General features: G+C 40.0%; 10 protein-coding genes across 11 annotated transcripts; 6 read left to right on the top strand and 4 right to left on the bottom strand.

Moving 5' to 3' along the window:
* Positions 1-5,593: 5,593 nt before the first annotated feature.
* On the bottom strand, positions 5,594-14,755 carry safb (scaffold attachment factor B). 2 transcript variants are annotated; one of them, XM_053322657.1, is made up of 21 exons: positions 14,499-14,755; positions 14,108-14,198; positions 12,922-12,986; positions 12,576-12,782; positions 12,412-12,471; positions 12,263-12,302; positions 11,031-11,457; positions 10,621-10,664; positions 10,424-10,533; positions 9,982-10,131; positions 9,249-9,337; positions 8,968-9,017; positions 8,780-8,859; positions 8,494-8,636; positions 8,188-8,293; positions 7,802-8,010; positions 7,501-7,678; positions 7,310-7,392; positions 7,005-7,063; positions 6,750-6,804; positions 5,594-6,620 (listed from the first exon to the last, which is right to left on the bottom strand). In XM_053322657.1, the coding sequence occupies exons 1-21, from the start codon at positions 14,649-14,651 to the stop codon at positions 6,503-6,505; spliced, it is 2,517 nt and encodes an 838-aa protein (XP_053178632.1). In that variant the 5' UTR covers positions 14,652-14,755; the 3' UTR covers positions 5,594-6,502. The 2 variants fall into 2 exon arrangements, with proteins under 2 accessions (XP_053178632.1, XP_053178633.1); XM_053322658.1 differs by having other exon boundaries at positions 7,802-7,998.
* A 124-nt stretch (positions 14,756-14,879) lies between these two features.
* On the bottom strand, positions 14,880-22,071 carry malt2 (MALT paracaspase 2). The gene is made up of 15 exons (XM_053322659.1): positions 21,907-22,071; positions 21,520-21,686; positions 20,506-20,636; positions 20,139-20,295; positions 19,835-20,019; positions 19,177-19,273; positions 18,923-18,973; positions 18,246-18,449; positions 17,721-17,898; positions 17,534-17,608; positions 17,241-17,368; positions 16,470-16,619; positions 16,139-16,296; positions 15,814-15,951; positions 14,880-15,551 (listed from the first exon to the last, which is right to left on the bottom strand). The coding sequence occupies exons 1-15, from the start codon at positions 22,041-22,043 to the stop codon at positions 15,330-15,332; spliced, it is 2,178 nt and encodes a 725-aa protein (XP_053178634.1). The 5' UTR covers positions 22,044-22,071; the 3' UTR covers positions 14,880-15,329.
* Positions 22,072-25,882: 3,811 nt separating this feature from the next.
* Positions 25,883-28,376, bottom strand: mrpl54 (mitochondrial ribosomal protein L54). The gene is made up of 3 exons (XM_053321824.1): positions 28,142-28,376; positions 27,075-27,231; positions 25,883-26,255 (listed from the first exon to the last, which is right to left on the bottom strand). Exons 1-3 carry the CDS (start codon positions 28,257-28,259, stop codon positions 26,123-26,125), a joined length of 408 nt encoding a protein of 135 aa, XP_053177799.1. The 5' UTR covers positions 28,260-28,376; the 3' UTR covers positions 25,883-26,122.
* Positions 28,377-28,406: 30 nt separating this feature from the next.
* fam32a (family with sequence similarity 32 member A) lies at positions 28,407-33,446 on the top strand. Its single transcript, XM_053321823.1, has 4 exons — positions 28,407-28,573; positions 30,535-30,679; positions 31,516-31,569; positions 33,205-33,446. Exons 1-4 carry the CDS (start codon positions 28,407-28,409, stop codon positions 33,271-33,273), a joined length of 435 nt encoding a protein of 144 aa, XP_053177798.1. The 3' UTR covers positions 33,274-33,446.
* Positions 33,447-33,588: 142 nt separating this feature from the next.
* fh (fumarate hydratase) lies at positions 33,589-35,842 on the bottom strand. Its single transcript, XM_053321822.1, has one exon. It carries the CDS (start codon positions 35,799-35,801, stop codon positions 34,293-34,295), a length of 1,509 nt encoding a protein of 502 aa, XP_053177797.1. The 5' UTR covers positions 35,802-35,842; the 3' UTR covers positions 33,589-34,292.
* Positions 35,843-37,292: 1,450 nt separating this feature from the next.
* hdgfl2 (HDGF like 2) lies at positions 37,293-44,853 on the top strand. Its single transcript, XM_053321985.1, has 16 exons — positions 37,293-37,499; positions 38,025-38,101; positions 38,866-39,007; positions 39,441-39,620; positions 40,222-40,341; positions 40,671-40,739; positions 40,834-41,014; positions 41,150-41,234; positions 41,374-41,665; positions 41,820-41,953; positions 42,057-42,124; positions 42,226-42,296; positions 42,414-42,515; positions 43,107-43,263; positions 43,417-43,537; positions 43,670-44,853. The coding sequence occupies exons 1-16, from the start codon at positions 37,428-37,430 to the stop codon at positions 43,767-43,769; spliced, it is 1,971 nt and encodes a 656-aa protein (XP_053177960.1). The 5' UTR covers positions 37,293-37,427; the 3' UTR covers positions 43,770-44,853.
* Positions 44,854-45,893: 1,040 nt separating this feature from the next.
* ap3d1 (adaptor related protein complex 3 subunit delta 1) lies at positions 45,894-71,669 on the top strand. Its single transcript, XM_053321684.1, has 33 exons — positions 45,894-46,183; positions 49,830-49,925; positions 51,210-51,290; positions 51,671-51,751; positions 51,886-51,993; positions 52,131-52,260; positions 52,903-53,042; positions 53,680-53,753; positions 53,873-53,922; positions 54,197-54,246; positions 54,652-54,700; positions 56,005-56,150; positions 56,559-56,707; positions 56,819-57,049; positions 57,269-57,500; positions 57,647-57,792; positions 58,079-58,220; positions 58,521-58,592; positions 58,819-58,894; positions 59,082-59,281; positions 59,594-59,667; positions 61,819-61,987; positions 62,231-62,374; positions 62,805-62,858; positions 64,768-64,872; positions 65,159-65,311; positions 65,678-65,725; positions 66,729-66,918; positions 67,069-67,157; positions 67,665-67,750; positions 68,240-68,361; positions 68,640-68,719; positions 68,883-71,669. The coding sequence occupies exons 1-33, from the start codon at positions 46,088-46,090 to the stop codon at positions 68,976-68,978; spliced, it is 3,759 nt and encodes a 1,252-aa protein (XP_053177659.1). The 5' UTR covers positions 45,894-46,087; the 3' UTR covers positions 68,979-71,669.
* A 1,120-nt stretch (positions 71,670-72,789) lies between these two features.
* cdc34a (cell division cycle 34 homolog (S. cerevisiae) a) lies at positions 72,790-87,630 on the top strand. The gene is made up of 5 exons (XM_053321685.1): positions 72,790-73,202; positions 82,532-82,618; positions 82,835-82,932; positions 84,307-84,441; positions 84,559-87,630. Exons 1-5 carry the CDS (start codon positions 73,020-73,022, stop codon positions 84,779-84,781), a joined length of 726 nt encoding a protein of 241 aa, XP_053177660.1. The 5' UTR covers positions 72,790-73,019; the 3' UTR covers positions 84,782-87,630.
* Positions 87,631-90,936: 3,306 nt separating this feature from the next.
* Positions 90,937-93,516, top strand: LOC128361791 (estradiol 17-beta-dehydrogenase 1-like). Its single transcript, XM_053322347.1, has 6 exons — positions 90,937-91,033; positions 91,538-91,699; positions 91,784-91,963; positions 92,123-92,216; positions 92,342-92,525; positions 93,361-93,516. Exons 1-6 carry the CDS (start codon positions 90,937-90,939, stop codon positions 93,514-93,516), a joined length of 873 nt encoding a protein of 290 aa, XP_053178322.1.
* A 10,506-nt stretch (positions 93,517-104,022) lies between these two features.
* LOC128361948 (C2 calcium-dependent domain-containing protein 4C) lies at positions 104,023-105,282 on the top strand. The gene has a single exon (XM_053322541.1). It carries the CDS (start codon positions 104,023-104,025, stop codon positions 105,280-105,282), a length of 1,260 nt encoding a protein of 419 aa, XP_053178516.1.
* The last annotated feature ends 17,228 nt before the right edge of the window (positions 105,283-122,510 follow it).

Below are 122,510 nucleotides of genomic sequence, written 5' to 3'. Positions count from 1 at the left end.
TTTGTTTAATATATAGTTTCTTTTGACTTTTAGTTGTAATGTGATCTTGATCTTGATCTGCGGTTGAACCTATATCTTCTCCTTTCTTCCTTTAACTGTTTTATTCTCTCTTCTTCTGCTTCTTTCCATTGCTACCTCTCATTAATGTTTACAGTGTGGCAGTATGTATGTGTGTACAGTACATACAGTATATGTCTAACTTATTCACTCCATGCAGGACACAGCACTAACCTTGCAAGTCCATGCTCTCATTGCTTTTTCATTTCACTGTGTTCTCCATTATCTGACTATTTCCACTCTGTTTCATTGCCATCACCCTCCAGACACAACAGGAGATGAAAAAGACCTTCAGGAGATTCTGCTAAGACCTTGGAGCCAGCTGGAGAGAGTAAATAAAAACTGACGGATTACCATCAATAAGGTTTGTTTCACATTTCACTCGTGGCATGAAAGCTAAACAGAGAGCTCTAATTAGCCATCACCACAGTGGATTGTGGACGCCAGTGCCCATTCAAAAGACCTTCTGGGCAGAACAAAGTGAAAGAAAGGCTCCGCAGTGGGAGTTCAGTCTTTTTATGAGTCTCTTACTAAAGACACACAAGGTCATAAAAGAGCAAAGACTTGAAGAGGAGACGTGTGTGTGTAGAGGGCGATATTTTATTCCTCTATTCAAAGGTGACATGAAGAGGTTGTGTTGTACACTTGTGCTGGCAGTTTTACGACGAAATTGATTGATGCATGAGGCATGTGTGTAAAGACGTGTTGCACGGCGCATTAAAGAGTTTGTCTCTAAAATACACTAAGTGCAGGTCTTATTTGTATCCACACTGCCTGTGTCCTTCTGATGAACTCTTCAGGCCTCACTTTCCTGTAAGTCCACAACTACAAACAGATCTTTGCATGACGAAAACAAAGTTAGTCTGAGGCATTCTGAAATTGGATATTATGAGCTGACAGGAAAGTCTTGTGTTATTGTCTAATTATAATAATGATAATAACTAAATACATAGTGCAATATGAAAAGAAATGTCCAAACTAACAACCATTGTTTCCATTTAGTCAGACATACAGTATCAGTCAAAAGTTTGGAAACACTTTTCTTATTCAAGTGAATGGGAAGGTGTGTCCAAACTTTTGACTGGTACTGTACATACATTCTTGAAAGTTTTCTCCAGTGAGATGAAATAACATCTGTGAGCTGTTTTTATTTTGGAGAGGCCTTTTTTCCCTCTATCAACCCCAGTGAAGTGATCTCAAAGTATTTTACTCTGCCAACACTACATGCGTGCCGGGTGTTTGCTGGGGTGACCTCATGCATATATATATACAGTATATATAAATATATACATATATGTAAATGCCAGGTACATAATTGTGTATTCCTTTACATGTATGTATTGTACATACAGTATGGAAACTACATTTCTCCCTCATAATGCAAACAACTGATTCTGCCTTCACACTAACATTATATACAGGCGCTGTGCAAAAACACTTATAGGGGAACTTATGGGCACATCTGTTGCTGGGTTTCCTCTGTAAATCAGGTCAGGGACACATTGTACAGAACTTCCATAGAGCACTGTGTCCATTACATAAATGCTAAACTTATTCACACATTTGCTATGGATGCATGCAAGCGCACATAAAGAGTCTTGAAAAACGATATGCACACATATAGTGAGCATGTATATTATTCCATCTATATGTTTACAGGCTTAAATGCACACATGCTCCAGTAACTCTGTCTTGTCAGTAGAGTTTCCCGCTAGTTTTACGTGCTCCCACTGAAAACCCCATTTTCACGCATGTACATTACATAAGCAGTTGTGCACATATGTGTCGGTAGTTGATCTGAGTGGAATGTAGCACACCAGTAGCCTGAATGGGTCCTATGTTTCATCTATGTAGGCAGCTGGTCATGCCGGTGATCAGTCAGCTCAGGGAGACTTGGGGCACTTTGCATGCAGCAGTCATGCAGCCGTCTGGTCTGACTGGACTGTCCCAACTCATTAATGTCCCAACTGAGGAGAAATAAGAAAAGATTTCATAACTGCTTTATTTCAGCTGCTCTAGAGGATACCAGCAACGTACAACTGGGAATATATTTCAGTTCATGTTGATTTTCAACTTCATTTTATCTGAGCATAAACTGCAAAATAATGTTTCTCTCTTGCATCAGACATGTACATTCCTCCTCCATCCCTGCTAACAGAAGCCTAGTCTGAGGAATAAGCTACAGGTTTGATCCTTTTCACTTGTTTTTCTCCACGGCAAGGTCTCAGATTTTGATGACCCAGCTTGGCTCAGGTTTGGCCTTTGCTCTCGTTTCATCAGTCAGGCTGCTGCCTGAGATTGATGTCTTTGGCATGCAGGAAACATGGTTTGCATCATTCATTCAGCCTGGCATGGAGTCTGGGCATTTTGCTTAGACGATTGTGAGAGGCCTGTTGTTTCAACACTGCAATTTGGACAACTGCATTTTCCCAGTTGTCCATGTTGTCCAGTGTTTATAATATCAAACTAGAAATGGACTGTGTTTTTCTATTTACACATTGCAATCATATTGGGACTACATGATAGTGTGGCCATTTGATAAAGACACACAGAAAGGATGCATAGAACAGATGAAAAAAAGATCACACATGTATCTAGATTTATGTTTCCATCAATCTGCTTTTGTAAACATTGAAGAGCTGTTGCTTTGAGCTTCAATTCTGTTGAAACACACTAAGCATGTTGTCTCAGCTTTGTTTTCTCTCAGTTGTCTAAGGAAGGTCATGGTGGATGCGTCTGCGGTGGTCTCAGGTCTGATGCCTTGCAGACTAACATATAGAAAAGCTTGTGTACATGAGCGTATCATCAAACAATATGCAACACAAACATTCGGCCTCAGCTTCTCCCCTGCAGGCACTTCACATTCATAAAAGTTGCTGCCGCTAAAGAGGGTGGACCACACTGACAACCTGCTGTGTGATGTGATGTGAATTCCACCATATTTGTCTGTTTCTCACGTGCAGGAAAAAGGTGAAGATCTGGCTACTGTTGCTTTTCATATGGTCATGAACAGAGAGGGAAACCTACAAAATAATAAACTGATAAACGTTATGTTACACTTCTCACATATTTGCAGCTACATGCAATGAGCTTGTGTTTCTGTGTAACAGATATAGATACTGGTATAGAGAGGAAGAAAGAAAAAAAAAGAGACACAGTTCGGTTAGACAGATATCAGAGAAAACAAACACAGTCATTATAGCTGAGGCCAAGAATCTGGGTAACTGATGTTGCACAGCATGGGGTGACACCGAGGATCAGTGGTATGTGTGTATCTGTCTGTGTGTGTGTGTGTGTGTGTGTGCATTCTTTGAACACTGACCTCGGTGTGAGTGTGTGATCGAGTGCTTGTGTGCACATTTTTCTGCCTTTAAATATGAGTGTGTCCAGGTGATGTGTCTGTGACCCTCTCTAGGTCAGACTCTCTAGGTCAGACTCCGTCTTTTCGTTTCTCCAGTGGTCATGGTCATGTTGACCTAAGCTGTTCATTTTACATCTGGTGGACTATTTGCAGTTGTCAAGCAGTCATTTGGGGAAAGAGGAGAGAGAAAAAGGGCAAAACCACTGGAGGGACAGGCTGGTAGATGAAGGCTGGATAGTTTTCCTCTCAACATCCTCTCATCCACAAGTAGTGTCTTCTATGCCCCTGTATTCTGTCTCTATTTCTTTTCTACTTTGGTTACATATCACTGCTCTGTCATTCATGTCCTCAGGGATGCAAAAAATGTTCACATCTAATGTATGGATTCAGCTGAATCTACATTCTCCATCCAGCCAGTTAATAACCACAACAACATCAACCTCATGTCTAAAAATAAACAGAAATGGCCAGTTTACGCTTCTATTTGTGAGTTTAGGATACACCCTAGTGGACCAAAGGAAAATGACATGGAGGATTTAAGGATTTGTGGCACTGTGATTGAAATTTCCTTTCTCTGTTTTGAGGTCTCTTCCTGAAACCGCATCTTGGGGTGGATGAATGTTAGGGTAAAGTTGGCATTGTTGCAAACTGACAAATACACATATCTGTCTCAGATAGACAGTAGACTTATATGGATGAGGTGCTATTCTGTTATGACAATGTTACATGAGATGGCATCATTTTACTGAGGTGACCAATGAGGAGACATACAGTAGTAGGAGTACAACTCGTCCTCTTAAGCCTCCCGCGAGGTTTGCAATTGCAGACATTAGCTTCTCACCTCATTTCTTCAGTCTAGTCTGCAGGTCAAACCAAGTGCTATATATCCCTCCTCACGGGACTTCAAATTGAGTAACAAGTCCCTCTTGAAAAGTTTCAAGGCACCAGAACAGCAGTCCCAGTGCAAATAACCACTGTGTGCAGAAAACATGACAGGATTATAGGAGTTTTGGTATTTAGTTATTAAAGGACAGCTTCATGTAAGTCTGTCTTAAAACAAAATTGACATATTGTGCAGTATATACATTTTTATTAGCCGCTGTAATTTTTCCTTCATTTTACAAAATTTTAATGCACAAAACAAACCACAAAATCCATAATCATGGTTGCTAGATGGTACCAGGTTTAAAACAAACTTTATGCAGTAACTCAACCGATGCCATGGCTACTCTTTGCACTACAGGTACATATTATTATAAGGCAGGTGAGAGCATGGTGTGGTGTGTCCACTTGCTCTGAATGGCTGGTAGTTTATGAAAGGGTTAATCCTGTGATACATTTTTTCAATAAGTTATTTAGGGTATAATGAGGTAATATTTAAGGATCAACAAGGGTCTTTTCTTAGGATGCAGGATCATTTGAAAGTGCCGCCTCCACTCAAAAATATGATTTTCTTCTTGTATGTGCAGTTTGACACGTGAAGGCCATTTTCACATTCATTTGTTGAAAGTAGAAAGCTTCTGATTTGAAGGGGTGGGCCTACAAGCATGATTTGTGACATTGCAACTAGTTTTGGAAGCCAGTAGTGGCTTATACAAATGTGATGTGTGTGGAAACCCGAAGTATCTAGTGCACACAGAGAACAGACTTTACAGTGAAGCAGGAAGCACCTTGTATCAAGGATTGAAACCTTTTGTTGAAAAACCATATTTGAAACAAATTGTTATTCCAAGTATTTTATATTCATGTTAAGATATGACTGGAGGGGATTTCAACCATTTCACATTTGCAGGGTACAAAACAATGTTAATCACTACTAAATCTGGACTCCATTGTGCTGAAATAAGGATGAACAGTATGACAGTTTGAATTGATATGCCAAACTGGTGATGCAAAATTAGATAATCAACACTGAGACAAAGAGCATGGCCTTGTGCATGATCCAAGAATATTTATGAACTATATGCTTTTTTTTCTCCAACAAATTGTGGTACAATAAACAGGGGGAAAAAATAGGGTTAAGGTTAGTTAGTGTCATGCCACCTCATCTACTGTGCTTTAATTTTGTTGTGTTAATTCTAATAACTACACAATGTTACACTCAGAAAACTGACTGAGAACATGTTTTAAAAATAGGCAGAGGGAAATTTTGATTCAGTTGCACCACTGCAAAAAGATGAAAAACGTTTTATTTTTTGTGCATTTTACAAATTAAGCCCCAAGAGATACCAGCAGCTGGTTTTCTCGGCCACTGAACTGGCATTCAAAATAAACCAAACAGTGTCAACATGAGGACAACATAACAAAACAATTTTATGAACAAACCTAAAAACATGTTTGAGTTACACGATCTTACTCGATAGATTCCTGGTGTATTTACCACCATCATCTAACATTTACACAAATCAAAACCTACTATGTACAAAAAAGAGTTTGGTTTGAAATATTTAAAAAAAAAAAAGTCTTACAAGCATGGATTATTAGAATGTAACATTTAATTTAAAAACCTTTTCTTCGGCCTGGAAATTTCACCAACCATCCTAAAATAAGAGAATGACATCCAAAAGGTAGCTTGAAGCTCAGAACATATTAATTACAAGAAGCAGATGAAGATCTCTGCTTTACTGAACATCTGGCTGGCCAACCAGGGGCTTAAATACATTACAGAGTGGAGAAATTCCAAAATGTTCAGACAGACTGGGATACAGCAAGGAGACTGTGAGGTTAGGTCCATCCAGGTGTCTATAAAACATCTGAAATTACAGCACAAAGCTCTGATATGACTCCACCACAGGTCAGCCCGCTTATACAACACACTTTTGTAAGCAGACGGTTGTGTTATACAGGCAAGGTAGGTAGGACTGCATGAGAAACACAAGACAGGTGATCACTGTATCACAAAAAAAGGAGAAGTGACCAGGGAAAATAAGGGTCTCCATCGCAATTGGAAAAATGGAAAGGAATTGTGCGAAAAAGAATTCCTCATAAGATTTTTTTCTTTTTTTTTGTACAAAAACAAGATGGTCACACCCTCCCTGATGTGACTTCCTCAAACAGTCCAGGTGTTGTCTAGAGACAGAGGCATCAGTAGCGCCGACCGAAGGCTCCACCCTGCAGCCCACTGCCCTGCATTAGCTGGTTTTGTCTGTTTAGAGCTCCAGAGAGAGACTGAGATGTTCCTGTGTTCATGTAACCTCCACGCCTGCTGACCGAAAACACAAAAACACACAATGACTCACATTGTTACAACAAATACAGTGGCATGCTTTCATGAACTGAAGTATTTCTTTGAGATGGATTATGTCAAAAATGAAACTTAAATCCAGCTCACCCTGCCATTCCTCCACGTGCCATGTGGCTCTGGCCTGGAATAGCACCGTCTCTACCTGGAACAGGAGGGCAAAACATCAGACACGCCTACAAACGACAGTATTCATAGCTATACCAATCACCATTAAGCAGGATACATACTATAAGCAGCTTCAGAACACATTACATCATTTTCTTTCAGGCTGTTGCTATATGTGTGCAACTTGAAGCTACCAGTACAGTCATTTAACACAATATAAAGCACAAATATTCATACTTTGCCATGCTCTGTCTCCATCAATCTTCCGTCCCGAGTCCCAGTCTCGACCTCCTTCCCTAAAAGTAAAAAGAAAGAAAATACGTATTATTCACAGTTTTACCCCTTAGGGAACTCTGGGCTTCCCATACAGAAATGTATCTGTGGTGGCCTGCCCAAATAAAACTTTGCCTGCTACTAATTAATTTTCAATTTTTGGAGCTGCACGCCCTGTTCTGCATACAAACAGCGTTCTCTGAGCTTTTATCCTGTAGTCATATCATGCCATCTGACATGTGCATTGATTGTGTGTGAGTGATGGTCACCTGGGGTTGATGCGCTTGTCGTAGCCTCCAGTCCACGATTCTCGGCCATCTCTGCCATGTCTGTCTGACCTGTCTGAGAAATGCTGCAAGAAAAGACACCACAGACAATTAAACCTCTCACACACACTGTTCCTGTGCAGTAGCATCAAATTTAAGCTGCTACCATTCATATGTTTCACCATGCCTCTTACCTGGCCATCTCTGTCTGCACCAATGCCACGAGTGTTGTCCCGCCTGTCCATCAACATGTCGTCTTGGTAACGTCCTCGGTCTCTGTGGTCAAAGTCCTGATAACGTTCCTGTCGACTGAAGTCTGAACGACCATATCGGTCATCCATGGCCATGCGCTTATCAGGCCAGTCATCCTTCCTAAAAAATACAGCAAGCAACAACATCCAGAATGAAACTCATCCACTGAGCTGCATCTAGTTGAACCTCTACTATAAAATAAATCCATTATGTTTCATTATGTTAAGTTTTGTTATCATTTACCTGCTGTCTATGTCATAAGGCCTCTTAACGGGGCGCCGCTCCTGTTCATAGCGCAGCTGTTCTTGCTGTCGTCGCAGTTCTTCACGCTCTCTGAGGATCCTTTCCTGCTCACGCCGCCTCTCATACTCTATACGCATCCTTTCCCGCTCCAGGAACTGACGCTCCATGCGGTCCGCATCAAGGCGCTGCTTCTCAGCCTGTGAATGAAACTATTCATGGGTTAATTAGGGTCAACATGTAATTCATAAGAAAGTAGGGCTGACAATGAGGAATTACATAAAACATAACTGGATATGTATTCAGCAGGCTACAAATTGCTGCAGAGTGTAAGTTGCATCAGGAAGGGGGCAGAAATACTGATGGAAGGAGTGATAATTTTACTGTACCTCTAGCCAGTCTCTCTTCCTGAGCAAGTGCTTCCGCTCCTCTCTCTCCCTGAACAGACGGATTCTCTCACGCTCACGGTCTGGACGGTTGTCACGATCACGGTCACTAGAAGAAAATAAATAAATGAATTTATAAGACAGATAAGGCAGTAGGTTGATAGTGTCCATTTCCTATGAACCTCCACATGGTAATAATACAAAACTAAGTAAAAGACCAACATTCATATTAATAAGGTTGCCCTAAACCTTATTATGGTGGGTTTAGATGAGATTGTAGTTTCTAGCTAATTCTTGCATGATCCTTACGTGTATCTGCGTCTCTCCACCTCTCTGATCTCCCTCTCTCGTTGTCTCTGCCTCTCCCTCTCCCTCTGCTCCTTGATCTGGTCAAATGACAAGATGTCTTTCTTCTCTTTACTGAGTGACTTGCGGTCCCGACTCTTTGAGCTCTGGAGAAAGGAAAGAAGGGAAGAAATTAAATTACCAACAAACCTAGATTGGCAGATACATTTTGTGTATCTAGAAATGAGTAAAACACAAAATTATATTCAGTTGTTACATGTTTTTGTTATTGGGAAACCTGTTGACTTACTCGTTCCTTGCTTTTGGTTTTGACGCTGATGACGGGCTCTCCCTTGGACTTATCCATGACTACAGTCCTCTCATTACGCCCTATTAAAAACACATACATTATTATTGTCAAGAATATAAGTAGATATTTTATATAGTTGAAGTGTTCACTTGATACATACAAGCTATAAATAATCCCACTTCTCTCACCTTTGCCATCTTTTCCCTCTCCCTCAGACTTTTCATCCTTTCCATCAGACCTGCAAAAAACATGAATGTGACTTCAGAGTTCTGTGCATTAACAGTTTCATGACTGTTTTTTTCTCTCATGTAAAAAAGGGCTTTGAGTGTTAAATCTGCAATGGCTGTAGGCTACCACTTGGGCAGGCCATGCTGAAAATACATGAACACTTGATACTCAAAGGCCCACTTGACTGAAAACACTCTGGTGGGTCATTTTTCAACATGTGGCAGCTTGTAGGCAGTCTTACTTTGAGTCAGTTGAGTGTCTCCTGTCACTGCCAGACTTCTTGGTGTCGTTCTTGTCTGCTGGCTTCTTACCGGCTGGCTCGTTTTTAGCCTACGACATTCAAATGGGTTGAAATGATTTATTCAGAAGAGATCCAGTTTCACACTGATCATGTCATACTATACAAGTGACCATCACCACCTTTTCTGAAGGTGTTATATTTGTGTTTTCAAAGAAAATTACTTATGCGTCATTCAAGAGTAGTTTTTTTTTTAAACAAGAAGAAAAACACCCTCCTTGTTGTCAGCATTCATTGTTCTGGACAGTATTTTGCCTAAAACAATAGCAGATGGTTCATACTAGACAATACATTCCTCTGTCTGTTACATATTAAATAACTCACAGGTAGGCTGCATTACAGCCTGAATAAAATGCATGAAGCCAACACTTTTAATGAGCATGTGCCATATGGTGTGCCTAATTACTTTTTTATTTGTTATATAGGTTTCTAAAAAGGGCTGCATGCCAGTGTAATTAGGACTGTATCCATCAGGTAATGGATTTTATTTAATTAAAAAAATCCATTACACTCTCCAGAACTCAAATTGCACACAGGGGTGATTAAATTAAATAACAGGAAATAAGTTTCACACACAAATGATGAAATGAAGATATTACAGAGATCCGTAAGGCGTTTATCTGGGTGAGACTAATTATTGGAGGACTGTGTGCACAAGCGTTCCCTTAACACTTACCCGCTCCACAGAGATCATCCTGCCATGCAGTTCAGTCCTGTGAAGGTGGCTGATACACTTGGTGGCCTCCTCTGTGGAGGACATGGTGACGAAGCCATAGCAGCGAGCCCCGGGGCTCTTAGCATTGGTCACCACTTTAGCTCCAACAACCTGCAGGAAAAGGTCAAAGAGGAGAACAAAACCTGAAAACAACTCCAGTTATTAGTACTTTTTGGATTAAATGGCCTGTAAATTCTTTTTTCTTTTTTATTAAAGATTTTGTTGGCATAGACGGCTTTATTAAGAAGTAGACAGACAGGAAACATGGGAGAGAGAGGGGGTGTGACATGCAGCAAAGGACCTCCGATCGGGATTCGAACCGGGGTCAGCTGCGTATATGCCATGCACGACCACCTGCGCGCCTCAAATGGCCTCTAAGTTCTAACCTGTTTAAGATACCAACCTTGCCATATTTGCTGAAGAGGGTCTTCAGATCAGTCGCTCTGGTAGTGGAAGAGAGACCACTGACCCACAGATTCCTGCTACTGCTTGCTGCAGCACCACTTCCAGCGGCTATGCACATAAAAAGTAAGTTAATGACCATTTATCCATGGCATTTCAAGCATTGCAGCAGGAAAAGACCTCCCTCAATAAACTCACCCTTTTCATCTTTTGACTCGGCCTTGCCATCCTTTTCCTCAGAACTAGAGACAAAGAAAGAAAGCCATAAACATACAACAGTGAGGACACCTGCGATCTCTCCTCATACAGATCTATATATGCATGTGTTGTATGACATAATACAATATCGACAATGATCCACCCATTGTGTACCATAGTGCAGTGATTTAACAGTGAATAAATGGAGCTATACCCTATGACAGTTCCAATACATTACTTGTCAATGGGTAACTAAGTGCGATACGTGAGTGTAAGTGATGAGAAATGAAAACAGACAAATGCGAACAACATTTTTTACCTCCAAAAGAGCATCCAAATTTTGCTAGCACAAAGGAGCCAATGCAACAGAGATAGCCATTTTGGTTTCTAGTAGACAGAAAGCAACAAACCTCTTTTTCTGATCATCGCCCTCTACAGAAGAGGACTCTTTCACTGTGGAGGCTGAATCCGCAGCAGCTTTCTCTTCTGTCTTCTCATCCTCCTCACCCTTCATAGACCCCATTTCTGAATCAACAGTTTCACCCCCGGTGCCCTGTTCGCTTACACTAACAGCCTGCGAGCTTTTCTTTTCACTGTCAAATGTCTCTTCTGGGACGTTATGCGTGTCCCCAACCTCCTTGGTGTCAGTCTCTGAGACATCCCTGTCGCTCTCCGCATCTCCAGAGGCGGCCTTGTCGGTTTTGGCACCAGTGTCGGACACATTGTCTTCCCCTCCGGCGGTGACAGCTTGCTCTTCTTCAGGGCTCGTCTCGTGGCTCTGGGGTTGATCTTCGTTAAGCGGCTCAGATAAACAAGACCCGGCTACTTTGTCATTTTCTACGGATTTAACAGGAATAGAATGGCACAGAGTTTAATCACTTCTGAAACACAGCAATGGTTAACGAGGAACTGGCAAGGCCTGGATTAGGAACGTCATGACCACTGGTCTGTGCTCTTAGAACTAGGTATTAAAACGATGAAGTAGACCCTAATGAGAGACTGGAAGAGAACCCAAAAGCTGGAGGACAACCAAGCAACTAGAGGGACACACTTTTGCTCATTTCTCAAGTTGAACCACTTCACTCTGTTCACCTGATCCAAAGCGGACAAAGCGTTCAGTGCTGAAGAGAGCCACAAGATCAGCAGTGCGGCAGTAGAGGCTCGCTGCAGTCTGTCTTCTTTCAGCCTTTAACTTTTCCAGTGTCCATTTGCATTGACCAGAACTTCAGCTCAAGTCCAGCAGTTTCACATACAGCTCATTTCTGAGTCAGTGTCTTTAAAAAGTTGTAATCGCTGATGATGTCTTGATGCATCTTCGTTGTCTTGCTCTTCAAGTGGCGACCTAGAAACACTGCAATCATCTGCAACAGCTCACACCTCCCTGACCATGATATTCAATTGCTGTCAATGTGCATCAAATTGTTAACCACTGCTTCAGTACTGCGACAAAATCATTGATAACTTGACCAATCTTAAACACTGAAATTATGAATTATGGTTAACCAAATTTCAACACAAAGCCAGCAATTTCCTTTGGGCTTCCAGTCTCTCTTCCTGGTTGAAACTAAACAAAGTGTTTGCATTCCAAGCTCAACACTATAAAAGATACCTACACCTTCTTCTAACCCTTTCTCTACAGTACCTGTTTCTTCTTTCACGTCATCTGCCTCTGGATCCTGAGCCTAAAACAAAAAAGGATGATGTCTTTATGAATAGAGCAGTTTGAAACATTTACTTTTATGATTGTTTGTCAAGATTTACATTCGAGAAGTATTTGTAAGGGAGCCTTACCATATTGATTGAGGGGGCCGTCATATATTCATCTTTATCAGCCATCTCGGACTCCTCCATCTGACAAAAATACATACAAGTAACATTAAAACTTGCTAGTTGGAAAGTTTGTAGTTGTACAAACTAGTTGTAGTTGTAGAAAGGTTTCTGGTCTAGTTCCTCACCTCTGGACCTCCTGCTTCATCTTCCGACTCTGAAGCTCGGTTGTCATGTTCTTCATTCATCGCTGCGTCTTCCTCGCCATGAAAATTCTCAACTTCATCATCATCATCATCGTCGTCGTCCTCAGCTGGTATTCCATTGTCATTCTCCGTCTCATCCAGGATGTTCATGTCGAGGATGTCCATTTCCTGCATGTTCTCATGTTCATCCTGAAGTTCGTGCAGATAAAGAAAAGGAGAAAATTGTTTTAAAAAACAAAACAAAAAAGAAAACCCAACAGTAGCATCCAGAGAAAAAGCATGTTAGTAATTAGATATAATAATATATAATCATTTTCAATAATCTTACGTGGCCATCGTGGGAATCGTCCTCAATAGTACTGTCCTCTGGTTCATCATTTTCTTGCCTTGAATCTAGAGAATAGAGAATATGCTTTAGACCAAGTCATTGGGTGTCTCGCAGGTTATGAACAAAACTTTGCTGTGTCAGGTTCTACATGAGTCAGGCCATCAACTTTCACCCAACAACACAACCCTGCAACAGGTCCTACATGAATGCAAATCAAAATCTTATGTGATTATGTCAGTTTGTTTATGCCCATTTTTCTATACATTTACTAATTTACAGCAAAAAAAATTAAGTGGAAAAGTCAGATTTGAGGGGAAAAAGTTTTTGGAAGCAAAAGAAAAAATAAATTGCAACAAAGTGCACAGAAACCATAATTGGGGAATAAATCGTGACACAAATTTAGCATGTGACTGAAATGTCAGTGAAGCTTCCACTCCATCTAAGAGGCGAAAAATGGCGTCAGACGACAACATCAGATCAGATTTCATAAATTAATACATGAGACAAACATGAATGCCATATTTCCATTACATTCTAGGCTTGACTCGCACTTTTTTCAATACCTCTGCTGGAGGGTATTACTACCATCACACAGGTATGACTCTGTTCTGTTATACTGCTTCACCTTTAACAAGGTGCTTCTAGTGAAGTGGCAACGGTGTGCACATCCATGTACTGTAGAATTGCAGCAACTCAACATTACATAGTAATTTAAAGTGAAACCAAAACCAAAAAATTGAGGCAATGTTATGCGGGAGATCACTTTCCCATATTGCACTGTGGTTTATTTACGCTGGCGTCATTATTGGCCTTGTTGGCAGTTGAAGGTGTACTGTCAATAGTTTTACAGACATCTCGTTTATAATGGTGGTCAATTGGTAAATTTGACTTTGGGCCACAAAGTGATTTTTCGCTGCAATACCGCGAGTGACCACTGGGCAAATCTGGAGGCTAGGCTGAGTGACGGCACGGTATCCAGATCATATTATATCCACAGTAGTGTTCATGTGACCGCGTACCAGCATTAGCTACCACGAGATGAAAGGATCATATGTCAACTAGCAGAGGACTCTTCAGCATAGTTTCGATTAAGCAGGAATGAAAGGGGCATGTGCACACATAGACACAACAGACTGTACAGACAGTGACAGTAACGCTACAACACACATCTCCTGTTAAAATATACCTTTGGTGGCCCGTTTAGGTGTAGGTTTCTTCCCGGCTGACTCCGGAGCAACAACAATCTCATCAGGATTTCCACCATCTTCTTCAATTGCCTGTTTACGGAGGGTGGAGCAAAAACAAACTTTCATTGACTGTAATGTTACAATACAGGACAATTGAAAAGCAGCACCACAACATGTAAAAAAAGAAAAAAGACATGGAAACATTTAGCTGTTTGGCGCAAATGTTAGCAACAGTTCGTGTCAACGGGCCTGGCATACTAACATTAGCGTTAATTAAACATTGGCCTGACATGGTTCATTCGCAAAGACAAAATATGCATTTCGCATACTTCCGCATAATTAGGTAAACTTTACATTCATCAAATTCATTTCCTGACTGTTTCACAAGACCTTTTTCAGGCGCTCCGACAGCACGCTCTTGACGCCAGTGGTGTCCAGGTTTCGTCTCTTCAGCTCGGCCTTCAGATCGATAACTCTCAGCTCCGACAGTTTGCGAACCTCTCCGCTTTCCGGAACCTCCACCTCTGTTGATGGATCAGCCATTGTTTTGTCCGTGAAAATATATCTTCAGTTTGAAATAATCCCTCTATGCACTTTATTAACTAATGCTGCACCGCCAACGGGAGCAGCTAGCTTGCAAAACTACTGCAAAATGGAGGCCGTAGCTAGTTGACGTCAGTGCGCAGGCGCAGTTCAATTATAGTGCAGAGACGAACAGGAGAGCTGCTTTCATTTATAAAAGTCTTTATATTGCAATCACACATTCTCTGTTTAAATGGGGACACAAGAAATGCACATACATGTATTAAACGTTACACAAGGCTGAGGACATACACGGTTTATTACAATTAATCTTCAAAGATTGCTTTATTTCTTCCCTTGCAAACAAAACACTTGATAGGCATTGTGTTATATTTTGCATTGCATTATAGTGCATTACATTATTGTAAAAATGTTTATAAAATATTACAAAAACTTAATGCATGGATACCTGTAAGACAAGAACAGTTAAACTGACCACAAACTTGAGTCATGTGTCAAATGTACTAAAATGGCAAACTCACAAGCTTTATTTCCCATCTTTTGACATTTGTACTGTTTTATTACCAAGGTGTTGTCGAATGATAGGTGTAATCATACTTAGTGGGAATGAAAATTGTATTTCTCATCACCATGTGTCAGCAGTAGCAGATTCCTGCATGTTTGTGTATAACATGACCATTAGGCTGACCCAACAGAGGTAAAGGCCTCAGCAAAGGAGGAGCACTCAGCAACGCTGAGGCTGAGGGATGAAGAGGTGGAGGAGATGTGAGGCAGTCGTGGTTCATGGAGGTTGAGTTTGGAGACTAGAGGTTTTCCAACTCTGTATGATTGTCTCTCCTCTACTTCCTCATCCATGTTGCAATAAGTGTAGTGAAGACAGACGGTGAATGTGAGGTCCTTCTATGAACACAGTGAAAAGCAGAATGTGTTTTTAGCTTAAGAGGATATTTTAAGAGTTAATTATTCTCTAAATTGCAGGTTTAATAAGATATTTTTTTAACAAATTTTGACCAAATAGTTAAATTGGAGGTTATGCCTCATCCCCAGCTACAGTACGACTACATTGTCCATATGGTACTATGTATGGTATTTGACATTTATCAAGTTTCTCCTAGGACAGAAATAAGAGAAGCAATTCTGAAAACAATGACAACTGTCTGACCTTGAGTCTCTGCAGGCATCGAATCCGCGTGTAGAGACTGGGGACCTCCGGAGAAGGAAGATTTTCTTTGATCAATAATAAACTGCCTGCCTCAAGCAGAGTTTCCTGATTACTCTTCTTCAGGTCAATGTCCACATCCTGCCACAGTCACATAAAGTAACAAAAAATATTAAAATATAGCATATTGAGAAACACTGACAGATGGATACAAGTGGAAATATTTATACATTTGTTTTTGCTTTACATCCAGGATCACAAGCTTGATGAGTCATTATGCACCATGTCTGTGTCTTTAAACTCTCTAATCTAGTCATAATATACCTACCTCAGGGAAATCAGTAAACTCAGCAGAGCAGGAAACAATGTCTTTGGGCTTGTCAAGTATGCGAGTGTAGATAACCATGATGTTGGAGAACTCTGCAGCAAACCCGAGCTGAACCGTCACCCCACAATCAAACTTCAGGCAAGTTCTTTCAGGCAGGACTATGAATAAATACATTTGATTACAGTTCATTAATTGTTCCCTCATACTGAAGGAATATCATTACTCTAAAACAAAGCTTAATCTGTGTCTGTAAAATAATCTCAAATCCCATAATTACATCAATGTTATATATATTTAATTGTTGAAGTTCATAGTTCTAAAAAAAGAGTACCATGAGCAACGGCCCACTGCAGGTTTCGAGCTGAATTGGCTGCAGAACAGTCAGAGGTCTGAATCTGGTCAGTGAGGGAACGTCGTTCAGATAGATTACTGCGTAGCTCCAAAGCCTGCCGCCCTTGAGTGATCCGACATCGTCCCATGTCTGGTAAGAGTAAAAAACTTTTAGCGCCGTTTAACATTTGCACAGAGTTGTCAAAGCAGGTGTGCTCAATCAGCTGTCTATGGTGTACTGTTACTGAGTGGTATGTGTCCAGAACTGCAACACAAAGAGAGCAGTGCAGTAGCATTTTGGTTTGCCCTCTGTGAATCAGCATTAAAACTGAAAAAAATGTTAATGGTTTTGAAGCCTTTATCTGGTCGGAACATGTTATCACTGTATTAATGCCCAGAGGGCATTTATTTGATGCTACCATCACTAATAACATTAATCATGGCTCTGTTCTATCTAGGTGTGCCAATAAAAAATGACAGTGAGTCAATGTGCAAAACAATCAAGAAACTTGGAACTCTAAGACTAAAATATTTCAAAATACAAAAGTAAGGGTTATTACAAATGTCATTTCTTAGTTTGATTTGCTTTCAGGCCACAGGTGAATGCAGAGTAATCTGACCTCATGACTTCTACATTTAAAGAATCATTTTAAGCATGTCATTGACACATCAAGCATAATCGCACCCTAAATACAAAACAGCTTCATACAGTCAATGCAAATCTATAAGACTTAAATGAAAAATTCATACTTAACATGTGCACTTTACATACCTTCAGCCACCCTGTCTAGCATGACTGTGACCTTCTCATCTTCACAAACCCGCCGTTTGAGGAAGCTTATGAAGATGCCATTGGACACGTCCTCCTTCTTCACTTCATATGCTTCTGCGTCAGCGCATCTAAACACAAACAGCCACACATGAGCAACAAGCCAAAAGCAGGAACATCCATATGTACAGTAATTCTTGTCTCAAACACAACTCATTCAAAGAAAAAAGCGCAATACGTGAATAAACAGGGTGATATAGTTTGAAAAGTAAAGTGTCAAAGGGTCAGCAACTTACGTGGCATATCCAAACACTATGTTTGCCGTCACCTTCAGCAGTGCAGGTTGGACAATGATATCATCATTTACGTTTCTAAAACAGAAAACATTTCAAGCACAAATATGCACAACATGTGATCTTATCTCAAAAGTAGGTCAAATTCATTCATTCATTCATTAAAAAAAAACCCCAACAACCTTCATACCTTTTGCGGCACATGTCAAGCAAAAACACGTTGAGTCCAGTCTCTTTCTCCTGCATCCTGGTGAGTATATTCTGTACACACAAACAATGCTCTGATGTGTAGGAGGCTGGCGCATCGATGGGAACCATAAAACTGTTGCCGTAGTTCTCATAACCATGACCAGCGAAGTATAGCAAGCCTGTGGAGGGAGGACTGCATGAATGCTTGGTCAGATTTTTTTATGTTGTTAATAAATGGTCTGCTTTCAAAAAGTGTGTTGACTTTCATACTTTGTAATGATTCTGCAAAGTAAGTAATTATTTTTAATTTAATGGTGCATTTGCAGCTATATCAAAAAGTGTTAAACAATCTCCAAACCTATCCTGAATATAAATAAAGTAGAAAGCATGAACATGAATATTATATCTGTTTTAATATAGTGTTATGTAGGGTTACAGCAGTTTATAACTTTAGTAGTCTTTAAAAGTACAGTCACAAACAAAACACATTTGTTGAACATATTGTCCATATGGTAAAGAGACGAACCATAGACTCCCTTGTCAAGCAGCAGTAGGAACTCCGTAACAGCACTATGCATCTCCTGCCAGTTTAGGTCAAGCAGGGAAACCACCTTGAAGTCCAATTGTCTGAGGAGGTTGGTCAATTCATGCACATCAGCCATGGGAGCGCACAGCTGAGTGTGGTAGAGGTAGTTCATGTTACCAATCAGGAGAGCAACTTTGTCTGTTGCTGTGGAGGTGAAGACAACAACAAATATATATATTTTAAATCATGTAATGTCTCTTATTGCAGTGTATGTTATCTACAGATATTGTGACTATTTGTTTGCACAAAAGTCACCATAGAAATGCTTGGCTAATGGTGGTGGATTGTCCATCTCTCGTAGTGGATGTATTCCTGGTCCGGTGGTTGACCTACGGACTTCCTGTGAGTCTAAACAACACCAATATAATAAAAACTCCAAAAAACATCTGCATGCTGTTTCTTCTTACATCAGACCAATTCAACATTTCATTTTAATTTCTACAGTGCTTGCTAACCACATACACATTACTTTCCACTTTCAGTTGAACTACATGAAAAACAAGAACTAAGGTGTGATTCAATGATGAAGAACAGAGGAGGAACTAAAAGGATCTAAATACTGTAGTTCCTCTACCCACTCCTGCATATTCTATCAGATTTTTTTTTTTTTTAAATACCTCGACCGCGATGAATTTCTACCCAGGACGCATCATCATCGGAACTGGGGCCTGCAAAACAGGAAGTCATTCATTGCACTATACTGCAGTTTTGCTCATGTGTGATTTTATTAATGTGTCACATTTAATGTTAGTCTACAAGTTCCTTCTAGATTAAATAGTCTTTGCTTGATATTAATAAAATTATTGCATTTTAAGACCTCTTTGCATTTGAATTCTAAATATGGAAAATAGAAAAAATATCTGGGTCTCACCAATGGTGATTGTTGCTGGGTTACTCCACACCTCATGATACAGATTGTATATCTTACATTCGTACTGTCCTCTGTGTGCCGTGGTCACACACGGGATCTGAAAAGAAAACAAGGACATACAACATCAGCAACACACAGCATAGTGTACTCCAAATAGGAGGATTCTTTATCAGCTCGTTTGGTTTAAAAGTCTAGACATAGCTGCATATAATATATTTCATATAATGATATAAGAGAAACTTAACTTAACTGTAATGTTTGGAACATTTTAATCAGTGTCATTGCTGGTGGGTGACTCAGCTGGAGACCCAGTGACCAAACGAGTTTAGGAGTATGATATCTGGAAATTTACTTTTCCTTGATCTTGTACAAGACAAAGTTACATCACCTTGATATGATCGTCTTAACACTGTTCTCAAAACACATACACAATAATAACATTGAACTCAAGCTGACAAAGTTCCTGCCTTTTATGTAATGATCTTATTTTTGGTATTTATATCACGTTTATGACAATACTGCTGTCGAGTCATATTTCTTGCCTTGATTGTAATGTTTTTCCTCCTCTTATGAGTTATAATTAAAAGAAGATTTCATAAAATCATTGTGATACACACATATGTAAGAAGTTCACAGCCAACTCTGTGAATACACTTACTTTGAGTGAATGTGTCTGGTGTTGTGGCATGGGAACCATGTTGTGGTACCACTGGTACTGGGCAGGAGGGTTGGCCTTAGCATCACACTCCAGGGACAGTGTGTTGCCCTCAGACACCAACTGGGACTGGGGGTGACAGATGATATGCAGCCCACTCACTGAACCTGGAAACAGGCTGCTGCAGCCTGAGATTACATAATTTACCAACACATCACAAGTGGAGTGAAGTGGCGTGGCATGGAGTGGAGAGGAGAGAAGAGGAGAGGAGAGGAGAGGAAAGGAGAGAGGTGGTAGAGTGTTGTACCTGGACTAGAGCCTGCAGAGCTGACCAAGCGAACATGAGCCCACTGGGAGAAGATGAAGTTTTCTCCATGGTGGACCCTACAAATATAGTGACCCTGGTGCACCATCGCCAAAGGACACAGAACCAGCTCTGATGTTTTTCCAGTTTCATCTAGAACCTAAAACAGACAAATAATCATGGACTATTGTTATTAACTGATACTTGATAACACTCTTCAAGCAGAATTTACAAAAGAAAAAAAAAAGATTATCCTCTCTGGCTTTGCCTTTGTGTCTTACAAATAGCTTACAGTGCAATCCTCATAACACAACTAAGTTTGACCTGAAATCTCAAGACACTTTCTGTAATCTTCAGATGTTGGACTGACCTCTTTATTGCCTTTGAACCACTGGTAGGTGAGTCCAGGGGCACCAGAGGCCCTGCAGGTCAATACCACCCTGCCCCCGACTATGGACTGCTGAGACTGAGGCTGTACTGTGATCTGGATCAGCTCTGCCACTACGACACACATGCATACAATGTAAAATTTCATAAAAATATACACTCAAATAGAGCACAGGTATTTGAGGCATTTGGCATCAGAGGATAGTGAGATGTATCTCTAACAGGCACTAACTTGTCAAAGGAATCACTTCTACAGACAAAAATGATCAGAAAAATAAATCAGTGCCAAATTACCTTTCCTCTGCTTTCAAAGTTATATTTGACACAGCCTTCAACTATGTTCATGTTGTTTATTAGAACTAATGTCATTTCTAGGATGGTGCAAAAACTATTTTCATATTGATGCAATATTTTCAGTTCAGGATGTAACAACTTTTCCTGTTCTTGTGCATGCTGCTTATCTTACTATGACACCTAAATGTAACAGAGGCATACAGTAATGTTACTAATCAATGTTACTAATCACAGCTGTTTTACAAAGGGGGACATGTCTATTCACAATACTTACCCCCACCACACACACACACACACACACACACACACACACATACACGCCCTTGCACCCTTGGATTTATTATCTAATAGATTTGAAACCCCGTTCCAACCAAATATCTAATGACAACTGCACATCTTGTCTAGTTTGATTGTGTGCCGCATGTCTTTGTCCACTTTGATTCTGTGTTGAAATGTTATTGTGTGTTTGTACAATTAAAGGCTGTGAATTAATGGATGCACTCCAGTCCCTTTTGTTCTCTGGAACAATGTTTCAACTCAATTAATACATATTTGTGGCTTAAATCAAGGGTTCAAAGTCTTCAACTTTTACCAACATTACAATAATCTCAGCATTATTACAGAAGTGTGTCAACCATTTCAAAGCTGATTAAAGTATAGGTTTTGTTTGTGTGTTTGTTTGTTTGTTTTTAAGGGTTTTTACCAGATGTGGTGAGGAGTTGCATGGCCTCCTGGTGGTCCATCTTCCTCAGGCAGTAAAGCAGGAAGTCCAGGGAGCAGGAACGATCAGCCAGCCGAGCCAGTAGTGTCCGTCCAGGGCTGCCTGTAGCAGTCAGCACCTGAAGTGAGCAGCTGGTCAGCTCACTTTCACTGTAGGGAGTTCAATGGTGTCAGATCAAGGGGCTCAAAATTGGGGAGGGCCAACAACACTTATATAGAGATGTTAATGAGGCGTTAGAAAGGGGGCTTAGTTGATCATTTCATACATAAAAGAAAATCAATGTAATAGGCCTACAGGATAGAGTGTAAAAGCTCAAACTATGAAAAAGGTTTGTACATGGTGCCTACATTGATGCCTTCAGTGTCTCACCTGCAGCGGAATTTGGGTTGCTCAGACACCGCATTGGCCAGCTGTCTCCATCCGCAGGTGGAGTTGTCCAACATTTTGGCCAGCCTGTTGAGGACTTGGTCGCTCAGAATACCAATGCTCATTTTCCACTCTTCCATCTTCGCATATGCCACCACTTAAAACTCCTGAGATGTTAACTGCACAAACAAATAAGAGAAACTGAAACTTTGTGCGCTTTAAATTTGTACCACCACCATAACTATCAAACTCAGCAGCACGTCGTGAGTCCAGTGATTTCCTCGGGATGTGATGTGATGACTGACAATAATGACTTACTACAGCGGTTTCATGACAGAATTAAATCGCCCACACAAAACTAACAAGTTGTAATCGCCCCCTCGGGTTTTCCCGTGGTCAGGTATGTGAAAATGCGTGGCGCGGAATAAAATCTAACTGCAACAGTATCACCAAATCCTATTGAGGAAATTAAGTGAAGTCTATAGGAGGCAGTCAGCGAGGTTAGAAAATGAAACGATGAGGTGTATTCTGTGGAAGATCAAACCACGACGCGTATTAATAAACTGCGCTGCTGTGACCTCCTGCTTCCGCCATCAACGCATTGCATTTATCTATCTAAAGATTACGTCTTTTAGAAAACTCACCAAAACTCGGAGCTCAAGTTAGACAGATCTTAGCCGCAGAAAGAGAGGAGTGAGTGCCTCATCTAAAAAGAGATGTTTGACGCATTTTATAGCTACCCCACCGGTCTTCCAGTCTTACATGATTTTGTTCCTCTCATGATTTGCTTCTCATTTCGGTTCCTCATTTCTGCCATCCCCGGTAGGTTCCGTCATTTGCATGAAGCGTTGTCATAGTTACCAGGCTGAAGCCATCACTACAACTATTCAGTTTTACAACCTGGACAACCTAAAGTTTTTCCTTTATGGCATATTTGCGTAGCACGTTTTATTACAACAATAGGCTACATCAATTTCACCTATTTATAGCTTAGAAAGAAAAAATAGGATTGGGACCAACAGAACTACAAATAATGCTGTTTTAACTCTCCTATTACTTTTATTATTGTTATTCCACTTCTATTTCCGTATCTGTCATCATGCTAAGTAACTGTAATATGTAACAGAAATAATTGCGGTAAGTGTTTCCATAGCATTAGCCTATACAAATAACAAAATGAAGGTGTATCGTGATAGTGATCATCACTTCAAAAATGGCTGTTCAAACAGAATAAATGGTGGTAAACAACCTGGAAAGCCAGGGTTACGGTAAAAGCATTAAGAAGTAGATGTGTAATAAATAATAATACCCTATAACTGAAATAGTTTAAATAATGTGTTGATAAACTGACAACTTACTGATCTGCTGCTACTTTTTTTTTACTGTACTTATTTTTCTGTCTAGTGACAAGGATCTTCTCAACTTATAGGCTATACAGTGAAATGTGACCACATTTGAATCTGTGATAGAGTAAGACATCAGGAGGAATATGCAAACACAATGGTGAACTAACCTATGAAGGAATTGATTTGACGTAAGGTCAAAGGTCAGAATACTGTAATTAGAGTTCATTCATATTGGAGGTGATCTTGAGGTGAGATTTCTCCACATTGCTGCAGTGAAATGTAACCAAATGTGTACCTGTGATAGATTAATACATCAGGAAGAAGAAGCACAGACAATGATGAACTAACCTATGAAGGAATTGATTTGATGTAAGGTCAAAGGTCAGGATACTGTAAAAAGAGTTTATTGATTTTTGAGGTGAGATTTCTCTACTTTGCTGCAGTGAAATGTAACAAATGTGTATCTGTGATAGAGTAAAACATCTTAGTATGGTGAAAGGTCATTCAGAATAATAATAGATCTTTTGACTTGGTTTCACCATAAAGTCAAAATTCAAGAAATTGAAGTATAATATTTCCGGATTTCATGCATAATAGGAGATGATATTTGGAGTTACAGACCACAAAAACTATTAACAACCAACAAAAAAATAAGATAAAATAAAATAAAATAAAAACCTACCCCTATACAGCCCCCTAAAAACCATGAGAAACAAACACAGCAGACTCCCTACAGACAAACGATGTCTCGCTGTAAGTTTTGTTGTGACCGTGGGAACAGCTAACAGGCTCCTGAGAGAGGACCTAAGGAGGCATACTGCTTCATACACCGTCAGCAGTTGTGCTATATATGCTGGTAGCTGATTTATGAGGGTTTTTGTAGACCAGAAAGGAGAGAATTAAAGTAGTCCAGCATGCATGAGTCTCTCTGTGTCACTCAGAGAGAAATGGTCACAGTATTTTTAAGGTGATAAAATCTGCCTATTTGAACTTCCAAAACTCACTAATTAAACTGTTATATCTCATTTGTTTAATCCATATATAAACCAAAGTGTAAAAAGAAGCTGTGGTTTTAGGGGTGGGTGTATTGTGCCTTCTTCTTGCTTTAAGTCTTTATGCTGAGCTAAGCTGAGAGTAGTATATTAGTCTTCTTATCTAACTCTTGGCAAAAAAAAAAAAAGGAAGCAAGTTATATTCCTTTAAGGGGTTGGTATTAACTAGCATACAATTCAACATCTTGGACGAATAACCATTTCTTTTAATGAATTAATAATTCATAAATATTTTGTTTGGTTTAAATGGAGCAGTTCTTTCAAGGAAATTCATCTGAGCATCAACAGCTACTTTAAACTCACCACAACTAACTAAACTAACAGTAGTCTATATTTTACACAATTCATAATTGGACCTTCACTTTGCTCTAGGACAGCCATCTTCAACTCATTCCACAAAGGGCCATGTGGCTGCAGGTTTTCATTCCAACCAAGCAGGAGCACACCTGGCTCAATTCATTTAATCAGCTGAACTCACTCTTCAGTCAGCTGATTGGTGTGCATGTGTGCTCCTGCTTGGTTGGAATGAAAACCTGCAGCCACATGGCCCTTTGTGGAATGAGTTGAAGATGGCTGCTCTAGGACCATGCTTACCGTATTTACTCTAGTGCAGACGCAACAAAAATCAGACAGCGGCTCATTTTACCACACTCTCGCAAACAGCGGCTCACTTTACTGCAGTTATAGTACTTGGATCCATTTCGACCCAGCAGGACAAGTGTTAACTCAAAAATGAGGCATAGTTTTATTTAACTGAGGCTGGCCTATTGACCATCATTTCCATAAATATGTGTAAAACCTGTGGTAATAAGTTGGAATGAAGTTGGGTAAAAAAGTCTAACACAGAATTTGGGTGATATGTATACCTCAATGTTGACCCGGGAAGACAACATTTGCCCTGTTGATGGGAACAGGTTAATTAGTCATATTTCTGTTATTATTATTATTATTACTATTGTTATTGCTGTCCTTCTCTGTGTCTCTTTCCTTCTCTCAAACTGGTCAAGGTATATGGCCACCAACCTATAGCCTGGTTCTGCTCCAAGGGGAGTTTTTCCTACCTGCTGTCCATATGTAAAAGTTTGACTTTGACTTGAGTTAAAAGTTATGGACCAATCTGCAAGAATAAAAGGCAACATTTGAAGGATATCTACTCATATTTATTCATAATAAGTCTGCAAAAACAAAACAAAATAAAAATTGTGAAGGTGATTTGTGGAAATATCAATGGCAAGTAATTTGTCTCCAGATATGGACACATACACACAAAACATAAATGCATGTACAATTGAATTTGATCCAATGCAAAAGTTTTGCAACATATTCAGTATAACTACCTGCCTGAAGTTGGCAAAGCAATCTCTCTACATGGTGCATTTAGTTGCTGTTCTTGTGTTTTTCAACTGATTCACATGATCTTTAAAATCTGAAGATATCATATTCCATGACGAGTAGGAAAAGTCCATCTCCTGAGGAAGATCATGTGATACAACAGCTGTCAAACAGACAATGACGAGAGACTGTTTTCTCAACTACTGTTTCCAAGCTCAAGAATGACATTATCAGCCTTTCTAGTGGTCTTAATCTAATCGGGAAACAAGCTTTATTTCAGCTTTTATCACCAGAGGGCCAATGCATGGATACCACTGAATATGCAGCATAATCACAAATAACCCACTGGATAGGTGGCAAGTGGGAAAGAGGTGATCGAACTGTGTTTCATTCAGGAAGTTGACACAGGCTCTGGACATACGCCAATGTCAGGTTATTCAGTCCACAAGAGTATGAAGCACGCTACTATACAGGAAGTCCAATGAAGGCCTAAAACTTCTTCCCTTTGTGTAGTCTGTTGTAACGCCACATGTTTCCCTTCCTCAGACGCTTCCAGTACTCCCAGGTGTCTGTCTCCAAGTCGTGCACGTCTTTGGGCTTTCCCAGATTTACCTGGTACAACCTAAGTGAATGATAAAAGAGAGAGGATCAGTGAACACACATGAAATGCCCTTTCTCTTCCAGAGACAGTCTCAAGTGAAATCAAAGTGTGTCTGCTATTTTAGACTGTAATATATCAATCAATCAATCAATCAATCAATCAATCAATCAGTTAATCAATCTGTTTCTGTTTGTAATGTCTTGCATGTAGCGCTGGGCGATATGGGCAGATTCAAATGTCACAATATTTTTGACCAAATACCTTGATATCGATATTTTGACAATATTGTAGGGATGACTATCGGTGCTCTCACAAAATATTTATGCAATGAGATTTTTGATAATCATTAGTGATGTGGATATAATGACTAAATGGATAACAGCAGATAATAGTACAACTTATTAAGCTCAGAAAATTACATTTTTACTGTGATGCAGCCTTTAAAAGCAGTAAAGACAACACTTATTCCATATCACGATATAATAATATTCAAAATCTAAGATGATATCTATAAAATATCATGATACAATAACGATTTATTGCCCAGCCCTACTTGCCCGCATGATTTCCAGGAATGCCTATTAACTAAGGAAACTTTATACTTGAACTGCATTCACTATGCCTATGTGGAGAGCAACCGTAATAGTGAGAGGCTTCATATGATGACTGAAAAAGTATGGTTTTAATTAAATTGATGTTGATGTAAAGTGCGCAATCTTTATATGGGTAAATTATGTGCACAGATTTCTGCCACAGAAGAGCACATTTACAACACATACATTTCTAAGATCAGAGGCAATGGTAAATAGAGGAAGGAAAGAAAGAAATATGTGTCCTCACCACTCTGGATACTCCTGAGGGGGCTTTAGTTTGGGGTCTTCTCCTTGCTTGAAGATGTTGACCCCTACTGCATAAGATGTAAGTCTGACAGGGTCTTTACACACCTCTGGACCTTTTGGTGCCTCCTTCGCCATACCTTTAGCTTTGCTTTTGGCCGCTAAACAACAGGAGAAAGACATTAGTGTTATGATGTTAGGTATATGATGTGTTAATTGAGACTGGTTTATTAACTTACTGAGAAAAAAAAGAGCATGCATCTAACATTTTGTTGATTATAACACAGGCTTTCATTTCATATTCATATAGAGGTGATTAAGAAGGGTGGATGAACTGTGAAGGGATGTCCACTCACAAGTATGAGCACTTTATTAAGAACATCTGTTAAGTCTAATGCAATCCAATACAACAGCTCTGCCATAAATTCTACTTTTATTAAGCTTATGCATTTTCAGTTTGTCAGAAAGGTGATAATGACTATGTTATTGGGGTCAACATAATGCACTCCAGTACACTACTGCCACCCACTACGACCTTAACAATAACCATAAAGTAGAAATATCAACTTTCTGACGTAAGTGTATAAATGTTAAAAGCAGAATCTTTAATACACAGGTGCTCCTAAGAACACTGTGAGTGTATAAATAGTTAATTAGCTAAACTGTAGGGCTGAGTAAAAATTGATATTCTATCTATATTGTGATATAAGACTTACATATCATCTTTGATTTGGGATATCATTTGGTTTTTGATTCTAGAGGTTGCATGACAGTAAAGTGATGCATTATTCTAAACTTATCAGACGATTATAGCTATTATATAATTTATCTTTACCCACCTAATCATACTTAATCATCATTTAATGTTCATCTCAGCACTCTTCAGTTCTTTACACTATTAGTATCCCGTTTACAGTTCACAGAAACGATTTCATCTGTATAATTATTCCTTATGTATATTTCTGAAGATTGTGATGTTATTTTGTCCAAGTACCCTGATATCCACTAAACCGGAGTCAAATTCATTCAAGATGATCCTGATTCTGAATAGAGAAAATAATCTTTACTCACCAACTTTTTTCGCATATCCGCACGTCTGCAGTCTGTTCAACATGTTCGTCCTGCAGAGCAATGTCGCAGCGTTGCATTGTGTTGACAATGCTATCCTAAACAAACTATACCCAGACATTTTTACTGTAGGTTACCCAAAAGCACTGTTCACCATGCTACTGTTTGACATTCAGTTTCCTCCACTTCCGTTTTGTGCCTTGGTGTTTAAGCTCTGAAAAATAATCTGTACCGCCTCTCTCTGGCCTGGAAGACACACATCACACATATGTCACTCCCTCTCAGTCCGACGGGTGGCAGCACTGATCCAAAGGTGCCTGCTGATTTAAAAACAAAGGAGAAGAAGACGTCCTTCTCGAAGATGTCGGAGTACGCCACCGTTCAGAAGGGTACCCTGAAATTAAAAGGTGCAGGAGTCTCTTCAGCTGGGAAAAAGTAAGTCATATTGTCTGGTTTTAGTAAGATACAGTTCTTTACGTGTTAAAATGACTTCAGTAGACAGCTGCAGCTTACAGAACAGTCAGGGTGCGAGGCTAATGTTAGCCTGTTCGCTAACAGAAAACAAAACGTTATGCTAATGTTATCTGAAACAAACTGAAGGAATATTTAGGTAAATCCATTACAAAAAACAATATATAGCGAAAAAAACACTTGGCCCGTCTGAGACCAAAATAACACACATAGGAGTGGCTTGGAAGTATTAGCTAATCCACGTTAGCCAGTTTAGTTAGATCAAAACAATTACAGCACACAAACACGCGTTTCAACGACACTGAAGTTAGCTAACTATTCTAGGTTAAGGGAAACATACATAATGATACTGAGCGGCTGAATCTCCGTTTTTTTTTTTTTTACACCGTTTACACTTCGGGAGGGGAGTGCTAGATATAGTAGCAAAAGCCGTAACCTGTTAAGCTCACTGTCAGATGTTTTTAAAGCATTCATTTTGCCTATGAAAACTGAAAAAGAGAGGATTTCCGACAATTCTCCATCCAGACCACATTAGACCAGGGGCCTGTTTCAGGAAGCAGGTTTAACAAACTCTGAGTTAAAACTTTAACCTGTTTCAGAACAGGTGATAACAGTTAGTTCAATCAACTCTGAGTCAAGGTACCAGATACCAAGCCTTCATCAGTGGAACGCAGATATGGTGAAACAAAGGGCTCAGTCCTCCTACTTCTCCCCAGTGGAGTTAGAAATATTAATAAATGCATGCAGATAGTGAGTATATATTTAAGAAAAAAAGCAATACAGTAGCAGCAGCAAAAGAACATGAGCTGATGTGGCAGAAAATTATTGACAGTCAATGTGTGAGTATTAATGAAAAAAAGAAACGTTTTGTCTCCAGCGCTTTCACACCACTCGTTCGATTATTTGGTCTGCACCAGGTGGTATAGAGGCAGACAGGAAACAGGGAGAGAGAGAGAGGTCAATGACCTACAACAAAAGTCCCTAGCTGGAATTGAACCGGGGACTCTGTCATTATGAGGTATGCGCAGTAATCACTTAGCTACCAAGACCCTTAAAGTGTTGCGTTTCTGATGTTTCTGACAGCATGACAGATGGTTGCCTGGGAAACATGCTCAGCATAACCAATGTTACAAAACTGCTATTGGCAAAAAAACCAAAGTACAACACAAAGAACTTGTTCTGAACTGAGAGTATGTCCATGATGTGTCATACGAACCATACGAGGGCTGAGAATATTGTTCAGATAAATTATTGATTGTACAGAAAAACGGAAACACTCAAACAGAGGGTCTCTTCACCCTCCGACGGAGATTATTTGTGCTTCAGTATCAACTGACTCTTTAAGAAAATGACACACCATGTCATGCCTTCAGTCTGCAGGCTTCACCTAAAAAGGAAGGAAAACTCCGGGTTAGTTGAAGAAAACCTGCCAGCGAGCAGGTTATGTTCAAAGTAACCATGGTGACTGTTTCACTTACCTCTCTTTCTGGAACGGATAACCTAGTGTTTCCCTCATGTCAGGGTTAAGTTACTCAGTTTTCACATAACCCACTTTCTGAAACAGGCCCCTGGTTTAGATTTTAAAAAATTAAAACAATCCCCCAAACAAACAAACAAAAAAAACACTATTGTAGACTTTTCAAATCTGGACTAGATTTACCATCGAGAATCCAGAGACTCATTAAAACACAGTTTCAGATTGGTGAAATCTGAAATGAAAGATAAGAGGAGTGAGATGAGGTATTTACTCTACAAATATATTGTGTAATTGTATTACAAAAGGTAAATAACTTTTCTACCTTTTGTTTAAATGTCTGAATGTTTATTCATACCACCCTTGCTTCATCTCTGTTTCTTTACTTGTTTGTGAATGGCTGTGCAAGCTGTTGATGTACTAACTGTCTGTTGCGTATCCATTTTTTCAGGAAGAAGAAGAAGGATAAGGAGAGTAAGCATCGTTTGGAGCAGGTGGAGACCAATCAAAACGATGAGGAGGGGAAAGCCAAGAAAGCATATATTGACAAAAGGACACCTGCACAAATTGCTTTTGACAAGATGCAAGAGAAGAGGGTGAGTTGATGTTCTCCAGCATTTCAGAGCTGCAGGTTTAGAATTTGAGGGAGAGGCATGGTTAATAAAAATAGTAATAGTAGCTTAATAATAACTAAGCACCTACTTTTTTTGTCAACTACATTATCAACAGAAGGCAAGAGAAAACACAAAATCCACAAAAGCAAGTGATATAAACATATAAATAAAAGCAGGGGTTATTGTTGGTAACTTGCATGTTTTTTTGGTTTTTTTTACCGTATCAGCCACAATTCTTTATTAGTGTAAGGATTAATACTTACACACAATGTAGCAAAGAACGAACCATTTTGCAGCTATAGTCAAAGGTCATAGAGGAGTTGTCCTAAGGATAAACATTAGCCTGACGTATTATTTACACCACAACATGAATGAAAATCCAAAAGGGCAGTGAACTTTTGGAAAGAGAACTTTACAGGCATATGATGAATTCAATGTTTTTCTTTTGGGTTCACAAACAGCAATTCCTTAGTAATGAGATCAGAAACATCAGAATTAGTAGATCATTAACTTTTGTGCTACTCTGGACTTTCCTCTTTGCCGAAGTACTAACATACCATAACATGAACATATAGTAGATTTTAATGGGAATGTTGATCAGCATGCCAATTACCCAAAAACATGGTAAGCTGTTAAAAAAGCATACACAGTATATTTTACTTTACTTTTAACATATTTTTTCAGTATTTTTGGGGTTTTGGTGAGTTTGAATATACCTTTTAGTTGTAGTATAGTGGTGTAGATTGACAGTAATAATGTACTTAAAAATGTTCTAATGTACGTTTTTAACATTTCTTTTCTTTTTTATTTCCTTACAGCAAATGGAGAGGATTTTGAACAAAGCATCAAAGACACACAAACACAGAGTTGAGGCAAGTCCTATCAGACTTTGCACATTGCCATTCAGTCCAAACTTATGTAACAGTTGAGAAAAAGCTCACCCAGTGCAAACCTCCAATATCCAGATTTGATTTATTGCACCAGTTTATATATTGCAATACATTCAGATTGGACATTGGAGCTGTGCTGTGAGCCAGCTGTTTTTCAGGGTTTTTTTCTACATTTACTCAGTTTCAGCCCAGCACCTCTTTTAGTTTGCATGTACTTGTATACTCCTGAATTGTGTAACAGCACATTTATTTTTGTTTTAGTTGATCCATGTATAATCTATATTGAAACTAGAAAATTTAGCAATTTCATAAGAAATTGCGTGTGGGAGCTGCAAACTGGCAGACGCATCCCTCGCAAACTGCCAGATGCAGCCGCTGCCACCATTCCTGTTATTGCTACCTTCACTGCAGATTTCTGTTAGAGCAGCAATTATTCAACATTTTGTGGCGCCACCTACAGGTGAAGTTTCATTAAATACCACAGAGGTGTTCAATATCCCCATCTGTACAATTCTGCTGTCATCATAGAAGGTTGACATTAAAAGATATGGAACTTAATAAGTCATATGTTGGTGTTTCACTAATGGCCACAAGGCGTGGCTATTGGCTCCATGTTTCACTATATCGTACACATTGACATGGAGAACTAATGTACCAAGTTTCATTTCATTGAAGACAACAGAACTGTAGGAATATTGCGTTATAATATTACAGTAGCGACCCCATTTGGTAAAATTGTATCAAATTTTACATAATGGTACAGTGCCACCATGTGTACAAGATTATCAAATTTTGTGGCGATCCGAATCGGCATTGAAGAGTTATTGATCGTTAAATGCATCAGGCCACGCCCCCAAAAGTTTGCTAACCAATTACGGACAAACGGTAAGGGTTACCAAACAATGAAGATAATAGCTGTGTTCGGGGTCCTCTAAACATGTTGTGTACCAAGTTTGATGAAGATTGGATGAAAAATGTGCCAAAAGTAGTAAAAAATGTATTTTTCAAAAAAATCAAAATGGCGGAAAAATTTTCTAGACGCAAATGGGCGTGGCCTATATCAGTCTACTTGGTACCATCCAAGGAACACACTGTGCAAAGATTGTTTGAATACGCCTTACGGTTCATGAGTTATAAGCCAAAATGTAAAACATGTAATAACTGACCACATGGTGGCGTTACAGATCATTCTTTACAATATGTGAAGCATTTGCTCATGGGCCACCTGTAGTTGAAGTTTGAACACTTTAGCACTTTTACTTCTTGAGATATGAGCTTTCAAACATCGCTCCCATTGACTTTCCATTATAAATTTTAATGTTTTAAAAAATTATATAAAATCAATGGAATATGTTAGAGATATGAAAAGTAATAGCACACATCTCCTTATGGATATGTACAATTTGACATTGAAACGAAGTTGATACGACAAATCGTGTAGGACTAGTTACGCTACGAAAAACGGCGAAATAATAATAATAAATAAATAAAGAGCGAAGATAACATAGTGTGGGAGCTTTGCAGCTCCCACACAACTACAGCTCAAGTATTTTCATATGAATTAACAGACATGCTACCAAATAATAACAAACCTTATCCATATCCTTTTACCTGCAGGACTTCAATCGCCATCTGGACACCCTGACAGAGCATTATGATATTCCCAAAGTCAGTTGGACCAAATGAGGGAGGAGAAAATGTTCACTCTGTTGTTTTGTTTCCCAATTATACAAAAAGCTGCCAGGTCACATTTTTGAAGTGTATAATGTTATTACTTGTTTTATATATTTGCCATTAAAATTCATTTTCATTGGCAGCCATTTGTTGTTTTGCTATATACAATAAAGAATTTTAGTGAACACATTTGCTTTTTCTTGTTTCTTTTTTAGTCTTGCAGAATACATTATTGTGGTTATTTGAGCATACATCACAAACTAATATTTCTTAAATTTAAAAATGTATGTAAATGTGAACTACAAAGAAAAAAGTCTGAAACCAGTGTATAGTTGCACTTAATGAACACATTTATTTTAACAGGAAAGCTGCACAAATGGCACACATACTGTAAACCTGAACATGTTACAGTAATCTATCATGACACCTTCTTGGATGGCACAATGTTTGAATCTGAATTGCTTTGAAGGTACAAAATAACAATGAGAGTCAAATGCATTTTAAAATATGAAACCAAGTAGCTGATGTGCAAATAAACAAATGCTGCTTCTACACTACATGGAATTGATGGTGGAACGCAATTTTTTGACATTAACACAACTGGTGTAACTTATTGTATCAATGAATAAATAAACCTGACAGAACCATTCAATGCAAGAATTACAGAGACGTGTGACTAGCCCATTTAATACAGTCCGTTGAATTAGCTCTGTGTGTGATCGGAAAACCTTCTCCAAGTATGAGTGACTTACTGTATTAACAAGACTAACAAGTGTAAGACATTAAATCAAACTATTAAATCTAAATGTAACCCAGATATAACATACCAGTATAAGTAAAACACAGACAGTAAGAGGTCTGCATCAAACAACTGCAAAAGCATTCTCAAAATATTTATTTAAGAGATGAATTCATTTAAGAAGGATTCAGAGCATGTTTTGTTCATACAGTTCAAAATCTATCTTTAAATTGGGGAAAACTCAGTTTCCCCCACTTTCTTTGTTTGGTAGTGTTTCTTGTGCTGTCAGAGTTCACTTTGGGCCCAGCATTTCACTTGGTTTCACCCACTGGTCAAACTGCTCCTCGGTCAGGTAGCCCAGCTCCACAGCCATAGCCTTCAGGGTCGAGCCTTTCTTATGTGCTGTCTTGGCGATGGCGGCTGCTTTGTCGTAGCCGATGTGTGGGTTGAGTGCGGTGACCAACATCAGAGATTCATTCATAAGCTTGTTGATCCTCTCGGTGTTGGCCTCGATGCCCACCACACAGTTGTTGGTGAAGGAGACGGATGCGTCGCCGATTAGCCGAGCAGAGTTGAGCACATTCTTGATCATCATAGGCTTGAAGACGTTAAGTTCAAAGTGTCCGTTGCTTCCTCCGATGGTGACCGCCACATGGTTTCCCATTACCTGGGCTGCCACCATGGTCATGGCCTCACACTGGGTAGGGTTCACCTTACCCGGCATGATACTGCTTCCTGGTTCATTCTCTGGTAAGATGAGTTCTCCCAGGCCAGAGCGGGGTCCTGACCCCAAGAAGCGAATATCGTTGGCAATCTTCATCATGCTGACAGCCACTGTGTTCAGTGCCCCGCTCAGCTCTACTAAGGCATCATGGGCTGCCAGAGCCTCAAACTTGTTGGGAGCTGTCACAAAAGGCAGGCCTGTCAGAGAGGAAACAGTAGAGGCTACCTTCTCAGCAAAGCCGATGCGGGTGTTGAGTCCTGTTCCTACTGCTGTGCCTCCTGCTGCCAGCTCATACACCCGGGGCATGGCTGCCTTCACTCTCTCTATGCTGTACTTCACCTGCTGAACATAACCACTGAATTCCTGTCCGAGTGACAGTGGTACAGCATCCTGAGTATGTGTGCGCCCAATCTTGATGATGTCTTTAAACTCTTCAGCCTTAGCAGCCAGGGCATCGTGCAGAGTCTGCAGACCAGGCAACAGGACCTGGTGGACCTCTGTAGCTGCAGCAATGTGCATGGCAGTGGGGAAGGTGTCATTGGAGCTCTGACTCTTGTTGACGTGGTCATTAGGGTGGACTGGATCTTTGGAGCCTAGTTTTCCTCCAAGGATCTCAATAGCTCTGTTGCTGATCACCTCATTGACGTTCATGTTGGTCTGAGTTCCAGATCCAGTCTGCCACACCACCAGAGGGAAATGATCATCCAGTTTGCCAGCTGAAACCTCATCTGCAGCCTGACAGATTGCATCTGCTATCTTTGGCTCGAGGCCGTAGTCCGTGTTAACCTGAGCGGCTGCTTTCTTCAGGATACCGAAGGCCTTGATCACTGGGAGCGGCATTCTCTCGGATGGTCCCCCAATTTTGAAGTTCATGGTAGATCTGACTGTCTGAGCACCGTAGTACTTGTCAGCTGGGACCTTGAGCTCACCAAAGGTGTCCCTTTCGAGCCTGAACTCAGAGCTGGCCATTCTGGACGTGGAGATCAGGAGTTTAGAGTTAACGCTGACTCTTTGTAAAGTCAGGAGGTTGCAGTTAAACTGCTGGACGCGTTTCAGAGACCGAAACATGGCTCGCATTAGAGGTGAATCCGGGGGGAGGTCAACGCAGTCCTTCACTTGTAATCTGTTATTGGGTGGTTGTAAAAGTGATCGTACAACAGCCAATAGGGGCGTAGCAGGGGCGGGATTTCCGCTCTGATTGGCGAATCGCGTGGAAATGATCAGGCTGCTTCATCCGGATGAGTGAAGTTTGTCACAACGTTGTACGATTACATTTCCGGTTTGACACTGAAGCGTAATAAAATTCAGTAACTTTACATAATTTAGTCATTTTAAAGAAAACCACTTTAAAATAAGTGTATAAATGACATTTGTGAATACTGTTTAGTTTGTGATTTTGGAGCAGAAGCAGGCATTAATTTAATTAATATTTATGTGGAAACTTTTTATGACTGATGTTGAACATATTGTATAGGACTGAGATTCTTATGTAGATTTTATTTTCTCCTTTTCTTTTTAGATCTGATTTTGAATGCCATATTCTATATCCATAAATATATGTGGTCACAAGGAAAACACAGAATATACAAGACTGAGTTCAGGAGACAATGACACATCAACATAAATAATTATTAAGTATTAAGACTACGGTCATGTATAATGCCTTGCAAATGATGCCTAGTAATTTCTATATTTTAACTTATCACTGCTCATTCTGTTATTCTTTATGTTATACAGTACTGTTCAAATGTATGACCATTTACCCATTAACTTGAATGGTAATGGTATATGCTCATATATTTGAATGTATATAATCCTGTCCTCTAACCTGTAACAATTTCTGTAATAACATTTTTATTTGATTAACAAATTGATAATTACCCAGGTCTCTTTTGAAGATTAAGTTGATTTGTCAATGGGGTGTACCTGTCCCATAGGATATAAAGATCAAAGGACAATTAACTGGTCTTTTATGGTCACCTAATGTATGATCTGTTTAAATTTAGTGATCATATTTTAGAGCTTTCGTATCCCTGTGGTATCAATTGTTATCGGTAGTTGTATCTTTGTTCAGATATTTGTAATTCTAAAGAATAATAACTGGATTTTTAAACCTTTTCCCCTGATTTTAGAATTAACTTTGTTGAAAGTTTTTGTGAAAATGAATATACTTCATGTAAAAAATCAAGCAACATTTTTATTTGACTGCCAAAATTCACGTTTTTTGTCGCTACTGTCTGTTTTCCAGTAAGTCTTGTATGTTGAAGGGTGACAACGACATTGGACCGGACGTGGTTTGTGCTGTTGTGGTTACTTCCACGCTACCGTCCGCCAATTTTTTTTTTCTAGGACAGCCAAGTCATGACCTGCCCTACTCAACCTTTGATTGGCTAGTAGTCGCCGCCTTCGTTGGTTAGGTTGGCTAGGTTTAAGCTCGAGAAATGCAGTTGGTTAAGAAAAGGATAAGAATATCGGGTACAGCCAATCAGAGACCGAGTAGGGCGGGTTTAACTTCGCCATCCTAGGAAAAAAAATATCGCCCACAGTCTCTTCTCGCGGTAACGGCAGTGCACTGTTAGCTTGCAGGCTAACCCCATCGTTTCCAGGTTTCGTGTCGACCTGAAAACAGCAAACGCAGAGAGACACAAAAAGGCTACGCGACCGAATACGCTTTAGACCCCGGCTGCTAAAAGGAGCAGGACAATGCCGCACAACTTTCAGCCCGGAGACTTGGTCTTCGCTAAAATGAAGGGGTACCCCCACTGGCCAGCCAGGGTAAGCAAGGGACGTTAACAGCAGCCGAAGAGGCGGAGGAGGGGGTGGGCTGCTCTGCATGGGACGCTGGAGAAGGTCTTATGTGTATCCTCGGCACTGTCTAACATGGATAAATACTAAACCGATATATAAGTTAATGTTTGCGGGGTTGACAGACTGCCTTACAGGCCCACAGTCAGTGTACGAGCAGCATAATTGGCATTAGATTCTGTTGGCCTAATGTGCATGTAGACCTTACAGCAGTGAAGCTAGCGTTATTTTGGAAATGACGTTTGAGATATTTGTACTATTTATTAAAAAATAAATAAATCAGACTTCACGTTAAACTAACTCATTCTGCGCCATATTTTCATTCAAATTAAATAATCTAAATTAAACCTACAAAGCTGTATTTCCCCCCCAGAAATGACCAAAATAACTATACAGTAGTTGATGTAAACATATGAAATCTCAGGCCCACAGGAAACTTACGATATCTTCCATTTACCACTTGAGGTTTTATTTAAAAGTCTTGTTTGTTTACAGATTGAAGATGTGGCTGATGGGGCAGTAAAGCCACCTCCTAATAAAATCCCAATTTTCTTCTTTGGGACACATGAAACGTAAGTACAGAACTTTATTATTAGTAACTATTTTCACCTATATAACATATACATGTTAACAATGTGAACAGATTGATTCCCATTTACTTTTTATTTTGTTGTGCTTATTACTCTAAGTTCTTATCTGTTACCTTGTTTTCTGCTCTGCTGTAGCATGCAAATTTCCCCTCTGGGAATCAATCCCATCTTGTCTTATTTAATCATATATTATCTTTATATTATTTCATTTTTGTGCGCAGACTTGTTCAAGCTTAACTGACTGCAATTGCACCATGGAATCATTATAACTAAGGGGTGAAATACATCACTATTGGCTTACATCTATTGACTGTTGCACAGGTGCTCCTTAGTCATGCATTATTGAATCGGTTTGACCACTTTTAAATTTAGTCGTTGACTCATCTGTTTGTTGTATTCCTCTTTGTGAGTGGTGTGAGAAAAAAACAAAACACAAATAATTTTGTCTCACACCACTGCTTTTCAGTCTCCTTTTCTGGAGTTTTACTGTAAACTACCTACAGTTTGAGTGCACAGTATGTTTTTGAGAGATGTGTTGCTATGTCTGATCTGGCATCAGGCACCATCTGTTTGACAAGATGGCACATGCGTTATATCAATCCATCACAAGGTGGCACAGTCAGCTGCTATCAAATCACAAGTGTGTGTGTAGAATATCCTAAATATGACAACATTTGTCACTGGTTTGGTTTTAGTAAGTATATCAGTTAAATTGTGCAAATTTCTTTTCTTTCTCACTTTCACAGTGCATTCCTAGCAGCAAAGGACCTTTTTGCCTATGAGAAGTACAGAGAACGCTATGGAAAGCCCAACAAAAGAAAGGGATTCAATGAAGGCTTATGGGAAATCCAGAACAATCCACATGCCTCCTACAGTGCCCCGCCTGTGGTAAGTTACCCTAAAATCAGAAATCTTAAGTCCTGAAGCATCCATAATTCATTATATTAGCTTGCATTGTAAAATAACTGTTGATGTATATTCAGAAGTTACTTTAACTTAAATTGCCAAACTGCATTTATTTTGGTATTTTCTTGTCGTTCAAGCTTTTTCATTGTTCATAGACCTTATATCTGTAGTAGACTAGTAAACTATATAAGTTAACTTGCCTTTTGTTCAAAATGTTGTTGTTCAGACCAGACTGTCTTTACACCGGGGATGTTGCTGCATCTCTCCCTCTGTTCCCCAGTTGTATTTCAAGTGAAATGCCAAGGAGCATAATATGCTGCAAATTGTGCTTGAAAGTTTCATGACAGGCTTCCTAGACTGCTGTGCATTGCAATGAGAAATTCATCTTAATCTTCTTATCACGGTTTGTCTGCAGCCAGCAAGCTCATCTGACAGCGAGGGCAACAATGCTGGAGGAGGAAGCGATGAAGAAGATGAAGATGAAGAAGCCCCAGTGCCTCAGAAAGCAGATTCTGGAAGTGAGGTTGACTCAGATTCTGGAAGTGAAGACAGAGGAAGGGGAGGAGGGGTGAAGCGAAAGCCACCGGCTGTCAAGGTAATGCTGCAGACATCTGAACAGCCTGTTTGTTCAGTGAATTTGTTAATAAATGACATACTCCTGTGAGCATCATAATGTAACTATTATTGTACTGAATAGAAAAGCGCATTCTTGGTCACAATGAATGGTACAAAAGGGATGCAGCAGTCACTGCAACCACAACCAGCTACAAAACTACAACCAGCAGCACTAAAGTTACCAAATCAGTAACAATGCATGGATAATATGTCTGTATATGTAAGAAAGGAAACAGGAAGTAGCAAAAAAGACTATTAACTACTGTTAGCTTCCTTGTTTATATTAGTTGTCATAGCAATGACAAAAGCATAATGACCATGCTTGATGGAACCCATCATCATGGCAACAGAGCCCCTTTGCATCGTCAGATTTTTGCCCATAAAAAAAACTATATATATATATGTGTGTGTGTGTGTATATATATGTGTGTGTGTGTGTGTGTATATATATGATAATAATAATAATAATTATTATTTTTATTATTATCATTAATATTATTATTATACAATATTAAATTTAATTAAAATGTAATTAAATTTAATTAAATTTAATCTTTCTGTGGCTTTCATTTCCATTTTAGCGGCCCCCTCCTCCAAAAAAGGTTCGGCGCTCGTCCAGTGACAGAGATGAAGAGAGTGGATCCCCTTCAGAATCAGAGCCCACCCCTTCAGAGTCTGACTCTGGCAAGAACAGTGATCAGGTTATTACACACATACACATACATTAACACAAGCACGAATAAACACAATATGCTATCAGTGTTGTTTTTTCTGACACTTTACAGCAGAGGTGTCCAAACTATTCCACAAAGGGCCATGTGGCTGCAGGTTTTCAATCCAACCAAGCAGGAGCACACAAGATTTGACTCATTTAAATCAGCTGATCTCAGTCTTCAGACAGTTGAGTGGTTGAATCATGTGCTCTTGAATGGTTGGAACAAAAACCTGCAGCCACATGGCACTTTGTGGATTAGTTTGGACATGCCTGCTTTACAGTGTTTAAATGTTACACATTTGTTTTCTCCAATAGGATTTTACTCCAGAGAAGAAATCTGCTGGACGAGGTGGAAAGAAAGTAGGAAGCAGAGGGAAGAAAAAGGTGAACCATTTGTGTTTTTGAACCATCAAAATAATTTTGAATAGTTTTCTCATGGCAGTTTACGATTTATTCCTCTTTCTCTGTAATGTTGCAGAAAGCGTCATCTGGCTCGGATTCAGAGTCAGGATCCGGCTCCGAGAAGAAAGTGGTGGATAGCGAGTCAGAGGACGAGAAGCCTCGACCAGCTCTGTCTGGCTCAGAATCCCAGTCTGGCTCAAAGTCTGAATCAGACTCAGATCCACCTCCCCGGAAGGGTCCACAGGCACGCAAGAAAGGTTTGGATCGTTCTGTCCTCTATTCAAATTTTTAAAGATGATATAGTTGGATGTGATAGGAATGATTTTATTTAATATCTGAAGTAGCAGTGTCCAGTTGTTGATGCTCTTTGCTTGTTTTTTTCCAATCCACAGAGAAGCCGGCTCCAAAACCTCGTGCACGGAAACCTAAACCTGCCCCAGCCAAAAGAGCACCTTCGTCATCCTCTGACAGTGACAGGTGAGGCTGCTTTATGGGATTTTACTTGTAATGCACCACCGATTAAAGGTGTTATAAATGGGGATGTACATATAAGCTTGTCATAAAATGCAACATGACGCTGTTCTAAATTTGTTAAAATGTGTTATTGTTTTGACAGTGACAGTGAACCAGACCGCATCAGTGAATGGAAGAAACGTGACGAGGAACGGAGAAGAGAGCTAGAGGAGCGCCGGAAAAAGGAGGAGGCAGAGGAGCTCCGCCGGCTACGTGAGAGAGAGAAAGAGGAAGAGGAGAAAAAGAAAAAAGACAAAGAGGCTAAAAAAGGGAGTGACAGTGACAGCAGCAGCTCAGATGAAGGTGTAGATGAACACCCATTGAAGAAGTCCAAAAAACCCCCTCCACCCCCGATCCCTGCACCCTCTGACTCTGATTCTCCACCACCATCTGAGGTACACAAGGACAGAACTGCAACCTCTTGTTTAGACAGTATTACATTTACCAGAGGTAGAAAATTGTTTAATGTGTGTGCATGTGTGTGTGTGTGAAGATTATGTATTGACAAAAAGCAGTGGTTTAACTTGTACTGTTTTTCTCCTTCAAAAGATGAAGAAACCATCCAAGAAACCAGACAACCAGAATAAGGCAAGAGTAAAGAAAGAGAAGGAGAGAAAGGAAAGAAAGGAGAAAGAGCTAAAAGAGAAGAAGGCCCGGCGGTCAGAAGAGAAGTCTAGAGCAAGGTGAGTGCACAATGGGCAACAGAAGACTACACAGTATGCAAACCTCATTAGAAAAACATTAAATATTTAAAATACACAGATCACAGAGTTTCCTCTCCCTCAGGTCTAAGCCTGAAAAACCCAAACGCAAACCAGAGAGACCTCCAGAGAAGAAAGTGGAAAAGAAAAAGGGTCAGTGTTTCATACCATCACTTTGTTTTACAATTACTGTACATTGACATTTTTTCAACAAGAGGAAAAGTAATTATTGTGGATTGTGTGTCCATATGCAGAACCTTCACCTGAAGAAAAGCTGCAAAAACTCCACACAGATATTAAGTTTGCACTCAAAGTGGACAACCCAGTAAGTGACATCTTTCAGTTATATCTGGCAATAAGGTAGTGAAAGTAGTAAAGTTTCCCACTTTTCTGTTTTATAGAAGCATGAAGACTGCATTTTTATATGTTGTGTGTTCTCTAGGACATTGAGCGGTGTCTACAAGCCCTGGCAGAGCTTGAGGCTGTGCCTGTCACCAGCCAGATCCTCCATAAGAATGCTGAAGTTATTGCCACACTAAAAAAGGTGCATTTTCTTCTGGCTGTGTGTCTCTTGATTATTTTGTATGTATGCTTTGCATTAGGACCAGATAAGCCATATCACAATATTCACTGACGTTGCCCTAGTTGTAGTAGTTGCATGCTTTGTCTTATAACATATACTGTATAACTTGTGGGGGTTTTTTACATTTGTGAACAGGACATAGATATCATTAAACAGAGTCTAACTGTCTGAATATTCCACTGGTTTAAGCTGATTTTTCATTGAGAAAGTGAAGTAGAACCAGTAGTCTCCAGTTAGCTATGTCTATTTGGATTTAATTAAATGAATCGGTATAAAACTATGATAACATTTCTAGGTCTATTTTTATTGTTTACAGTAGTTTTTATTCAACTGCGACGGTACACTTATACAATCTTAAATACAAGTACATCTGCCTACATTTTTTAAGTGCTTCTTATCCTTAGACAGTCTTTGTCTGGTGTTGCAGAATTCGTAGTGGTGTAACCCTAACCCTAACCCTCTACTGTCCTCTACTGCATTATTTAATTGGTACATTTCTCAATTAAATGTCAATTCTCAACTTCATGTATTTTTATGTCATGAACAATACAGATTCGGCGGTATAAAGCCAGCGCCGCAGTCATGGAAAAAGCTGGTGAAGTCTACAACAAGTTAAAACTTCGCTTTGTGGGCAAGGGAGAAGTGGCAGCTAAACCTAAAACTGATGACAAGGAACCTGAAGACGATGTGAAGGAGACACAAAACACAGGTAGAAACCACACTGTGGATCTCTCTGCTATTTAGGTCTTACATTACGTCGTTCTCTTCTTCAGGTCAAGCTCATGTTCATCCATGTCCTTAGTCAACATAAATTAATACATTTGATCAACGTGATTTAAAAATTCTTTACATTTCTATCTAGATTCAACTCCTGTGAATGGGGAGTCAGAACGGAAAAAAGATGATGATGTGGAAGAAGAGGAAAAGCCTAAATCACCTGCCCAAGAAGAGAATAATGACCATCCTGCTTCAAGCCCAATCAGGTGAACATCCCACTTGAGGCAATGTGTTTTTCTTAGTGCTCATTGGTTATCAGATTTATCAGACAATGCTTATGTGAGTAGCTCTCATGTTCAATATACAGGTAATCATGATTTAATGTACTTCCTCTGTAGACGGAGCCCAGACAGCCCTGCTGAAGAACAGACAAACACATATGAAGAAGCAGACAACTCCATTTCTGCAGAGATGGAGCCATCTCCTGTAGAAAGCTGAAAGACCCTTAACAACCACTGGAATGGACCAAGTACTAATGATGATGGCCTCTTTGTTTGACATCATACAGTGCCCAAGGCCCAACACCCTCACACACACACACACACGCAGCATTTCCTACACTATCTGTTACGCCAATGTTGATGTTTTGGACATTTTGTACTATACTGATTTCAAACCGGAAGGCCCTGTTGCTCAAACCGTTTGGTCCATTATTTATCACAGCAAAAAGGAAAGCTTATTAGTGTGATAGTTTGTGGCGCTGTGCGAATCCCTTCTGTTTCTGAAATGTACTTTTCCTTTTATACGACACTCAGCCCGTCCTGGATCTTCACTCCGTACACGTACTCCTGGCTACTTCGTTCTTTCTACCACGTGAACTCTTGACTTTTGGTCTTTCATACCATATTGAATGATTACATTTTTAGCACTTCTTACCAGAATTTAGGCTGCAGTAGTATCAGATGGAACTTTAATGATTCCTGTGGGGAAGTTTGGTGGAAATGGAGCCATGCCATTAATTTTTCACTTTTTCAGATTTTGTGCAGCCCTTACATCTGTTGATTTTTTTTTCTTCTTTTTTTTTTTTTTTATAAAGCCTACAACACATCACAAAGGCCTCCTGTCTGTGTGTATGACATTGTGAGAGTGGTGAAGTACTATTTGTGAGTCTTTTATGTTAAGTTTTTTTTTTTTAATTATCTGGTGATCCAGTTAATCCAGTCTGAAATGTAAAGCCATGAAATAAGTCACTTACAGCTGTTTTCCAACTGAGGTCCACATACTTTTTATAGCCTTGTTTGCAGGTATTTGCATCTACAGTTTTGTCTAAGAAAATAATTGCTGTGGAGTTTCACACCTTGCAATCTCGTCTCCCCCGTAGTGTCTGCTTTCAGTAACTTGCATAATAAATGGAATAACTGTACAGATCAAAAACTGCCCTTAAAAGCTATTGAGATCTCATGTAGCTGCAGCCTATTTTGACATTTTCCTGTCATATGCATACAACAGGTGTTTTTAGTGCTATGTAAATTGGTAAAGCATTTCTATCACTTAGTTGAGACTTGAATAAAAATCTCAGCATGGTTTTGTTCCTATCTTGTTTCTTGGTGTGTAAAACTTGCTTTTAATTCATTTGCTTTGGTTGTGTAATGGAGGGAGGGTTCACATTAAATCCAATTCTAGGTTTGTGGTACACAATTGATAGACAACCGTATCTGCAATATAGCCTGCTGCTCTTACACACTCCACTTACTGTGACCCTATGAATAACTTGTTGAACATTGGCAATGAAACAAAAGAAGTTTCATGCCAATTTTATGATTAATTAAAGGATAACTTCACAATTTTCAAGTCTGTCTTAAAACATTAGTCAGGTGCCCATATGAACATGAAACATGTCTTCCTTTCTGTAATCATTCTTCCTGTTAACACTGGCCATTAAAAGTTTCTCTTCAAATGTGCTTTCAATGTAAAGTGACAGTCACAAATATGTATTTAAAAATGTATCTGAAGCCTATATGATGATTCAGCAGCCTGGGTTAGTCTTATCAACTGGATTTCTGCCACATTTACATTCAGTTTTTGCATCAACTTCCCTCTTTGTGTTACCTCAGACAGTGTTTCTCTGTTGAACTTCGGTGGAAGTACCAAAAAGAGGGACTTTGACACTAAAAAGATTGACTCATTTGGACAGCTTAATCTTCATATAAGCTTCAAATAAACTTTCAGATACATTTTTGAATAGAAGGAGGCTTGTGGAATATGGCCCCCATCATTTACAATGTACATGCATTAATCTTCTAATGGCCAGTATGAACTGGGGGAATGATTAAAGTAAGAAAAATGTGTATCAGTATTTATTTGGACACCTGACTGTTGTCTTGAGACATTACTTCGAAAAACAAAACGTGAACCCGTAATTTAAAACACATAATTAAGGTCAGAAATGTCTATCTACTTTCAAATGGGCAGTGTCATATAAAAGTGAACTGCTGAGTTCGGGGGACTAGACCTTTAATTCATTCTGCTCCCCACATGAGAATCTCGCATAATACCCAAGTAGTCAGCTGACTTTAGACGCCATTTTGTCAGCCATTTCCTCCACTGATCCATTGCCAGCGTCTCTGCACAGCACAGGACGCCCCAGTCTGGCCCTCAGCTTCAGCTGCCCGGGCTCGGTAAACAGCTGCAGACCTTGCACACACGGTACCCGGGTGGATGAGAGACAGTCTAGCGGGTCGCTCGGCACCCACTAGACCTCCGCACGGCGCTTGGCCCCGCAGGAAGAGAAGAAGCGGTACAAGTCACATACAGTCATGGCTTTGAAGATTGTCAAAGGGAGCATCGATCGGATGTTCGATAAAAACCTCCAGGATTTAGTACGTGGCATTAGGAATCACAAGGAAGATGAGGTAAAACGACCACCAAGCGACCCACATTTTGAAATTCACATTCATTGATGTTTTTTAAGTCATATCGCCGTCTCCGTTATCGGTGACTAGCTAGCTATCGTTAGGTAAATTATAGAGAGGTAGGCTGACCAGCTAACGTATAATTAAGCTAAACAGTATTTTTTTTTTCTTTCATGAGCTACAACAGCCGCTTTAATGTTTATATTACATGTGTTAAGTAAATAGTGAGTGTGTGTGAGTATGTGGTAACGTTAGCTGGCTGTCAAATGTTGAAACAAGGAGCTTTAATGTTGTGTTAATGGAAGCTAACGTGGCTAACTTGACAGCCAGTATAGAGGAAGCAGCTCGCCAGATAATCACAATTCAGCAGGCGATTAGTCCCGCTGCAAAACGGTGATCATAACAGATTGTACCGCTAATGTGAACACCTTTTTACCATCAGGCAACTACTGCTAACTTTATCTAATATTGGCTGTTAGAGCGTGTGTTAGCTTATATGAAGGTTTTGCCACCGTGGTGGCTACTTAGGTTAATAGCCAGAGGTCTTTTAATCCGCCAGTGATTTTTTTTCCTCTTCTCCATTTGAGTTGAGGACATCAGACATAGGCACTTGCATTGAATGGACAATGTGGTCATCTGATGATATAACGTTAGATAAGAACAAAGTGTATAAGAGGCCTTTTTAAAGCTAAATCTGCTTCACATTGGACTTGCATAAGCAGAGATGACCACCCAAAATGGCATATTTTACAAACATGTTAATTTATTAAACATTTTCTGGTACAGGATATAAATCCCCTACACCAGACTCTCAAACTCAAAACAAACCATACAACAAAACAATTGCAACTAACAATTATTTTCATTATTGATTCATTGGGCAATTATTTTCTTGATTAATCAATTAGTTGTTTGGCCCACTAAATGTAAGAAAATGGTGAAACATTCTTCCTCAAATGTCTTGTTTTGTCCACAATGATTTTCAGTCGACTGTCATAGAGGACTAAAGAAACTAGGAAATATTCACATTTAAGAGCCTGAAATCTTCTTTTTTTTTTGTTGGATTTTGTCTTTGAAAATGACTCAAAATGAATAATTGATCATCATTGATTGGCAATACTACAATACATTTGTTTGAAATAACAATAATTTCACAGATGAACACAAATCAGCTTTAAAATTGTATAAAATATTCTGTTTTGACCAGAGTTCTTCCAATCTGTTTTTAAAAGAGTAAATTGAAGGAGCACAACATCATCTAGATAGAAGATCATGCTTTATTAGCATAAAGTGTGAAAAAGATTCTCAGATACACACTGTAGTGGGAATCATTTTGAGGAATTCCTTCTTAATTTCCCCTCTTAATTAATACCTTTTTATTCCAAAAGTGGACGTTAAAGTTTGGAAATGAGCACACAGGCCAGCAGCTCCATTTGATCATCCCATTGGTGATTGAAAGTGATGTCATCATTGTCACAGATCAACTCAGCTTCAGACCTGAGTGGGAGCAGGGTGGGACGGGCCATTAGAGGGCACTGTTCGGGACAGCCCTGTTTCCATCTCTCATATTAACCTGCCGTTGCTATGCGCTATGAGTTGGCTGTGTCTAACCTTGTTCTTACTGTGAAACTGGCATGTCGGGTAGTAGATAGACGGGCTGGGACCATACTCAGCCTATTTACAGGATGTCTGGATAGTTGTTGCACAGAGCAGTCATGCTGTGCACACCTCTCTGTGCACCTGTGCGCACATCTCGAGCTGTAGGTCAAGTGTGAAATTCAGAGGTGGTGTGTCTAACCTGTGAGCTGCTTTTGGATGTGATTTCTCTGTCAATGTGGCAACATTAGGAAATCAGTTTAAAAGCAGGAGCTAAACCAGCAAGCCTAATCGGCTGTATACACAATTAGTTTGGATGTTATGTCTGTATGTGTGCTTATTCTTTTTTGGATATGAAACATGCACATGTAGCGTGGTTAGGATTTTTCTAGGCCATCAATGAGTGATCTCTTGATTCAGCCTATGTATGGCCTAAGCTTTTCGCTGGTGGTAACCCAACCTGGCCAGCCTAGATAAGGTGGTGGTTACCCAGCCAACAGTGGACAGTTTGCTGAAATATTAATACACTGTGTGAATGTGTGTGTCTGTGTGTGTGTGTGTGTGTGTGTGTGTGTTGACTTTTTCCTGGCCAGCCCATAGTTTCTCATACACTCTATTTGTTTTTCATGTGTGTGCTGAGTCTTTGCACGGTTCATTCAGTCTCTCTCTCTCTCTCTCCCACGCCTTTAGAACAGCAGACATATTGAGAAAAAAAGGTGTGAGGATGTCCTAAGTGTTATTCAAGGAGATTGCTAGTAAGAATAAAAGAAGCCTGTTTAAAATATGAATGTATAAAAGATAAAAGTTTAGCTTCTCTTTTGCTCAGAAGGCTACAGGCCTTTCACTATACCTTCATTTCAATCTGAGTTGGTGGCTTAAAGATATTTGCTATTTGGCCCTGTGACAACTATTTCAGTCATTTCAATTGGTTCTGAATTGGTCGTTTAAGAAGAGTGTGATGGGAAGCACAATGTGTGTCTGGTGATAGTGTGTTGAATCCCGGCCCTGCTAGCCACAGTTTCTCCAGGAGCAACAGCAGAGCTCAGTCGTCCGCCCCCTCTACCTCCTCCTGTCACTGTGCTGTCTCATGACCGCACACACATGACCAGCACACTCTCACTCTACAGAGCTATATGTGTATGTGTTTTTTTGTGCAAGGTTGCTCCTCCCAACAATGCTTGAATGATTGCTCTATCTAGCGGTCTAGCTGAGCTCTGTTTATTAAATGAAATATACTTTTTGTTGTCACTATTTCTGGAAATCTTGTGTTTTACAACAGGCATCATGAGAGCAGCTTTCTTTTCACTTATTCATTCAGGCCTCTTTGTGAAGCTCCTTTAGTGGATGGGAGAGTTGTTAAGTCACTCATTACCTTTAGGCCTACATGAAACAACCTGTGGCTTGTAACTGTAATTAGAGTGACACAGTTTAATGTGTGGCTCATGAGCTCGTTTATTTGTGTATTTTTTTTGCTCTGGAAGCAGTGTGCAGTTTGTTCCTGGGCCTGAGCTGTTTGAACTACTGTGCTGTGTTTAAGCCTGATCCAGCCATTGCACTGCACATGGTGAAAATCCCATAGGCAATGTGTGTCAGTAATGTCTTATTTTCTGGTCCACAGGCCAAAGCTATGCCATTATTCATCTGCCATTGGGAGTAGAGCTTCAAAAATGGATGTTTCTATAGTAGCCAAACCGGCACAACTGCAGAGTAGACTGTGAAGCAAGTCATGATTCGATGTCTTCAAGGCTCCACATAATTCTGGACTTCAATACCAATATTGTCACCTGTTCTTAAAAGCCTCAATGCCCTCCCTGAGCTCATTTGGCTGATACCATAGGCAATAATAGAATAAGATGGTGTGATGACCGAATGTTTAAGACTTGCACTAAGGACTTCCAAACCATCACAGGTGTTGTTAGATAGCAACCACAGACAGACCAGGATTTTCCAGCTTGTTTCCACTGCTTGGTAGCAGCCTCCCATTCTGGGTATCACTCCACCTAATCTGATCTTGTGTCTGTTGTTTGTCCTCTCCTTTGTCTGCCCTCAGGCCAAGTACATCTCCACATGCATCGATGAGATCAAACAGGAGCTCAAACAGGATAACATCGCTGTCAAAGCCAACGCTGTGTGCAAGCTCACCTACGTAAGAAACCTCAGCATCCTCCACCCATCCACTGACTCCCTCTGTCCATCACATCTTCTCAGTACATAGGAACTGATATATGAAAGAAAGAAAAGGTTTAGCCAGCAAGCAACAGGCATTCAATTTAGTGATTTCTAATACACTTAAACAGCTCTGTTACCTGTAAGTGTGACATATTGTGTTTACATTCATACACTGGAAAATTATGGCCGACTGTGATAAATGTAGAAGGGGGAAAAACACACAGACCTCAGACTTTGTACATTATGTTTCTATTTACTCAGCATAATATTCAATCAAAGCACATTTTTTCAGCTCAAGCCTTCATCACGAGCAAATAAAACAAACCATTCAGTAGGGCCCGACAATTCCTGTGAGGTGGAAGCACGGGCAGAATCGCAGAATTTGATCATAAAAAATGTAATCAAATGTAAAATGTAGAATATGCCAAAATGTGTTTTACTCAGCACCTAGACCCAATGAACAGAAGAAAACTAAGCTCAGAGACCTCATTTTGGTGTCATTTATGGGCATAATGCTGCAGCTTCTGTCCTGTGTCTGTGTGTCACTGAGCCACACAGACACACACACAGTCGTGTCGAAGAGACCCTCTAAGATGGCGAAGCCATCCAAGAAGTTGAGGAATTCGGCACTAACAGCTAAATTTAGGGCAGAGTAATATCCAAATAACTACTGTGAGTCAGGAGAACAACTATTCTGTAAGTTTTGCCAACATATGAATATGAAGCTCAGATGTGAAGCATTTAAAAAAAAAAAAAAGTATGGACTGTTTTCTTTTATAACTGTGTTGAAGCACCTTCTTTAAATTAAAAAAATGTGCAATGTTATGTTAAATCAAATTCATTGATATTCATGTAATTTTGAATAGTTTTCTTATTATTGAACATTTTTAAAAAATCACAATGGATTTTTCATATGGCCATTTAGAAGCCACTTTGTACATTTTTTACTAAACATGTACAAGGTGCCTGTAGATATTTTAGTTTAATAGCTAAAGATTAGTCATTACTCAGCCAAAAAGGCAGCAGCCAGATGCTATTAAGAAGACTATAATTTCTGTTCAAATGAAAGCACTCTTTCTATTTATAATCAGGGTCTACATTTAGGTTTAGATGGCCTTTTGCGATTGGTGTCTGTGCTCGATTCGAAAGCTTTCAGCTCAAATAATTTAGCCTCTCTGCACACCACAGGGACAGCTTAGAGCCCCCCTCCCTTCTCCTTTTATTCACCCTCTTCTCTTTTTCTGTCTCTTTTATGTTACAGCTTCAGATGCTGGGCTATGATGTCAGCTGGGCCGCTTTCAACATCGTTGAAGTCATGAGCTCCTCCAAGTTCACATACAAGGTATAATGATGCATCTTGGAAATACAGAGCTCAAAACACTGCATGAGTTATATAAAACTTGATCATATTCTGGATCACTGGGTGTGGTGTTAAGATTGTGGTGTATGCCAAAGTGAAGGTAGTTACAGTTGAGATGCCTGGAGTCCCTAATAGAGGCATCAAATCTCAATAACAGCCACAGTCTCATAAACTGTCCTTTTCCTCTAGCATTTAACTTAATTTCTCCACATACATACTCAACCAAAAACAGTCCATTGAAGAGTCACACTTGTATGATAATATGATAATAACAGCATTGTACTGAAATATATAGTATACGGTTACACAAATAAAATGCAGCACCATATTGTAATTCTCTCTTGTTGCTGTTCTTTTTACAGAGGATTGGTTACCTGGCTGCCTCGCAGTGCTTTCATGAGAGCACTGATGTCATCATGCTGACAACTAATCAGATCCGAAAGGTCAGTGATTCTCTTCTGTGATCTCTGTGTCTGAATATCTCTGACTTGCCCCCTTTATCTCTGCCCCCCCCCTGCCCCCTGACTCATGGACTGTTGTTGTTTTTTTGTTTTTTTTTCTAAATCTCTTCTCTCAGGATCTCAGCAGTCCCAACCAGTATGACACAGGTGTTGCCCTCACTGGACTCTCTTGTTTTGTGACCCCCGACTTGGCTCGGGACCTGGCTAATGACATCATGACGCTGGTGAGTCATGGAGAATATGTCAACAGGGATTCATCTTCTTTGGTTTTTACTACAGCACCACGCTGTCGCATGCGTTGTTTTTTCAACAGTTTGAACACAAGTCTCTCTCTACTATCTTTGCTGTTTTCCCACTCTAGATGTCCCACACTAAACCATACATCAGAAAAAAAGCTGTGTTGATCATGTACAAGGTGTTTCTGAAGTACCCAGAGTCCCTGCGCCCTGCTTTCCCCAGGCTCAAGGAGAAACTGGAGGACCCAGACCCAGGTATCAGGAAAGACACTACATTCATTTCAGTCTTTGCTGTGGCTCTTGATTTGGGTCGGATGCGCCTTTTCTCCTCAGAGGGTAGCTAAATCGTAGACTATGCTGGCACTCCTGGGGATAGGCATCATCTGTCACCTGAACCTCGTGAATTATTCAGCGACTAAGAATATGAGATTAGGGAAACTCATTTGTAAGCCTTGACTGTCTGGGAATGTTCAGTAGCTCACACAACTATTTCTGCTATACAGATAAAAAAGAAATTAAAAAAAACATCTCACAGGACATTTGTCTGGCTTAATGGTATGTAACAAGGACCATGCCTGTGGTGTTACACTTATTGACTGTATGTCAGGGAGCCAATATTCACTGGTCTGACATTGTATGGGCGGTGTCAAAAATAATATTTCAGCTGTGATATTAGGTGAAAACAAATGTACTCTTTAGTAAAAAAAAAAAGTATTGTGTGTGTTCACCAGTTGTGATACCATACTGAAGTAAACAAGTAAGAGCTGCACATCATTGAGGAAATACTTTTTATATTTGTTAAGAAAAAATGGCATCTAATGAAATGACTGTGATATTTGTTATACTGTTGTTTTATCATGATGTTTGTTCCTGTCTAATGTGTTTTCTCCTCGTCAGGCGTCCAGTCAGCTGCAGTAAATGTTATCTGTGAGCTGGCCCGGAGGAATCCCAAGAACTACCTGTCTCTGGCTCCGCTCTTCTTCAAACTCATGACATCCTCTACTAATAATTGGGTTCTCATTAAGATCATCAAGCTGGTAGGTCCACAGGTCACAGTCAGCTGCTGTTTGAGGCAGTATTGAGCCTGACTCCCCCCCCAGTATGAAAAAATATAGCTGTCTCATTTATTTGAATGAGATGAGTTCGGTCGACGCAGAATTGGAAACATCAGTGCAGTATTTTTGGCATCTGACAAGCCTTCAAACTCTCTCTCTGTTCTGTTGCTCAAGCCAGCCTTCCTGGATCATTTTTCATGTCTCACCGGTACCTGAGACAGAACAGAGCCCTCAGTACTAAGCTCTGCACTGTGTGGGGGATTTTCTTTATGCTATATGTTACATGTTTTTCATTATTATCATTGTGAGCAACTCAGCCCCATGCGTTGGTGAGTGCTTGTTAAGAGTTGCTGAATGGACATATAAATATCACAACCCTTGGCTTTGTTTGACACTCCTGCAGTATTGCACCAATCATACAATGAATCCTCATGAAAGAGGAATTGATACTAGCACAGTTGACTAAAATGCAATGAAGTCAGGTTGGATTGCATAGTAGACTCTTTCTAAGTCACTTCTCTTAGACTAGACTATTGCCCACAGTTACATCTTTTTAGAAAAGGGCAGCATTGCAGAGTTCATACTGCCTGTTTCATGGTACTCTCTTTGTATTTTACAGTTTGGGGCTCTCACACCTCTGGAGCCACGGTTGGGGAAGAAGTTGATTGAACCTCTGACAAACCTGATTCACAGGTTAGATGAAATCTTTTACTTTTTCACAGATGGTAAAAGCAGTCTGATCTGATGAATATATCAATAATAATCATTCTCTCTCTGTTTCTTACCTTCCTTACCTTCCTTTTCTCTCACAGTACCTCTGCCATGTCTTTGCTGTATGAATGTGTCAACACTGTAATTGCAGGTCAGTACTGGCGGTATATTAGTGTCATTCAGTTCTAGTATAATTTATCTCTTGGTATAGTATCACTTAATAAAAAGCTTTTCATCTGTTATTAATATTATTATTATTATTATTAGTATTATTCAGTAATATTAATGAACAGCATTTTGCATATACAACGTGCTCAATTAACTTGCAAATTGTCTTGAAGTTTTACTTTTTAGGAATTCTAGTGATATTTTTCCTAAATATTAGGTCACATTCAGATCTAATTGCTTCTTTGTCTGGTTTGCAGTGTTGATTTCCTTGTCTTCTGGGATGCCGAACCACAGTGCTAGTATCCAGGTAAGCCTCTGAGGTCCAACTCCTCTCATCAGCACCTTCATGTGTGTGTGTGTGTGTTAGATGTTGATTATAACCCTTTCCACTTCAGTTGTACCACAATGCATGCTTTTTCACCAATTTCTTTCTGTTCACAAGTCTGCCTGTCTGTCTTTAACATATAGGCTAGAAAAACCCATATAGCTATTCTCTGTCCTTGAGTCTTTGTCATTTTCAGTTAATTCATGAAAAAGACGTTTTTCTCCATTTCTCATTTTTGTTTGTCACTCTTATGTTCTTTGAAGTGTGCCCATATGATGAGCCTGAAACTGGTGTGGAAAGGTTTACAGCGATGATAACGGCTCTTCCCCCCTCTCTTTCTTTCTTTCTTTCTCTCTCTCTCTCTCTTTCTCTCTTTCTTTCCCTCAGCTCTGTGTGCAGAAACTGCGAATCCTGATAGAAGACTCGGACCAGAACTGTGAGCCCTCTGTCAATGCCTGCAGTGTGTCATTTTCTCATTGTCTGCGTGTTTCTGACTATGGAACAGTCCACCCTTTTAGACGACAATTACGTAGATCCCCTTACTCTGGATAACTCGAACTTACTTTCCCACAGAGAAACCTAAACTACTGGATTGACACAAGCTGCCAGTTTGCTACCATCAAGCACAGGACTTGTGTGCTCCCTGGCATATTGGCAGGTTTTTTTTAAGCAGTGCCAGTTGGAGCTGAGATCACTTAATTCAGCCATTCGAGTTATCTGGACGCCCCCATATATAGATAGTTGTGTGTGTTTGTGTGTGTAGAGTAGGGTAGAGTAGACTGTGAACCTGTGGTTTAAGGTTTTATTTATCCTTTCACATCTTTTCTTGTTGGCTGTACACTTTCTAATAGGATGAGTAAAGTAGGTGAAAGTGAACACCTTCCCTGAATTAAACAAATTATGTCATAAGCATTTTCAATCAGGAATCACCCCAGAAAAGCATCGATTGAAGACAGTCATGTTGTAAACTATCTTTTAAATGTTTTCTTAGTTCTTCTCACAACATTGTGGTGGCTGTCACTGTCTCCTGCAGCAGCCCTTCAGATCGCTGGTCATTTCTGCAGTGTATTCACTGCAGCTTGAACTTCACCCCAAGGTCACTACCACATACATACACACACTTTTATTGATCCAGGAACCTGAGAGGCATTTGTCTCTGCCAGGTCAGATGATCGACAGAAGACTGTGATTCAGCAGATATCTGAATTTTGGTGAGCGTGTAGGAAAGCTGCTAGCGAAACGAGGGAGGATAACGCAAAACAAAAACTACTATGTCCTGTGTGTGTGTGTTGTCCCGTGTGTATGTGTTTGTCTGTCCTCACCATTATCCTGTTTTGTTTTGTGTTCCTTTCCTTTGTAACATTTAGTTTGTCATTTATATATAATGTTTTATATTATTACATGGATAATCATAGAAGTAATTTGTTCCTTATGTATTTATACATATTTTTTATGTTATGTATACCAGCTAAAGTGACTAAATAATCATCAGTTTTATATATAAAATTAATATTATTGATGTCTTAAAAAAGTACTCTATAATTTAGATGTTGTACTGCAATCACAATCAAGTAAGTAGATTCTTCACTAGGACTTTGATACCATTTGATGTTAATGCAGACAGTGACGTCAGGAGGTAGAAGTAAATATAACTTATTTTGATAGGGTACGGAGGGATACCAGGTCATGTATTTCAATTAAGTACACTGAGGACATGTGTGTGCGTTTCTATTGATGTAGTGAAATACCTGGGCCTGCTGGCCATGTCAAAGATCCTGAAGACCCACCCCAAGTCAGTGCAGAGTCATAAGGACCTCATCCTCCAGTGTCTGGATGACAAGGATGAGTCCATCCGCCTGAGAGCTTTGGACCTACTCTATGGCATGGTATGGAGAAAAGTTTTCAATCAATCAATTAGTTTTGTTACATTAGTAATTTTAATTTGTATCTTAAGCTTACTCACATTTTTAATGCGGAGGTTTCAGAAAACATGGATGATTACTGATAAATGCCAGAGTTCACCTGCTGCTTTGGGCAGTAGTTTACATCTGGTGTGTCAGGCAATATCACAGTTTCTGACCAAAATGGCTTGTAAAATAGGCAAAGTAAGCAGATTGTTTTGCCACCATACCAGTGTATAATTTTTAATAATGCTAAATTATATGATATAAATTAAATTGTGCTGTAAGATATAACATAGTCAACCGGGCTCTCTGAATTTTAATGCTATAGTGAGGCAATCTGACTTTGCCCCAGAGAAAAAAGATGATTGTTGCTGTGTGTTTTCTCCTCAGGTATCCAAGAAGAACTTGATGGAGATTGTTAAGAAGCTGATGCTGCATGTAGACAAAGCAGAAGGAACCACCTACAGAGATGAGCTGCTCACCAAGATCATTGACATCTGCAGCCAAAGCAACTACCAGTACATCACCAATTTTGAATGGTCAGTTTTACAGGCAGTAGTATCTGTAGTATCACTCCAAGTTTTGTTGACTTTGTTTTCCACTCTTGTGACATACCATTCAATGGCATCTTTCCCACGTGTGCTTGACAGGTACATTAGTATCCTGGTGGAGCTGACCCGATTGGAGGGCACAAGGCACGGCCACCTCATTGCTTCTCAGATGCTGGATGTTGCTATCCGGGTCAAAGCCATACGGGTCTTTGCAGTTGCCCAAATGGCCACTCTGCTGGACAACGCCCACCTGTTGACTGGCAACATGCAGCGAAACGGCATCTGTGAGGTGTTATACGCTGCAGCCTGGATCTGTGGAGAATTCTCAGAGTATGTACATATCTCTTGGGTTGGTTCTCATACAGATGTGAGCAAAAGGGGGCAGTTAAACCACTTTTCAATACATTTGTAATTATATGTACAATAGGGGAGAAACAGGGGTAAACTCGCAGTGAACTAAATGCAATCCTAAATACTGTTTGTATTTGGTACCTTTTTAAAAGTTGAGGATAATAAACCAGGAATAATGAAAATTTCTTCTCCTCTTAGACACTTGGAGAATCCACTGCAGACGCTGGAAGCTATGCTGCGGCCAAAAGTGGCCACCCTACCAGGTCACATCCAGGCAGTGTACGTGCAGAATGCAGCCAAGCTGTTTGCCACTGTACTGAAAAGCCAAGAGGGGAACACAGACAGCACAACTGCACAGGAAACCAGCCAGCTGATGATAGACAGGCTGCCACTGTTTGTCCAGAGTGCAAACCTGGAGGTGCAGGAGAGGGTAAGATAGAGGAGGAACCATGTGTTAAATTAGTTTTCTTTAATAAAGATGTTGAGCTTTGGTGCTGCACACCTCACAGAGTTACGCACTGAATACAACTCTGACAAATCAACATATGTCGTCTTCATCTTCTGTCATGTCTTCAGGCGTCTTGCATCCTGCAGTTGGTCAAATACATCCAGAAACTGCAGCAGAAGGACATAGAAGTAGCAGAGGAAGTCAGTGCACTGTTTGCTGGAGAACTTAACCCTGTAGCCCCCAAGGCACAGAAGAAAGTGCCTGTTCCTGAAGGGTGAGTTAGAAACTGAGAACTTGGATTCAACCTAATGGTCAATTTGCAGGCAGCTGTTTGCAGTGCTGTAGAATAGAGCTTACTAGAATTACAATTATATATGTTGAATTTCTTTTATATTTCATATATTTTTAATATTTGTAAAATATGTTTGTAATATTAAGTCTATCATAATTTATATAAATTGGATAGACAAAAGTTTAGAAACCTCTCTCTGTATACCACAGTACTATTCATGTGTTTCTGAGGCTTGATCACTGATGTGTAACTGAGTTTGTTTGTGTAGTCTGGACTTGGATGCATGGATCAACGAGCCTCCATCTGAGAGCGAATCTGAGGATGAGCAGCCCAAGGCTATTTTTACCAAGGAGGAGCCCAAACACTCCCGCCCCCGTCACACAGAGGTGGATGAGAAGGAGCTGGCGAGGGTATGCTGGTTGATGATCGTAGTATTGCTGAATTGAATCAATAAAGTTCTTTTTAGTTGTTTTTTAGTCTGCTAATAATTTACGTTTAATTGTATCTTCCAGTGTATTCATACAGAAAAACATTCAATCACCCAAATGCCACTTACAACTGGAAGACATTCATATTAAATACAAAAATGAGACCTAGATGTGATAAAGCATTGCTATTGAACCATGTTGCTGCTGTGATGTTGCTTATGCTGTAACTGAGGTAGGCTGTGCCCTCATTGATTAAATGATGCAGTTTTTTCCTTCTCCCAGAGGAGAGAAGCCAGAAAGCAAGAGCAAGCAAACAACCCATTCTACATCAAGGCCTCCCCATCCTCTCAGAAGGTGAGCTTAATTACCACTAATCATTAGGCTGTTTTTTCACAGTACAGAGTACATCTCCCTGTTTCATTCAGTCTGTTTTAAAACCTGACTTGTTTAAAAAATATTAGCCTATAAATAAAACATAATCTCTGATGAATGTAGTTATGCTCTTGTATGAGGTGCATATATCACTGTTGTGTGTTCAGTGTGAGTTTGTGTTTTAAATGAGTGTGTGTGCTCTGTGTAGGTGTACCAGGAAGCCCCTGGAGTGGAGCACATCCCAGTTGTGCAGATTGACCTCAGTGTGCCTCTCAAAGTCCCAGGTGGGACACACTGTTCTAACACAACCACAAAACACTCATGACTCTTAAAATGACACAAAATAGAAATGGCTTACTTTTACTCCTGTCTCACCAGAAGCTATGGTGATTATATGAATATACTGTCATGATTCAGAGCCAGTTTCCTTATTAATGCTATTTTTGTTCTTTCTCTTTATCGGTTCTTCAGGTCTGCCTATGTCTGACCAGTATGTGAAACTGGAAGAGGAGCGTCGTCAGAAAGAGAGAGCAGAGAAGAAGAAGAAGGAGAAGAAGAAGAGGAAAGAAAAGCGTAGTGGACGAGGGAAGAAACATGATTCGGGCCCGGAGAGTGAGGAGGACATCACTCCTGCGCACATGGTTGATATTGTTACAGAGGAGATGCCAGAGGTATTCTCACAATAACAACACTTGATTGAATATGTTTTGAACATGAAAAAACAAGAACATGACAGATTTGAATGTATTGACATCATGACTCATTGTAATAACTAACACATAACTGATTTGAGTATTATTCAGTTCATTACACCGTCTCAGAATTAAATGCCACAGTTGATAGTTTGTTGATTGGTTTCTCATCTCTGTCTGGAAGTCAATATCTCAACAGATCTCAGAAGTTTTGTTTCGTGTCAAGATTATAGATCTATTTATAAAGTTTCTGAATTCTCTCTTATTGATTCCACCTTCTTGTTGATGCAGAATGCCTTACCCAGTGATGATGATGACAAAGACCCCAATGACCCTCACAAAGCACTGGACATCGATCTGGACAAGTGAGTCCACACTATCTAGATTAATTCTACACATGCCCACACCTTCATGTGAAATTCAAACGCAATTGTAGCACATAATATAAAATGTAGAAATCATTTAGATGACTGAGCTAATCAACCCGTTGTTGAACCTTTTGATTTATTAGCCCAAAGAGTTGTAGCTGAGAAGCCTTGATGTTTAAGCTTGTATCATTTATTTTAATCTGGATCTTTTCTCAGCCTGAATAATCAAGCATTTATTCCTGTTTGGCGTATCTTGAGCTTCCCGTCCACAGCATCACAGGCTGATGTGATTTGGTCCTTTCCTTCCTCTCACCCTCTCTCATGGCGTTCTGCTTTCTGCTTCCTCTTTTCTATGCATACACACACCCATTACTGCCTCTTTGTGTGGGCAGCTTGCTGGAAGCAGCCGGACGCAGGTGAGTAGCACCACAGCCACAGGACCTGGGTTCCGACTGTACATGGATTGGCTTCTTGTTTCTCTCTTTCTCTCCAGTTAGCTGTCTTGCTCCTCCTACTAACATAGCTGTTCATTCTTTCCTCATTTGAAGTTTTCAGTAGCTGCATTCTCTCTTTGCTCTTCTATCCTTCTAGTTTTATATATTTATTCAATTGCAGCCTTAACTTAATATATCCAGTATACCCTTTTTCATACTCTGCTTCTTTTTTTAACTTAAGCTTGACAATATCAGCAACATACTGCGATCACTGTTGTATGACTTCTCTGACCTTCCAGTAACGAAGGCTAAACAGAAAAGTCATCTAAAGTGTCGCTTTGATAAAAAAAACATGGTTTTATAAAGATGATTTGAACTGGTTGCTGCTGATGTTCTCAGGACTTAATCTTTCACCACCTGTCCTCCTGGAATAGGCTTCTAAAGCAATTTTGGCACTTGTTCTTTTTTTATTTTTTATTTTCCTTTTGGCATCAGCTTCAAAGTGCTTTTAAGAAAGCTATCCCAGGGGTTAGGTCCTGTAATCATTTTTTGCTCCCAGTTCCCAGATCCTCTTCAGTAGAGCTCGGTAGATTTGCCATGCCTCCAGATTCTCACTCGCTGTTTTTAAAATGGCCCTTAACAGAAACAACAAGTGCATGTGCCCTTAGACACTTCTGTAAATCAACAAATAAAAATAAGAATTAGACCTAATTCATAATCAAAAAAGGAATCTCCCTTTCTACACCCCCCTGCCCCCCCCCCCCTCAAACAAACAAATAAAAAAATCATCCATCTATGGTCAGTTTTAGGAACTGTTAAAATCCTTAACTAAAGCCTCTCACTTAAGACCTAACACAGATGTCTGCACTTGAAGTGGTAATTAATCCAGCGCAGCATTTATGGCAAAAGTCTGGAGTGAATAAGACTGTCTGCACCAGACAATACAATACATATGCTATGGCTTTCTTTCAATTAAAACTTCCCTCAGTAGTAATGACTCACGTTTTTAATACTGTTCAGTATGTTCAACAGTGTTCAGGTTCAAACAGAGACCGCTGCAGGTATGCATTTACTTTTGTTCTGAAAGATTCATGAAGTGAATAATTAATACGTCAAAAGTATTTCTATCAAGGCACGTTTTGAACTTAAGTCCTACTTCAGAAAGATGAATGCATAATTAAATAAACTACAACTAGACAAAATAACAAGTGAGACTAGTTATATCTTTAAAGTTAAAAGTAAAACAAAGAATCCATCTAGAAAACAAACTAATATTATGATGGTATACAGCTGGGTTATTACATAGAATAGCCAGCAGGGGGCTGCAGTGCATGGGGTTATTACTTAAAAGGGCCATGCTTTGGGAATATAAACTTCACAGCTCTTATCAGTTCAATATGGAGGAATTTATTACTGTAGTTTCTAGCTGTCTGGGAATGTTGAATGCTCCAAGCTCTGCCAGAGGAACGGCTTAACTAAACGCTTTGAATGAGACATGGCTTCCGCCCAGTGCAGAATATGTGCTTGGATATGGTGGATTGCTGCACCTCACAGCCCTTGTTCGCCTTTTCTAACAGATTGTTGCTGACTAAAAACATTAAAAGAAGCTGGAAAATATTTTCCAAATGACGGCACTTACTGCTGATGGACCATAATCACCTCATCTCATAGATCGTCATCTAAAATGTTCATTTGTGTATTTTTGTTTGTCCAGGCCCCTCGCAGACAGCGAGAAGCTACCCGTCAGGTCACACCGTGCAGCTGAGGCTGCGAAAAGCCCAGCAGAAGATGGAGATGCAGAGAGTGGTACTTCTCAGGAGCCCAAGAAGAAGAGCAGCAAAGAAAAGAGGGAGAAGAAGAAGGATAAAGACAGGGATAGGAAGGTGAGGTTAAATGCCTTTTTTATACCACAAGGATTCATCCTTTTACTTCTCAGAAACCAAATTCACCTCATTCTGTCTAGCTGATATGACTGCCTCTTCAAACCAGTAAATCAGATTTGTGTAGCTGCTTGAGCAGGGAGAGAACAACAAGGAGCTGTCAATTACTACGATGACTCAGCAGTTTCTCAACCTTAACTGACGCAGAGCTGAATTGATTCTCCTGTTTTTTTTTTTTTCCCACAGAAAAGCAAAGAGGAGAAGAAGAAGAAAAAACACAAACATGATGAAAAGGGGGAGGATCTTCTCGGGGGTCCAGCAGATGAGCCTGTAGTCCAATCAGAAGAAACCAGTGAGGTGGCAGCACCACCCACTTCCACCAGTGCTGAGGTATGCCCTCACAAAAGGGTGGAGCAAGGCTGTTTCCTACCTAGCAACAGAGATTGTAGCCTAGATTTAGTTTGACCCTGAGATTTGATAAAACTAGAGTAAATCTGAAATTCACGATTAAAAAAAAATAGGTTAAGAATATCATTTTGTCTACTAAAAAGGTCTCATGTCAACAGATATCTTTGATCATTTTCATTGACTCAGCACTTCCATTGCTTCTTCCCAGCCAATCTTTCAGTCAGCTTTAGTGATCAAGTATCAGTTTCCTCGGAGCTGACTGCGTAGTCTCTTGCCAAATACTTGATTTATTCATGAAATAGAGCAGCGTATTCTCTGTATCCATTTTCATGAATAGTAGTAAGATACAGAACCTGTTTGGCCCTCACCCTCTCACCTCCTCGCAATCCTCTCCCTCCCTTCCTTTTTCTAGGTTTCGGATCTGGATTTCTGGCTCTCAAATGCTCCAGTGCCCTCTAACACCCAGGTTGAGTCGCACCCCTCTCTCTCTCTCTCTCCCTCTTCCCCTCATCTCTTCATTCTTCTTTATTAACTTCATGTTTTATTGATTTACTCACACATTCTCCCTCTGCTGCCTCTCACTATGGATCTTTTTTTTTGCTCTCCTTTTCTACACCTCACCTATTTTTTTGCTCTCCTTTTCCACACCTCACCTTTTTTGACACAGCTTCCTCTCTTTCACAGGTCACACAGCACTTTCCTCTCATTCTCCAGCCTTCCTCTGTTTTCTAGCATGTGTGTGTGTATTGTGTGTACACACTATGTGTTTATCTGTCTCACAATGCCAGTGGTTCTCTACCTCAGCTTTTGTTGTGCTCTCTGGGTGTCATGTCTTGAAGTGACAGTGACAGTGGATGTTGTTGTACTTGTTATGTTGGAGGTGTTGACAAGTGAGTGGAGGTCACCTGAACTTTCACTGGAATCTGGCCTGGAGTCAATTCCTTTTGTTCCTGTCGCCACCGCCTCACCACATGTTCTCCGACTGCTTCCTTCACAGTCACATGTTGGTTTATTCTTGTCTTTGTTTCAGTTTGATCTTTGTAGTATCACAACAGTACACTAAGAAACAAAAAGCACCTTTTTATAAAAATGATAAGAAGTAGGGTTGAGTTAAAGGTACCCTGTGGACTTTCTGCTAACTAGATGTGCTAGTTTTTTTTTTAAGTGTGTACACATGGGTGTTGAAATACCTAGTCCTGCCACAGATTTAATGCCGTGTAGCTGATTTGACAGTTGCTAACAGTAACACACAAAGTTTTAGTGCACCAACAGGACTGCTAGTAAACATAAGAGGTGGTGAGAAATACTAAATGTAAGCATACCTTTTAGGTTGCCTTCACCTTATGATTCACAGAATTACCTTAATACGATCATTTAAATTCTATTCACTGTTTTATTAATAACAGAAAAAGAAAAAAAAAATATGAAAAAAAAGCTATTTTGAATAAAACCCACTTCTCTGATTGTTTGAGATAGTGTGATACATTAACCACCATTAACATATAAGTGGTGTGGTGAGATTTAGAGGTGCTGGTAGGCAAGCTGATTCCCATTGTATCCAGTGATTTATGCTAAACTAACTGGATGCCTCACCTTCAGATACAACAGATAGACATATGAAAGTGATAATAATCATCTCATCTAGTCAGTGCAAGACAGTGAATAAGCACATTTTCTAACATGTCAACCTGTTCCTTTTAACCATGCATCATATCTAAAAATCAAAAGCTGTTAGCACGGACATTGTTTTACATCCTTCATACCTCACCATGTGTAGATACTGGGTGTGTTTATTGAAACCAGGTCTGTCTGGGTATCTTAACTTTGGTTTTGAAGAACCCTGTTTTTAATCATAAGAGCTCTCCTGACCCAGAAACATGTCTCAACATGTCTTTGTTGAAGAGTTTTTATATTGCCTCAACATGTCTTTGTGGAAGAGTTGTTGTCACACGATCATAACGATCAAAATTGATTTATAGACAGTTTACTATAGCATATAGGTAGGCTGTCACTAAGATCCTGTAAATCAAGCTTTTCTGTTTGTGAGCAGCATGTCAAGTGTGGTTGGTCGGTTCAGTCAATTCAGCACAAAGACCAAAACGAAGCACAGAAACGTACAGACAAAATAATTTGTGGATTTGCCCATTTGGCTGGCTGGTTGTCTCACATGTTACACAAATTAGATTTTTGTATTTGGTGTCACAGAGCTCAGTAGTTTGCAGTTGATCAATTCCTTCTTTTTTTTTATGAATGACTGAATGAACTCACTAACTCCACTTACCTCTATTGACACAGAAGTGACAAACAATACTATGTGTGTTGCATGATGTGGTAGCTCTCTGTTAATGCCTTTATGTGTTTGTGTGTGTGAACAGGAAGTAGCAGCAGAAGCAGAAGCACCCCCTGTGCCCGAGGCCGCTTCTGGCACGGCGCCAGACTCTGAGCCTGACGAACCCAAAGACACTGAGATGGAGGAGATTGTGAGTCATCGCTGATGATGTGATAATTGCGTAGAAATTTTGTCTGTGGTGCGAGAGATTCTGTGTCACAGTGATCTGGGAGGATGTGGTAACTCTTAATCTCACAAGTTTGTGGAAATGACGTACCAGCGACCTGTCAGTGCTGATGTGGTCTCTGGAGGATTCATGATTCATGAATTTGCATTAATGCCAGCCTCCCTGTGATGATCTAATATCCAACTGATTTCAGATTTAATTACGTTACAATTTCTAATTAATTATTTCTTGTTGATTTTTCAATGATAAGAAGTCCTCCAAACACAAGAAGAAGAAGCAGAAAAAGGAGAAGGAAGAGAAGGAGAAGAAAAAGAAGAAAAAGCATCATCATCATCATCACCACAGCGATGGTGGAGAAGGGTCGGTGCAGAATGGCACCGTGGAGGAGGAAGAACCTCTGCCGGTAAGTGTTTGACGTCAGCCTTTGAACAGGGACTGTCTTAGCTGCATCGAACATCTTCATAACAGGGCCAATTTTGTTTTGGTTTCTAAAGTAGAAAGTCATACCGTTCTGTACCTTCTTGATTTAATGATACTGTTGTCACTGACCTCAAAGCCACATATAAACTTGATGCTACACTTATGCAGTTTAATTTATCATCATTTTGATCTGGGCCTTGGTGACTCCTCTGTTTAAACCCGCTGACTGCTGCAGACACACTGCATTGCTTGTTATGCATCAGATAGGTAGAACCAGCTCTAGTTGCCCTTTTAGCATACTGAGTGACAGAGTATGCCTGATCTGACCTGAGCTCCTCTCTCCTTTCAGCCCATGTCCAATTACTGCCTGCTGGCTGAGAACTCCTACATCAAGATGGTGAGTTATGGCAGTCGACATGCTGCTGAAGGAGGGACACTTATCCAGGGCTGCTTTTTTGGGCTTGTTGGCCTCTAATAAAATTGAATTCACAAATTAAATTTCTGATCTTAACATTTGTACTTCTCTATGAAGGTTTTCCCACAGTAGATAACATGGCACGGTTGCTCAACTACATGAATGTATTGAGCAGTATCATACGTTCTTTGTCTAGCTGTAGGGTAGATATGTAGATACTTATCTGCTTACTTAGATCACAATATGCACATTTGTCTCTTATATCTGATCATCTGGTTGACCACGTGTGATTTTTGGCCTTCAGCCATCTTGTTGTGGTGTTGTGTTGCTCTTTCACTACATACTCATATCTCAGCTATACAATTGGTGAGTAAAATGATCTAACCAATAAAATCAAGGTTGTAATAAACTGTAACACATGGCAAACTCTCCGGGGTTTCTCTAGGATGGAGAATATGAAAATCATCATGCTAATTTTAATGTTTAGTCTGCTTAGATTTATCTGCAAGTCATCTATGAGACTTCTTAAAATTAAAATTAAACATAGTATGCAGATTTTTATTTTTCTCTTTCTCTTTAAAGATGATGGAAGATGCTGATGAGGTACTGGTTAAAGTTCTGTCACAGAACATATTTTAAGCTTTCTCCTAGATGTGTTTCTCTGTGTTCTTGTGGCTCTCCACTGAAATGCCTTGGAGGCCAACTGTTAAAGGAAATGTTATTTTTCTGTAGCACCACAGTGCTACATCATTTTCTAAGAATTCTGTCCTTGTGATATTCTCCTTGTGCTCAGACTGGTTTCTTAAACAGTCTTGTGTGCTTTGGTGTTGGGAAGATAAGTTGGATTTGCTGTGTTTATGCAATAATTATAGCTATGTTTTTAAATGCATGAAGAGAGGTTGAGACAGCTTGAGCAGTTATTCTATGTATAAATAAACTGCCTTTTAAAAATTACAATAATTATTTCCCCCCCCCCTGCTCTTAGGTTTATGACATCCAGGGAAATCTGCAAGATGGCAGTCAGGTTGTGGTGTCTGTTATATTTGAAAACAAGTGTGACAGCTTCCTTAAATCCATGGAGTTCAACGTCCTGGACTCTCTCAACTCCAAGTTGCAGAGGCCAGAGGGGGCAGGTCCACATGATGGCCTTGCTGTTCCCTTCCAACTTCCACCTGGTCAGTCATTATCCAGCATGCTGCGGTTTCATTTAGGATTTCATTTCCAATGCAATGCAATACTTGAATTTATATTGACTAACATCAGGTTATTGCTATTGTTTTGTTGAGCCTAACTTCATCATCATCATCATCTCGCTTGTGTTGCAGGGGTGTCCAATGAAGCACGTTTTGTGTTCACCGTGCAGAGCATTGTAATGCCACAGAAACTGAAGGGAACCCTCACCTTCATTGTCAAGGTTGGTATGAAAACACAGTCAGACACCAGTTAAGGCAACAGCATACAACTAATAAAACAAAAGTGAATGTGTCTTTGCTAGAATAATGCCAAAAATAGCAGGAAAGCAAAAGGAATTGGTTTCTTTTGGGTTACTGATTATTATATTGAAAACCAAATATAACTGCCATAATGTTTTGCTCAACTTTGTACAGTTGTTGGCTTAGTTGTGTAAATGTGTAACTGTTCCCATGATCAGCCATGGCTAAAGTCATATAATGGTATTAAGCGTGTTGGACAAAGTCAGAATCAAGTTCATTGATAAACTTTTTTTTGTTGATTCCTCATCCTGCCTACACTACAGCCAGTTTTTGGGATAGCAGAGTGGCATAGTGGAGATACATTATGTACATAAACAAAACAAACCCACATCTCTCTATAGGTCTGCAGGCCTAGAGAGAATATACTCAGGTCACCCACGTTATGGTTATTGGTTATATTCATATATTTTTGTGTCGTGTTCCCACAGAATGACGACTCCTCAACTCATGAGAAACTGGACTTCAAACTGCACTTTACCTGCACCTCCTACCTAATCACTACCCCGTGCTACAGGTGGGTGTATTAGGTCTCCATCTGAATCACCTCGTGCAGCACATTAATCATTACACCCCACAATTCTTAACAGTTGTGGGATCAGAACATGAAAGTCATTAAAATCAATAGTTACCATTAATGTGCTCAGCAAATTTCACAGCAGTCTGTTTTTGTAGGTAAAGCAGATGACAGTTTTGCCTAAGCATGATTATAGAGAAAAGATTGTAGTTCTCAGAACAGTAATGGATCATCAGCCTGCTCCCCAGAGGATGATCGATTTCTGTAATTTTCCATTTAGTGATTTTCAGGACTATCGTCCCATTAGATTTTTATATTTCCTTTGTAAATTCTGGTTTGATGTTGGTAGTGTATGAAAAGTGAGTGGGACCATGAATATCCTGCAGTAAATTTAATAAAATTCCAACTATTTGTTATTCTTGTATTATGATTAAAATTACGATTTAATTATGTTATTTTAAAAAAACGTTTCTTGTGGGTTTTGGACAGTGACGCATTTGCTAAGCTGCTGGAGTCTGGAGACCTGAAGGGCAGCTCTGTTAGACTGGAGGGTGTCAACATGCCCTTTCACCACCTACTGGCCAGGATCTGCTTCCATCACCACTTTTCTGGTATACAAACACATGGCTGTACACTATATGTCTCAAATGCCGTCACATACGCAGGCTGTTCCACACATAGAACAATACACTACATTAATGACCAGTCATTTATACATTTTCTGTGACAGTGAGTTTAACTGGCAGGGTGTGATTGCACTGATCTAGTAAGCACCACCCATTTGGTAAACCATGTGGTTTACAAGAAGAGCTAAGAATAATCAGAATAATAATCTGTTGTCTGTTCTGCATTCATCACACTGGGGTTTTTTTTGGTCTTTTTGTATCAGTTGTGGAGAGGATCGACTCCTGTGCCTCCATGTACAGCCGGTCTATCCAGGGTCACCACGTCTGTCTGCTGGTCAAAACAGTGAGTGTACCAATGACATTCCTCACTTATCCTCTGTTCACCAGTGGATTGAGACATTCATAACCAAATATCTAATGATGCACCAGTTGTTGTTCCTTTGAATTAAAATGAACTTTCAGGTTGTAAATTTGACGTTCTCTTTCTCCTCCCCTCTTCCTCTCAGTCTGCTCAGACAGTGACAATTGACGCTAAATGTGACGAGCCGACGCTGCTTGGGAATGTGCTGGACGAGATCAAGCAGACCTTCTCTCAGTGTTGATTATGTCCGGCAGCCCCAGGGTGCCCCCGACCCCTCCACGCCACCCCCCCTCCCTTGCTGAAACACAACATAATCATGTTATGAAACACTGCGGCTGGCACTTCCAGTATCGCCCTATTTATTAGTCCTGAAATTCGCAAGATTTCTTTTCCCTTACCTTCTATTTCAATGTCCTCTGTTGTTCCTCTGCACTCTGAGCTCTGTGGTCACTCCCTGACAGTATATGTTGTTTTACAGACTCACTTTGTATTTGCTACGTCTTCTCTGCAATGCACTTTCATTTTTACTCCGTGGTTTTCCAAAAACCCCAACAGCCACCCCACTCTTCTGACTCTGTACTGAGCTCCTGTTTCTGGATGCTCGGTATCTCCTCTGCTCTTTCCTGTGTATCTTTCTGCCCTCCACTTGTCGCCAATTCAGTCTGTGACAGTCATGTAATGTAATGTTGACAACTGGACTTTTGCTGTTGATGGTTGAATTGTGTTTTTAATATTTTGAAGGGGTTTTTTGTCCTTGGTTTGTTTTTGTTTGTTGTTTTTTTGTCTAATTTCTTTCTTTTTTCTTTTTTTTGTCTGAAGCCTCTCTGCGCCTTTTTCTTCCCCTCTTTTTTTCCACTCACTAAACATCGGTGTGCGTGCTGCTCTTCTGTGTAGAAATGGAAACCATGTGACTGGCTCATTTTAAGACTGGTCCTAGCTGGAAAGATGGGGACTCAGCCCTGCTCACCCTCCACTGACCTGGTGCCTGGAGAAGACCAGACACTGGGGGACTGCTATAAGAATAGTGCAGAGATGAAACCAAAGCTACATATAAGGCATGGGTCTTTAACTAGTATGAGAGCTGGTGCCCTACTTGCCTTTTGGCAAGGCTCAGAGTAAATCTGTTAGTGTTAGTCGAAGAGAATCCTTGTGTGGCACCAGGGGTGATTTGTGCAGTAGGTCAGTGGTTTTGCTCTGTGCCTTGCAGTCTGATCTATTACAGCTCTTCACGATTCTCACAGAGCCCCAACCCCCCTCCCCAATATATCTGCTCCTAAACTCAACTGTGCTAAACTGCAGTTTGACAGCTATTTGCTACGATCACTCCCTCCCAGAATAAAACAAGAAATGGAAGATGGGTGAGTGTAAAAATAATTGAAAGATACTCTGGCACCGTGTAATGTGAGATTTCTATTTCACCCTTCTGTCAGGACATTGACACCTTTCTCAGCCTCCTGAAACTGTCAGATGGGGAAGATAGTTGTATAGAAGATATTATATTGTAAGTACACAGAAGGATGCTGTTATTCATGTGAAGTCGCTATGGTGCTGATGGCCCACATTTTTTTGACTGTGATAAAATAATCTGGTATGAAGAGAGCTGCCCATGTTACATCATTGTCCTGCCTCTATTCTTTAAAAAAAGGTCTAACTATGATTGGCTAAAGGACGATAGTTACACCTTCAACCTGCCTCCATTTTTTTTTAAACCCAGCTGGTTTGCATATCAGATTGCTCTCCCTGTAAAGAGAGACTGTTTAATGGTCAGTGGTTTTAGGTTCTCTTTCAATCAGTATTAGGCGATGTGGCTTTCACTGTAAGGAAGCTTCTACTTTGTCAACAGCAAAATGCAGCTTTGTCTGTCTTCATGTGAAACCTTTTTTGCGCCTGTGCCACTTGGACGTTTGCACCACAGTAGCCACACCTGGCTGACAGCCAGCGTGCACCCAGATAAACCCCCAGTGTTTCTTCTCCCCTCAGAAACTGCCTTGCCACTTTTTTTGTGCGTTGACATACTACAATGAACATGACTGGTCATTTTAACAGAAATGACCTCCTCTTTAGAAGTTTCTCAGAGGTATTTGATGTTTTGGTTTGTCATTCATGTCTCATGTCACTATCCGGTCCAGCACGACTTAACCTTGTAGTAGCAAGCTAAAAACTGACTCGGTAGCGTCTCTGTTCATATATACTGTAAGGCCCCCTTCACATCTGTCTGCTATTGTAGATAACAACTATGATAATGATGTCTGTGGCCTGAAGGTCAGGTCAGCCATTCCTTGAGCTCATCTCTCCAGTAGTAGAGTCTGAATACAGAGGTGATCAGCTGTATTTCTGGAATGTCAATAGAAAATAAGTATGTATGTATTCCCTATTCATGAAAATGACTGATATCAGTGAAACTGCAAAACAACTCCCCTAATCATACATTGTCCTAGTTCTGATCATTTTTCTTGTGCATAATATTTGATTAAAATTTGTATATTGCATGATTAGGAATGTACACTTTTTTATTTACCTTTTTTTCTGTTCCATGGACATGCTCACAAACAAAAACTTGTCATTCCAATTTGTCCTTTTTCTTTCTAGTTTTTGTTTGTTTGTTTGTTTTGTTTTTTTAAATGAAGTTTACTTGACCATTCTCTGTTTCTGATGATATTGTGTTTTTATCTAGTCTTAAGTTTGGACAATTTAAAAAAGGTGATATCGTTGAATGTTTTTAAATTATTAAACACAGGGGAAGGAAGGGGGTTCTGTTTGGTGTCATGACACTTGAGGGCCGGGGGTTCAAACAATAAGTTTGAGTAGAACAGGTCACGTGAAGCAGTGTACTGAGAGGCAACCCACTCTGTCTTAATTCTCTATTGGTTCAGTTGTAGTGAATTATTTTACTGAGTTTGGCTTGTGACATTGAAATATACTCTCATATGGCTCTGATTTTTTTTTTTTTTTTTTTGAAAGTCCTGTCTTTATTTCTCAATACTCAATTCTCCAGCTGTAAAATGTAATATGTTCTTAAGGGGACAACATAAATTATCTTCATTCCCTTTAAAGAAACTCCACCCAAATTAAAAATAAAGGCTGTAAGAAGCTGTTGTAGTCTTTTTGTGTGTGTTACAGTGAACCAATAAACACCCACATAAAACTAAATGTTGAATATATTTTCAGAGGTGTGTTCAAGAAGTACTGGGACATTTGATAAAAATAGCATGAGATTGCTTTAAACTTCAATTCCCAGAAAGCCTTGCGTGACAGCAGAAGTAATCGAGACATTTTTTTACTGATTGACAGTGAGCAGCTGAGTTGAGTAAAGTTTAACTGATAAAGCTACAGGTTTTGGTTTTATTATTTTATTTACACGTAGTTTGGGACGCAAATGTCACACAGCCGATCTCATTTTATACATGATACTAACATACCCGGAAAAAATGGAAAGAGAGGCTAGCCATCGTTAGCAACACTGTCAAGCTAACTGGGATAAAAACCTAGCGTCCTTTGTAAGACTTACAAAATAAACCCCCACTAACTAGCGCTTATTATTCAGAGTTTATACGTTCCGACAATTTAGATAAAATACACAGCACATATTTAACATTATAATATATCAGAAAGGTTACGTTTTGGTGTAATTTTGATATCATTCCACATAAAATGGACTATAAAAAAATAACAATATTTAGTGTTAGCCTAGTTTAGCCTCGTTAACTATATATATAACAACAAAATAAATGGTAATTTTGTTCAATATAAAATTAATACATCTTCTAGTATACCGGTTAAATAAAAGGAGTTCTTGTCGCCTACCCGCATTCTGAGAGGACCCGCCCTGCTCTGCCTCTGATTGGCTGTGACTCTGATTTTCTTATCTAACCCAACCGTCTCACCCAATCCAATAAACGAAGGCGACGGGTGCTAGCCAATCAGAGGCAGAGTAGGGCGGTTCTCTACGGAATGCCGGTGGGGGAGGAGAGACTATTTCGACAGTCGTAACCGGAAACTGATTAGCTAATATGTTTGAGTTGACAGCAGTAGATTCAGATGATCGGTAATAACTGGGGCTCCCCGGGATTGTTCACAACAACAGAGGAAGGCGCACCAGCTCTGACCAAATACAGCCGAGTCGCGTTTGTCAGGTCCCGTTTAGGAAGCATACAAACGGAAAGTAACGTTAACGCGTCCCCGCTGCTTCTCCTGCCCCTTTCTTCTCTGTGAGCTGTTGTTTGTACCGAGCTAGCTTTGTCCTTGGGTCGCTGATATATATTTATACAAATCGTTGTGGAATATGGCTCAGCATGGACATCATGTAGCCAGTTCCCAAAAAGCACTAATGCTGGAGATGAAAAGTCTCCAAGACGAGCCGGTCGAAGGGTTCAAGATAACTTTGGTGGACGAGTCGGACATGTACAACTGGGAAGTAGCGATATTCGGACCCCCAAACACACACTACGAGGGTGGTTATTTTAAGGTGAGTAGCTAATGTTAGCTAGCAGTCGATCTATTGTTCTTTAGCCAGTAAAGAAAGGTTGATTCATACTCCTAAAGAAACAACTTCATGTAACATTATCCGTCTTCATGAGCACCGGCTGATATCGTTAACTTAGCTGACTGTCAGTTTCCTGTTTTATTGTGATTAAAAAAACAGCTTTTTCTCGTCTTTGTCCAACTTTAAATGTACTCAGTTGAGTCAGAAAGATCACATTTTAGTGCTCCCACAAAGCAGACATTGTTACTTTTCTTTGTCTTTAGCTTATTTTTCTTTTGAAATAGAGATCAAGTGAAGGTGTCTCTTTTTTATAGTGGCGGTCGACACATTTGACTGACTAAACTTTGTGTTAACAGGAAACAAAGGTTGTTAGCAGAACTGCCTTGAGCTTAAATGTTAGTATGATTAGGCCAGTTCATCATCTTAACTGATTCAATAATTTCCTTTGTGTTAGTCACTACTAAGTTCATCAATAGCCCCCAGGTTGGAGAGGCTTCTTTTGTTTGTGTATGCAAATCACCATAAAGCACATAAACCTTGCTTTTGAAATGCAGACAGCCCCAGTCATCATTGCTTGTCTGATTTATGTCAGCTCATAATCTATTCAGTTTGTTTTCAAGCACTCTTCCTCCCCTGAGAGTGAAGATATGTTGGTTTCACAGATCTGTTATTCCCATTTTGTGATGTCTTTGTGATACTGATAAAGAGTTATCAGCTTCTGAAAGGTCTCAGTTGAATAAAATCTAGGTTAAAACTTTTTTTCTCTGGCTCTTAGGTTAATGCTGAATGATATAAGATGTTTTTTTTAAGTGACCGCAACATCAGCTGTACAGACACTGGCATGGCTCTGATCCTTGACATGTGAACTACTGGTTGTTTGTAGTTTTTGTTCAGTTAAAAGTTGGCATTACGTGCAGATGGACTCATATTTGCTACTGTGGGCTACACACCCTGCAATGTAAATATAGACTGGCCTTGCATGTGTTGCCATAGCAGAGACTGTTCATTTGAGTCAAACGTAAACAAGTGTGTAAAAATCAACTTCAGATGTTACAAAATGCTGAGGGTGTTGTTTTTTGTTTGTTTTTTAATACGTGTCATATGTATGGTCAGATATGCTATATGTTTTTAACTTCAATCATATGTTTTCAGCTTTCCCAACTAGCTGAAAAAAAAAATGTGGATGCAGGCAGCAGGTCTGTGCACCTACTACATGGTATCAGAAATGGCTATCCAAAACAACAGTAAATAATTCATCATTTCATTTGACATAGCAGAGGCCTCCCTGCTTTCCTGCATACAGTCTGAATTTAATATGTTGAAACCCTAGAAACCATTTTTACAGAATAATTTATAAAACAACAAATACTTCATACTCTAGAATCTCTCAATTGAAGATATTTTATGAAATGACTGCTATCAGAAATCAACTTAACATGTGTAGCATTGAACAATCATTATGTAGATTCTGTAATGAGGAGGAGGAAGTTGTTGTTTATGTTGCAAGCATGTGGGCCAATATCCTAAATTGGTTAAGGCCACACATTTATTTTAAACATACACCTTTAAACATTAGGTTGGGTCTGCTGGATGTAAACTGTCCCCAAATAAGAAATACAGTGACTCTGTTAGGTAAAATATTTCTATTAAAAGCTCAATCAAGAACTAATCTGAATTTAAATGTCTTTAAAAATGTATCCTGAAGCAGATTTCATTGGGAAAAACACAATATTAGATGGAAATAGATTACCTTAGTGAAGAGAAGAACTATACACATTTAAACACACTACCTGTCATATGTATGTTTTACAGTAGTTTCTAAATTTACTTTGTCATCACATTATGATAGCATGGTGTGTGTTATGTGTATTATTTGCCTGTATGAAATACTGAGGGGGTTTTTTGCTCACTGTTTCAAGTCTAACATGGGTATTTGTCCCATGAAGCACTTTGATTCATTACCTCAACTAGCAACGTCAAATAAAGCGCTGGTTGGTCTGCTTCAAACGTGCCCTAGATTATTTTCTTGTATATTAAACAAAAGATAATGAGTTTCTATTAAAGTGGTACAATAGTGCCATAATACTGAGGGGGGAAAACAGGAATAATATAGGTCAGGGCCTTAAAACAAGATTTAAATTTGTCTTTAAAGAAGGCAAAAATAATAACAATAATAATAATGATAATAATAAAGAAACACATACATACATACATGGTGTCTTTACAAAGGCTTTTTGTTTTGGGCTCATGATGCTAAGTCTCGCATTAGCCATAGTTGTTTTCATATAATAGCACAATTGTAATGTATAAGTGATGGCTCCCACTGTGTCCCAGCATATTGTAACTGCTCTCTGATTGTAAACCATCACTTGAGCTGCACAGTGCTCGTTGCTCTGTGAATCCAGTACTTTAGAAGCTTGTTCATTTCGCCCCTGGTCTTTTTCAAGCCTGTAAACAGAAGCAGAGGGCCACAGCCAGGCTACCATAGACGGTGCAGTGTGTCTGTGTGGGGTGCTGTGTACAGGATTCCTTTGTCGGGCCAGGAATGCACAGCCTGGCTGTGAAATCCACCGCATGGCTGTGACTCATTGTTCTGTGCTAGGTTTCCATCCAACCAGTTCGCCATATTCCTTAAAAAAAAAAAACAAAGCAAACAGCCTGTCTTGACCAGGTTAGCCGCACAAACACGTACTTATGACACACTGTATGTGCGTGTTCGTCAGAAACAAGGCAGGTAGTGACATCACATGAAACCTGGCTGAGTTAGGCCTTTTATTTTGGGTGTAGCTCACACAGAGTCGAGCTGACAAATGTATAATGACTGCAGGCACAAAGTGGACTGTGACATATCAAAATGTCACTTAGATAACGAAGATCCACCATAAACAAGTAAACACTACATAAACTGAGCGTTGATCAGCACTTCAAGTCCTTTGTGTGCACGTCTTCAGCTTTGTCAAGTGAACTATCACTGCAGGCTCTGAGGGTCTGGTGGTTTCTGGCAGGGGGCCAGTCAGGGTCCTGGGACATGTATGAAGCAGAGCAGCCAGGTCGTCTGTGCTCAGAGTGGACAGTGTTTAACAGTGACTTACTTTACATGTTGTTATTCATTCAGTTTACATGTCCAGTAGGTTCAGTGATTTATGATGTGTAAACTGCCTGATTTATGTAGTCAAACTCAGTGTTAACCTGAGCTTTAAATATGGACACTTTGTTTTCAAATGTTAATCACATGGATGATCTTACATGCTGTCAGGTTTATCATTTCTACTCCTGACCAAGACATAAAACATGTCCTGATGTCAAAGTTGTGTTCTAGCTGAGAGTAATTAGTGGTGGATCACTGGTCTTAACTAATACCATTTATGTATTTAATGTCTCTTTGTTTAGAGACATGTTGACCTGCTGCCATTAGTTGATTCATCAACAGAAAGTTAACCTGCAACTCTTTTGATAGTCAAATAATTGTTATTTTTCAAGCAAACATCCCAAATATTCCCTGGTTTCAGCTTTCCAGATTTGAAGATTGTCTGCTTTTCTTCATCATTTCTGACAGTAAATTGAATGTCTTCAGGTTTTGAACTGTTGTTTGGACAAAACAAGCAAACTGAACACATCACAGGGGGCTTAGCATACACTGTGAATTAAATTTTTTTCCACAATTTATAGAAACATATTTACAGACTGAACGATGAATTGAGAAAATAAACAATAGATCAGAAAATGAAAATGATCAGTAGTTGCAGCTAGCACGTAGCATGAGCTAATGCTTCATGTTGCTTGCAGCATTTCTAGCCTTGTAGTCACTGTCCCTTTATGGGCCTCTAAAATATGTGAACCTCAACGATAAATACATACTGAACTGCATAAAATACACAGAGCACAAGACACAAATAATTTAGTTGTGACTACATGTTTCAGTTTGAGATTAAAATGTTCCCAATCATGACCCAGTTTTGATTTTATAAAACATTAAACATACAACACAACCCAAAAAACCCTAACCCTAACCCACAAATCCTCCCCGGTACCACCAGCCTAGTATAATCAATGATCAAAAGTCAACATATTGAATTAATAACATGGCAGTGATGTGATCTTATCGGCTTCCTGTCCAAAATTTTAATTGCTCAGTGCTCATAAATCATCATAAGAGGCTTGAATGTTGCACAGTAAGTTAAATGTTGGACACATTAAACTATGAAGTGATAACAGTCTCTGAGTCTAAATGTATGGAAGTTTGACATTTAAACTTGCCTCTCAGATTTCAGGTGTGAGTCTCACATGTAAGGCCGATACATTTTACTTCCAAAACCTGTTTAATATATTGTCCGTTAATCTAAATTTAACTTGTCATGAGGACCTTTGAGCCCCGAGGGAAAAGCAAACTGACACACGGTCGGGCTCTTTTATTCTGTAAGCTCTTCTTTCTCTTCCGTCTCCGTCTGTTCTCTCCTCACCATTTTTTTGACAGTTTTGTAAAATCAGGAAGTGACACTTTTTACTTTTATGAAACGCCTTTTTAAGATCAACCAACATCATACTTGCCTGTATTTAACATTTCAATCTGGGAACATTCAACAAAGCGTAGCCCCTTTGCTTCACTGGTTGTTTATTTGTTTGAGATGGTTGCATTTCCTCAAAAAAAGTACCCAACAAGCTACTTGCTGCTGATTTGAATCCCAGTTCTGCCTCTCTGAGATGTGTTCTGATACCTCCAATATAATCACTTTAAATGATGAAAATGAATATCTGAAGAGTTAATAAGTCACAGAACATAATTGATATGGTCCTACTGACTTCACAGCGAGCCATTACTAATTACAGCACTTTTTTGTATCTGCTTCTTGGGTTTATAAAAACAACAGCAGCCCTTAAAGGCTCCAGAAACTCCGCTCGAGAGCTATGACTTTGCTTTTTCTGCGACCCCAGAGACTGTCGATTCAGATTTGACCTCTTTGAGCTCCGTTTTGTGTCAGAACAGCAGAAAAAGATAGTGTGTCCTATATCTACAAATATGAGGTCATCTGGGTGTGTTTCACATAGAGGTTTCTCATAGTGATGTACAGCACAAACTATAGTGTGTGTATATGTGTGTGTGTGTGTGTGTGTGTGTGAGAGAGAGAAAAAGAGAGAGAGGGGCGACACAGGACTTCATATTTGTATTTGGATGTAATTACGATGTAAATGGGGTCTCTGCAAACTCTCAATGAATTATTTTCTCTATTAAATGTCCAAAAATGGTGAAAAATGTTGACCACTATTTCCTAAAGCCCAAGGTGACGTCCTTAAATGTTTTTGTTTTGTCCCGACCAATAGTCCACAACCCAAAAATATTCAGTTTACTGTCATAGAAGAGCTATAGCACCAGCCAGGTTTTTAGGACTTAACTTTTTTCCCCTTTAAAATACGACTCATACTGAATAACCGTTTATCAAAATAGTTGCTGGTGAATTTTTTGTCTATAGATGAATCGGCTAATCGTTGCAGCTGTGGACGCCTTCATGTGTGCTAGCTTAAAGTCACTAAATGGAGACAGACCAGTTATTCCCAGAAAACATGAGTAAAGGTATGTTTTTCCCTCCGGTTGCGGCCCAGGCCTGCCTGTCGCTACATCTGTCAGCTGACAGTTGTGCTGAGCAGCTGACTGTGTCTGAGCCTGCCTTCCTTCTCTCTCTTGTTCATGCTGCTTCACTCGAGCTGCTTCACAGGCTCCATGCTAGCCTTGCAGCAGCAGTGGGGAGGGGAGGGTACGGGCAAGAGGACCCAACCCGGTTTCAGAGGGCTTGGCTGGGCTGGCAGAGTCATGTTTCCCCCCTCTGGCTGTGTCACACAGAAATAAGAGCAGGGCAGAGGAAAAGAGAGGGAATAGAGAAACAGCCGGATCGAGAGAAGGCAGGGCCCTTCCTCGCAGTGGTGCCCCCTTTGAAAGGGGAGCCTCCTGCGAGCAGAGGTGAGTGTGAGGCCCCAGCAGACACTTATAACCTTCCCCTGAAGCCTATAGCTGCCTGCGTGCTCTGTTTCTCTTCCTGCACCCGTGTGGTAATCACACCTCTGAAACAACGCTGCGTAAGCTGTTTGAAATTTCAGTGTGTAACAAAACTCCAGCTTTTGATCCTTTTAACTTCTCTTCTACTTCCTCCTCCTTGTGGTTGGAGAGCTGTGTTAATGAGGCAGGGGCCTGTTGGGTATGAACATGATAATCTCTCGTGTGTGTTAAACTGAGGAATTTACACAAGGATCTTTTTCTTCATCATTGTGTGTGTGTGTGTGTGTGTGTGTGTGTGTGTGTGTGTGTGTGTGTGTGTGTGTGTGTGTGTGTGTGTGTGTGTGTGTGTGTGTGTGTGTGTGTGTGTGTGTGTGTGTGTGTGTGTGTGTGTGTGTGTGTGTGTGTGTGTAAGGAGGTGCACCGGGGGAACAGAATGATTTGTTCTGTTCAGGGTCTTCGCATTGACCTGGTTTACTTCGCTTGTCATTCTCCACAGGTTGGGCACGTCCTCCCTCCTTCCTGCTCTCTGTCCTTCTCTTCAAGGCAGTTTTTTTTTTTTTTAGGTCACAATCCAAGAAAGATTTCTTCATAGAAAGATCAATCTGACGTGACCTGTATTCCTTTTTCTCCCGCACCTCATGTCCACCTCTCAGAGCAAATCACTTTCTGACCGTGTAAGCCAGCAGTAGCATGTTGCAACAAAATGTACCAGCACTCTGTGATAAGCAGAGATCTCATAAGAAGCGACACCTCCTTCTCTGGTACCTGTTACTGTTTGATCCAGAAAACCTCTCGGGAGAAAGTAGGAGCAGAGATACGGACCCGTTCAAACATGAATAAAAGAGAAGCAAGAAAACTGATATTAGCTTTCTAAGACCCTGCCGCATCATCACAACTGCTCCTCCTCGGTCTTGTGTTTCTGCTCCTCAGTCTGGTTGATGAGATGCAGCATAGTGAATGAGCCACGCAGCCTGTCTAAATGCTATTTGTATGCATAGAGTTTGTTTGCATAGAGTTTGTGGCATTATGTTACGAGGAAAATGGTTTTAAAGCCTTCTGGCTATAGGCCGCATTGTGAAATCATGCTCTTACCTTCTTGCAGGGATCAATGCTTATCCTTAATGCATATGGCTCATTAGCATTCAGACTTACATGTTTGTGATAAATGAAGCTGTATTACTGGCAGTGTTGATGGACAGGTCAAAATTTAATATCCATGCATTGTTTCTTGCTGTACATTTGCCTCAAAGTTGGACATAATATATCTTCTTTCATGTTTGACTGTCTTTTTGTTTCCAAGGTAGCTCAGAGAACTGTGCACTAAACATCTCAAACTTTCAGGAGCTTTTCGTTCTATTACTTCTTGTGTTTTTTTTTTTGGGGGGGGGGGCAATCTTGGAGCACAAACAGCCCACATTGTCCACTGACACAGGTTTACACTTTGCCGGGATGCTTTCTAGTTCTCCTTTGCACCATTTCCATCACCCTTTTTTAAATTCTGAGAGTCACACTGAATGGCCACTGATGAGAGCTACCATGGTGGGATTTATTTAAAGAATCCTGTATCTGCCAAGCTGTGTCTTATTGGGTCAACAAAAAAAAAAGTGAGTCGGACATGATGTTGGACGGATGGAGAGAGGGGAGGTTTCCTAACTATACAAGCTAGGATTTTCTTTGTCCAGTTCTCAACCAGTGCACAGATATGATCTTAGATGCTTTTTATATTGTTTTGGAAGACAAACCAAGCCCTCACTGTGGCCTGCCTGGTCCTCCTCCACCTCCTGGCTGCTATGTGCTGCACTACTGCCAGCCTGTAATGTGTACAATGTTGGCTTGAACCTTGCACTCTGAGGGCCCGCCAGCTTTCTGGCAGAGTCCGTCAGAGCCGGGGATTTTATTGTTTTTGTTTTGTGTTTTCCTTTTTTTTTTTTTTTTTTCCTACAAGCGGCATTCTCTCAGGACTGTGTCAGTGTTTCCTCTCCGCTCTGGTTTTAATACAGTGAGAGCAGGTTTATTCAGCTCTAGCGGGTTGCGGTAAACAACAGCGGATTCTGTGACTATTACTGCTCCCACTCGTAGCATCTGGTTCTGTGCGTTGATGTTTGGTTCAGGGTTAAAGGCTTCAGTGCATGCAAAGAGGGATAAAAGCTTAATGTTAGAGCAAAAGTATTATATAGAGCGCAACTCCCTTTTATTCTTACTGAAACACCCCCCCACCCCCCTCCTCAGCCTCGTCCCACTACCACTACCACCCCATCACCATCTCCCCTCCCTCCTGCTCATTGGTTCACTGTGGCGAGGACCAGCTGACCATGCCGAATCAGCGAATGTGGGCAAGTGTGTGTGTGTGTGTGTGTGTGTGTGTGTGTGTGCGCGTGTGTATGATGGGGGATCAGCAGAAGGTTTCATGCTGTGAGTGACGTGCATGTGTGTATAATCAGTGTAGTCTGTGTGTATCTCTCCCCCCCCCCAATCCCTCCCATAGCACGCCTTATGGAACAGGAGGAGGGGTCCTTCAAACACAACTCATAGTTGTCTTTATACAGTGTGTGTGTGTGTGTGTGTGTGTGTGAAGTGGGTGGGTGGGTCTGGTGTTAGTGCAGGCACATATAATAGCAGAACACGGGTGGGTACTGGATTGTCTTGGGTTGCAGTGACAGCTGGAGAGGACAAACCCCCACAATGTCTTCGCACCACCAACCAACCAGCCCCCTCACTCGCCCCGTGTTTCTCTAAGCTGCGCACACTCGGCAGCTGAATGCACAGCGACCCCCCCCCCCCCTCCCTGCACACCATATTACATTACACTGTCATTAGCTCCTCCATGCCCAGCCACCTCAGTAGGGTTTGTCATGACTCCACAGCTACTATTTTTAGGTTTTTCTCTCAATCACCATTGAAGCTGATCTGCATGATTGTGGAGGTGTTTCATTCAGAAGCTTCTCATTGCCGCCGGTGCTGCAAACATAGGTCTTTGTTAAGAAAAGCTTTCATATTGAAGCCCTCACTCCTCAGCGTGTGTGTGTGTGTGTGTGTGTGTGTGGGATTGTACAGACTTGCATTTAGGATTCAGCCCTGGGAGACTGCGAGTGTGTCTGTGTCCATCAGCAAGATAGTTTTAGCATAAGTATTCTGTGTGTGTGAAGCCAAGCCAGTACACACTGTAGCGCTGAAATAATATGAAGGATTCGTCCTCTAGTGGAAACAGTTTTCCCAAATGGTAACAGTTTGGTGTGAAGTAGTGAAGTAGTCCCGACTTGTCTGTCAGAAAGGAAGAACCCTGCCTCTCATGTTGCTAATATGTATCCTCTCTCGCCCTCAGGCTCGGATCAAGTTCCCAGTCGACTATCCGTACTCTCCACCTGCTTTCCGTTTCCTCACCAAAATGTGGCACCCTAACATTTACGAGGTAATGACCTTTTTAAATGCTGAGTCTAAACCAAATATAAGATTTAATATATTATGAAATATAGAAAGCATTCATATATTAAGATATTTAATAAAGACTGTATATACAAGGGTCCTGATATTGTATTTGTCTGTATTTATAAGTATAAACTGCATCTAAGTGGTAGTAACTAAAACATTAACTAAACATGCTGGTATATAATCTTGTGTCCACTAGAACGGGGATGTGTGCATCTCTATCCTGCACCCACCGGTGGACGACCCACAGAGCGGGGAGCTGCCCTCAGAGAGGTGGAACCCCACACAGAACGTCAGGTACGCGATATGATGTTCTCCATCCAAGTTTATGTAGACTGAGACATGGACAGCAGGGTTAATGATATGTTGAAAAAGGTTTGGAGCCAGTGTGCGGGTGTCATCATTGATGCTTATGTGTACAGAACTACACTGCTCCTCATATGTCGTCGTCCACCAATCAGTAAAGGCTGAAGGCTGAACAGAACATGTCCGTGTTAAGTGCAGCTTGTAGCCAGTTTTTAAGCAATACCAGACTTACTTCCAGCCACTATCCAAACCCCCAGCACAAGTATTACCTTCCTCACAGGGATTGATACAGTGTCCCTGCATTTCAGATAATCCTAGTAATGACTTTGTCGTGGTATGACAGGCAGCCTGAAACGTTTCCTTAGTCATCTTTGGTTTGCCAAAGTAAGCATTGTCCTAATGCAGCTGAAAGCACCAGCTGTTTGGAAATGTCTTCATTGTGGATGTTTTCAGTGGTTGATTGAATCCAGAGTTCAGCAGAGAAATTAAAGCTCTTCAGTAGAAACGTTCAGATCATTGTTATTAAAATCGCTAATGTGATTAATACTGACCAACTCAACAGACACACAACATTTCCGTCCCAGGTTTCACTCCATTTGTTATCGGCCTCCACTTATGTAAGATCTAGAGGCAGTAATGCTACTGTAAGTCATTTATAATCTGCAGGTACTGGCTCTACTTAAAATATAAAGTTAGGCAGTTGTTTTTCAAGCATGATGTGTAATTCATAACTCTGTATTTCAGATATTTACTCGACACACATTTATTCAACCCCTGCAGCTTTTTCTTGTACGGTTTATATTCTTCACATACACAAACTCTCATAGCTGCAGAGAAGTGTGTTCACAGTAATGATGCCTCTGTAACTCCCGAGCTGGTGAGTAAAACAAACACAAAACAGTCCCACAGTTTGGTCCAAGGAGAGAGAGGAAAGCTTGTGAGAGAACTGGGGGAAGATCCACACATATGAAAACAGTTTTAGGAACCAGATAAACTGTACCTGCCAAGCCTTTTACACCCTTTATATGCTGATCAGTCTCTTGATAAAGTATAAATAATGTCTTTAATGAGCAACTGTTGGAGTTGAGAGCTAAATTCAGCAGAATGAGACAAATAGATGTTCAGGAGTTTAGCAGATTGGTTGTCAAACCCTAACCTTCATGTCTCACCCTCCTCCTCTCTGTCCATCTGTCTTTGTTTTTTTTTCCATCTCTGTACACCTCTTTGTCCCGTGTTCTCAATGTCTGTTGTCTCGTCTTACCTCCACCTCCACCTTCTCTTCCCTTCCCTCCCCCCATTTCCTGTTCCTCCTCCTGTATTTGTTTCACCTTTCCTCTATTTTAATCTCTCTCCATTCTCTCTCAGGACCATCCTGCTCAGCGTGATCTCTCTGCTCAATGAGCCCAACACCTTTTCTCCGGCCAACGTGGACGCGTCCGTCATGTACCGCAAGTGGAGGGACAGCAAGGGCAAGGACAGAGAGTACATTGAGATCATCAGGTACCCTGAAGAACACACGCAGAGAGCACTCTTCCCACTTAATTTGGGAGCTTGTCAGTGCTGCAAGTACGGGGGCCAAAGCCTTATCTCATTCTCTCCTTTCTTTCCACCTCACAGGAAGCAGGTGCTCGCTACCAAAGCTGACGCAGAGCGGGACGGCGTCAAGGTTCCCATCACGTTGGACGAGTATTGCGTACGCACCCAAGTCCCACCCACAGACGACGGTTCCAACCTGTTATACGATGATTACTACGACGACGAGGACCTAGAAGACGATGACGAGGATGACGATGAGGACTGTTGCTATGACGAAGATGACTCGGGCACGGAGGACTCCTGACCTCGCCTCCCTGTGATGTTACTCCCGCCCCTCGTCGTCCCTGACCACTTCCCCCCCCACCCCTCCTTCCCTCTTCTGTCATGAACTGAACTTTAATCCCACCCCCTGACACCCCCACCCATTCCTGAACCCCATCATCCTCACTTAGCACAGGCCCCCCCTGTCCACCTGTCACACGTGCAGTCAACAATATGCACACTAAAACCAGATGCATTGAAGAAAAGAAAGCTACAGAGTTGTTTTTGTTTGTTTTACGTTTCTTTTTTAATTTTTTCATTTCTGAGTAGAGGTTACACACATGAACAGATTGAGTTTTGACTTCCTCGCCTGCACTGATAACAAGAACTGGCTTGAATTCCCCCAAAGCGCTTTATCTCAAAGTCCTGCCCCCAGTTTGGCTTTGAGTGGAACAAAGCCTGTCTGATGGCCAAGTTTCTTTTTAAAAATTTTGGCCAAGGATCGGGCGTGCCTTTTCTTGACGTCATCAGTCGGGAGGAAAGCAATGTCACAAGTCAGATCAGAGTAAAACAAGCAGAGGGAGCTAATTTAGGAGAAATAGGCGTACAGTGCAATTTTGTGCATGTGTTTAAAAGCTGAGTCACTTCCGTCTCTGAGCCGTGCGAGTGTGTAAGTGTGTGTGTGTGTGTGAGAGTGTGTATAAGTATGTGTGACCTCTGGTTTGAAGCCCTTTCATGCTTCACCTCTGACCTTTTTGAGCCGCAGGGCTTGTGCTGCTCCATACAGGGAAGTTATCCATTTCAAAAAGCCGTTCACTCCCTCGTGCCTTCCCTCACTCCCTTTTTCTCGCAGACCTGAATGACTTGTATTAGGGGTCAGGGTCGGGGGATGCATTCAGGCTCACAAGGTCTCAGGTGGGGGAGATACTGTGCAAACAGCGCCCTCCTGATGGAACAACTTTTATTTATAGCAGCACCTGTCAGATTTGTTCGGGGTTATATGTGAGTGAGAAAGGTAAGATCGAACAGCTGAACTGAAGAATGGAATGTAGATGAGAATCCCACAAACGTCCTCTACCGACCACCACGCAGCCTTCGGCGTACACGCACCTGCTACTAGAGGCCTGGACGCATCAAGAAACGGCTGGCCCAAGGCTGCTGCTCATGAAATCAAATGTACTGTATTTAAAAACCTATGCAGTCAGTTAATCTACTTCATATGCAGTGCTTTAAATGTGGCAGTTAAAGCTGAGCCTTTCCAACAGTGGCTGGAACACCTCGAGCCAGACTGGTCTGACAGCTCTCAACCCCAAGTCTGTATCTGCGAGGGTTTCGGACTGACTGTGTCCTTGGTTTAGAGACAGACATGTGCAGTCGCATCCGTTTTTTTCTGTTTATACTTGTTCGGTGGTTTGTTATTCTAAGCCAGAGTAGCACATTGTCTCCAGAGCAGAAGATTGGACACCAGCCCTTCTCAGAGCACACCCCCTAGAGGTGACTGCGTGTACAGGATGTGTTTTTGTTTTGTAACCCCCCCCCCATTTGGCCGCAGCCATCTTGACTCACCTGAATCAGTGATCCCTGTTACCTCACTGGAGATCAGGTAGCAGCGTGAGTGATTCACGAGAAGGAAAAATCTGTCCAATGTATATGTAGACTGTTTGTCTGTCTGTCTCACCGCCAGGACAAAGACAAAACGTTACCACCACCCAACAGTATTTCTGATAAAACTGTCAACATCACGGCTGTAACCCTGTTTCTGTTATGTGTGTGTGTGTGTGTGTGCGTGCGTGTGTGCGTGTGTGTGTGTGTGTGTGTGAATATTCTCTGATCGTTTATAAGGTGCGCTCATTTAACAAGGCGAGATGTGTGGAGAAGAAGCGCACAAACGAGAAAAAGGCATGGGGTGGGGGTGTAGAGGGGTTGATCTTTGAGCATGAACAGGAGAATGTGGTTCTTCACTAGCATGCTGTTATGACGTGTTTGTGGTTTTAGATCTGCTATAAGGGTCCCGGATTGTGTCCATGGACAAAGGTCCTCGCCTCGATTTTTATCTAAAACGGTTGAATTGTGAATGGGCTGAGGGTTGTCTGTTTTTTTTTTGTTTTTTTTTTGTTTTTTGGGGCTTCTTTTGCTGTTTTGATGTAATCTTTTACTTCCAAATTGTGGTGTGAGCTGCAATGTTTTCTATCTTATATGTATTAAGTGCTAAGAATATTGACCTGATTGTTTAAAAACCCAGGATTGTTTATGGAAGAACAAATAAATATACCAATGGATCACAGAAATGTCAACAACAACAAAAAAAAAAGAAGAAGAAAAAAAAACAGAAAAAAGTTGTACAGTACCAAACTGACACATCCCTAAATATTAAACACTCAATCAATAATTGACTGATTAGCGTTACACGGCCCTTCAAATGATCCTCCTTCCACCCTGTGTTTCGATGTTTTCGGGTGAATGATATTTCATTTTTTTGTCAAACTACTGTTACTTCTATCGTCTTTCCTCCCTGCTCGCCCCCCGCCTCCACCCCACCCCCAGTTCTCTGAGCCCTGATTGGTGGCAGCATCACTGGGGTGGGGTGGTGGGGGGGGACCCAGCAGTTAATTACAATAAAACAACAACAAGCACCTCAGGAAAGAAAAGAAACGACAACCAACAAACAAACAAACAAACAAACATCCTTTTCCATCTGAGTGAACCTGACCCCGGGGAGTCTCCCTTTCTGGCTTCACCCGGCTTCAAAGGACTGTTTACAATCTCTACCTTGATATGCACATGTGGATATTTTGACGATCACTTGATGTTTTTTTTTTTTCTTGTTTATATTTTCTTTTTTCTTATGGTTTGTAAATCTATTTAAAATCTGAAATAAAGATCTTTATTAGATATTGATTGATTTTATTTAATTTTTTTTTTATTTAGGAGGGTAAATAGAGTTTTAAAGGTATATTTATTTATTTCTCTTATAGACACTGAGTGGTGCGAGTCAGCGAAATATGAATGAAACTCAGGGCTAGCTCTGAGAGGTAAGACTCATGTTATTCTTTTTCACTCTCACTTAATGGTTTGTGAAACTCTAGTGGAACTACAGTGTGAGGGGAAGTGGATGATGATATCTGTACCCAGTAGTCACACTGTGAGACTCAGGGTGGTGGAGCCTTTTAAAGGATTTCCTGATGCTTCTATCATCTATCTGTCACAAAAGGGGATTTAAGAAATAGATATAGTCTTCTTCTTCTTGTTCCCTTATTGTTTCCAGGAAATGTAAAGATGTGGAAGAAACAATGGTAAGACTTTTCTGTGTGGTTTTGTAGGTCTGTCCTTATAACATGCTTTCTGGCATATAGTGAAAAAGATTAAGAATGGTCAAAAATGTTAAAAAAAAGCAAACTTCAGACCTTCAGACAGCAGAAGTTTTGGTTAGATGGTTCATTAAGAAATTTTAAAAATATGTGGTTTCAACCTTGCAGATCATCACCAGGAGATAAGGCTCAGGTATTATTAAAATTCCTCTACATGTAAGTGCCTGAAGTTTGATGATTTGTACATGTTTGGACACTTTCTTTTAACTATCTTCAAAAGCACCTATTAAGTGCGTCCCACCCCTTGAGCATATCACTATCTTTCTGATCATGTAGAGTAGACAGGTAAATATTTCATGACATGACATTACAACTTGTTTAGATTATGAATCTTTACAGACACTTAAGAGTTAATATGTTATGATATTGCTTAATAGAAACCAAATACAGTGTTCTCCATCCACATACACTGAATAAGTCAGTGTTGTTGGAAAATAATGCATAAATATGATAGCTACCAGACACTATAACTAAAAGCAATCTGATTTGCATCTGGAGTCAAACGCAGGAGTCCAGCAGTGAGGTGTGTTGGCACTGAATCTTTGTTGTTAGTCTTACTCTTTATTATTCTGCTACTTATTCCTCTTATTCTACTGTCTGTGCATTGTTCTTTTCAACTGCTGCATAATGTGTGCTAGAAAATCAATTCAAAATTTCTACCATGTACCATCATTCAATACAATTCTGAGGCTCTTTAATACTATTGTTTAATATTTAGATTGGTATATATGATATATAATATTATTTATATACAAATATGTGATATATATATATATGATACATATATATCATATTGATATATTAAAAAAACAGTCATTGTTTGTTGTCAGGTGACCGTATATCTGAATAATAAGTCAGTGAAATAACTCCAAATGATTGTGCTAACAGATGACTCAACAATATTAATTTAGACACAGAAAAGTAGTTTAACACTTGACACTGAAATCACTGATTTACCAGACCTTTCTCTTCTGTGTTAAAGACTATTTTAACATTATTTATACATTTTTGGCAGTCATGATCTTGGGAACCGTGTGTGTGATGATACTTTGACTTAAAGGTCCACTTAAAGGTCTACTACTAACTGAGCTTTCATCAGCTGATGAAAATGTTTTTTAAAAAAAGAGAGAGAAAAAAAAAGGTTGGAATAAGTAGACTTTTGAAGTGAGATTATTATATAACACATTCAAATAATAATAAAGGCATTGCTGTATGGTTCATACAGCAATGATGACATCAGTGAATGAAAGCCCTGTATTAGACTAATCAACAAATACAAACACAAGCCGTGGAAAAGAATTCAAATCACCAAATCAGAGAACAACACACAGCTATTTCCCTCCTTGAACCCTTGAACTCAGGCCCATTATGCTTCTAGCTGACTGTTTCCAGCCTCATTGTCTTGATGTGGTCAATGGAGAAATCAGAGGTCAGTGTGGCTGTGTTCATGATTCGGTACAGGGCTGATGTTCTGATTTTTTGCTGCCACCTGGTGATAATGACTAGTGCAAATCAATCGCTAAAGTACATTGTACTGTATTTGCATTATTGTAAACCCCCAAGTGTTTGAACACATTACTCCTATTTTACCTTCTCTTCACTGGCTCCCAGTAAAACAAAGAAATGACTTTGTGTTTTTATATCTATGAATAGTTCCTTCATACATTGTTGAAATGCTGAGTCATAGCAGGCAGATCCCCAAGATCATCGAGCAAAGACCTCCTCGCTCAACCTTGACCCTCAGTCATTAGGGTCCTACTCTGAATGGTCCTACTCTGAATTCTCCAGCACTTGAATTATTGTCTGTTATAAGTGTAGTCTTTTAAAAGTGGACTAAAACTTATTTTTTCACAAGTTTTTTGTTTGGTTTAAAGTATGTAGTTGAAAGCTAAAACTGAAATATTATTACATGTTTTTATATATGTTATACCTTCTTATCTTATCAGTTCTCATCTTACCTATGTTTGACATGTATGATCCCATTTGCCAGTTTTTTGCTTTTTATTTTGAAACACATGGAGTCCACCCCTGACGTATAAAATGTCATCTATAGGTAAACTTGACTTGACTTTGCACACCAGGTTTTTCTATGAATTATTATCAAATGATAACTAAATTAAATAAATCAGACTGTGCCAGCTCACACTAGTCACAGAAAGCCAATACACACCTACAACAATACATTTACACTGTTCCATTATGTTACGAGACATCCATGTTTTTTATTTGTTCAGGTCTGTAGTAAAAAAAATTACATTTTCTATAACCTGACCTTATTAACCTGGAATGACAAATCTATCCTCATATGTCTGCTTCACCTTTGGTGTTGTCTGATAGGGATTCATTCGTAGCCCATCCTTGAATACACAGAGCTGTTTCTCCTTAACAGAACGGAGTTTCATGCTACTGGTGGATAGTTCCTGGTGGCACCCAGTATACCTATGCACATCCTGACTCTGCTTCTTTGGTTTCCTTGCTGTATGAAATATAGGAAAACATTTTCAACTAGCATCAGTTTACACTTACACTCAGTCATGACTGTACACTGATCCTTTGCAAAGTGCTTATTAAAATAACACAAAGACAACTTGGTCATTGTGTCAACTCTTTATTTTTCAGATTTCTATTGACACAGGTGTCAATGGAAAAAAACGAACATTACTCACAAGGGCATGAGAAAAAGTGGGAGGACTAGCTGATAATTGGAGGATAGGATTAACTGGCCTTGCAATGGCAAAAGATGTGAAAACATGCAAGTTTTCTCATGGGTCTGTCTTATCCTCCGGCTCATTTCAAGGTGTCTTCTGTTTGCTTCAGCTGCTCTCTGGACATGGACAGGAAGGTGGTGTTTATCACTGGGTGCTCCTCTGGGATCGGTCTCAGCCTGGCTGTCCGACTAGCATCCGACCCGGACAAAACATACAAAGGTAACTAAAACTACCTGTCAGAGATGCTTCTCTTATTCCTAATGTGTAATGGTGTCTTCTTAGAGAGCTGCGTCAGAACATGCTGTATGTCCAATGTGATGAAAAACTACTACACAAACTGGACATGACACTGCAACTCATTCAACCCCCCCAATATATTCTACAACAGATTGATTGAATGCTTTTTAATGTTCAACATCATTCAAGTCCAGTGTGTGTGTCTGTGTGCAATATCAATATCACACTTAGGTATATTATCACTCTGACAGTACCAATATTCTTGTTTATTCTAATAATATTTTTATATTTCCTTTGTTAAATTGTCCCTATCTTATATTTCCTATAATCGATTGTTAATTCTCCTTGTTTACTCATTGATTCTTTATTATTCTTTAGTTTTTTAATTTACGTTCTTCCTATTTTTGCTATCCAGTTTGCTGCTGTAACGCTGTAAATTTCACTGGGACTAGTAAAGGATTATTTTATCTTGTCTTATTTGTTTAGTCTATGCCACCATGAGAAATCTGGCCAAGAAGGAGCGTCTTTTAGAGTGTGTGAAAGGCCTGCACAAGGACACTTTGGATATCCTCCAGATGGATGTGACCGACCAACAGTCCATCCTGGATGCGAGGGACAGGGTTGTGGAAAAACGAGTGGACATCCTTGGTATGTCAGTGAGGTTGTTTCTCTGTGTGTTCAGATCAGGATTGTAATTTGTGTGTGTTAATGGGCTTTCTTTGGTCCATGTAGTGTGTAATGCCGGTGTGGGTTTGATGGGGCCACTGGAGATCCAGTCCTTGGACTCGATGAGATGTATCCTGGAGGTCAACCTCCTGGGTACCATCCAGACTATTCAGGCCTTCCTGCCTGAGATGAAGGTTCAGGGTCAGGGCCGCATCCTGGTCACCGGCAGCACTGGAGGGCTTCAGGGTGAGACAAACAAATGGTTGAGCAGTGACCAAATGTCAACAATGTTCCACATGCAGTTTTGTATTGGTTTGTTGGAACCATGTAAGAAAATGATGATGCTTACTGCCATGCATGAAATTTCCAAAATAACTCATCTTGGCAATTGGTGCTCTGTCACAGGTCTCCCTTTTAATGAGGTGTACTGTGCCAGTAAATTTGCAATAGAGGGAGCATGTGAGAGTTTGGCAGTCCTCCTGCAACACTTCAACATCCAGTGAGTTGGCAAGTTTTCTGCATCTCGTATCCATAGTTTAAAGACTGATGAGTGTTTAGTCTGGCTGTCTCCCTCTCATAAATTTTGATTAAGTGAGACCATTGACTGGATGCTTTATCCTTCAGTGTGAGTCTCATTGAGTGTGGTCCAGTCAACACCGACTTCCTGGTCAACCTGCAGAAGGTGGAGCTCGGGGACACATCTCTCCAACAGGTCGATAGTCAAACACTCAGCCTGTATGAAAAATACCTGCAGCACTGTGGCTCTGTTTTCCAAAATGCAGCACAGGACACTGAGGACATTGTAAAGGTATGTTGTGTGGTTAATTTAATATTTTAAATGTGGTTTAGATCATTTGGGTGTTTAAAGGCAACTTTACATAGTGGCCAAGCCGTGTAACTATAACGTTACATGAAGCTATTGGGTCCAAAAAGAATTTGGTATTTCCTCTTAAATTGTTGTTAGTGTAGAAAATGAAAGAGCATCTTGGAACACCGAAATGTTAACATGAAACAATTCAAGGTGTATAAAGGAAGTCTAATTGCTGGTTTACAAACTATTATAATCCTTTCATATAGCTATGAATCAATTTCTCTTGCCAGAAATCTGAAATGTAAATAGATTAAATAAAATGTTCACCAACTGCCACACTGAGCATGAACTCCTCCTTTGAAATGAGCATGTGTGGAATGCCCAGTTCCGGATTTGTCTCCACAGAGGGCCGTACTTCAGAGACTTGACTACATTCATTTGACAGTTGCTGTTACTTGCAGTTCAAAATGTCACAAAATCTTTGAGGTGTGTGTGCTGCTAAACTTTAGGATTAGTGTATACAACACTACGTAAAGTAGTTCAACCAACCACAACATTAAAATTCTGCATACATGTTAATATATCAGTGGTCATCTAATAATATAATAATGTAACACCAACAGGGACTGTACTTACATTCCATTTTTCTAATACATACAAACATAACATACATTTTTGAACATTTTCCTACCTGTACTTAAGTAAAAGATCTGAATACTTCTTCCTCTACTGATATAAGATGAGTTTATTACAGCAAATATGAATTCAGTGTGTTGATAAATGTGCACCTGTATATGTAACTGCTGGGATGTGTTTATTTTTTGCCTCCAAGGTGTTTCTAGATAGCATCCAGTCACCCAGCCCTGCATTCAGATACTTCACCAGTGGATCCCTGCCACCTCTAACCAAACTGAAGATCACAGAACCAGATGGCTTGCAGTACATCAGCGCTATGAGCAAACACGTTTTCTCAACTGAGGCACAGTAACTTCCACTTTTGCACATGCCTTGATTTCAGCTAGACTCTTAACTTTAGCTGCTGGCTTGATCTTCTTGTTGAATAAAGAATTGATGATAATTATATTTTGAGTGATATAGTACCTTTTGCATTCCCGTCATTTGATAGTGTTCATACTAGATTTGTAGGCATATATTGCTTCAGGAGAGGTTATCAGAACATACTGTAGGCCTTTTTCACAGCAGACATTTTGACTTTTCATAGCAGGAAAATCACATGTGCTACTAATCACATTGGCTCTGTCCTATCCAAGTCTACCAGTAAACTGTGACAGTGATGGTGGGCCAATATGCTCAACTCCTGGACCTGAAGGACTGAAGCAGCTACACAGAATCCAACCAGCACTAATGCTGTTATTATGCTTTTCCCACTGACTGTTGAAATGTCTCCTGTAAAAAAGGCCCATAGTTAATGCAAATCCTATTCTGTCACACACAACTTTCTGATTCCAAGACATGAATTGAAAACACTTCTCCACTGGCAGTGAAAGCAACATGTAATGAACATGTGACTTTTGTAAATGATATTAGATATTGAATGTTGTCTTCCTTTACTGTTGTTTGCTTAAATGCTTGCCTTACATCACCTATTCAGGGATACATGAATAAAGTATTTGAAATAAACTAAAATGACTCAAATCATTTCTTTTTTACACTCATTGCAGATTGTACTATGCAGAGTTCATGTTGTCGTGATTACTGTACCTGAACTTCACTCTATTTAGCAAAGGGAAACAATAGAGGATCTTTAGCTTTAGAGGTTATGCGTCACAAGGCATTCAAAAGTTCAAAGTTCAAAGTCAACTTTATTATTGATCCTGCTACATGTGCAGGACATGTAGAGGATTGAGGATTGTTTCTCTCAGACGGTGTGTGTGTGTGTGTGTGTGTGTGTGTGTGTGTGTGTGTGTGTGTGTGTGTGTGTGTGTGTGTGTGTTGGGAGGGTACAGGTGAGGGAGCGGTGGGTGGAGGGGTGGTTGGTAAACAGACCAGTTTAGTGTGGGGTGGTAGACTTGTTCCTGTGGTGGCAGAGGGGTGAGAATTTGTTGGGGTCATGTTTTTCAGTGCTTCAGTTCAACAGTTCATAAACAGAGTTTCATTATATCACATACAGTCATATTGATGTCTGTCCAGACTCTTGAGGTCGTCCTCCTGCACCTCAGACCTACATACACCCATCTCCTGGTCAGGCTGCAGCCTCATGGTTGCATGGTAGCTCTATAAAAACCATCAGGACTTTGTTTCACATTCATCCTGTGCATAAAAAGACAGCAGGAGGTTACTTTGGTCATTCAGCCCCCTACAGCCATCTGTGGCTGGGATGTCCTTCAGTTAACAAAATATTTAAAATAACTGCAGTTTTATTATCAGCATAGGCTGGTACTTTGTGCACAGGTGTCTTCCTTCCATCTGCTCCCATCTGAGGGACTGTTTGTGCCACCTTGTGGTCATTTACAGGGCATATTGAACTTGGCCTTTCAGCATGTGACTCCCCTGCTATTTTAATTATCTTAAATGTTATTGATTATCACAATCTGACTGTATCATTTAACATAGGAATGCTCACCCAACTTTTGGCACATTATACTGCGTATTGATAAGTGTGAGATTGTTTTGTCCTCCTGGTATTTCTGTGCTTTTGAAACATTAAGAACGAAAGAAATAATTTGATCCACAGCACAGTGGTTTGTCTACACAGCATTTATCCAACAGCTATGGGTCAGAGGAGACTTGGGCTGGATATCTAATGCCTATTTAACTTCTGTTATAAATGGCTTGAAAATAGTCTCCTAGCATCTGTTTCATTATTGAATCTTGTCAACTTCTCAGCTGCTTCTTTTCTGCAAAGACATTAATCTGAAACAAGCTGTATTACCAGGAATTAGAGTTTTATCAAGCAGACACAACACTGAAAACTTAAAATATGCTGTTGACATTAAAGTTTCCAGTCACCTGTTTGAATGAAATATTTCCTATCAGTGCAAGCTTGACTAGAAAACCAAAAAAATGGATGTTTTGTTGCTAACTGCAGACTGAAGCACTGATGTTTTTTGTTTTTGTTTTTTGGCAGATTCTGCTATTTGGACAACACAGTCATTTTCACTTTGTCCTACAGATGCTTTAGAAATCAATGTGATGCTGCAAGAAATCTGAGGTGCGTATGCGTAGGATGATATGTTCTTGCTCGAATAATTCCACAAGCTCCAAAGAGTTTTTCTTAAAGAGAGTTTGAGATAAATCGTCTTACATTAACTGCATTAACTGGGAATGTTTTTGTGTGATTTTTTCCCTCATCTTTGATGGATTAATTCCCTTGTTTGTAAAGAAAACTGGTGAATTACAGCTTTCTATTTTGGGGAGTTTCCTTTCCTGCTGTGGTGTGTTGAAAGTGTGAGGAGTGTATATGATAAGCCCTGTACCCTGCAGTCACCCCAATAACCAGGATGGTGGAGACTTGAAGGATTTTACTGACACTCTCCTCACCTGAATACTCAACATTTAAGAATGAATTGTTTGACTTCTTCATGCCTCCAGAGGGCAGCATAAGCTTGCCTCTAGATCAATGTGAGCAGTTTGTCAGTGTCATGCGTTTTTCCCCCAGTCCCACTATTCTCCCATATACAGACAAAGTGTGTGTATGTGCATGCGTGTGTGTTATATGCGCCATTTATTTAACTCTCTCATATCAAAATGTCAATGTATCCTCAGGTAATGCTCACATGCAGTGATCATTTATGCTGCTGCTCATGAGTTACATGCTTTATTATCTACACATTATTCTTCCTTTAAAGTCCATCCACCTATGGCTTCCTGTAATATGGTGTTTGAAAATACAAATCATCAATCCAGTATCCAGGGTCTCACCTGAAAAAAATGTAAATCGATATACACGCTGGCCTTTCAGAGTAATCTCTCCCGTCTCTGATCAATGATGCTTTTGTTTTGCATCCCACTCTCTCTTAAACCCACTCTCCTCTAAGCTCCTAGGCCATCCCATCAGCCCCCAATTGCCACCTCCCCGCCCTTTCCCCCCACCTCCCTGCAGAAATATAGCATCTTTGCTGCGGAGTCCATCAAATTAGTTTCCTGTGGCGACAGGTATGACCTTTTGCCCTGCATGTGTCCAATCCAAATGCCAGTTCACCGGACCGAAAAAAGCAGGATGCTCAAATGGTCCTGGCATTTGCAGAATTGCCTCTCTTGCTCTCTATCTCACTCTCTTTCTGGTTCCTTTCATACACCGCACACTGTTTTTGAGTTTGTCTGAAAGGATAACACTTTGCTTAAACTGCAGGGTATAAACCCAACTACTGGAAGAGAGCCAGATGTTACAATCCAGATCTCAGCGGTATCACACTGACTGTGAGTCACATGTGTTACTCTGTCCCCAGCTCCAGCTGGCACTTTGGCAGCGATCTCTGGGCTCCCATGACTGGAAGACACTGAGTCAGAGCTCTCGTTGACCAGTAGAAAACTGGATGGCTAGAGGAATGACCAAAACCAGTTGAACCATAACACACCAGAGAGGTGAAAAAATGTGAGATGAAATGAAAAGAATACAGTTGGGGAGGGAAGGATTGATCCATATATCAGGATATGTGGTGTCTCCTAGGCAACATAAGTTGTGTCGAAGACAGAATGGGTTGAAAGGAATGAGGATGGCAACAATTCAAGGGAGTTGGGTAAAAATGGACCCTATGACATGTCAGGGCTCTTTTTTTCTCCTCCTGCTCGACCATAATGAGTGACCATATGTGCTGAGAGTCAGTGCAGACACACACACAAACCTTGAGGTACACCAGACCTCCCGCTGAGCTTTTGTGTAGCTCTTGTTCAGTCCGGCGGCCTCGTTTCTGCGTACCAGCCCAAACTGTATCGACTCCTCCAGCTTCTTTTTTTCCACATACAATTGCCTCTGTCACAGCCGACATGTAGTTACATCTGTCTGTCTGCAGACAGAAAAAGCAGGCACAGCCTCACTGAAACAGATCTGTGTTATCCAGTGAGAAAGTGCTCTTACTGTTGCATAGGCTACTTGTACTTTTCGGGAAGTGAGACAGACTACTTGTTATTTTGTTTTGGTTTGGGGTTATTTTTTTATTTTTTATTTTTTACATTTTCGGACAGACAGAGATTTAGAGTCCAGCCCCTTAATGAGAGCAGAACAGACACATTAACCTTTTCTCAGGTTGTAGCCTCGTCCTCATCTTCTCAGATTCTCAGACACTTTGTGTATCGATCTCATTATTTTGTAAAGGAAGCTGTTAACAGAGTGTGGAGTTTAACCATTCAGATAGTCCAGACAGTTTCCATTTTGATACATTTTTCAGTATAACATTTTTCCATTTATGTTATACTGATGATATTCTTTTAATTTGTCTTACAATAATTTATATTATACTAATTTATCTTGTATTGAAGCCTAAGGCTCTGTGGTTAACTGCAGTTATGAAGCAAATATGATTAAATCTTCTTTGATTTTTCCATGTAGTTTGGTGGAGACATAAATGACATTTTAATGCTCTGATGCAGAGAATGTGAACTCAGTATGCGTACATATATTCTCATCACTAACTAGGTAAACATCAATAACCACTCTTGCTTTTCTCTGTTTATATAAATCTATATAATATATGCATATATATTAAATGTTCACATATTTGTTATATCCCTATGTTCATATATTTGTTATTGCCCTGGGCTCTGGAAAATTGTGATGCACATTTTCCATTATTTTCTGACAATTTATAGACTAAAAGATGAATCAATAATGGAAATAAGCATCAGTTAAACCACTAGTAAACTGAGAATCCTGGGGCAGCATTGCATAATTGTCACAGGTTTACTTTTTTTCAGTTCTGAAACCTATTTCAAAAATGTTGTATTTGACTGGTATAACAGGTCTTGTGTGTATAGGGTGCTGCTCAGTGAGGAAGATTGACTCTCTGCTGGCTTTCAGGCCTCATTGATGACAGATAGCAGGGTTCAAATGTGCTTCTGCAATCTATATGTTAAGTAACTTTTTTCACTGACTGTTGACTGAATCAGACAATGACCTCGGAAGAGAAGATGTGTAATTATCTCCACTCAGATCTTGAATAGCCATTGTTTACATGCTGTGCTCGGGCTGCCCTGATGTCTATCCTTGCAACTACATGTTGAACCATAACATCCGGGTTCTCTTTCATCACCTGGTGAGAAATGTCATGTGGCAAGTTTATCCTCCTCTATTGACCTGGATTTTTGTGCTTGTATATTTGCAGGTACACATGTGTAAACATACATGGTTATGTTTGCATGTGGGTCAATATATGTTATATGTCTCTGAATGTCAAAATCAAAGTTATAAAAATAGAATTTATCACTGTTAAATGTTTTATGCGTGCCTGATAGCTTGTATCCATACTGTACATTTTGGTGTAGACATAACATACCATCCTGACATAAAGGGACTGTAATTGATATTTTTTTATAATAACAATTTATCAAATGACTAGTGATGAACCTATTGAGACTGACTCTGCAGCTCCACACGGCTTTAAAGCAAGTTTCAGCTCATCGTTTAGCTATTGAGTTGCAACTTTACTGTTGGTTCACTTGCTATATAGTGTTTTTTTTGGCCGACTCCACAACTCCAAATGATCTTGTGTACACTGTTTGCAGCTAAGAGGGTGTGATTCTCAAAGTAGGGCCCGCATTGGCAGGCACTCGCATCCAAAGGCAGGGAACCAGACCACTCTGTGTTTTTAACACAGTTGTGACTGCAATTAATTTTGTCAAGTCAACAGAACTGCAGTCACATTTGCTTTGGCAAATTTGTGGAGAGTGGATGCTGGGAATGATGTACTACTACATCACTCTGAAGTGTGATGGCTGTCTTGTGGTGAAGTTTTGCAGCAGGTGTTTGAGCTACGCAGTGAAATGTCAAAGTTTATGAAAGAAGACAGAAAGTGAAACTGGCCTATCTTACTGAAGCATTCAACTTGCACAACAGCTTCATCTTCTCTATCGAAGGAGGCTTCATTCCCTCCATGAAGAAAACAGAGTTATGGAGAAGAAGGATACAAGACGGAGTGACAGACATGTTGCCCGAACTGACAGAGTTTCTCCACACACCCAGCCTGTCTGTGGCTATAGTAAGTGAGATAGCCACCTCTCCCCTTACTGCACTGAGAGAGCACTTCAGTTCCTACTTCTCCAATGTGAATACTGTTGCCTTTGACTGGGTGTAGGACCCCTTTGCCCCAGCAGTAAAGTGGCCTTACTGGTAAGGCAGAAGAGGAGCTGTTGGATTTATCCTATGATAGGATACTGAAGGCCTGATTCCAGCAGATACCTTATGCAGCCTTTTGGACCTCCCTTAAGTCGCTGCTGAGGCTATGCTCCCCTTTCCTAACCCTTACCTCTGTGTGTCATCATTCTTCACTATGACTGCTATCAAGACTAAGTACATGGCTGGTTTGCATGCAGAGAACGATCTTAGAGTCTGCCTGTCATCCATCACTTCAAGGATGGAGAAACTGTGTGGTGACTGACAGACTCACCCATCTCATCCATTTAGGTGAGAGTTATTGTTAAATTGTGTGAGGTAAGAATAAGATGTAGACTATAATGCAAATATGTCATTCAAAGCATCTGAAGTAATAGGCCTAATTACTATAATGAGTTCTGTAACACTGTTATGATAACTTCTTTTGATTTGTTCAGAGCTTTGAATAAAGAGCAATAAGTACATTATTTTTAAGTTGAAGCACTTCCTGAAAGTCACTTTAGACTAGCTATTTTAAATGTCTGGGTTTATTAGCACTAGGCTAGGTTGTTCATTTTCTCAATTACTAAACGTATAAATGCTATTAAGTTGAGTCCAAATTCAATTTGAGCAAAATGACTCTCTGTTTAAAGGTATTTAAGTGGTATTAACATGATTTAAACTTTAAACTTTAAAAGTGTCTTTCTGTTTTCACTTTGAAACAGGTTTGAACTACTTAGGTTAAAACGTTTTAGAATACAAATAGTACCAATGGCATCTAAGAGTACAAATAAGCACATCTTATTAACTGTTGAAATGTTCTCCCCTGTAAGGAGTCCCTGACTCCAAAAAAGTTTGAGGACCCCTGATGTACATGACTTCCTTCTGGACTCTCTCCCTAATTTGTCCACCACCCGACCGCGTACAGACAGTCACTAACAGGGTTGTCCAGATATCTCCTCACAATGTTATATAATAAACAAATGATTGTAAAGATAAGTTGTAAGCTATTATTGATCCTATCCACAATATATATGTTACTTTGAATAAAAGAATTAGCCTGGCTTATCCTATGAGTTCCTTTTGAAGGCAGAAAATTATATGAATGTTGTTTTCACAATTGCCCCACAGTGGCCAAAGAAAATCCATTAATGCAGGTTCAAAGTCCCTGAAAACGCATGTCTTCTGACTATAAAGGATGGCTCCTACATGAACACACAACACAATATTTGTTTATTTCACAGGACATCATTTCACAGACTGATTTTAAATTTCTAGGGACTAGGGAAAATTCAAATGCAAGTTAAATCTAATTGCTCATCCATTGTAAAGCACTGCTTGTTTTTCTCTGCAAGCTCCCAATTAGCTTTGATAAGAAGGCCAAGTCCATCCACAACAATCAAGCTCCTTTCATTATCCATCTGAGTGAGGCAGAGACAGGCAGAGCAGACACCTATTCAAGGGCTATTCACAGTAAATGTTTGTCAGTCATCAGTTTGTAAAGGTGATGTGTGAGTGTTGTTGGCACTGTCCTCACTGTCGCCATACAGTATTGACTTACAGCTACTGAAACCTACATTTCTAAAATCCTATCCAGACTGGCTGCAGCAGTTGTTGACAAGTCAATGCAGTGCTATTATTGTCTCTGTGCAACTGATGTCTGATAAAGCAGTGGCTGTATCAGGCTGCATGACACTTGACTGAAAACCAAGCAATAAAGTGCTTTTTGTCCTGCAGATTAATGAAGTCAGTGTGGCCCTTCCTATTTTAGACAGACAAATGTATTTGTTGCTATAGTAAAGTTTCCAGGGAAACCGATCAGTCGGTTTAAACTCGAAGACAGACAGACAAAAAAGAGGAGTGGGAAAAAAGCTGCTGTAAATTGAATCAGACCACACAGCACACAGGTGCATGCATTGTCTGCTCAGCTGCATGTTCTTTTCCTGTTCAAACAGGCACAGTCTTGTTATATATAATGATTTGCTAACACAAAAGCTCTGTGCTGTTTGTGGAAGCGAAAAAACAAACAAACAAAAACAAATTGGATGAGGCCGGAGTTTATGAATAAAGTGTCTGATAGATTAAGAGTTTGATTTGAGTTCAGAGAATGAGAGAGTCAGGCTGCAGGGTTGAGAAACAAACAAGTGTAAGAACAATCCAAAACTGAACATAAATGGAGAAAATGTGACAGTAATGTCTGATACTCAGATTATATGTAAAATATACTGACAGTTGTTTTATAGTAACACAAATATTATCATAAAACATCAGACTTGTTAGTTTGGAGCTGCACTGACTGTGGAAATTTGGCTGTGACTGAGCTGGTTATAATATGTCAACCTGTAAGGTTCCTCTGCCCTTGATAATATGACAAATGTGTCTCTAGCTGGTTCTACTGGGAAACACGAAAAACGCACTGTTTGATCTTATTGGTCAGCTGAAGCTCTGTGCCGTCTATAAAACGCACAACAGGCGCTCCGGAGCAGAGACAGTCAGAGGATCAGAGCAGCGCCGCGGAGCGCACAGAGGAGGACCCGAAGAGAAAACACTTGTTACCAAAGGAGCAAGAGGAAAGAAAAGAGTGTGTTCCCTTTTTAACGCGATGTGAGTATAATTTACAGACAAAAAGCAGTGTGTGTGTTTGTGTGTGTTTTCATGGCGACATTTCATTTCATGCGTTTTGGAGAGCGGACTGGTGCGCAACGGGAGGAAGCTTTCTCGCACCTGTTGAACTGACATTTAATTTGTAACCTTAATGCAATATTTTCCCTCAACTTTTTGGACCAAAATATTTAGGTTGTTATTGGATCATTAATATTACCAAAATTGACTGTGAATTATTATTTTTATGAATTTTATTTTTTTTAGAACAAAATGCACATAAACAACCTTACCGAGTGAGGACAGAGCACAACTATTTTATACATAATTAATACGCATGAGGATTAATAGAAGGAGTGACTTTCGACTGTGTCCTTTATTCATATTAGGAATCATATGGAAAAAGTAAAGTTAATCTATTCCAATAAATTAAGCCACTCTAATGTCTAAAATAGGTTGACTCTTTCTTTTCTTTTCTTTTCTTTTTTTATATAGGCTATCATAGTATAATTGAATTTTGGTTGATCTTGTATAATTTATTAAGATTTCACATTACTCTTTATTAAAAGCATACTATGCAGGATTTGTGGATTGGCGTTTGTAAACATGCAACATTCAAAGTTGGCCCCTCCTCCACTGCTCAACAAGCCAGAGAGAGAGAGAGAGAGCAGCAATGGTTGAGTGAGGTAGAGAGTGAATGATGAGAGCAAGCAGCACTGACAAAGACAAAGCTGAAAATTAGATAAATATGTAAATATAAATGTAAATTTCTTATTATTTTACATTGGTTATGTTCTAATGTACAGATAAACACATCCAGACTTCCCCACAACCCTGCAGGAAGATGCCGCATTGCAGAATTGTGTGTGTGTGTGTGTGTGTGTGTGTGTGTGTGTGTGTGTGTGTGTGTGTGTGTGTGTGTGTGTGTATGTGTGTGTGTGTAGCTCAGGCCCACCTTTGGTCAAACTGACACACATACCTGCAGCTCCTTATACATCCATGACACAGAGAGCATAGTGAAGGAGAGGAGAGAGACGGAGACGGAGTCATGTAACCTAGGTGCTACATTACAGTCCTGACCTCACACCCTGCATGCTGTTATTGCCCCAAAGATTGAGGTCTAGAAATTTCCCGAATTCAGCAAAATACAGCAAAGAAAATACAGGCAGAGGGTCTGTAAAGTCTCTGTAGATACATACAACCTACAAAATTCTAGTGGGTTGCTTTTTAGAAAAATCCTACATAATATGCCTTTAAGATCTGTTGGCTATTAGTCCCTGTCCTAAAATTTAAGCAGCAGACTTCAATAATGCTCTTTTAAAGCTGCAGTATATATCTTTGTGTGAGTCAGAAGCTCTTGACAGGAGCCAGTCAAGAGCTTCAAAAGTGAAGCTCAAATTCAGTGGTGTAATTTTACTTTTAAATTTTCTGCTTTATTCACTCTTAATCCTCTTAAATTCTTGAGGTTTCTTAGATTTAGCATTTGTATCTCAGAGCTACAACACCAGGTGTTCTTTTTTTCTTTCTTCTCTTTCATTTACATCTCCCCCCTGTGTGTTATTAATTGCAGATACACGTGACTGCACCGACTCCACACGCCCACACATCCCACTGTCTGGTGGGACCATGTGGGTTCTGGATAAGATCCGAGGGTCGGTGGAGACTGGTGTGCTGCGACAGGGTGAAAATGGGGATAAGAAAGGCGTTGCACCAGCCTACAGCAACGTCCTCACCCCTGACAAGATCCCTGACTTTTTCATCCCACCGAAGCTGGTCAGCTGCCCTCCAGAGCCCGAGATTCCAAGCTTGAAGCCCAATGAGGGACTGCAGCCTTCCACTTCAGAGCAAACCATTGGCAGTGGGAAGAAGATCAGCAGCCCAAGAAGCCCACGTTTGGTAGCCAAGATCGCTGGGGACACAAAGAACTTGTTGAGAGCAGCAAACCGCCACATCATACAGATAGAGAGTGCTGATGATGTTGTGGCTGGAGACACCAATGCAGATCCCCAGTCACAGACTGCCATGTCCCTACCTTATGTTCCCAAGACCCAAACCTCATATGGCTTTGCGACATTGAAGGAAAGCCCCCATACCCGCCGTAAAGAGTCACTATTCCATAGTGACATTTCCAGCCCCATCACCTCCCCAAACACCCAGAGAAAGACTCAGGGGAAAAGCAGTGAAGGAGGAAATCATCTGAATCCAGCTGACTTCAACACTTCTCACATGAATCCGTATCGATACTTCAGTGGTGGGGAAAGTGACACCTGCTCCTCAGCCGAGTCCTCTCCCTTCAGCTCTCCTCTGCTATCCCGCTCCGCCTCCCTGCTCAAGATCTTTACCCACGAGACACAGGCAAAGGTGGTGAAAGCCAAGCGGACATTCGCTCGCCACAGCTCCCTCTCCACTGATGAGTGCAGCTCAGCTGAGCCCAGCCCTAACATTCAGCGACGTCTCCATGTACCCTCCTTCCACGGCGGTGCAGGAGGGTCAGACCATGGGCTGCAAAGAGAGCACACCATCAACCTGCACAAAGGTGGAACGGTGAGGATCAGTGCCAACTATGACCCCAGCACCTCCCGCCTGCTCATCCGAGTCCTGGTAGCAGAGAGTCTTTATGACAAGCACTTTGACATCAAGAGTATCAACTGCTGCGTGTCCGTCTACCTGAACCCGGGCAAGCTGCAGAAGCAAAGGAGCAACATCATCAAGAACAGCCGCAACCCTGTCTTCAACGAGGACTTCTTCTTTGACTCGATAAGCTCAGTGCAGGTGAAGAGCCTGTCAGTGAAGTTCAAGGTGGTAAACAAAGGCACCAGCCTCAAGAGGGACACACTGCTGGGAGAGCGAGAAGTGCCGCTAACAAAGCTGCTTGCAGGGCTCTAAAGCCACAGGACCTGGAGGTCAAAGGAGGAAAAAAGAAAGGACACTGTTTAAAAGTTATATTAGATGCACAGGTTTCTATACAATCTGCTGTTTTTATAAATGAAACATAAAGATGAAAGGAGACAAACAGTTTCCAAGAAGTGAGACAGATTCCTAAGAGATACTTTATTCTGAGATCTAAAAAAAGAGGCAAAGCTCAGAAAATACATTTTTTGAAGTTCATGGACAGATGCGGGATGTATGGTGGTCAAGATTTGCCTGGCTCCTTCTCCCAATAATGAATGCTCATTAAACCAAGCTGGGCTCCACAGCAGAAGATGAATCTGACAGATAAAAGGGTTGTTTTTATTTCTGGACTTGTCTCCCAGCCAACTGTCTCAGCCAGGTCTGTTTCAAAGGTTGGACGACACCTGTGCATCAGCCTGTCTGTGTCCCTGCCTGCACTGTGTACATTTCATGTGGCATGGTTTTATTATTGTAATGTGACATAAATCCACAGCAGCACAGAAGGCAATTCGATGCTACGCCGCATGTTCAGCACAAAGATGCTTTTGTGAATCAGCGCATGCTTTGAAGTGGCACTACATCCTGATGTGCAAATGACCCTTTGATCCCAGTTGCCATGGCCCGCCCACCAGGAGAGGGCGAGGGACAAACACAGCAGGCACAATAGCCAAATTTACATGCACATCACAAATTGAATTATAATGTGATTGATAATGCAAGTAAATCTAAGTCCTGTGAATGCCATAATTTGATTCTACTCGGATAATCATGTTCTTATTTATTAGAAAGTAGACAGTAAAACTATTAGAAAGTAAATTTGATTAAAAAAAATCTCTACGCTTTGTAATTTGTAATTTAGTACTTAAAGATGCCCTGTGGAGTTTTCTTGTAAACTAGCTAAAGTTATGTTTACATTCAGGTCTAACAAACATGTTAAATTAATTTCCTTCCTCTTAAAACCATTTTTTTTTAAATATTTTAAATCATGCATTGTAAAGCATTAAAAGCAAAGTCAAATTTAGTTTTACTTGATTCTTCTGCAACATTCAGTCTTTCAAATCTTGAAAGACGATTGATTTTCAAAATTGTATAGAAGCAGGTTTCTTTACTTGTTTGATAAAAAATGTTTTTAGTGCTCAGAAATGTAGGCAGTGCTCTTTAACAGCCACCAGTTACACCAGTGAGTTGATGTAAGTGGACTAAATGGACCAGGATGTGAGATTGAGTAAAATATTTGGATGAACTTTTTGACTGGTGCTGTATTTATATGCATGGATGTTCCACCTGCAGGCTGTCTGTCACGTATGCCTCATTCAGTGTGGGCACCTTGATTCAATCTTGTGCAGCTAGGCAACGGGCTCTCGCCAAATTGATACACAGCATCTCCACTCTACATTCAGGCCGGTTGGCAAGTATTAGATTCTCAACACCATGAATACAGTTATAACTTTGCAGTAAGCTGAAAGATCTTAACATTTCTTTCCACTCTGCTTCACTCAAGTCCCTCAGGATCACTTGTACCTCCCAATTCTCAATTTCTGCCCTGAAAAATCGAAAGTGTAGTGTCACTGACATCCTTCAGTTAAACATGTCAAATTCTAGTCATCTTTTTTTTCTAAAGTGAAGGATGGCATTTTAATATTAACAGAAGTATCACTGATAGACGAATTCTGGATATTCAGTGTTATCAAAAGTTTCATCCTAATTACTGTGTAAACAAAATAAAAACGTCAGCCATGTAAACAGTCAATTTATGCAAGCAGGCTGTTGCCTTAGTCACAGTATTGGCAGTGGACAAATACTTGTGTGCATGTACATGTATTAAATGTCTCATGAGAGAAGAAGAGAGCACTGACGTCACAGTGCCGAGTACCAGTTGCATGGCGTGAATACGTCACGGTCACACTGGCGTTTGCATGACATGCTTAAAGTTTTATGAAACCCTAAAGCCTTACTATGTATGAGAGAGAAAGAGTGTGTGTGTGTGTCTGTTTTGATTATTAGCATGACTTTTTGTCCAAAGCTGTTAATTTTCTATGTATGACATGTAGTATTTTGTAAAATGGCTATGGATTGTTTAAAAATAATTAATACATGTGTTGAATTTGTACTGTATACAACTATGTACTAGTTTCTACAATTGTCAGTGAAATGCCAATTATGCACCAGCATGTGAGTGCTGATGAGAGGCATTTTAATCACCATGGGGAGGAGGGAGAAATGCCAAGAAAGAAATACGTGAAACGGGGCAACAAGGAAAACAATATTACAGCAGCCCTATTTTCTCTCAGTGTACTCTGCTGTCCTTCTGAGGAATTAGAAGAAATTGCATGTGATTGCAGTGCTCAGTGGAGGAGACAGACTGCGGAGAAAAAAGAAGTCAGAGACATCAGAGTGATGCAAATTAGTGAAGTCTCCTACATATTGCCCCAAAGCTTCAATTTCATTCTGTGAGGATTAGTCTCACCTGGTGTTTGTAGCTCACTTGTAGCACTGCTATTGATATGGTCTGTATACTTTCTATACAGTGACACTGCTGGTTGACTTTGTTATAGTGTGACAGTCAGTGATCTGTTGTAATCCTTGTTGCATACTCGGCTTTGTGTGCAAACATACAGTGCCTGCTCGTACAGTTATTGTATTTTCTACTCAAAACTTCCTAAATTGTACTCAGCCCTGTTGTTACCAAACCCTCTCTGAGGTTTCTTCTAGCATGACTTCAGTACGTGTCAGTACTAAACTTCAGTAGATTCTTATTGTACAACTAGTGGGTCACCTTGTGCTCTGATTCTAGATGAGGATTTGCTGCCAACAGTAATATTTGTAATAATACACCTGAGATATGGGTGATGTGTTTTGCAGATTTTGTCCAACTGAGTCATATTTTTATAAGTGATCGCTTTGACTGTTTTCATGTGGCTTATCATTTAACAGAACTGTAAAGAGTAGCGAAAACCAATAAACAGTTATCTGACCACTTATGGCTGGGCTGACTTCAGTCAAAATGTGGCCTTGTCACAGGTTCATATTCTACATGTGTTGAACATTTTGGTCATGTGTGAACAGAACAACGTTATCCATAACCTCTCTGAAGAAATGAATAAAGAAAAAAATAGTTCTCTGTTAAGGAAATGGTTCAAGGAAAATTAAGTTTACTATGTCTCTATTACTCTTGACTTGACAGAAGTAATTAGAATTTTTTTTTCTTTGACTCCTTTGCAGTGGCTAAGTAGAACTACAAGCCACCTGTGTTTTGGAAAATCCTCAAGACAATATTTGATAAGAAACCCATTTTAGACTCAGAGTTTCACTTTCCCTATTTTTCAGAATGGTTTCAGAAAAGACATAAGAAGAAAACATACACTTTATATTTCACATTTGCGAATGTTGCTGCATAAAGTATCTCTTTATGAAGCAAATAAACAACAAGTTTCTGGGTGTTGATTGGCTGGGCACAGTTACTTGTCAAAGTCTGGTCGTCTCCAGGATGTCAGTGTGCTGGGACGTTGATCACCAAGCAATAGTTTTAAAAAGTCTTTAAAAGCTGTTCTGACATTGTAAGTGACATGAGGGTCAAGTGGGATTTTTTACCAGTTCAGTTGACCACCTAAGTCAGGATTTATTCTCTGTGGACCACAAATTTTATAGCAGTCCATCCAAAAGTCATCAGGACATTTCACTCTGGTTCAGTGTTGCACTGCCACCCACAGATTCAAATGGCACGTGTGACTAAAATTGACAAGTTTGATCATTTTAAAAGCTAGCCTTAATTTGACCCACAGAGGGATTATCTGTGGTGAAAATCAGTCCCTCAACTCATGCACTCAGCAGCTGTTTAAATAGAGGCTGATCATATTTAAAATCAGAGTTGAGGAAAATGTTCATTCCTGTGTGCGCATGTGAGAGAGGCTGAGAGTGATGTTGAGTATTTGTTGCGTTTTGTTGACAGTCACATTTAATATACTGTATATAGTGTATACTGAAGTGTCTCTCAAGTCTTCCTGTCTTGACAGGTTCTCTCTGAAAAATGAAACTGAAAAGTGCCAGTCCGATACTTGACACTAAAATCTTTCTCTCTCTCTCTCTTTCTCATTTCTCTCCAGACTTAGATATTAGGCAATAGGAGCTGGTTTCCATGTGCTGTTACTGTTGTGTGAAATACTTTAATTAAAGGACACGTTCCACAATATTACTGCTTATGTTGTTATTATGAAGTCATTATTGATATTTAAGAATAATAGACATCTGAAAGTGATACATTGGTAAATATTGCTTTGCTTTACATGAGTACATCAAGTATCTCCTAAATTAGATAAAAATGTATTAGATCAGAATATTTTACAGTTGAAAATTTAAGTTTATAATCAAACATGTTTGATACAGTAAATATAACATTACATACTGAACAGTAGACTTTAGAAAGTACTTAAAATAACCTATAACAATATATAATACTCTAATTATTAAAACTGTAGGACAATAGTGCATGAAGATATAACATATCAAACATTTATTGTTGCTGTTTATTTACAACATATAAACAGTGACAATATATCTGTAGTAAGCCATTAACAGTCAAGAATATCATCTCTATTAGTCGATCATTTCAGATCCAGTTTGTGCATTACTGTTGCTGCAACACAAAATCCAACCTGTTAACTCAATTACTGACACAACTGCTTTCTTAATACAGTTTCTTTCTTTCTTTCTTTATGATGTATAAATGCCACAAAAATGTTATTTTAAAGGGCACTTCCATAGAATTACTAAGATGGTTTGAGGATAGGAAGATACTTTTACGTTTTTAAAACTTTTATATTGAGCTTTGTATGGTGACATGCACAGATATATTATTTTCTATTTGTAATGTGTTTTTTTATTAAACATGACAGGTTTCCTTTTTATTATGCAGGAACTCAAATTGAAATATACATGTATGTTATACTGGTTTTTGCATATGCGGGTAACTACCAGTACTATGTCTGTGTTATGATACTTCCACTCCACTACATTTCAGAGGGAAATGTTGTACTTTCCACTCAACTACATTTATTACTTTTCAGAGAAAATAAGAACCCAGTGGTTTCAGTGTGTAGTCAGGGTCACATTGTCTATTAGTTGTTAACAAATGTCCAAGTGATCCAAGTATCAGTATAAAATCACATTTTAGAGGAAAAGTCTAAAAACTGAAGATAGATTTGATCAGAGCTTGCTATGACACTTTTTGTTCTCTAATCACAGTGACTGTGAAGGATGTGTTGCTGTTTGGAATCATACAGTTAGAGGTAACTTTGAATGTAGGACAACCCTGTAGTTTATTGTCATTTAGAATGGAGTTACATATACTTGTGACTGAGAGGATGTGGCCCTTACGGCTTGCCTCTAACTCTGAATAAACTCTCAACATTTCCAGTCGGCACAGTATTATCACCACGTTCCCCCATCTCGAGCTGCTTTGCTACTGTTCTTTCTGTCTTTGTAATTACTTGATTCACCACAGTAATGTGACACTCATGCTCCCTCAGACTAGCCCAAAGTCTTTTTAATAACGTCCTCCCACCTAAAATCCCATTATCCAGCAGAGTTTTCAGGCCTCTTTTCAGGCCTCTCAACCCTTGTCCCTCTTCTGCCCTAAATTAGCATTAACAGGACACACAAGCAGCAACGGTAAGCATCTCATCACTGCCTGCGATCATTAATTGGCAGGTTAAAAATACTGCACAATCACCATTAGTCTCAGGGAGGAGTCAGACCTGGTGCTGCCTGTTTAGAGAGGAAATGCGTGGGAGGCAGGAGGAGATAGGAGCTGTTACCCATCAGGGAAAAACCAGCAATAACTACTGCCAGTGTCACATTATTAAAACATCTTTGAAGTTGCACTAATTTATGTTTTATATGGCTCAACAGAGTATTTGTATCTTTCAGCTCATTGTTTTGGTTTTACAGCCCACACTGTTACTGTTTAGGTGCAGTGTCACCACTGTGAAGAACTCTGTCGCTGCAAAACAGATTCATCTGTCAGTTATTTTCTTGATTAATCAATCATTTGTTTGCTTTATAAAATATCAGAAAACAGTGAAAAATGTTTCCCAAAGCCCGAAGTGATGTTCTCAGATGTTCTGAAAAAAATGTTTGCTGCCTGTCCTGCACTAAACATCAGACAGATAAAATTAGCAACTACATTAGTAAAATTAGTTTAAACACAACATTCACATTGTGATATGTTTACATGTGCTGCCCCCATCTGATATTAATACTGCTTTAGAGTATGGTAGCAACTAGCAATAATAATAGCTAAATGGTTATGTTGGCATGCTAACACAGTGATGTTTAGGTATAATTTAAGGTTTAATTATTTGTGTAGGCTATAATGTTATTCAACAAATGCTAAAATTTGTTGATTAGCATTAAACACAAAGTAGTTAATGCTGCAAATATTTGGTCATATAACCAAAAGACATGCTGATGATGTCGTTGAAGGAAAAGTCAGAGGATCACCAGTTATTATAATTTAACCTGAGGGGAGAGTGAATGCCTGATTTTGGTCCCTAGAGAGCTATTTTCACGACTTTCAGTGTTTTTCATGTCAAAATGAATCCAGCTCATCAGTATTTATCTTTTAAGCTTAGACACAATGAGTTTATAATAAAACCATAAAAAATTATGACCATAAAAAATATGATGGCAACTAACCCCTTCGTTGGCATGTACATGCATGGTGTGATATATCTAGTCCTTTCTTTCTTTTTAGATATAAAAATGGGAAGGAATTTGTCAAGACAACAAACTCTACCAGATGTATTGCTCAGAGCCTTCAAAGAGGTGAGGCTGCATAACAAAACAATCAGAAGCACTTCTAGTCTTTCAGGTTAACTATAGAACACTAGCAAGGAATTGCAGTAAAATAAGTCCATCAGAGGTTGCCGGAGATGGAATTGACCCATCCCTGCCATTAGAGTTTCATCAAAAATCGTTTAGTTTTCAGGGAGGAGCAAGGAAGTCAGCTGGCAGAATACATCATCACTTCCTCAGACATTTATTTTGGTCTCTCTCCTGTTGTCTGAAAACTTGCATACACATATGAAATCCACAATATTGTCCCTGTCTGCACAAACTGGGCAGAGAAGGAGACAGCAGGGGCAGACTGGTTCTCTGCACATTCAAAAGAGACACCCATCACTCTCAATCAGGACCCTGGAGGCCACTAGCCTTGCGCCAGTGCCTTTAATAAACACCAATTCTTGAACAACTTGGAGGAGGTGATGGCAAGACACCAGTTGAGCCCCAGTCCATTTGGAATATGGAAGAAACTGGTATTACCACTGTCCACAAAACCCAACAAGTTGGTAGCCAAGAGAGGTTACAAGGAGTTGGGGTCTTTGACATCCACCAAAAGGGGAAACCTGGTCACCCTCTCTTGTGCTGTCTCCGCCACTGGGAACGGTATATTTTTTATTTTCCACTGGGTCAACTTTCATGACCATTTCTAATTTCTGGAAGTGCAGGAGGGGCAAACCCTATTGGGCGGATGAAGGAGGAGCTTTGGATTTTCTAAAACATGCAAAAGGTGCAGCAGAGTAAGACAATGTGTCCTGGTCCTTGACAACCATAACTCTCACCAGTTGGCCGATGGGCTGAACTATGCCAAAGAGAATCGGGTGGTAATGCTATCATCCCCCCTTTTGCAGCCTTTAGATTTGTCTGTCTATGGCCAACTGAAGAGGCATGTCAACTAGAGCTGCAACAAGGAATCAATAAAAATCGATTATTAAAAGTGTTGGCAATGGATTTCATTATCGATTTGTTGTGTCGCGTGATTAATACATCACTCACTTTGTCGCTGAGCAGTTTAATTCTCCTGTGGAGCCAAGCAGATTATTTATAAACTAGTGAAACATGGAAGAGGCGGAGAAAATAGCCCAACCCGAAATCTTCTAAAGTGTAGAAGCACTTCACAATATATAAAAATATAAAGTGTACACACACACACACACACACACACACACACACACACACACACACACACACACACACACACACACACACACAAAACAATTAAAAAAAGCATCAGTTTTCTATCTCTTATTTGCATGTCATGTAAGTGATATAACTGAGGTAGGAGAAGCGATGGGATCTAGCGCACCTAATTTTGTACGGTAGCCTACTGAAAATAAAATTAGTAACACTAAAAATAAATAAACCACAATTCAAACTGTGAATCTGTAGTTTTTGCAGACACATTGTAGCATTTTTCTGAGTTGTGTGTGAAACAGTTAAGAAGAAAAAAATCAGTCTGTACACCACAAAGGTGAACTGGTTTGGTTGACACTGCTGAGGGATTGGTAATATTGATTTATAAGTGTGTTGTTCTATTTGTGTGGTATCAGTTTTTTTTTATTACCAATATGTTATCATTTGTGATAAAATCACTTTATTTTGTTTATATTTATATACTAGAGCCACCACCGAATGTTGAAACAAATCCTTTTAACAGTTTTGTGATTTGCATTTTCCTTAATTATTTCCAATTTATTTATTGTTCTGACAGCTCAGGTCCCTTTAAACAACAGAAAATACCTATTTTTTACAGCATACATGTGTATGTTATTTTGTTAAAACTGTCTGACATCAACATTTAGTTGTCTTTCAAGCAGTAACCTATCGTTTGTGCACTTTTTTGCATTGTCAAGTTGAAATAATGTTCTATTTTTGAATAAAGGGGTGGAAATTCAAGTGTTTTTTTATCTGATTCATTGATCAAAAAAATAATTGACCGATTAATCGATTATTAAAATAAGTTAGTTTCAGCCCTAATGTCAACACTGCCTCATCTGCCTGGATGTTGAATAAATAAAATAAAAACAATGATCATTCACAACATACCAAAAATTGGAGCTACAGCCTTCCCTCTTGCTGTAAATTATTCAACATTCAGTCAGTCCAACCACCAGGTTCAAACCAATCAGTGTTGCAAATTCAGCTGCCTTGCAAGGTAATATGGTGATAGACGTTGACAGTCAATCACCTGCCAAGTATTTTTTGGCCTGCATTTTTCCATGGATGACTTCTCAAATGATTATGTGTAACTTTGATCTTTCAGTCTGGACCAAAGTGGTGGATTGACAAGCAACCAGCTTTTCCATTCACAGAGCTACATTATTAATGTGACAAAAAAATATTATTAGTGCTTTAAACTTGAACTTGAACTCAAATGCACCAATTGAACAGTTTGGCCTGGTGCTCACAGGTCCAATCCTGTAAATGTGGCTGAAACCCTGTCCTCTGACCTGCTCTGACATGTGTTGAATATATTCAGCTTTTGAATTTATGGCTGTCAAATGAGGTGATAATGTCCAAATCATTCAACTCCATAAATTCACACAACCAACAGCACAACACACTTGGATACTGTGCATGTATACACTCATGAACATGGATGATCTGATTGATGGTTTAACAGAAGTGAAAGCACTTTTTTTGTCACAACCTCTTTCAATAATTGAGTTTCCTCAAACAACTTTCCCTTCTATGACTGAACATTTCCACTATTTATTATTCATCACATTTTATCTGTGGAGGATCTCACACGATTACAAATCCCCTCCTCTCTCCTCACCTAATTCATCACATGCACATGCACAGGCGAAAATACTATTAAGTTTCCTGGGCCAGCTGCACATGAGATGCAACCACTGCCTACACCCGCTTGTTGTGGAGGCAAGAAAATGTTTTCCAATATCCTTCATGTGCCATTGTTCATTTCCATCCTCTGCCGGATGTCTCTTACAGCTTGTAAATTGATTTATAATGCTGTCTTCTCCCGAGTAGGGTGGAGGATGGGGGGTCTGGGAATGGGTGCATGTCCTGTGTGTGACGTGACTGCAGCAAAGAAAACCTATACCCTGGAGGGAAAATTTGATTGGGGAAATTTTCAACCCTGGGTTCCTTGACTTCAGGCAGGAAAGGTTTGGAGGTTATTGGCTTCAGGATTACTATGGCAACCACAGAGTGGAGTGCACTCTGAGTGAAGGAATGAGACAAGTGTGTGTGTGTGTGTGTGTGTGTGTCTAGTGGGGGGTTGCATATTGCTGTTTAAATTGCTATCCAGTATAATTGCAGCACATTGCGTTTTTCCTCTCAGAGTTAACACCAAAGAACAAAATTTGCTCAGCTCTTTAATTATTGTTTCCAATGTTTGTGTCCAGCCACAAAAGCTGAGTTTCCTGTCAGAGGTACAGTGTAAGCATACAGATGTTTAGAATAGAAGAACGCTCCTTTGTTATATTAGCACTTCTATAGGTGTAACAAAAAAAGGTCATATTAATAACAAAAAGTGTTAGGTGTTTATTATACGATAACAAGAGTTAAGAAGTTATGTTACCATAAAATATATAATAAAAACATGTTTCCATGGTTCTCATTGTCTTTGAATTAATGTTAATCAGCTAACTAGCTCCAGCTGATACATTTCATTAGCAAGGACTACACCCACAACATGATGCTCTTAAACAATTTATTAAGAAAAACAAGGAGCAAGCAGCAATTAAGACTGAGCGGACCTTAAGAATGGTGTGACAATGATACATGGTGAAAGTGCTGGTATAGCTTCGAATGATTAGGGGCTTAGATGAAGAGAGGCTCTGATGATGATAAAGTTTGGGATTTCCAGAATTGCAAATAGTTTGTAATGGTCTCCAGGGAATTCAGTGGAACTTTATAGTAAATGGGTATGTCTGATCGGATTCATTGGTTATAGTTTCTTTTAAGTAGATGAGTCAGTCAATTTTATCCATATATCCTAGATCGCAACTTAAGTTATCTCGTTAGACTTTCATATGGAGCAGGTCAAGACAATACATTTAATTTGTGGAGACCCAAATTTCCCCCATGAGCAACTGCTTGATGACAACCTTGAGCAGACCCTGGCTCTGGTGGGAGGCCATTTGCTTCTGATCAGTTGGGTTAGGAGAGAGACAGAGTCATCTGAGAATAAGATAAATCTGAAAGCAGGAACGGTTGCGTGGGTCAGATTGGAGGGTTGTGACTGTGAATCAGCAAAATGAGAGCGGTGTGAGGAATGCTATGTCTATAGAGCTGATGGTGTGGATAAGGACTGATGATGTGTCTGCAGTAAGATGAAGCTGGCCTTGGCAGTGAATTAACTATGAGTGGATGGATACCAGGCCCAGCTGTCGGTTAGGAGTTTAGGGAAGAAACAGATAACGCTAGGATAAGTATGTGATATGTTTTGATAGCTGGGAATGGAGCATCGATAATGAAATAGTCGTAATGACAAGATAGCATGACAGGTAGGTTACGTTGAACTTGGTGTGTGAAAGAAATGGCTGGTTGATCTTGTGAAGATGGAGATGTTTCGAGAATGTTGCATGCAAGAACTGCCGGATCTCAGCTGCAAATATGGGTGGCATCTCAGTGAGGAGACAGTGGGGGGGGGGCACTGGTATCCGATTGCCAGATGTCCCAGCCAAAGCAGAGTGCCGACAACCCTCGGTGTCAGAAGACTTGACTAGAGCAGGCTGCTGTGGCGGCTGAAGCTAGATAAAGCTGTCAGAGCTGAGTTTGGATTGAGGAAACGGCAGGGGGTGCTAGCAACCCGATGCCAGATCTCTCAACTAAAGTGGAGTACTGCTGTTTGAGTGCAGGGGGTGCTGGCGTCAGATGTCCTAGTCGAAGCAAAGTGTTTGGAGTGAGGAAATGGCAGGGGCTGCCCGTGGTCGAGTCAAAGCAAAGAGCTGAGATTGGAGAGATTATTAATAGCTTGCAACCCGGTGCTTTTCACGTAGACGATACTGTGGTGATTTTACATGTTTTGTATTTTTATAGGTTAGTTGTGTTAGTAGCTTAATTGTTTAGATTAATTGTGTTTGTAAATTGTGACCCACTGCGTTTAATGGCAGATGATACTGAACTGACGATTGATTAGATTAGCAAAGGGCCAGTACCAGTCAATTGTTAATTCATTTCCTCTTTGCCACATGAGATGTGAAACTGACTCTGGTGTTAAATATAGTCTCTATGGCATAAAACACTGAGAGCACAGCTGTTGCTAACAAAGGCAGGGTATCCATGAGAAGCATTGGTGCCGTATTTATCACCTGGCAGCCAGCTCCATTAATGATCAGCGGCTGCTCCTTTGTTGGCCTGGCCCTCAATGACCCTGTCAGCATCAGCTCTGAGTGGCCCTAACCTAACCAGTAAGACGACCAACTCTCAGCCCCCAGCGCTGCTGCTGCTGCACCGCTGTGATCACAGGAGACTCTTCTACTCTAAAGTCTGTAGAGGCTGGAAACTGGAGCTAACCATGCTGTGAAGCCCACCGTGTCAGTGTTCCCATAGCAACCCAGGCGGACATTTGCCACAGGTGAAGGGGAAGTCAAGGTGTGCAGAAAAGACTATCTTTAAGTATTTGGAGTGAGTTGAAGCATGCAGAGAGAGAGAGAGAGAGAGAGAGAGAGAGAGAGAGAGAGAGAGAGAGAGAGAGAGAGAGAGAGAGAGAGAGAGAGAGAGAAAGAGTATAATTAGCTGCTAGGTTTGTCAACAAATAAGTGAAAGGAGACCCCATCTTATAATATATGGGACGTTTGACCATGATAAATCTGTAAATATACATGTGCTGTAAATCAGTACTCATTGTATAAACAGTTTATTTGAAAATAAGACATTTGCTGTTCAGCTGGCAACTAGCTCTCAAAAAATAACTGATGGAATGAATATAAAGCTCACAAGAGACGATTATTGACATCATTATTCATGGTGACTCATATAACTGCATCATTTCAGAAGATATAACCAATTTAGTAATTGAAATATCGAATATAGAAACAGTAGCATTGTGAAATGGAACAATCAATAATCATTGTTGTTTGCGCCTTTTATTTACCAAAACATGGCTGCAGTGATGAATGCATTTGTCTTTCCTGATCCATCCATTGGGTAATAAAAGGCAGGAAAAGCCCCACCTCTACTACATCATTGATTTTTATTATGAAAATGAAATTGCCACAACTTTCTGTTTCCAATGAAAAAACAATAAAATAGATGAGAGGAAATGAAAGCAGTTTCATTAACTAGTCATCAACACCCCGTTGACAAGGCGAGGGCTATTTTCCTCCCCAATTTCTGGCCATATTAGGATGATATTAAGGGATGAACTGTACTGTTTGTTCCCTCACAAAGCCGCAAATTATCTCTCCCAACAGAACGACAACATCCTGACATGATGTTCTTATCAACAAAAGCACATGACACTGTTTCATCACCGGAACTCTTGTTATCACTCTCACCCTCCTGCTGCTCGCCTTCTTTTAAACATGCTTCTCTTCTCATCACAGGTTAAAAAAAGAAAAAAACATAAAGTAAAGATTTAATGATTGACACATCTCGTCTTGACCACAAGCTGTGCGCATTTCCCCCAAGAACTGAAGATGAAAGAGGTTCTTTGTGTGATTGTGCATTTGGGTTTTAATTGCACACTCTGCAGTCAAAAACAAAAGAGGCTGTACAGACCAAACTGTCTAACTGAGTAAGCCAGGGAAAAGATTGACATCAGCTCTTTGAGAACAAATCTTCAGAGGTTCTCAGAGTCAGAAATATACTCAAGCTTTTATTATTGTGGCATGCTTACAACTACACCCACACACCTCAAAATAATGTCAATCTAAAATATACATTTTCAAATAATACAACAAGAACAAAAATAAAGAAGTTGTATACTTTAATGTCGGGGATCTTCGTGTGTGTCTTCGTTGTTCATTCGCTTTTTTGGATGAAAAGATCAAAACTGTACGGTAAGTGTAAAACTAGCTCAGCACAAAGGCGGAACTAGCTTGGTTCTTTTTAGAGGTGACAAAATCCATCCAGTCAGAATATGTTACATTTTGTACTTAACAAACGCGCACTACAATAGTTTTCTGATGTAGTTTTATTTTTCCCCCATGGGAGAGGCTGTAGGTGGAAGCCGTGGCCCGCCTTTGTTGGTCATTGTCAGTCACTACTGTCTGTTTACGGCTGTCTCCGTGGATCATGGATGTATTATAATGCTACAACAGATTCTCTTCCGGATAGGGGTGTGCGCGATTACGTAATGCGGAAGAGGAAAACAGGCAGGTCGCTCGGCCAATCATATCATTCAGACCGAATGATATGATTGGTTAGATTTTTCACAGAATATTATGAGAATGGAATAATGATTAGTTTCTGTGCCTGGTGGATCTCTCTAACATTTTAGAGTGCCATTACCTTATTAATAGCATTTTAACCTAAACAAAAAAATGTGTAAAAATGTAACAAAGGTAAGGGTAGCTTTAAGACTTTTGACTACTAGTCAGATGTAACATTTGATTTGGAGTCTTTACTTTTGTGCATTTTAGATTTGTGTGTCACTGGGCCATAATACAGCTGAAAGTAAAAAGATAAATTAAGACTGTGGACTTCTGAGTGATGAAAGGGTGGGATGGTGTGTTGAGATTGACTGTAAATGTGCAATTAAGCAACCTCGAATTCCCATGATAGCTAATCGATCTGCAAAGAACAGCTTTTTAAAGCAACACAGCCGGTCGTCAAAACACTGAGCATTAATGCTCCCATTTATGGTGATCCTCTCTTTGTGGATTAAACATGCAGGGAAGTTAAGAAACTAAGGGGCTTTAGTGCTCTTTCATTAACAAGTCTTTACGGTTTGTTTACTATCTAAAATGCACTTTAAGAACCGACTTTTTGCAGAGAGCCTCAATTTCCTGTTGAGGAGAAATCAGCAGCAGGTTGCCCACGCCACAGCAAGCATTGTTTGCTGTCCAGATTAATCAGTCATGATAAGAAGAGAAAAAAAAATGTGTGTGTGTGTGTTACGGATTAGACAGCATACCTTGAGGTTGCCATGGTGACTGGCAGGCAGCAGACACCTGTGAATTAACATGCTGCAGCGCCAGGATCTTAATTAGAGACGCAGGGAAAGATCAGGACGGCCGTGCAATTCAGTGCGTTATCCCAGCCCTTTATCAACGCGCTGCTTCCATAAAATCAAAGCGAATTAGTTCTCAAATGAGCAGGTGTAAGGCAGAGGCACTGTGAGATTGTTAGGTTAAATGTAACCTGCATAGTCCTCAGGACATGTTATGCAGCGTAGGGGGTGAATAGCCTGCTAAATGGAGGCTTGGCTGCATCCCAAGTAAGACTTTTATCATGTCTGCTCCTTTCAGGCTAAATCACATCTGCATCATTCATGTTTCTGGTGAAAACCGGTGACGCCAACATTAGCATATCTGTGCTCTGGTAGTTCCGTCTGAAACGATTTTTCATTTTCTCGTTGAGTTGTGAGTCTACTGTGACTTCCACAGAAAACAAGGTAGAGGTGTCATCAAAAACCCTAACCCCTAACCCTAACCCCAAAACAGGAACCATTCAAATATTTTGATACTTATTACTTATCATATTTACCAAACTCATGTTCTTGAGCTGACATATCCTGACCTTCACACACTCACAGTTATAGCTTTGTCATTGTTTTATTACTATAATGAAAACAGTTAAACTTCACTACATGATGGTGTACAATCTGTTTGCAAAGCTTTCTTCACTCCACCAGGAATTAAATTCTGGCAAGGAAAATTGTTGAATTGTTTTATATAAAGTATATTTAAATTTCTCTTTTGTAATTTTTCTGTGCTCAAAAGTTGTTAAATTTACTGCACTCCAAGTCCAAATAATACAGAATTTGCCTTAAAAAGTGCAACATGAACTGCTTTTCAAGTACCAAAATTTCCAGAAGACATGACCTGTGTGTCCCCACTGGTTGCCAGACCTGCATCCTCTCTGCTTTACTTTTCAGAAAAAGAAAAAGAAAGTCATATCCTAAGATCATAAAAAGCTACAGAATGCTGTACTGTATGTTATCTTCATGCCAGCATGTTGGTGACTTTTAGACAATTGCCTCAAAGTAAATGTAAATATGCAGTATATACTGTAATCCCTTCTGTAGACTTCATTCATCTGAATCGTTTTGGCCTTTTTTGTACCTATAATATGTCTCTGTCTCTCAACTTTAAATGTTAATTTAAGAAAATAACTTATTGGATAAATGAAAAAATAGTTTTAAAAAAAGTTATCTGTAGTCTGGTTGAGCTACTATACCATTACTATGCTACTGAGCAGCCTGAGCTAAAAGGTGAAAATTGATTGGTCTGGATTTTAAAAAGCTCTTTCTGAAATGTCTCTGTCTTAATCCATTTTAGATTAAGGTGATTTGATTTCAGATAACTTATTTCCTTTACTTAAGTAACTCAGTCTGTTAAAAAGAGGAGGTTGTTAAAATTAAAATTGTGTTATTTATATCCATCTCACTCAGGTGAAATGAAATGTCATCCCTGCTGAAGTGCTATTTTGTGTAATTTCTTTCTTGTAATTTCTTTTCACTTATGAATCATGCCAGGTTTTTTTCTGATTGATTTACCTCACAGTACCTCTGATCCTTTCATCAATCACAGGGCTCCAGCAATTTCTATTTTTCCAAGATACATGAAAGCTCTCAAAGTACATAGAGAACAATCTGTGGATATCACCAGAGGACACAATGTTACTGTGACACAACAGCACACAACACATCTTCATTACTGTAAATAGTTCATGATCTTCATGATCTGTCCCCAGGTAATAATAACTATAATAATAATAAATAACAGCATTCAGATATTCAATGTGCAGGTTTTAGTGACAACAGGTGAGTCAGAGTTTATTACTGCCTGAAACTCCCTAAACTACTGATTTTTACTTTATTAATTTCTCAGACAAACAATCTAAAGTAAAAGCTGTGAGAATGAAGTGAGGTGCTGGATTTATATATGAGCAAATGATTAATTGTCTTACATTTTTCCATTATTGCCTTATTAATTACAAGTGTTGTGTAGCAGGAAATGTCAGATTGGTGCCCCTGATTCTGCCTGTCACCTCTTTTAATGAGCAAGTAAAGGAGGGTTTTTAAATTGACACGAAAGCTCCTGTGGAGAGGGTTTTCATGGAAACTCTGGAGGGTGCTTATTAAGATAGTTTATGTTCTGGGCAAAGTATATAGAGCTTTTATTTGCAAGAAGACAGACAGGTACTTTTTAATCTTTAAAACCCATAAAAGACGGTAGATGTGATGTGTGACCATAATGATTCATCTTTTTATATTGGCTGGTGGAAAATGGAGAGAAAATGGGCTTTTT

Source organism: Scomber japonicus, chromosome 7, assembly GCF_027409825.1.
Source record: "Scomber japonicus isolate fScoJap1 chromosome 7, fScoJap1.pri, whole genome shotgun sequence".
Lineage (NCBI taxonomy): Eukaryota > Metazoa > Chordata > Actinopteri > Scombriformes > Scombridae > Scomber > Scomber japonicus.
This window is presented reverse-complemented; position numbering and strand designations above follow the sequence as displayed.

Coding starts and splice junctions, on each gene's coding strand:
- malt2 (XM_053322659.1), bottom strand. CDS start 22,043: ATGGAAGAGTGGAAAATGAGCATTGGTATTCTGAGCGACCAAGTCCTC. Junction 20,296..20,505: donor GGTTCAAAGGCAATAAAGAG/GTCAGTCCAACA, acceptor TGTCTGTTTTAG/GTTCTAGATGAAACTGGAAA. Junction 15,552..15,813: donor GATGCCTGCAGAGACTCAAG/GTCAGACAGTTG, acceptor CTGTGTTCATAG/AAGGACCTCACATTCACCGT.
- mrpl54 (XM_053321824.1), bottom strand. CDS start 28,259: ATGTCTGGGTATAGTTTGTTTAGGATAGCATTGTCAACACAATGCAAC. Junction 27,232..28,141: donor CGGATATGCGAAAAAAGTTG/GTGAGTAAAGAT, acceptor CCTGTTGTTTAG/CGGCCAAAAGCAAAGCTAAA. Junction 26,256..27,074: donor CCTCAGGAGTATCCAGAGTG/GTGAGGACACAT, acceptor TCATTCACTTAG/GTTGTACCAGGTAAATCTGG.
- hdgfl2 (XM_053321985.1), top strand. CDS start 37,428: ATGCCGCACAACTTTCAGCCCGGAGACTTGGTCTTCGCTAAAATGAAG. Junction 39,008..39,440: donor CCTACAGTGCCCCGCCTGTG/GTAAGTTACCCT, acceptor GTTTGTCTGCAG/CCAGCAAGCTCATCTGACAG. Junction 40,740..40,833: donor GAAGCAGAGGGAAGAAAAAG/GTGAACCATTTG, acceptor GTAATGTTGCAG/AAAGCGTCATCTGGCTCGGA.
- safb (XM_053322657.1), bottom strand. CDS start 14,651: ATGGCTGATCCATCAACAGAGGTGGAGGTTCCGGAAAGCGGAGAGGTT. Junction 12,783..12,921: donor ACGATTCCCACGATGGCCAC/GTAAGATTATTG, acceptor CACGAACTTCAG/GATGAACATGAGAACATGCA. Junction 9,018..9,248: donor AGACACTCAACTGACTCAAA/GTAAGACTGCCT, acceptor TGTTTTTTGCAG/GTCTGATGGAAAGGATGAAA.
- ap3d1 (XM_053321684.1), top strand. CDS start 46,088: ATGGCTTTGAAGATTGTCAAAGGGAGCATCGATCGGATGTTCGATAAA. Junction 51,291..51,670: donor CCTCCAAGTTCACATACAAG/GTATAATGATGC, acceptor TTCTTTTTACAG/AGGATTGGTTACCTGGCTGC. Junction 57,050..57,268: donor ATCTGTGGAGAATTCTCAGA/GTATGTACATAT, acceptor TTCTCCTCTTAG/ACACTTGGAGAATCCACTGC.
- fam32a (XM_053321823.1), top strand. CDS start 28,407: ATGTCACTCCCTCTCAGTCCGACGGGTGGCAGCACTGATCCAAAGGTG. Junction 30,680..31,515: donor ACAAGATGCAAGAGAAGAGG/GTGAGTTGATGT, acceptor ATTTCCTTACAG/CAAATGGAGAGGATTTTGAA. Junction 31,570..33,204: donor CACACAAACACAGAGTTGAG/GCAAGTCCTATC, acceptor TTTTACCTGCAG/GACTTCAATCGCCATCTGGA.
- fh (XM_053321822.1), bottom strand. CDS start 35,801: ATGCGAGCCATGTTTCGGTCTCTGAAACGCGTCCAGCAGTTTAACTGC.
- LOC128361791 (XM_053322347.1), top strand. CDS start 90,937: ATGGACAGGAAGGTGGTGTTTATCACTGGGTGCTCCTCTGGGATCGGT. Junction 91,034..91,537: donor CCCGGACAAAACATACAAAG/GTAACTAAAACT, acceptor TTATTTGTTTAG/TCTATGCCACCATGAGAAAT. Junction 92,526..93,360: donor ACACTGAGGACATTGTAAAG/GTATGTTGTGTG, acceptor TTTGCCTCCAAG/GTGTTTCTAGATAGCATCCA.
- LOC128361948 (XM_053322541.1), top strand. CDS start 104,023: ATGTGGGTTCTGGATAAGATCCGAGGGTCGGTGGAGACTGGTGTGCTG.
- cdc34a (XM_053321685.1), top strand. CDS start 73,020: ATGGCTCAGCATGGACATCATGTAGCCAGTTCCCAAAAAGCACTAATG. Junction 73,203..82,531: donor ACGAGGGTGGTTATTTTAAG/GTGAGTAGCTAA, acceptor TCTCGCCCTCAG/GCTCGGATCAAGTTCCCAGT. Junction 82,933..84,306: donor AACCCCACACAGAACGTCAG/GTACGCGATATG, acceptor ATTCTCTCTCAG/GACCATCCTGCTCAGCGTGA.